At 38.0% G+C, this 144,179-nt stretch overlaps 3 protein-coding genes across 12 annotated transcripts; 2 read left to right on the top strand and 1 right to left on the bottom strand.

Moving 5' to 3' along the window:
- Positions 1-61,693: 61,693 nt before the first annotated feature.
- On the bottom strand, positions 61,694-75,962 carry NMBR (neuromedin B receptor; the record flags this gene model as incomplete). Its single annotated transcript, XM_080615501.1, has 3 exons — positions 61,694-62,095; positions 64,510-64,858; positions 75,547-75,962. 3 exons carry the CDS (start codon positions 75,960-75,962, stop codon positions 61,694-61,696), a joined length of 1,167 nt encoding a protein of 388 aa, XP_080471627.1.
- A 6,966-nt stretch (positions 75,963-82,928) lies between these two features.
- On the top strand, positions 82,929-84,722 carry GJE1 (gap junction protein epsilon 1; the record flags this gene model as incomplete). The annotated part of the gene is given in 7 exon segments (XM_080615888.1): positions 82,929-83,015; positions 83,738-83,865; positions 83,867-83,891; positions 83,895-83,915; positions 84,329-84,340; positions 84,344-84,490; positions 84,492-84,722. Coding segments are annotated over 7 exon segments (651 nt in total).
- Positions 84,723-90,098: 5,376 nt separating this feature from the next.
- On the top strand, positions 90,099-129,769 carry VTA1 (vesicle trafficking 1). Of its 10 annotated transcripts, none has more exons than XM_080616233.1 (11): positions 90,099-90,304; positions 103,820-103,914; positions 106,989-107,116; positions 107,669-107,744; positions 108,743-108,832; positions 110,133-110,244; positions 117,134-117,310; positions 119,533-119,613; positions 122,803-122,883; positions 126,347-126,426; positions 126,709-126,827. In XM_080616233.1, exons 1-10 carry the CDS (start codon positions 90,196-90,198, stop codon positions 126,379-126,381), a joined length of 984 nt encoding a protein of 327 aa, XP_080472359.1. In that variant the 5' UTR covers positions 90,099-90,195; the 3' UTR covers positions 126,382-126,426; positions 126,709-126,827. The 10 variants fall into 10 exon arrangements, with proteins under 10 accessions (XP_080472359.1, XP_080472355.1, XP_080472353.1 ...); XM_080616234.1 differs by lacking the exons at positions 90,099-90,304; positions 126,347-126,426 and adding exons at positions 92,993-96,201; positions 97,441-97,518 and having other exon boundaries at positions 126,709-129,769; XM_080616229.1 differs by lacking the exon at positions 126,347-126,426 and having other exon boundaries at positions 117,137-117,310; positions 126,709-129,769.
- The last annotated feature ends 14,410 nt before the right edge of the window (positions 129,770-144,179 follow it).

Raw genomic sequence — 144,179 nt, 5'->3', positions numbered from 1 at the left:
ATGCTCATTTAACAAACAGTTTTTCCTGAGTTTCCTAGTGCTAGTCTTTGCAAGTCATTATGGAAATGTAATGACTCACAGCATTTGTTTACTCCTTTTTTTTAGGGAGAAGAAAATACCTGCAGGACCTCTAATGGTTGAGAAATACCAGCAATTTCACTTCCCTTCACTTCTAAAGCAATATAATCAAACGTCTGCTTACTTCACAATTATGGTAGAAATAGCTGGGTGCAGTGTATTTTTTCTTTAATTCCATAGTAATTTAGTGAATGTTTTATTTAAGAACTGACTAATTACATGCCTTTTCAATAACTAACTACACTTTGTTTTTAATGTGTCACTTCATAACCCAAAAAACAGGAACAAGAAACTCAATTTTAATTGCTATACTTCTTTTAAACTTCTACAAAGGTGGAATTCTACAGAAGTATGGATCACTTTTCTTACTGCTTTAATCAGCCATTTCTAATATGATATGCCAACTTACAGATTCAAAAATGAAATTGTTGGGAAAAATGTTCAAACCAGCTCAGAATGTTTGGTGTTTGTTTGTTTGTCTTCTAACCAGCAGGTTTTATTGATTGCTGTTTTGCAAATTACTTAACTAACACTTAATAATAAGTCATTGAAACTGCACAAGCTGAATAATTAGTGTAAATCTTTCAGAACACACTGCAGGTAGGTATGTTTGTATGCAATATTGGGGAGGGAGTCAACAAAACTCTTCAGTCGGCAATTAATTTTGGATCTTTCTATGACACCCTCTGTGTGTCCTACAGAAGTATTGGGGACCATGTGCTGACAATGGGCATTCTTCTCTCTGATTTTTCCATGTCTACATTTACTTTCAGCGTTCTTGACCTTCTGAGTCACAAGGACTGGTGTCTTTTTCTTTTTAGTTGAACTCTGTTTTTCAGACATGAACAGTCTTTGGTGAAATCCGTTGGGTCTACATTTCTCATCAAGGTGTGAGAAGAAAAAGAATAGCAGGAAATGAACAGAGGTGAGACCTTTCATATAACTTCAACAATGAATGGAATAAGAGAAATGACACATGCCGGGTCTAGGCCTGGAGGATAGCTACATCAGTTCTAGAGAAGAAGAGTGCATGCCTGCAATTTCAGTCTATAATGTTCATGCATTTGACTATGACACTGTCTATTTTAGCCATGAAGCTACCATCACAAGAAACTTGAGTATGAGATCTGTTTCAGATTTGAAGCTGCAACATGCAACATGATGTTTACTTATGGTACCATAGCACTCATACATAACTTGTACTGCTGAGTTGGCCTCTTATGGTTTCTCACTGCTCTTCTTCTTTTGTCAGCCTTCTCATTTTGCATTATCTCAACAGTTATTACCACTGGAATAATATCCATCTTCTCAATCATCCTCGTGGCCTGAGCCCATCAGTGACAGTGGTAGCACCTCTGGGATAACAGGTTTAAGAAGGGGGGGGGAGGGACAGACTGCACAAATGCAGCTGAAGAGAGGAGTGAGAATATGTGAGAGCAACAGCTCTGCAGACACCAAGGTCAGTGCAGAAGGAGTGGAGAAGGCGCTCCAGGCACCACAGCCTAAAACCGTTAATAGCATAATATATTTACATAAGTTCTTTCTTCTTCAAATTGCAATATTTTAACTTGCTATAGGAATATTAATTCAAATTTGTCTAGTAAGTGGGGTAGGGTGTCAGAGCCCTGAATATGAGAGTGGAAATCATTCTGAATGTACTAAATAACTGGGTGCCACTCTCTCCCCTCCTTCCTCGGAAGGGAAGGAATACTACACTGAAATCCCTGACACATGGATTTTATCTAGAGTTAAGTCAAGAACAACTTTCAAAACTTCATTCAAATCACAAAGAATATCCAAAGCAGCAACTAACCAGAGACTTGGAGACTTTTCCCTAGGAGGGAGGATTGAGGATGGATGCATTATGCAAATAACTATGTTATGTTCAGATATATATAGTTAATACTATTTATTGGAGTGCAATCTCCAGTACAGAATTCTGGATGGGAAAAGGTTCAAGATCAGCAGACCCTGAAACCGAAACCTCTCTGGACAAATTCTTTACACTGCTATGCCAGTGAACACTTACCTGCAGAGCTGTTTGCAGAGTTTTCATATCCTATAGCTTACTTAAGTGCAGTAGTGCAAAGATTTACATATGATTGATTTTATCCAAAGCAGAAGTTCAGCCAGATTACAGAAGTCTTGTTGGATCTGGGCTCAGAAAAGGCAGAGGTGATTCTTAGCTACCAATGCAATATAAATGGAGAGGAATAGCAGATGAGTTCTTGAATATTTCATTTCTTACCCTTTTGATTCAGAAAACAGCATTTTAATACATATTCTCTCTTTCAATTAGATTAGTTTTACTGTCTACTTGTTCTCTGTTCTCTTTCTAAAGAGTCTAAGATGACTCATTTTATTCCCTACCCTCTCCGACCTCTAGTTATCCTTTCTTATCAGAAAGTTGCAAATATAAGGTAAAAATCTGTCATCCATATCAAAGACTAAAGGTCACACATTTTCCTAACAGCTTTGTTATCTCAAAACATATACTACAGAAAAACATTTGTGCTGCTTTAATCTATATTACCGTAATTCCACTCTTAAAAGAAATTGTGAGGACATCTGTCATCTTTCATGTTTTTCAGCTTTTGACATGCACTTAATTAGTGTAGAAGTATTTATGTTAAAAATATATATTTGCCTGTCATTTTAATGGATGTGAATGGGAACACAGTGTTTTAAAATAAACCTGTGCTTTCTTCTATGCAGTGATATGATACCTCATTAAAGTCAGCTTTTCACCGTTCCTCTGTGAATCCTACACAGTCTTATTATACTAAACTAGGATCCAGGAGGCCAAGGTGAGGAGGAACCCAATGTGTTAGGCTCATTCTGCTTGCATAGCACAGTACAATCCTTTCACCAAATATCTCAAAGGACTGAGAGAAAGTACTGATAAAAATGAAAGAAGAAAAAAAGCATTAGAAGGTAAAGCAATATTTGAACATTCAGAGTCTGCTATAGGACTGAGAGATTGAGGTTTGTGCCTGCTGTTCAGACTGGGCTGGTTCAGAGCACAGTGCTGAATTTCACTTGAGGAGAAGGTCTATACAGAAAAAAAATGTTTATCTGTTTGTTTATTTTAATTTCACTTACCATATGCATTAACTGAAAGGGAAGTTTATAAGAGAAACTGTGGCTATCCTTCACACAAAGTACTGGATGGCCTGCTCTAATTGGACCTGTGTTGAGCAGGATAGGCTAGATGGCCCCTGGTGGTTCCTTCCAAACCTTCACACCACCCTGTAAATATGTGAAAGTGCCATATTATCTGATCAAAAGCTGAAAGTTTTTCTTGTAAATGGAACCTTGCCTATATTCACCTGAGTTGTGTTATAATGTTCCTGATATGGAGCTGTCCTGAAGGCCACAAGCATTATGAATAAATTATCAATTAATTAAAATTAACCTGGGAATCCGGACTTTTGCACCACTAATATTGTGAACCCTGCTTCTCACATGAGGAATTTACCTTAGGAATGACTATCTAAAAGGGGACAACCAGACATACTTTGTGCTTTGCCTCTAGTCAGGTTAGATACAGATGTAGTCATGCACACTGACTGCTAGCAATACCAAGTTTAACTCTGCTTGAATAGAACAAGAATGCTTTGTAGCTGAACAATAGCCAACAACATCAGTAAAGGTTCAGGAATGACCAAATTCAACATGCCAAAATTTGCTGTAAAGCTCATTCTTCACATCACAGTTAGACATCATCTTAGAGCAAAGCCTCAGAGACTAGCTTATATGGAACACCGTCACTCTCTTTCATGCTGGTTTTTAATGTTTTAACTGTATTAAATCTGTCTTCTGAAGACAGAAGGCTCTGACCATAATTTATGCATAGTCATGATTGATAATGACACTGTAAATTGTACATATGTAATCTCTTTATTACAAAGAGATGCTGCTAATGCTGCTATTTTCAAGTGATTTCTTGTCTGAAAGTTAATAAAAGGCTATTGCCACTGACAGAAAGTTTAAGACAAAACAAGGACTAGAAATATCCACTGGGGCTATGATGTTGTACATAATATCCTCACAATGAACTGACGGATTTTAAGATATTGCCAGAATTGCAGTGGGTATTTTTTATATCCTCTGAAAACCGCTTTAAAATTTCACACAAGATTTTAGTCCCAGAAAGATGAAATTATACTGTGACCTGTAACACCCTTTCATGTTGTCTTTTTCTCCTGAGTTTTTCTCACTAAACCACTGAAAGAACAAGAGCTCATATGAGTGAGGTTCTCTGCTGGCAAAAAAAAAATACTGAACCAAAAATGCAACAGTATCCTTAATTAAGTGTTGTGTGCCAGCCCCTGTAGTCATCCTTTTGACCACTGGGGACTATGGACAATACCTGAGCAATGTCTAAACCTGGAACCTGCACAGAACGTAAGTAGTTTGCTGACTTCCCTTCCACATCCAAGCTGCATTGTGGTAGTATTGCCCAAATGTACTTTATTTCTCCTTGAACACTAATAGAGCTAAATGTAAACTCTCAAGGCTCCCCATGAACCTGTTAAATGTAACATGGATTGCATTTTAAAATTACTAAAACTGTGAGTAGAAAAAAAAAGTGCTTTAGGTGATTGGGTTTTAATTTCTAAATAGCCCTGGCCAGATAATTGTATAAAAAATAGCACTAAACTATCATTAACACTCATGAACAGTATCTCAGGCTTCCAACCTCCTTTAGCCAGTCATTCACTACTACGTAATACTCTCTGTACTAAGCCATCTAATCATATAAAAACTACATTAAAAAATGACAGTGAGCCACAATATGCAATCAGATCATTGACTTTCTAAATTAGGTTTATATATATAAAGGCAAAATTATATTTGTAATACATTAATATAAATCATGTATAAATTTATATATTTGTATATATTTATATAACATTTGTATTTTATGTTAAGATCTTATTCCTTAAACGATACATTCTAATTGCATCTTAGCAGTGGACATTTTGAAGAAAGAATCTATTTTAGGGCTTTTTAGTCATTCCTGATTTATGCTACAAGATCCAACAAGTTTACAGAGCTAAATGTGTCCCAGAACTAGGGAAGAGACTGCTTATTATTCTGTAATAGACAATTATAAGGAGTAATAGAGTAGACTTAGCACTCTGCAAGTGCAGAGCAGTTTCTGTGTAAAGCGGACTACAGTCTAAATAGACTGAATTGTTCGATATTATGTGTTTATTCCTGGCAAGCCACAATACTGGAGGAAACTAGCTTTTGATTATCTATTGTAACAGAGTAGCTGCTGTTGATTTACATCATTCCCAAACAGATGTTATTTCTTCTTTTCTTTCAATTAACATTTTCCTCTTTTTTTTTTTTTTTTTTTTTTTTAATCTGGTAAACAATATCTGTAAAGCATTTACTCTTTAAGCTACCATATTCAGGAACTCTATTTTTACCTCTTCTTTGAAATGCTTTTGGATTTAGTTACAAAGATGTCACTACTTCAATCTAGGAATGGTCTTAGCTTTAAAAAAGACAGCACAGAGATAAACTTAAAGCTGAGTGAAATCATACTGCCAGGGGTCTGGACTGTGACCAGATCTTTTAATCTAAATTTATTGACTACTTTACAGTCATAATTAATGGCGCAAGGGGTGAGGAAAGGGAACAGTACAAAAATAATGCCTATCTTTACAACAAAATGGATATGCTAAAGGAAATTTAACAATATGCTACATGGTATGTACAGAAACAATGAAGCATGCTCAGTTTAAATATGTATTTCGTAAGAAAAAGCTCTATGGAGCATTGAAGTTTTGGAGTTGTTACAGTTTATGGGGAACTGGTGATTAAAGAGCCCTGTCTTAGACGTCCTGAATGATGTTAGTGGTCTTACTCTATGACAGTAGACTTCAAAACAGTAAATTGTTTAAGTAAGTTCCACTCCCAGATGCTTCATTCATTCATAACTGGGCAGATTGAGTGCAGAGGGTGATAATAATCAATAGTTCCATCACTGGAAGGCATTATATGTTAAATAAGAGGCACAATTCCCCACAGAATACTTATGGGCAAATCACAGTGTATGGTTTTTCAAATATTTTCCATTAATACTAACATGGATCTGTTTGCTACACTTGTCTCATTTTCTTTGCAGCAAGAAGCTTTTGTAATAGAAGCATCATAAACATTTTCCTTCAGATCTGAACAATTGCTCAGGTTACTTTGTGCAAAACTCCATCTGACAAGGTAGTCTTCACCCTGTTCTCTCAAAATGAGAAGTTATGTACCAGAAGACAATTGCTAGATGTACCTACAAGAATGAAATATACTTTTAGTATTTTCCAAAAAAAATCTAGAGGTCAGGAGTAACTGAATGTGCCTGTTAGGCATCATGAGACTGTTAGCAATTATATATAGCACTGTAGGTATCAAACAGATGCAGCATTTAGTAAATAGCAGAGTGAGACAATGCATTTAAATAGAGTATATATCATCTTAAGATAAATATAGTCCACTTTCAATGAGAGCTGCACAGAATTTTAATTAGGCAGCTACAGCCAGAGTGGGATTCATGTGGTAAGGAGCCATTTGACAGTCTCTGGGAAGATGCAGGGGTATTATTAAGTAATTTTTTTTACCATGATCACTGTTTTTTACTGCATCTATTGGGAGCTGAGTGGAATTTTTGACTAATACAGAAAAAAAGTCAATGAATTTATGAGTCAAAAAGATTGTGAAATTATTACTGAGAATTGGGGGGTCTAGAAGGTACATTATATGAACTGCTTTAACTGGGGGTCTTCATACTGAGATTACTACAGTTCTTTGGGATTTTGCATCTCTTTTTCTCTCTTCTGTTTCAAGTAGCAGAAAGCAGTTCAATTTTTTCAAGTTCCTTCTTTCTTTTTCAGTAGAATCCTAACATCAGGTTGCTTCGTCTGAGGGTGGCTTGGACCTGAGAGGGGCCAGCTCTAAGCCTGTTCTCCCAAGCAGTCCCTGATCCCCATTTTCCCTCCATGTAACTGATTGATAGGATTTTTAATTCACTATCTCTCTGCTCTCTTTTCAGCTGGGAATAGGAGAAGTTGGTAAATTAATCTTCGCTTCACTATACAAAGTTTCTGTTTCAGGGTTATATTTTCTTTTTCTCTTAAGGTCTTCATACAACTTATACTGTTGTATACTGTTTGTATACATACAACCTACAATTGTGCCTATTGTTTTATTTCAAGCCTTAGAAAAATGATAACTTTCAAGTGTAGCTAACGTTACTGGATTATAAAAATCACTGGGTCTTTTGTTTTGGTCTCTACAAGAACTGTTTTAGAAGTATAAGAATCATAGAATTGTTTAGGTTGGAAAAGACCTTTAAGATCATCAAGTCCAACAGTAAACCCAGCACTGTAAAGTCCGTCAGTAAATCATGTCCCTATGTGACACAGCTACACATCTTTTAAATACCTCCAGGGATGGTGCCTCAACAATTTCCCTGGCTTGACAGCCCTTTCAGTTAAGAAATTTTTACTAACATCCAATCTAAACCTCCCCAGGAGAAACTTTAATTGAAAAACGTTTCTGCTATTAATGTTCTCTGAAATTACTTGTGTGAAGATTAAAAAAAATAAGCAGCATAAAAGCTTTAAAAGACAGTCACTTAATCAGTAATCACAGAATCACAGAATCCCAAGGGTTGGAAGGGACCTCAAAAGATCATCTAGTCCAACCCCCCTGCAAGAGCAGGGTAACCTAGAGTACATCACACAGGAACTTGTCCAGCCGGGCCTTGAATATCTACAACGTAGGAGACTCCACAACCCCCCTGGGCAACCTGTTCCAGTGCTCTGTCACTCTCACAGTCACAAAGTTTTTCCTGATGTTCACATGGAACCTCTTATGCTCCAGTTTACACCCATTACCCCTTGTCCTATCACTGGACATCACTGAGAAAAGCCTAGCTCCATCATCCTGACACTCACCCTTTACATATTTGTAAACATTGATGAGGTCACCCCTCAGTCTCCTCCAGGCTAAAGAGACCCAGCTCCCTCAGCCTCTCCTCATAAGGGAGATGTTCCACTCCCCTAATCATCTTTGTGGCTCTGCGCTGGACTCTTCCAAGCAATTCCCTGTCCTTCTTGAACTAAGGGGCCCAGAACTGGACACAATATTCCAGATGCAGCCTCACCAAGGCAGAGTAGAGGGGGAGGAGAACCTCTCTTGACCTACTGACCACACCCTTTCTAATGCACCCTAGGATGCCATTGGCCTTCTTGGCCACAAGGGCACATTGCTGGCTCATGGTCATCCTCCTATCCACCAGGACCCCCAGGTCCCTTTCCCCTTCACTACTTTCCAGCAGGTCAACCCCCAACCTGTACTGGTACATGGGGTTGTTCCTCCCCAGATGCAAGACTCTACACTTGCCCTTGTTGAATTTCATCAAGTTTCTCCCCGCCCAACTCTCCAGCCTGTCCAGGTCTCGCTGGATGGCAGCACAGCCTTCTGGCGTGTCAGCCACTCCTCCCAGTTTAGTGTCATCAGCGAACTTGCTGATAGTACACTCAATTCCCTCATCTAAATCGTTGATGAATATATTAAATAATACTGGTCCCAGCACCGACCCCTGAGGGACTCCACTAGTCACAGACCTCCAGCTAGATTCTGCCCCATTGACCACAACTCTCTGCCTTCTTCCTTTCAACCAGTTCTTGATCCACCTCACTACCTGTTCATCAAGCCCACACTTCCTTAGCTTATCTATGAGGATGCTGTGGGAGACAGTATCAAATGCCTTACTGAAATCAAGAAAAACCACATCTACCGCTCTACCATCATCCATCCACCTAGTTACTTCCTCATAGAAGGCTAAGAAGTTATCATCAATGCACTGGAGGAACCTCCTAGACTGTGAATGGTTGGCTGTGTGAGTCTTCCAGCAAATATCGGGGTAGTTAAAATCCCCCATGAGGACCAAAGCATGTAGTTGCGAGGCTGCTTTCAGTTGCCTGTAGAAAGCCTCATCAACTCCTTCATCCTGATCAGGAGGTCTATAATAGACCCCCACAACTGTATCACCCGTACCAGCCTGTCCCTTAATTCGTACCCACAGACTTTCCACTTGCCTCTCATCTGCCCCTGGACAGAACTCAATACATTCTAGTCGCTCTCTCACATAAAAGGCAACTCCACCACCTCGCTTTGCTGACCTATCTTTCCTAAAAAGAGCATAGCCATCCATGACCACATTCCAGTCATGTGAGCTGTCCCACCATGTCTCTGTAATTGCCACCAGATCATAACCTTTAGACCGCACACAGCCTTCTAACTCTTCCTGTTTTTTCCCCATGCTGCATGCATTGGTGTACAGGCATTTCAGGGAGCGAGCAGAGCACGCTAATGGCACCCTTGGGAGGCGGGAGGCCTTCTGGTCTTCATTAATACTAGAACAATGCCCCACTAGTTCAAACCCAGCTTCAACCCCCTCGCACTTTGAATCTAACCTAAAGCTCTGTGAGTGAACTCTGCTAACTCTTGCCCTAGTACCCTTTTTCCCCTGCGGGACAGGTTCTAAGCAACTATCCTTTCCCTCAAATGAAACAATAGATTGAGAGTCCTCCCCAGTCCGCCATCCTTCAAGCCCTAGCATGTTTCTCTTGGGCTTGTCCCTAACAGGCCCAGTTATCTCCATTTCCCCCTTCATATCTAGTTTAAAGCCCTGTCAATGAGCCCTGCTAACTCCTGCCCCAAAAACCTTTTCCCCCTCTGGGACTGGTGTATCCCACCTGCCACCAGCAAACCAGGTGTCTCATATAGCAGCCCATGATTGAAAAACCTAAACCCCTGCCTTTGGCACCAGTCACGTAGCCATACATTAATCTGCAGACTCTTCCTGTTTATCTCTTCACCCTTGCTTGTAACAGGAATGGAGGCAAACACCACTTGCGCTACAGACCCTCTAACCAGCCATCCGAGGGCCCTGAAGTCTCTCTTCATTGCCCTTGCCCTCCTTGTAATAATTTCATCATTGCCAACCTGAAAAACCAGCAGCAGATAGTAGTCAGAGGGCTGCACCAGATCAGAGAGTTTCCTTTTAACATCTCTAATCTGAGCCCTAGGTAGGCAGCAGACTTCCCTGTGGGATGGATCTGGTCGACAAATAGGCCCTTCTGTTCCCCTCAGAAGGGAGTCACCCACCACAATTACTCTTGTTTTCTTCTTGGTTGAGGAAGTTCTAAGGCATGGGGGTGAGTGACAAGCCCTAGGTGACTCACTAGATAGATCTACCCCTCCATCTCCATTTACCTGGCCCTGTAGTTCCAAGACCTCATACCTGTTATTCAAGGGCAGCTGGGAGGGAGGAAGGGATTGCGAGGGTTTTCGCTTACCTCTCCGAGGAGAGACCTCCCTCCATACCTCCTTGTCCCTTAAGTTCACTCCTTCTATCTGACGGTTGGAGGGAAGGGGATCCATCACTTGTTCAACCACTTCCCTTCTGCCCTTGCCTTAGTGTGGCTCCACCAATCTATTTCACTTTCACATTCTCTGATAGCTCTCAACCTTTCTACCTCCTCCCTCAGTTCAACCACCTGCCTGAGCAGATCATTTATTCGCTCACACCGCACACAAGCGGTGTCACTGGCTCCCTCCAACACCAGTGCCAGGCTCAGGCATTCGCTGCAGCCAGAGACCTGCACGGCCGCACGTCTGCGGGAAGGCTCAGTCTGGGTACCCACATTATTCCTCACTACAGCTTTTGAACGTGTTGTGACCATGATCTATCTGGTCAATCGGTCCGTCTGCGTCTCTCTGCACAAGCAAGCAGTCCTTCCTCCTCCTGCGCTCCAGGTGAGTCCTCTTGATCAGGCGGTTATCCTGCTCACCTGCCTGCGCAAACTGCCTCGACCCGCTCTGTTCGCCGCGCTCCTGCTCTCTCGCGCTCCCTGGGCAGATTTTTAACCACTCACAGCTGGTGCCGCTCCTCCTGGCTCCGCCCCCTGTGAGTCAGCTCCTCGTGAGAGCTGAGCTGCCGGCTCCTGGGCGAGTCCTGTCGAGGACTTGAGGCTCCCTCCTTGGTGGCTCTGGGCGCTCTGAGGTGAGTCTCCTGGACACTGATCTCCCGCTGCTCTGCTCCGGTGTTGCAGGTGTCCTCTCTCAAGCTACTCACCCCAGCAATTGACCGGATTGGAAATACATTTTCTTATTGTTACTATTAATAAAGACAGATTAATTAAATCTGTGGAACTGTTGTGAAGAAAGATTTTCACTTTAATTCGTGTGAAATGCTCTTTAGAACAATTGAGATGGGTAAGATTGTTCATGATTACTACACTAGTTTCAGGACCACAATATAAAATCAAATGTTTTATCTCCTGACTAAGAATAAATGTACTATAAAGTTCCTTTAAATGACCAGAAATATAAGTAATCAATAGTCAACAAGGAAAATGTAGTAGAGAGTTGCAAACACTTTATCTACTTCTGGTATTACTTGGCTCCAGCTATAGAAGCATGTGACTACGTCAAGATATTTAGTATTTTTATATCAAAGTATTCACTGATGTGGAGATGTCACTGTGCTAGGCATCCAGCATGTGTCTGAGCATGCTTATATGCACATCTGCCTTCAATAAGTAAAATCTGTTTGAAATCTGACCCCAAACTCTAGCTGAGTCTGAGAAGCTCAACTCCCATTGAATTTCAATAGGATCTGGGTGCCAAATTCTTCAACTTCTTTTTCTTGTTTCCACAGCTTTACAGTGATGATAGTTTTTAGTGTTTGCACTCTTGTTTCTGGTCTGGTATTAAGGAGTGTTTTTTTTCAGAGTACTTCAGTTAATCAGTATTCTTCTACTACATGCAGTATGGAAAAAAACAAGCTCTTTATTTTTAGGTAGTAACCCTTGCAGTGTTACAACTTGAATGCTAGCAGTTCACAGGTGAAAAATGCTGATGAATTAACATTAGCTGAGAGTAAGTTGGATCAACGGTATCTTCACGTAGGATAAAACATCAGATAAATATCATTGCTAATTGTATAGTATTATGAAATATACTTCAGGACAAACAAATTGCCATCATTACCAGTTAAGCTAAGCAAGGTGCAGTGCAACATACTTGAAATCACAGCAATTTTCTGTTTTGGAGCACCAACAATCCAATGTCCACTTATCATGTTCTATGAGTGAAACTGAGAAATACATTCACCCTCCCCCAAAAAAATAATTCAAGGGACAGGCTAACATATTTTTACTGATACTCTTAATCAAAATCTACATTCCCCTAATGCTTCAGAAAATTATTGAGAAGTAGAATACAATATGCGATGTCCATTCACAAACTTCCTCAAAATAAGCAACGGGAATACGTTGGCTCACTTTCAGGTATTCAGATTCCTACAAATAAGAAAACTGGATTTACTTTTACACTGAACTTCTTCAGAACTCCTGTACTGGTATGTTCTTTAACATCAAAAACTTTGACGATTGTTTCTCTCCAGCTTTTTAATCTCAGCATCTCTGTTCATTTTGAGATTATATAGAAGTGCTCCAAGTATAGAGTAACAGAAGTTCATTAGCCATGTAACATAAGCAATGCAATATAAACAGACATTCAAGTTATTTTTAGATAATGCATATTTCCATTCATTTACAGATACAAAAAATTCAAAACAAAATTTTAAGTATTTTAAAATTATTAGTGTTCTCATCCACATAGTTCTAAATATGACGAAGAACAGGCTTTCAAGGAGACTGAAATACCTCAGTTTAGTCAAAGCTCAACAAAGCCATTTGTGTTAAGTTCCTTTTCCCATTTTTTGTCATTCACTCATTGCATTTTATTTCAGATTAGATTTTAATGTTTTTGGCTTACAAAGCTCAGGAAATGGAAAGTGCTGGAAATAAAGCAGCTATGGCTGTGGAACAAGCTTCCTGAATAGATTAGAACATGGAATGATGTGCTAGAAGTGCTGGATGTGTGTTATTTCTACGGATAAACCTCACTGTTTCATTACTTTTTAAAACTTTTGGTCAACTTTTCCAAAAGTAATATATCTAAAATGAGGAAACAAAATGTAATATCCTTCTGCAATAACAGTGGCCTCAGTGCTGCAAAAACTTAAATTTTCTGTGGATTAACTCCTTTGACGAAGTAATTCAAGCCAAGGTGTCTTAGCACCATGGTCTCCTCCCTGCCAAGGACACTTTCCTCATTTGTTACAGACATTTGTATGTAAATAAATGTTAAAAGAGATAAAATCGTGCCCTTTACTCTGAGTCAAGAGTAACACATAATGCAGAAACAGCATCTTTCTACCTACTGAGATACAGCTGCACAAATACACACTGCTTTTGCACAGTCTCTTCTGGGTCCATTCTCGACCTAATGGCAGACATAGGATGACATGCAGAGTACTTACCACAGGAAGATTTGCTCAAAAGAGACATCGGTTTGGCACTAGTACTGCTTTCTGTGCAAATTTTCAGATCCAGCTTATAAATAAGATCCAAAAAGTATCCATGAATGCATCTTTTATCCTCCCACCCGAAAGAGAAATGTATAAAATTTCCAGGGATTGAAGTTTACCATGTCTGGATGCATGCTGTGAAGGAAGGACATAGAGCAGGAATAACACACCTGATTCTTCTTTTCTTGCAATATGTGAGCCAGATGAAAATCAGGCTTGTTGTGTTTTGAGGAAGGAACTTTATAAAAATTAATATTCCTAATGTTTATGGATAAAAGTTCACATCCATGTAGAATTAAAATTATATTTATTGTCAATTATATTTTTATGACAGATTTGGAAATAAAGTAGCAATTAAAACTAGACTGATAAAACAATAGACAAACCGTTCAAACCTGAAGATTCCTTTTCTGTTAAGCACCAAAAAAAAAAAAAAAAAAAAAGAAAAGAAAAAAAGCTGTTTCAGACTAGTACCATGAATATATAGGCAAGGACTTAATTTTTAGACACCAATAGTACACTGCAGATTTATTGCTTGAAAAGAGAAAAAAAGCCAGGATACCTGAATTGGGAAATAATAGCCAAAACATTATTGAATATAAATATGTGAAATGTTTAATAAATATTTCTGATTTATACTTGGAAAGAAGCAAGAAGCTATTATATTATATATGAATGTTGAAGTACTCTTCATTACATTAATAATTAAGGAAGTCTTTAATTGCCTATGTGGATAGTAGAAAAATAATGCAAGCCAAGGAAGTCCAGACAGTTTACACACAGCAGCAAAAGCATTGGCTGAGGAGACAGCTAGTTTGCTGATACATATTTTTAGTAAAGTCTGGAATATTGCGCAAGTTCCTGGCCAAAACTACCAGCTTATTCAGCAGTTTTGATCCAGGGCAACCCATGAATTGCTTCCGTCTGGGGCAGTGCTTTTTTTCAGGAAAAGAAAGAGATTCCAGGCTGCCAAGCACCCGTCAGGCTTCTGAGCATCTGACCAGCTCTCAAGCAGCCAGTACTCCCCGCACAACCACATGCCAGACTTTGACAGCAACACTATGTGCTGCTGCAGTCCAAAGGGGGCTTGGTCTGGGGCGGGGCGGGGGGGAGGTGACAACGGCTGCTATGGGATGCTCTACTGAGAAAACCCAGATCCAGATCTTGCATCAGCTGAAGCTGGAACAGTCAATTCTTTTTTAGCTCCATTTATGCATTGGTTAGTTAGTCTGTAGGCCTATTGGTCCAAACATTTAGCCTGTAAAAGTATAAAGAGTTTAAATTATCTCATAAAGAATTACAGAGAAAGCATATAACAAATATCAGTCACTCAAATCGTGGAACCAAAATCTTGTCAAACATGACATCCTTGGAGGAGATTTCACTCTACAGTGGATAAAGACCTAATAGAGGAACAATATAGGCTCAACCAAGACATTCATCTGAGTGCTGAGCAACAGTCTGATAAAAAATTAGTAGACACAGCATCCATGAAGCATAAATTTAATGGATTAAAATTTATACGATTAAGTGATGACAAAATGCCATTTTAAAGGTTGAATCACCATAAAATAGATGCGTTTCTAGCATTTACAGAGCCTGGTAATAGACTGAAAGCTCTAAGTACCTCTGTGATGATAAGCACATGAAGGCAATCCAATACTATTTGCAGATGACATAAAGCTGACAAAGTGGTAGATACTGATAAGGACAGAGCAGTCAGAGAGACTGCTTTGAATTGCTTGGCAAACAAAACTTGCTTAAGCACGTTTCAGTATAGCAAATGCAAAGTAATAGATCTATAACAGGATCAGTATTTTGTGTTTTAGAAATCAGCATAGTGTTAGCATGTAGCATTACTTCTGCAAAATCAGAACTTTAATGAGATGACAGTAGAGCAATACATCTACTTCTGGTTTCGGTAAGTTTCGAAGGGTGGTAGAAATAATAAAATGCTGAGAGCAGCATAGTAAAACTAATGAAGGACTGGAGAAAGTACTTAGATCTTTAAAACTTAAAAGGATGATGAAGGTATTTGTTTGCTAGGTATATATTACCTTACAGGGAGAAACTACCAGACACAGAACAGCTCTTTAATCTAGTGAAGAAAGGCATAATAAAATCAATGACTGAAAAAATAAATTCAAACTATAAAATTAAGCATCATTTCATTTGTCATTGATTAAACCATGAAAATCAGTTACCAAGGGTAATACTGCTGTTTCTGTCTCTTGTAGTCCTTAGACAAGACAGCGCATCCTTTTGAGAAGAAAAGTTCTATTGAATGTAGTGGGATGAACTCAGGAAGGGGGTAATTCTTTGAATGAGTCAGACGCATTCAAAAAAACAGCACTTAGGATGATCTGTTGTCCTTTCCACAAAAAATTATGAACATGTTAAGATCTTAATTAGGGTCATTTTGCACATTGTTTCTTTTTGCCCTTCAGTATGGAATTTTACTCTTCATTTGCAGTAAATCTCAGCTCAGCTCCTATCCAGTGCACAAGGCATATAGTGCAGCCTTCCCTTCAGTATTGTTTAGTTTAGTTTTTAGTACCTGGTCTTGTGCTTCCATCCATGACTCCATTTAGTTTACTATTGAAAGGAGAACTGGTCCTTGAAAATGCCTGCACTGAAACATTTGTCCCTCTCAGGACAACCTGTTTATGTTACTGTGTGTTGAAAGCTGTTGAGCACTTGATGCAACCTACAAATGTATTTGTCCTTTTCTTACCAGTGGTCTTTTTTAGCCTGACCATTATTAAGCTGTCAACTTATAGTTAAAAGCTCCAGCACTGGTTACTCATTTTTATCAGTTCTAGTGTTTTTAAGAGGTCTGTGAGTTCTCTCCTTCAAAAGTATGCAAGCCCGTCTTAGAATCATAGAATAGTTAGGGTTGGAAAGGACCTTAAGATCATCTAGTTCCAACCCCCCTGCCATGGGCAGGGACACCTCACACTAAACTATGACACCCAAGGCTCTGTCCAACCGGGCCTTGAACACCGCCAGGGATGAAGCATTCACAACTTCCCTGGGCAACCCATTCCAGTGCCTCACCACCCTCACAGTAAAGAATTTCTTCCTTATATCCAATCTAAACTTTCCATGTTTAAGTTTGAACCCGTTACCCCTTGTCCTGTCACTACAGTCCCTGAAGAATAGCCCATCCCCAGCATCCCTATAACCCCGCTTCAGATGCTGGAAGGCTGCTATGAGGTCTCCATGCAGCCTTCTCTTCTCCAGGCTGAACAGCCCCAACTTTCTCAGCCTATCTTCATATGGGAGGTGCTCCAGTCCCCTGATCATCCTCGTGGCCCTCCTCTGGACTTGTTCCAACAGTTCCATGTCCTTTTTATGCTGAGGACACCAGAACTGTACACAATACTCCAAGTGAGGTCTCACAAGTCTTCATGTGGAACTGTTCCCTCCTAAAGCCAGGGAATGAATGAAGTACTAGGGACCATCCACACACTTTGCCACAGCACTGCAGTGTTGTTGGGGTTTTTTTCCTTAAATGGACTTCTTTCCTTCTTGTACATAGGTGCAGTGAAATGATTTCTCACCGTGATCAAAAGATCTGCAAATAGCAAATAGCCTTTCAAGTCCATCAGGTAGCAACAAAAATGTGCTGTTTGTTTTATTTTATCTTTCTAAATGTTCCCAGATGAGATGTATGGGGATACAGACTCCCCTCCATCCCATCATAATATTTCCACATGGTTTCAACAGCTTTGAAATATGCACTCCACAATCACAGAAATCTGCACACTCTGGCACAACTGACTGTTGTGGTTTAAGCCCAGCCAACAACTCAGAACCACTCAGCCACTTGCTTTCTCCCCTCCTTCTTCTTCACCTTCTCCTGGAGTGCTGGGGAGGAAGATCGAAAGAATGTAACTCCCACGGGCTGAGATAAGAACAGTCCAGTAACTAAGATATAACACAAAACCACTATTGCTACCACCAATAATAATAATGATAAGGGAAATAACAAGGGAAGAGAATACAACCGCTCACCACCCGCCGACTGATACCCAACCTTACTTGAGCAGTGATCTAGCCCTGCAGGGTAACTGCCCCCCATTCAAATACTGGGCATGAGGTGCTGCGGTATGGGATACCTTTTAGGCTAGTTTGGGTCAGGTGTCCTGTTTCTGCTTCCTCCCGGCTTCCTCTCCTCCCTGGCAGAGCATGAGACTCAAAAAGTCCTTGGTCAGAGTAAACATTACTGAGCAACTACTAAAAACATCGGTGTTATCAATCAGTGTTGTTCCCAGGCTGAAAGTGAAAAACACAGCACTGCACCAGCTACTAAGAAGGAGAAAAATTACTGCTACTGCTGAACCCAGGGACACTGACCCAGAGCAATTAAGACAGCAGCACAGAAGACATGGAGGCAGAAGCACAAATCTAGAAAACTGTAGGGCTGTGTTGTTGTGAAGCTGTGCCTTAAAAACCTGCAATGCTGAAGAGGAGGAGCTCAGAGCTCAGTAGTTTCAGCACTGTGAAAAAATGCAGTTAAGATGTGCATTATTGTGCCTTTCAAAATTTTTAAGTCTCCTTCTTGACATCAGCAAATATTCTGGCTGTGCTTGTGTTAGTCAAAACCAAATCAGATGTCACTTTCTGTACTAGGACAAAGGATTATATTCTCAGGTATGAGGCAGACAGTTATCAAAGGTGGTTAACAATTTTTAAGCAGAACCGGAACTGAATCTTCTTATTTAGATAGTGGCCAAACAGAAAACTTGTTGAGAATGGGATGATGTACCATGTATTTATTTGCAGTTCTTATTTGAAGTAAATTGTTATATGAAAGTGAAATTGTCTTAGAATTTATTTAAAATGAACCCAGCCAGCTAGCTGCAGAACAATCCAATTAGTTTAAAACTACAAAATTTAACTGTTTCATTAAATTGTCTGGGTCACTTATGTGCATCACTTGCAATAAAATGAAAATAAATGCACTATCAGCAATTGTATCTGTGTTAATTAAAAGATTAGAGGAAGATTGTGTAATCATGATGACACATGTGCAATAAAATCATTCTAACTGCCTAAAATCTAGCCAAGTCCATTTTATGGAAGGCATTCAAAATGAAAATAAAGAGTTCTGTAATATTCATTTAGGATTATTATTTATTCATGTAGAATTATTAAATACAGTGATTCTTTCCGAGATTGAAATAACCAATTAAAGAAAACAGCAAAAACTTTGGCTCTGCTTAAATGAATACAGACATGGACAACCAATCTGATCCTTTCCACACGCCAAATAAATGGGGATGCTCGTGTGCAGATGTTTGCCTTGCAATAACTAAACAATCTGTGATCTGGAATCAGTTCATATATATTTGTGTAGTGCCTGCTATCCTGTTATCATGAATCTGCAACTACACGGCCTCTAGACTGAAACATCTAAGTCTGCATAGTGCTGAACCATGGTACACAAGAAAGGAAGAGAGACAAATGTACTGCCTTAGATGTTTTCTACCCAATACAAGTATATCTTCCTGGTACAAGTTACTCTTAGGGATTCCGGCTGGACACAAGAAGAAAATTTTTCACAATTAGAACCATCAGCCATTGGAATAATCTCCCTGAGGAAGTGGTGGATTCCCTAACACTGGACACTTATAAGATTCAGCTGGGCAGGGTGCTGAAACATCTAGTCTAGGTCATGCGTTACTGAGAAATATTGAGGTTCCTTCCAATCTGGTATTCTGAGATTATATGATTCTGTGATTCTATGACGTTCACCATGATGCATTTCATGCCACACCATGTTCATAATTACTGTTTATCTCACTTCCAGAAAGACCTTTTTGCTTTTCCAGACACTTGAGGTGTCTGTTTGCAGCTTTGAATGTTATACATCTCAGCACTTGCTCCATCATGAGGTGTGGGACGGCTTTATGACATAGGGGTGCACCATGTACTTCTGTCCTAAAAATATGTTGTACAGGAAGCAAGAGAGAGGCAGGAAGCATAAAGCTGTTTAAATTGAAGCAGTGAACCAGGAATCAAGAATCCTGATTCTTAAACAGATATATGGGCCCAAATTTTTTAATTCTATCATATGTATTTAGACACTGAACAGCTCAATTTCTAAAGATGTTGGTCAACTTTAGCTCTCTCTGAAATCACATTCCAAAGACAGTTTTCAAACCATCTTTTCCTAGAATTAGCACAGAAACTTAATCTTGCCTAACAGTATCTCACAAAACTTCAAGATTATCTATGCAATCTTAATTTATCCCTTGCGTGTATTAGGGCACAGTCTTTATTACCTCACTTAATTCTTTTGTTTCTTCAGGACTCTTAGCTACTAAAGACTTCAGCAGCATTATAAGGTCCGAAAAAGAATTATAACATCAGAAAATGCATTGAGTATGATCTTTGCCATCTACAGCAATTATTATGAAAATTGTATTCAGTCAGTCAGAACAGGGACCTATATTATACGTACGTTACTGTCATTCAGAATTAGGAATGTCAACATATAATTTGGTTTCTTTCTGGAGGCAAAGCCAGACAAAGCACACATACATGTAAGGTGGATCTTAGCAAAGTTCATGGATCTGCTGTCCATTGTACAAGGATTCATTTTTCTAAAAGGCAGTTTTACCTATGAAGTCACAATGTATATTGTTGCAAGTTATGGAACTAACTCAGGCATACTGATTTGCCAAAAAAACCTCCAAAAGATGATCAGAAAGGGATACTTCCAGTCATTAGAAAAGTGACAAGATACGGATAATTTTGCAGCCATAACTAGTCATCTTATAAAAGAGATCTCCTCATTTGATTCCACTGTGTAAAAAAGTACAGTGATAATTTAATCTATATACTGAAAGGCAAAGAATAATGAGTTTTACAGTAATCTTCCAGCTGCATTTAAATCCTGAGGTGAGAAGGATCAAGCAGTATATTCCTATATCTGGATAACCGGCACAACATGTACTGTTAAGAGGCCTCTGAAACTGAAAGGGTTCACCCAGAGAAAGAACTCAGGGGGAAAATTCAGCAATGTAATGATAAAGAAATTTGGGAAAAATAAGAAAAACAGAGGCCTTTTTTTACCTTTTTGTAAATACAGATTGTCTCCCATATCCTCCCCTCTCACTAGCAGTGGAAGTGTGCCTTTAACTTTGGAAAGGTGTGAAAAGAAGTCTGTGTCACCCTGGCATAGCACTGGAATAGTCTGGCTTCTCAGGCTATTTTCTGACAGTGCTACAGTATGCCCTTTCTTTCACAAAGAGAATAACTTGTCTTTCTCTGTGAAACGGCTGTATGTTATAACGGCGTGATTCATACGCAGTGGGAATGTCTCATGTAATGGATTTTTTAAAACCAGTTTGGGACAGTTAGAAAAAACACCCTGAAAACAGGAAGCCTTTAATCCTGAAAAAGAAGAAACAGCAGGTTTTACTTCTCACACTTAAAAAATACTGCTACATACTCCTTGTGCAACATAACATTATAACAAAGGAGCAGACTCAAAGGGATTGTGAGATCAGTCGCCAAGATAAAAAACGCTGCTGAGAAGTGAATTAATGTAAGGGCAGAAATCACAAAAGCCTTGCAAACAGACCACACTAAGTGCATAGTCAGTAAATGGCAGTAATGGCAGTAAAAAAACACCTTACTGTGCTGGTCTGAAACTATGCAGGGAGAGAAAGGCGAGCAGTGTCCCTGTAGTCTCCCACTGGAACATTCACACTGGAGATGGCTGGAGGTACACCCCTCCAGCAGTCAGCTCCTTGGTACGTCTGTGCAACGACTGGATCAGATCCTATCTCTGTGCCATTTACAACTGAACTACAAGGCATTCCCTCCACTCTCTCCATTGCTTCTATGTATTTCATGTCCAGTACCAAATCAGACCTGTTTAATGACATCTTAAAGCTACTGACATATCATCTTTCCTTTAGTTACTGTTACTGGTTAGTAGTCATTTCATAAAAAGTTGCCATGATTGTTTTGGTAGAGGATAAAACCTGTTGATTATAGAGAGAAATTGTCACTGACACTAATCTCTGTTTTTTGACAAAGTTGTTCTACTAAAAAGTTTTGCAAGTGTAACTCAGAACTCAGTCTTTAGTTTGTCATAACAGTTGTGGGAGAATTGAAAACAAGTTAGTGGAAGCTGTCAGGCAGAAGTGATGTGTGTGCCAGTAAAGCCTAGGAGAATTGGAATAGCTCCATAGTTTTCTCCAGGAGCTATTTGAACTAGCATGTGTTATTGTAATCCATTTTGCCAGTCTAAGTAGGTTTACAAATTAAGAAACAATGGGTGTTTAAACTGTTCTCAGGGGAGGTTGTTTTGGTTTGGGTTTGGTTGCTTGTTTTGTTGGGGGTTTTGGCCTGTTTTTCCTTTTTTTTTTTTTTTTTTTTTGTTTTTTTTTTTTTTTTTTGTTTTTTGTTTTTTGTAGAAAACCTAACTAGCTGGCCTTTTGGAAAAAAAGTGGAAGAAAGGAAACTTTTCTACAAATAGTACTGTACTGAAAGCTGCTAACGACTACAATCCATGAATCGCTTGGATCTATGAGGATTGGAGACTCAACCCAATAAAAACATCAGAATTGTGCTTTTGGCTCAGGGGATGGAGCCCTTAGAGCTCTAAAGAGTAAGCATGATGAATGGTCAGGTCAGCGCAGTAATCTGCATGGTATGTCAGAGATAAACCATGTGGGTTTATGGATTTGTTGAGCTGCAAAAGTGGAAGGATAGATGGATTGAGAGGGACAAGTGTACAAGATAGAGAGAGAGAGTCTGGAACAACGGCTGAAGATCAAATTAACACTAGAGGGAAAGAGGCTGTCTAGAGCTATCAGGGCAGGAGTGGACCTCCTTCCTCAAGTGTCCTGTTTTTCACACTGATGACATGTCTGTAGCTCACAATTAAAATGTTCACACTGAGCTCATGAAGGCATAAGTGCCAGATAGCTGGTTTGTGGCAAACTGAGCTCACTTATATCTGCAGAAAAAAATCTCACTTACATTCGCGCCAGACCATTGCTTATCTGTAAATGTGTGAATGACTAGGGAGTCTAGACTTGAGACCAAGATCAAAATATGTGCTAAGTGATAAACCTGGAGTTTTCTGGGCACATAACTGGAAAATCTGGTGGCTTCTCTATTCCAAAATGAAGGTTGACTGCATTGGCAATTAGAAACTTTCTTTTGTTGTTATACGATATAAACTCATTGGCTAATACATACAAATCATCTGTTGCCTTCAGTGATATGCACATTTGTTATTTTGCCAGTCCCACAAAATCCAGTTACCATATTTTGCAGCAATATTTTGGATCACTTTAATGTCTTGTTTTATAAAATAAAATTAGAAGCATTGTAGCTGTATTTTATTGATCATTATCCCTTTTTTAATCCCCATGGAACAAATCATGTAACTAATTCTATTATCTAGTTTTTTATTACTGTCATGAAGTTTAGCACTTTTTCCAGTTTGTTTCCCTGCTGTTTGTTACTCTTTCATGATTTAGTGCTTCTTGTATACTTGATTTTCCTCTTCTCAAGTATCAACGTAAGTTGTCACATCCTTGCTTTAGTAGAACTCCCCTATAATCATTTCAGTTCTAAAAGGCTCTTGTTCCAGCATTCATACAGTGCCTGGGGTAATTCCTACAATGAACATACTCCAGTTATAAACACTAAAACCTCCTTCATATTCCTTATACTTAAGCCATCTAATTAATCATTCTTTAGCACTTTCATTGTCTGTCTTTAGGAACAAGAGAATATCACTGAAGTTCACCAGAACCTCTCCCTAGAAACAGTCAGGTTATATCTAGTTAAATAAGAACCTTGAAACAACATTTCTTGTAAGAATGTCAGGAAAAAAATGTGTAGTAAGGTAAAAAAGAAAATGCTAGTTAGCCCTCTCCTTCCCCCCCCCCCCCCCCCCCCCATAAGACAGTGAATCAGGCAGACCAGAATTCAAGGATGGATTGCATGAAATGAAAGAAAAACATTTTTAAAATTACATGCAAGAGGAAGAATGGAACGAGCAGCTCTGAAGGTTAATACCAACGTCAGGAACAGGAAGATTTATGTGGAGAACCATAGAACCAGAGGGAGTCCAGGAAGGAAGTATTTCTGCCAGTGGCAAGAACACCTATTTTTGAAAAGAAATGAAGAATTCACTTTTCAGAATAAATTTCAAGACAAATGCTCTTCCAAGGCTCCTATTTAATTAGAACAAGGCTGACTGTGCCCAGACAGAGATTCAGATTATCTTAAGCAATATTAATTAACCCTTCAAGAAAGTCCTGAGAGAAGTAAAAATCAGTATTTTCATGCTTGACTGACAATGGTGACTGAAAGTCACTTGCCAAATGACTCTATGCAGAGGACATCCATACCATCATTCCCTAAGCAAATTATGAGCAACTAGGAGAGATTACAGCTGCAGATATCCAAACGATAGATTTTTCATGCTCCTTTGATATACCTTCTGTGTGATCTTTACACTTAATAATGCTGATGAAAAATAATCAGATTTCTACTGGTTTTGAATTTGCACTGTGAGGAATACAAGCTCGTTTTCTCTCATTTGCATCAGTCTTCCAAACATAACATAACATTCTCCCTCTTCCTCAAACAGCAGTATCCAGAAATCAGATTACATCCAGTTTTACTAATTATATTTTTAAGCTTAGCACCCTAATATGACCATTACACATGCTATTCTATCAGCTCTTAACTCTGCTGAAAGTAACAAGTATCAGTTCCTGTAATGTGCAACATGAACTGTTAATTAGGCTCAGATGTGCAGCTTTAGTTTTCCATTTTGAAGCTATTAGGAGCATGCTAATTGTAACACAGCAGGTGAACAATAATCTGAAACTCTATTTCATAGCAATTGCAAGGAAGCCAAGATAAATGTGTGTTGCAAACAGATTTAGAAAGCAAAGTGGTTTTAATAACTACTTATACATATTACAAACCTTGACTCTTCCTAATAAACATTTATTAATATTAGTACAAGTTGCACAATAGAAGAGTGAATATTGATAAGAAGACAGGAAGATCTGTAACCTTACTGCATCTTCCAGCTCCACATATACAGGACAAGGTAAGAAATTTTCATTCTTGGTACAAGAAGATGGAAGTACTCACTCCTGATACTCGCATTTCTCTGGTGCCAGTGTGACAAGAGCTTTCAGAGGACCCGCTAGAAAAAAGCAATCACACAAATAGGTTTGATCAATCTGAAGACAGTTCTGGAAATGTTTTAGGAAATACCAAGATGACTCAGCTTTGTTCTTGTTAAGACTTTAATTAGTTGTAAACTGTTCGGTTTTTTTTTTTTCCACTTTGTCATCTAACTTCCATCCAAGCCCCCCCTTTATTTTTTCCCCAAGATATTGTCTTAAGGGAAAGAGACGTAGCTGTGATGGTATGGGTAAGTGCAATAATTTAGACCTTTCATTACAAACCAGCCTTGACCTTTCTTTACAAAATAAGTTATTATTGCTACAGATGAGGACCTTTGTCCTACCTTTGTCATACCTGAGCAATATGTCCTGCTGGAAAAGAAAAAAAGCCAAATCTGTAGTATGCAGACATTCCGTCAGGCCCATTGCAAAAGAGAGAATGGTAAAATAAAGATAATATTAAAATCAATCAACCAAACATACAACTTCCTCCTTTCACCTCCCTACCCGTCACCCGTCCTTCCCCCACCCCCAGACTAAGAAATGTTTCAAAGAGGCATTACGTGAAGTAAATACCTGCTTTTCCTGGAGGATTATTTTTTTTGCTAGCTTGGACCCTGTGTGCTATCTTCTGATATTTTAGAATACATTACTGATTATTCCCTGTAGCTACTCATTCTTCATCATTCCAAGTAAACTTTATGATGTCTTTGGTGGATATAAATGTCACTGGCCAGACCATCCAGGCATGATAAGAAACAATCTTAGCACTGGACATCTTTAAATATATAGTTGGCTGGCTGCGTGCTGGAAGGACCAGAAGAGAAACATTCAGAAAGATGTGACAAGCCCTTTGTGGGGTGGATCTCGATATATACCTTTATTAGGATCCACATCTCTGACATTACCTCTGACATTACATGCCTCAGAGTCACATATCACTCAATGCAGTAAGAAAACTTGCAGGAACTGCTTTTCATTTCTGATTTCTGACCCTTGAAAGTAGAGTTGGAACAGCTTTTGAGTTTTTGTTTGTTTGTTTGGGGTTTTTTTCCCTGAAAATTTTAGAGTGTAACATTTGCAAACGTTACACATTTATTCTTTCTCTACTCCGCTACATGAGGTCAGTGTTGACACACTTTCTCTAATTATCTGTATTGAAATGTCCTTACAAATTTCTCTGACACTAAAACTGATTCTCAGTTTTCCTTGGGATGTGGATCTTCCAGAGGCTGCTCGTTTGAGTCAGTATCCCTTATATGCCTCCTACCTTGCAATACCCAGCAAATCAAACTTCCCATCTGTACTCAAAATTTTTTCTCTGCTAATAGACACAAAGTGAAACATTTGCCATATCAGTCAAATTCAGTGAAGGTAATTTCTTTCTTCTGCTGCTTAAGAAGTTTTCTTATAAATAAAGAATTGTAGTTCACATAACTAACTGGTATACAGAACAATACACACAATCACAGTTACATGGGACTGTCATTATTGTCAAATACTGTTGACATGTTTGAACTGAAACCATATACTCTGACCTCCACCTTGACGGCTTGGCACATTTTCCCATGTGTAGGCATTTAAAATGCAAACAGAGGCCTGGTATAAAACCTGCCCATGTCTGCCTGGTGTCACCCAGAGCTCTGCACATTGGTACCTTCCATCAGGATTCCTGATTTAATTTATTCCCCATCTCACACATTTTTGAATATCCACTCCAGAGCATCTTTGAAAGAGTAACTGGGAATGGTAAGTGGAAATACATTAAACTATCCCTTCCCCTTCCATTCTTTTGCAACAATACTGGTAGTGAGATAAAATTGTGGGTCAACATTACAGCTTTTCCCAGAGGATATTGCCCTCAGTCTAATCCTTTCATTAGAAAACACATTTGAAGATTACTTCCTGGGTTTTAAATCTGTTACTTCACTAGTAAAATTATTATGATGTTAAAAAAAAGAATCTGGTTTAAGAAAAAAATGAAAAGACCCTCTTAAAATTCATATCAATCAAATTCTGAGAAAAATAGCCTGAAACAAGTGATATGAGAGTTGTATGAATGCAATACAGCAGAGATAATGGAAAAAAGTATATAATAAAAAGAGTCAGGTTTTTTCCCCTCTCTCCTGTGAACAGTAGAGCAACTAAAAGGGAGCAACAGAGCCTGAAGATCACAGACCAAGCATATGAAAAATGGAAACAGACAGAGGAAATTAATAATTTCCTGTAGAACCAGAACAATGTTTTCAAGATACACAATAGGGTTACAAATGAAAATCACAAAGAGACAAAAAATTTCTAGAGAACATTCTCTCTTCTTGAAGTACCAAACAGTACAAATTCTCTCTATGGTCTGAAAGAAACAATTTTGAGAAAAAACATTGTGACTGAGGTAAATTTAGCAAATATACTTCCTTGTTCTTTTTTTATACAGTTAAGTGGCTCTGAAATGTATAGAAACATTTAGCTTAGAAGATACATCATAGTAACAGCTTTTCATGTAGATACTAAGAATAAACAACTAACATGCTTTTTGCATAAAATTATGCATGCTTCTTTGTGATAGTTTTGTTATTTGCATTAAGTAGCAAGTTAAGCATACACTATATTAAGTTATCTGGGACATTATTAACCATGAATAAAACATGCTTGTGGTAATGTAGAGTAAAGCAATACTTTTGGGAGATGAAAGTCAAAATTTCATGTAGAGAAAAATACACTCTGAGGAGCATGGGCCAGCATAGACTGCTACAGCTCTATTCACAGTGGTAACACTGATTTACATCAAGTGATAGTTTTGAATGCAGCACTCTCTTTTGCCATTAACAGTCAATCAGTAAAACAGATTTGATTTAGGGCAATTGTGTGATATGGTGCAAGACAGCTATATGTGGCCTTTTAATCTCCTGGAGCTTGCAAGCAGCTCCCACTCCAGGGCAAAGTCACACAATTAGTAATGAGATTTTCGTGTCTAGCTATTGCCAAGCAATACAAAATCTCAGCACTGGAAGCAGTTGAGCCAAGCACAGGCTAATGAGTCTGATACCAGTGACTGCTTTGATGCCCAAAGGGACCTCCAGGAATGCTCTGCAGAACACATGAAAAACACGTCCTACAATTTCCAGTTTTGATTCTACAGTCACAACAAATGGATGACACAGTATAACGGACAGAGACTAAGGTCAGTGGGACAGAGACTCAAGGCAGACAATTTGTTCAGGTTTCAGATTTTAATTGTCTAGCAGCACTGGAAAACTGACAAAAGATCTTCCAAGATTGATAATCAAGAACTAAGCACTCAGTATCAGCTGAAATCAGGAACTGTCTGGACTGTCAGAGAAAGGACTGCAGCTACTGCATAAGAGGATAGGACATGTAGAGTTGCTTTTTCTATTTAATTGTACTTCAGTACTTCTGAATGTTAAATTATTTTGAAGGACACTAAAAATTTTAAAAAGTTTTGCAAATTAATTTCCTGGCCAGCACAAAATGACAGATAATTCATATAGACTGTAGAACCTCCAACTCTTCCTGCTTGACAAGCAAGACATGATGAGTTTCTTCTGCTCCATTTCCCCTATTATTTTGACATGAAAACGAAGTAAGGATCTGATGTGATTGCAATGTGTATGCAAGAAAAGAAGTGGAGGGGTTGAAGTTTTTCTCCTTAATTGCAAACCATAGACAGACTTAATGCTGAATTTTTATGAAGATTTTCCTTTTTGAAAGAAATTGAAAACATTTCTTATTAAAAGGAACCAAGAACATAGAAATAAAGAACATATAGATGACAATTTTTTGCTTGGCTGGCATGAAAGCGATATCTTCTATCCCTTATACTGTAATTACGTTAAGCCCTCATCTTCAAAGTATGTGTTGCCCCTAAATTCACCCTGTCTGGAATACTTCATGCTAATGCGGATGTAATACTACAAGAAGTATATAATAGGAGCAAACAATCTTTCCTAAATAATATTCTGGACTTTAAGCTAGACCACCAATCAGTCCAGGCAGCTGCCTTGTTATCTTCATAAAGCATTAGTGCTTTCCTGTAGAATACTTGAGCCACTAAGGTTTTTACTTATGCAAACGCAAAAGGTTTCTAGGTTTTTGCATTTTTCTATTTAACTACCAACTCTGAGAACATTTGGACATCATAAATGGTGAAAGCCATTGGAAGTCAATGAGATACTTCAGGGGTTCATTAAGTTAATAATTCTATTTAGCATAATATTATCATGCAAAGATGAAACAAATCCTTTGCACAAACAGAGCAATGTGTAGGGATTACAACTGTTTGGTTTACTAATTAAATACTCCATTTGGCTTCTTTGCTACAAGTTTAATTTTATAAACTTATAATGCATGTCATTCCATGAGTCATAGAGCAGTTAAATTGATAGACCACATATAAATTTCATTTCCTAAAGGAGAACCTTACTGGGATTTTCCACTGTGTTTGGGGGTTTGGCTTTGTTTGCTGAAAAAGCTCTGAAACAGTGGTAGTTAATCAAATTCAAAGCCAGCAGAACTCTTGGGGTTTGATTCAAAGGTCACAAGTAGAAAATTTTCATGGCTGTCATGGTTTAAGACCAAGTGACAATATGAAGGTTTGGAACTAGATGATTTTTAAGATCCCTTCCAACACAAATCATTCTATGGTTCTGACAACTAACCACCAAATATATGCAATTGTTTTAATTCCCCAGCTTCCTTGTTCAGTGAGGGAGTCAGTGCCACCCATGAGAGAAGTCGAAGTGGAGTTAGTGTCATGGACCACACCTGCCATGAGGTGCTGAAAGAGACCAGAGCTAGGTTTTGATCTAAATGTGTTCAGGTTTAGGGACATAAAATGTGTTAATAGAAATATGAGTGTTACAAATCTTCTGATCTCTCTGGTGGGTTCAATAAAATATTTTTCTAGGATTGAGAACTCAAATCACAATGTTCAATCCCATTCCTGCCTTTTGTTTTAAATGCATAACTTTTAGGCTTTTCATTCTTAAATCTGAAAAAGTACATTTTGGAAATAAAGTAGTTTTCAGTCCTGTGCAGGTATGATCTCTATTACACAAATGATCTTTTTAGGAGCTTTTTTTTTTCTCCCTCTTTGATTGCAAAATATGTTTTCAAAGACTGCAAAAACCAGTATCTTGGTGAGTGTGTCTGAACTCAGTACTCCAACATTTTTATTAAGGTTCATGCCTTTTTTAGTAGACACAGACTCCCTAAAGATTACATTTTATCTACCCATGTTCCATTATGATCTTTTGACCATGCAAACTCACTTTGGCTATGTAGTTAAGCTGTGCTCATGATGCCTGGAATTGCTGAAGAGCTGTGGTCAATCCAAGAATTTCCTTTTAATAATTTGTGCCCCATGAAATTTCAGCTGAATATCAGACATGAAGTTTCAGTTGTGCACTTGAACATGCTATGCCCGATGACAGTTCATAAAAAATTATAACTGTAACTTATTAAATATTGTTCTGTATAAAGAAAACTGGACCTTTTTGTCATCTGAGCTTGCAGGTAAAATTTGAAGATATATATAACTGTCTTACAAAATTTCATAAATGTATATTCTGTCCGGGCTTACATCTACTTCTTTACATTGATTATACGGTTACTGTAAACAGAAAAGTGATACTATTTTTCAACAAAAGTTATTCATGTAAGAAAGGTAAGTATAATTCACAAGACTTCCAAGTTTGTGATGTAAAAGAGATTCTTATGACCAGTATGGAACAAATAAAAGTATTTTGTTCTATAAATTTGAAAAATTATTCTGATAAGACTGTTTTATGTGGTTTGTTTGTATAATATCTTATCTATGTAATACAATGGAATATAAAAATTAAATTAATAATCTATATCTTCACATTCATCTGGCAGAAAATTCCTGACTACTGTATTGTAACTTGTGATCATTAATTTATACACAGGTGCTTTACATTTAAAAAGCAAAATTGAACCAGTTACTACTTGGATCACATAGGTTGTCTGAAAGCACATAATTCAGACCTCTAAGACACAATTTGTTCAGTAGCATCAACACTCAATAAAAGTCCTGTATTACTTTCCTGAAAGAGAGTAGTCCTTTATCTACACAGTTGTTTAAATCATTAGTCTTCCTTACCTGCAATGCTACAGTCAAAAAATGAAAGTGAGAGATGTCAGAACAGAAGGGTTTGATAACCTGATGAAGTAATTTTAATTGGGAAAAAAGTTTAATAAAGTTGTACTTCATGTTCTGAATCTACTCCTAATATCTCTTGAGTAGCAAAAAAATGAAAACTGTTTCTCTTTTCTCATTGCATAACTTTAACAAGACAAAGACTCTTCAAGAAAAAGTAGAGTTCATATTGTTCCTCTTACAAAAAGTAAATATACATCACTCTGATAGAATTCTGATAAAAACAGAGGATGCCACAATAGGTGCTTATGTTTAAGGTCTATAATATACAGTTGCTATTGAAAACTTCCAAGGATGAATGACTCTTTGCATACATCAAATGAAAAATTTTTTAATTTTGATTTTATTTTTAGTCATTTTCTCTATATTTTTTGGTTATACACTACTGGTGCTATGAATCCACAAAATAAAAGTAATTCCCTGGAATTAAGAACTTGGAATTAAGAACACTACGAACAAAGATGTGAGTCATTACAAGCGAAAACATAAAAGTGCTTACAGGAAAATTAGCACTATGAAAGTTACCCTTTAATTTGCCAAACAAGGTGTGAAAGTCGAAACAGGAAATGACTAAGGCAAATAGAACACACCTTGTTTTTTGAAGCCCATGTTTTTTGAAATGCACAAGTACGTGTAGAGGGCACACAGTGACACTAATGAGATTTTCACTAAGTTTGGTAGAAAAAGTAGCTTCATAGGTTATTCTGAATAAAGTTAGGAAACAACAAAAGTAAGAAGGAAACCGTTGATAAACTTAGGAATCTTAAAAATATTCAAGGCCTTGTGCTTTGCTCATACTACTATACACAGGTACACTTATATATGTATATATTATACATATTATATTTTTATACATAAAGTGTACACATATGCACACACACGTTTATAGACACATATGCATATAATTTGATTATATTACATGATATAGAACAAGCCACAAATAAATAATATGCTATAATGTACTACAGGGTGGGGGGAGAGACTCAAGAAACATATATATACATATATATATATATATATATGTCCTGCATTTATAACATTTGCCATTTTGGCCTTCATTTTGATTTGAGCATCTATGAAATGTTGATCAAAGACTTTGTAAAAGACTTGACTCTGTACAGAATCCCTGTTTTGGGGAATTATATAATTCTGGGAGAGACCTTTATATTTTCATAACATGGATACACATTCTCTTTGCCAAATGAGGAACATTTTTGGCACAGTTTTACAGAATAATTTTAATTAACATTATCACTGGTGATAATCTTTACTTGGCACACAAGCAAAGACTAAACTGGTGTGCATTTTGAAACTGCCAAGACCAAAACAGGAGACACCAGGCAGGCTATCAGCATCAAAAGGTTTCAAATTAGAATCACTTACAGCAATTTTAATTTTTTCCAAGAGGCTAAAATTATGACAGGTGAATCCAGAATAATGAGCTTTCACTTTGGCTTCAGATGCCTTTGATTTATTAAAACTCACATAAAGTAAGGGGGAAAAAAAAAGATTTTTTAAGATACTGCAATAATTCAAAAGCTTTCCGTGCGTTCAAATAGATGAGTATATGCTTCAATCCCAAGTCTCTATGCCAAATTTCTACCAGTAGCATCTTGTTGCCATAGAGAACACAACACATGAAAAGATGGTGAACCAGGTGGCAGAGTGAACTATATACATCTGTTTATCTCTGGAGACTGGATTGCCTATATCAACTGGGAACAAATGAAGCTGAATATAGTTATCCATTGTTAGTGCCTGCCAAAACCCAGCACAATTTCGCTAATTCTTTCCCCCTGATACAATTATCTGTTTAGCTCAAAAGTTACCATATTCATTATAAATCTGAACATCTCCTCAATCTATATTAATTATATGGATAATATTATTTAAAACACAGAGCTCACGGAGTCACATCACCAGCCAGAGAAGCACATTAGCATCAGGCTAGTTGCTCAAGCAAATTGTTGTGCTTCTGTTATGCATCGTTTAGATTCTAATTCTGTTCACAACATAAATAATCACTAACTTGGCCTAAGCTATCCAAGTTCCTGTGCAGGCTTAAAAGAGGGAAGATTCTCCTGAGTGGATAAAGGTTTTATCTATCTTCGGTATCTACAATTGCATTGCAACACTCATTCCTGCAGCAGCGCCTGTGCCTTTGTCATGAGATGGGGGCATGACAAGAATGAAACAGGAAACCAGTATGCACACAGATTTAATGGGATCTTGCTTCATGAACCATTTGTAAATTTAAGCAGTAATGCATTCGGCTGCATGAAACAGGATAAATCGGATGTGACTAGCCAGTTGCAGTACAAAAAGTGCAAAGCCAATTATATCACTCATAATTTATAAAACAATAAGCAGAGAAAAATGTGGATACAATTAGCTGGTTTTGTTGACAATCAGACAAAGCCACTAAGTTCATGAATTTTAGCCTTGCAGGGAGGACTAATCTAGATGTGTTTTGCAGAGCAGACTGATAGAGTGTTTTCCTTTGTACAGGAAAAAAAAAACAACAACCCAGCTGGTATATCTGGACACTCTAGCAAAACATAAAACAAATAGACATAAGTAGACATATTTCTTGGTATGCTAATTTTTATTTACTTTTTTTTTTTTTTAAGTGAATTTGGCTTGGCAATGATTTCTTCCTTTCCAGATGTCGAAATCAGAACCTTTGCTTAGTAAAAATTTCACAATGTTTAAGACATCATGACTAAACCAGCTTGGCTTACCAGATGGGTCAGTGGTACAATTAAAGTATTATGTCTGTTTTAAAATCAGCCAGGCTGAATGGAGGGAAGTGTGTGACTCTGTAATAGTCAAATTGACATTAGCAGATTTGCTGAAATCAGATCAATGCAGATTTAATTCAGGATACATGTTCAGTGCAAAGAGATGTGTTACTAACACGATGTCTAGTCTTTTCAAGCAATGGGGTTTTAATTTTAGAAAGTATTCTTGCCTCATCACCAGGCACAAAAAAAAAAAAAAAAAAAGAAAAAGAAAATGTTTATGTCTTCTTAGACTACTCAATACCATCTCAAACATACCTCCTCAAACATGAAAAGTAATCTGCACAAATGAGCTGCTCTTCTTGAAAGATCTGTTTTCCTATGGGGCATAACAGAGCCTGATACTGTCTCTGCTTACACTTCACATCCCCTTTGTTAACCAATCCTTCAGAACAGAAAAAGACTCATTCTGAAATGTTCTTGGAAACCCATTCAGGTTCCTTTGAAGTCTGTAGCAGTCCTGCTGACTTCAAACAGCTTGGGATTGGCTCTGTCACGCATAAACGGGAAGGAAAAATCAGGCCAGCAAGGCAAATTAGCTTACAAAATAGTATTGGTATTGATCTAAAAAGGAAAAACATATATATTACACTTGCAGGTGAGAAAGACAAGTTGTTCTCGTGTAAAAGCTGCGTCATAAACAATACATTTTATGTGGGCATTTAAGAGGGGAACTTCAGTGTAATTCTCAAGATTGTAGGTGGTATATTACTGAAGCTAATGCTTCAGTACAGCACTCTGCTGAGGCAAAATTTTCCAGAAACTTTCATGTCAAGTGACCACTAAGACTGTTGCTACCATTACTCAATCCACCAAAGCTAATCCTGGAAGCCTTCACTGCCTCTAAGCTAATCAAAGACTGCCTCTAAGCTAACCTGCCCTGCCTAGAAACAGCAGCTCCTGACCATGGATGGATCTGTCCTGCTACCTTTGCAAGGCATTTCTGCAGCACCATGTGAACATGCATCCAATGTTAAATTAGGGGCTCTCTGCCTTGGTCTCCATTTGCACTGCAAGCATGCTCTCAGACATGCTGAGCATTAGCATTCCATGGTATCTGCTGCTTCTGAAGATGTTAAATTAATCAGTAGGCTTCATCACAACTACACAAACATGCCGGGTATCCCTGGCTGCTCCAGTCTGCTGAGACTTACTCATTACAAAATGACTGCCATTCTCCTTGTACAAAACCTTCAGTAACTAAGAGGTTGGGTAGTCTTCTACATGAAGTAACATTTGCCTAGGATTGTTTTCTAATCCTAGGCTGTTGGTTTGAAAATAATAATCTTACAGTGTTGCATTTTTGCTTGCAAAAAACCCTCAAATATTAGAAACAGAGTTACCAAGGCTAAAAGCGTTGTCTGAGGGTATAAAGGCTAACTCTGCGTTGCAAGTATTTTGATTAGCAAGCCACAGTCACAGAATTCCAGTGTTATAAGCAAGGTCCTGATGTCAGCTAGAGTGTTTTTCTGACTTTCCATTTAGTTTTTTGTTCTAAAAATTACATTTTACTACATTTTGAAGCAGAATTTAGGAAGAGTGGAGTTTATTACTGCTCTCCAGATAGTTTCAGATACTGCCGTAGTTTTTGAATGGATGTGTGAAACAACCTTACCCGATCTCCTCCAGTATGCTTTATGAATTTATCAGTTGAACAGGCAAGTGCTATTGGCAGTTCAGATATAAAAGCTTTTTGCTAAGTATTATCTCTCTAGAGCTTTCTTATCCTTCTAAGATAAATCCTTCTCTATGCAAGCTTGCTGTTGGAAAACCACACTGAGAGTTTTGGAGAACAAAAGGAAAGGACATAGAAAAATATTGTAGGAGGTGTTCAGAAATAGATTCCCCCTTTCCACTTCTTTATCGACTGAATCCAGTCTGATTTTTTTCTGTTATTATTCCAAATAATACTGGGACTCACCAAGGAAAATAATGTCTGGTCTTCAGGAGTAAAACATCATTTGATGCTGGTGTCATAACAGGCTGTCTACAGAAGAAGATCAAAAGATTGTTGGTCGGTGTGACATAAGCAATAACAGTCAGCACAGTAGATGATCTTTCTAACTAATTGAACCTCCAGGAACTGGCAACATTATCACCAAACATCCTACACACTGCACAAAGCATTGCATTTCACAAGGCACCATTCTAGTTACTAAAATTTGTTATATCAGTAGAAATGCAATCCAGAGATTTCAAATTTACTTATCCGTGACCTTTATCCCTAAACTTGTAGGAACTCTGAATCCAAACACAAAACCTGAAGAATCATCACATCTTTGCTTACAAACTCTGAACATTGGTGATTTTGCTGTTTAATTTTGCCCCAGCCCTCTCAGTCAATTACAGCTTACAAACGTATATGCTTACTATGCTTCCCTTTGTTATGCTGAGCAAAATCCCATGAAAATAATTTGCATTTTGCTGAGAGAAATCTGTTATTTGCCTCTGCTCACCAGGAGATTATTCTTTGTGGCATTTCAGACTCTTGCTGAGAAAATTGCCTTAAAATAGCAAAGAATTATGGCTTTATATGAAGTGATAATAACAGAAAATGCATGCAGTTATTCTTAAAACAAATACTATTCTTTATCAAAATGCTGTGTTGAAATGCAACAGTGGTTATTTCATCAAGTTAACAATAACAAGAAAAATAAACCAAAACTCATGACACTGTACTTACTAGTTTATAATGAAGGCTCATTAAAAATAACAACTGAAACTTACTTTTCTCTCTTTTTTTTTTCTTTACAGACCTGAAGTATTGGACTAGGTGCAATGTAATACAGAAATTTTATAACTAATCTTATTTTATAGTTCACTATTAGAAAAAGGTCAGACAGACATCAAAACCTTCAAATAGTTGAGGTTGTCATCCCAAAATTGAGCAAAAACCAAAAACAGACTATTGTTTCAATACTGATTTTGTAAGTCAATATTTTGTGTTACTGTCTGATGTACTTAATGCTGATGTAATCTGATGTAATTAAAGTGCTTAATTCATAGTTAGGGGATAACACTTGCAAAATGCCTAGAACTCCTGAGCTGATTGTGTTTACAGGAAAAAAAGAAAAAAAAATATAACTGATCCTGTAATTGCAAAAAGCAATTGAAAATACAGCACTATTGAAAATACAGGGATATGACTTTGTTACAGAGCAATGTGTCAGCCTATAATGAAAAGGTTGCACACCAAGTGTCTAAATGATGCTCACTTCCAGGATCCAGGTGAGGATGCAAAGTTATCTATATATGCTGAGGACATATCACTTTTTCCTCCTCTCAGCAGACACAGAGATGACCAAATTTGGAACTGAGGCCCACGGGACACTCTGGGTTTTCTGTTTATATGGTGTCATAGTTTAACCCCAGGTAGCAGCTAAGCCCAACACAAACGCGTGCTCACACCTCCCCAGTGGAATGAGGGAGAGAATTAGAAGAGTAAAAGTGAGAAAACTCATGGGCTGAGATAAAGACAGTTTAATAGGTAAAGCAAAAGCTGTGTGCAGAAGCAAAGCGGAACAAGGAATTCCCCACTTCCCTTCAGCAGGCAGGTGCTCAGCCATCCCCAGGACAGCAGGCCTCCATCATGTGTTAATGGCTACTTGGAAAAACAAATGCCACCACTCCAAATGTTTCCTTCTTCTTCCCCTAGCTGAGCATGATACCAGATGATATGGGATATCCATTTGGTCTGTTGGGGTCAGCTGTCCTGGTTGTGTCCCCTCCCAGTTTCTTGCACACTCCCAGAAAAGGCTTTGACTTTGTTTCAGCACTGATGGTCAGTAACAGAAACATCCCTGTGTTATCAACGCTGTTTCCAGCACAAATCCAAAACACAGCCCCATAAAAGCTACTGTGAATAAAATTAACTCTATCCCAGCCAAAACCAGTACATACAGCCACACAGATTGGAGTGCTGTTGATAGCATAACTTAAGGCAATATACAGACACAAAGCTATGGCAAATGTCAGTGTGACATGCTAATAATTCCAGTAATGGTAGAGATGCAAATGGGACTAAGCCTCTGTCTTTGAGCTGGACCACGGCTGAGCCTCACAGTGTTATGGCTTCGTTCCAGTTAATCAATGGATATACCATTATTTACTTGTAGTAATGATCCTGTGGTTCTTTTTTCACTTTATTATTTATTGTTTTACAGCATATGGGAACCTAGTGATAAATAAGAAATAACTGTGGCTATGTGTACATATTGAATAAAAGGACAGCTTCTCCTTTTTATGCCATCTAAGACAGGAGGCAGCTATAGATGTGCAGATATTCAAACAAGGAAGTATAAGAATTGACTGATACACTCTAAGGAGTTGCATTCACTTTTTAATGTTTAATCGTATTTTGACTGTGCAATTCAATACACCTGCACTCTAGCAAACACTAGGCTTAGCTTGTAATAAGATACTTTCAGAGGAAGAATTGTATTTGTCAAAAATACTGTAGGGAAAAAAATTGTTAGTATGTTTCATGCATACACAGCTCCACTACTGTGTTAGCCAAGAATACTGGCCCCATAAATGAGGTACATTTATACAGCTACAGATTTCAAGCCACACCTTTCCATTCTCACTTTAATCCCTCAAATGCACTAGCACATACTGTGGTTGCATCTAAAAGTGTGAGGCTTAACAGCAGGAGGAAGAAAACATGAAATAATCAATTTATTATGCTTTTCAAAGCAGAAAGGAAGAGATTAAATTCCCTGCCTTAATGAAATATGGACTTCGGGATGACAGGAGCACACTTCCAGGATAATCCTCTTCCCAGCTCCTTCCTGTCCTGGGACTTGTGAAGCAAGGACCAGGTAGTCACAAGGTAAAATTTTAGCACTGCTACTGGTGCTAACATGCCATAATGCTAGAACGCAGAGCTGCAATATTTGTCAGATGGGGAAAGAAAAGTTATTTCTTACAGGTCACCATGCAGAAGAGAGTAGGCAGAATGCCACACAGATCTCCAGAAAAGGAAAGCTGTATTATGAAATGGTACCTTTTAAAAACAGGGGAAAAAAAAACAACAAATCTAAACATAATTCAGGGCATAACAGTGCATTCTAAAATGTTCAGAATGTTTAAAACCATTCATTATACTATCTGCCTTGTAGTTTGTGAAGCTGCTTATTATTCCAGACGTAACCATCAGAAGATGGTGCTATATTCAAATTCAAAATGAGAAAAACCAATAACTAAATCAGCCATGTAAGGTATTTAAATTAATTCCTGATGCAAGACTTAGGCTCAGAAAACCTGCAAGGCCTACAATATTAGAAAGCATTGTTAAAGTGTTTGTGCCTAAGATCAATCCTCTGCTCAGACAGCAAATCAGAGAGCACATGTTCATGAGCTGAACTTTACAGAAGCATAAAGAGCAAATATTCACTTTAGTTTCATGTAAAAAGGCATTCCTCTTCAAAAGCTCAGCCAGGTGCCTGATCACAGCCAGCAATTATTCAAGCAGATAAGTCAAGATTTTGTCTTTAGTGGAGACAGTAATAGAACTGCATTGATTAATGTAATTAAGTGTAATCCAGCATTCAGATTTGCAGTCAGAGTTGGCATTCAGTATTATTCATGGTGTTATTTTGTAAGAAACTCCACTTGATCAGTTCCTCAAATCCCACAGAAACATGTTTTCTAAAAAATATTAGAATGTATTTTGCTGCTGGAGGTACTGACTCCTAATGAGATAAAAAACATAGTTGTTTTCATTATAGAGACAAATGCAAATAGTTAATCTATTTGAGTAAGGAAAGTTATGGATAGCTCTATTTTCTTTGGTGACCCTGCCATATTCTAGTATAAGTGTCTCAGGAAGTCATAGGATGTAAGAGCAGAGAAGAAAGAACCCAAATTATTTGTTCTGTCTTCGTATACCATGGTCATTTGAGCAAAGCTTGCTTTTTAAAAGATAACAAAACTTGAGAACAAGAGAAGATAATCCATTAATCTTAAAAAACCTGGCAAATCATTTTCGCTCTTTCCAATGGTAAACAGGCAGGAATATTTATATTTTGTTTTAAAATAATTTAAGTACAAATACAGAGACCTTCCTCTGCCACCTCATCTAAGGGGCATGAGACGTGTGCTATCATGGAAGAAACTGAAAACTGTGTAGCTCAGGTTATGAACATCATGGGATGCAGCGTTTCTCTGTGCAGTTAGTTTGGATCCTCACAGATGGTGTTTAGGTTTAGTGTGAGAAGACAAATGCATATTAAATCCATTATGTCTTCCCTTTTCCTGTCTAAGAGACATGAAATAATGATTAATTCAGATAACTTCCTGTGCCTCAATATTCTTTTCTCCTGAACATGTAGTTCCTTAGAATCATATTTCATGATCTTGTATTCATTGTGCAAATAGCCAGCAGCAGATCTGTACAAGGGGATATAAGGTTTTACAGGATGTATCTGCAGCCACAGTGAAAGAAGACACGGGGAATGGAAAGATGTGTAACAGGACATTCCTTTGTCAGAGCAGTAAGGTGTTTCCAGTTTAAAGCTTTTTTTTAGTTTGCAAAGGTATATGTCCTCTGGGAGACCTGCATGAAGCAGCAGCACAGGGTGACACTTCCCATGACATATGAAATGTTAAATGGCTTAGACTGTGTTTAGCAGTACTTCAGCTACTCATAAGAGTGACTTCTCAGAAATCAATATGAAAACCACTTTGGGATCTTCCAGTATGAAAATCAAACTATATCATGATAAGATTATTTTTTTTTTAATTTCCTCTGAACTGCCTTCTTTTTCTCAATTAAATTCAACAAGATAGAAGATGAGTCTAAGCCAAGACTTTAATGAATATAACTCAGAAGGCTAACAGTAATTTCCTAAGGGGTGACAAAGGTATCAGAGAGTGGGTTTTGTGACACTTTTCTGACTTAATGCTTTATTAGAGAAAAAAAGAAACAAGAGACAATTCTGACAAAGGTCATGTTAATCAGCACTTTAGAACAGGAATCAACTATTCTAGTTACTTCAAAGGAGAAAATAAGTTACTGCCCTCTTAATATACAGAAGAAATTGTCAGGATAAACATCAGAAGGAAAGCTCAGTAAGGCCAGTGTACTGAACATCAGGTAAACAGTATTCATTGACAAGGCAGATTACGGAATTACAATGACTGGAATTATCCTTTTATTTCAAGCTAGACTTCATCTCTCTTTATCAGAGACCAAATATCAATGGTTAAACTTTCTGTTACAGAGAACTGACTGAGCAGGCCTTTAAAGTTCTTTTCAATTCATGTTATTTCAGGCTTCTCCTGTACATCTCTCCTTTCACCTTGAGAGATCAACAGTATAAATTCAGCCTGAGAAAAACTCTGCATTTGAGATTTCCTGACAACACAAATAATTCTGGAAGATAGCAAAGTTCATTAAATGTATTTAAGCAAACCATTTTTCCTTGTGATTTAACCTTAAGCCTGAATTCCCATAAAATGATGCATGTCCATCACTTGTGAAAGAGTTATGATGAATAGATAAACCAGATTTTTTTTAGAACAGATTTTATTTTCCTTTAAGTATTATATTCTCTATCATTTTTCTGCTTTTCTTACCCCTTTTTCTTTTTTCCTGCTCACTCTTGGCTACAATAATTGTAGCAATAGAAATTCACACTCTTTCAAAAGACACATGGTGGCCATGTGAATAAGGTGATTCAGAAAGTGATTGCAGCACCCACTTTTGAGCATTCATAGAATAAAATAGTGTACCTTCTAGAACACTGTGCTGCTAGTAATGCATATAAATGCCTAGACACAGTATTGTAACAGTACGAGGAAGATAAAACAAAGAAAGGGATTAGACGAGTATTTACAGTGTGATTAGGATTGGCTTTCTTCCCAGTCAAAGAAATCAAATGCCTTTAATATCATTAAGAACTAATATTGCACTGAAAAGACAATACATTTTGTTAACTCATCAAAGTAGATCTACATATTCAAATCTAAATGAAATATATTTCACTTATAATCATCTCCTCTTTTCTCTAATTGCATATCCATTAATTTAGCTCTTTCTTACCACATTACTGAAAATGAGTTTTCCCATCTTTCTATTATCATTTGCAAGCAATTCACTGAGGAAAAACTGCCTAAATTCTCTTGTTTGAGTTCCTGCTTCCTTGGGCCCTGAAAAAGGTTTTTTTTACAGTGTAGCAGCTGAAATAGAGCAACTAATCCTAATGAAGGAAAAAGCAGTCTTACAGCTGTCAAATGAGTTAGCAGACTGCGGAAGAGAATGATAAGAAACAAAGCACATACCCTGAGCTGATATCCTGGTAAGAAATATTCACATTACACCTACGTTATCCAATGCTTTTCAGTGGCCATCATCAACAACTGGATGTTTTGCCTTAGGCCCCACATAAGTGTCCACCATAGTGGACAAATAAATAAATAAAATAGCTAGTGTGAAAAAAAGCAAGAAAATATATTTTAGTGGAAGATAAAGTCCGTCTCCCATGAAGGCAGAAAGAATTCCTTGCAAACTCATTAATAAACTTCTGGGATTAAAACTTCAAAACTGAAATCATAGAATCATAGAATAGTTAGGGTTGGAAAGGACCTTGAGATCATCTAGTTCCAAACCCCCTGCCATGGGCAGGGACACCCCACACTAAACCATATCACCCAAGGCCTCATCCAACCTGGCCTTGAACACCGCCAAGGATGGAGCATTCACAACTTCCCTGGGCAACCCATTCCAGTGCCTCACCACCCTCACAGTAAAGAATTTCTTCCTTATATCCAATCTAAACTTCCCCTGTTCAAGTTTGAACCCATTACCCCTTGTCCTGTCACTACAGTCCCTGATGAAGAGTCCATCCCCAGCATCCTTACAGGCCCCCTTCAGATACTGGAAGGCTGCTATGAGGTCTCCACGCAGCCTTCTCTTCTCCAGGCTGAACAGCCCCAACTTTCTCAGCCTGTCTTCATACGGGAGGTGCTCCAGTCCTCTGATCATCCTCGTGGCCCTCCTCTGGACTTGTTCCAACAGTTCCATGTCCTTTTTATGTTGAGGACACCAGAACTGCACTCAATACTCCAAGTGAGGTCTCACGAGAGCAGAGTAGAGGGGCAGGAGCACCTCCTTTGACCTGCTGGTCACACTCCTTTTGATGCAGCCCAGGATACGGTTGGCTTTCTGGGCTGCGAGCGCACACTGAAGACGGCTCATGTTCATTTTTTCATCGACCAACACCCCCAGTCCTTCTCTGCAGGGCTGCTCTGAATCTCTTCTTTGCCCAACCTGTAGCCGTGCCTCGGATTGCTCAGAACCAAGTGTAGGACCTTGCAGTTGGCATGGTTAAATTTCATCAGGTTGGCATCAGCCCACCTCACAAGAGTGTCGAGGTCCCTCTGGATGGCATCCCTTCCCTGCAGCATATCAACCGAACCACACAGCTTGGTGTCATTGGCAAACTTGCTGAGGGCGCACTCAATCCCACTGTCCATGTCACTGACAAAGATGTTGAACAAGACCAGTCCCAACACCGATCCCTGAGAGACACCACTCGTTACCAGTCTCCAGCTGGACATTGAGCCATTGAACACAACTCTTTGTGTGCGGCCAGTTCTTTATCCACCAAGTGGTCCATCCATCAAATTGATGTCTCTCCAATTTAGAGACAAGGATGTCTCTAAAGGCACATGAAAAACAAGGAGGTGGTTGGTGACAGCCAGCATGGCTTCACTAAGGGGAAATCCTGCCTGACCAATTTGGTGGCCTTCTATGATGGGGCTACGAAACTGATGGACAGGGGCAGAGCAGTTGACGTCATCTACCTGGACTTGTGCAAAGCCTTTGACACTGTCCCACATGACATCCTTGTCTCTAAATTGGAGAGACATCAATTTGATGGCTGGACCACTCGGTGGATAAAGAACTGGCTGGATGGCTGCAAGCAAAAGAGTTGTGGTCAATGGCTCGATGTCCAGCTGGAGACCGGTAACGAGTGGTGTCCCTCAGGGATCGGTGTTGGGGCCGGTCTTGTTCAACATCTTTGTCGGTGACATGGACAGTGGGATTGAGTGCGCCCTCAACAAGTTTGCCGATGACACCAAGTTGTGTGGTTCGGTTGATACACTGGAGGGAAGGAATGCCATCCAGAGGGACCTCGACACGCTTGTGAGGTGGACTGATGCCAACCTGATGAAGTTTAACCATGCCAAGTGCAAGGTCGTACACCTGGGTTGGAGCAATCCGAGACACGGCTACAGGTTGGGCAGAGAAGAGATTCAGAGCAGCCCTGCACAGAAGGACTTGGGGGTGTTGGTCAAAGAAAAAATGAACATGAGCCGTCTTCAGTGTGCGCTCGCAGCCCAGAAAGCCAACCGTATCCTGGGCTGCATCAAAAGGAGCGTGACCAGCAGGTCGAAGGAGGTGATCCTGCTCCTCTACTCTGCTCTTGTGAGACCTCACTTGGAGTATTGTGTGCAGTTCTGGTGTCCTCAACATGAAAAGGACATGGAAGTGTTGGAACAAGTCCAGAGGAGGGCCACGAGGATGATCAGGGGACTGGAGCACCTCCCGTATGGAGACAGGCTGAGAAAGTTGGGGCTGTTCAGCCTGGAGAAGAGAAGGCTGCATGGAGACCTCAGAGCAGCCTTCCAGTATCTGAAGGGGGCCTACAAGGATGCTGGGGATGGACTATTCATCAGGGACTGTAGTGACAGGACAAGGGGTAACGGGTTCAAACTTGAACAGGGGAAGTTTAGATTGGATATAAGGAAGAAATTCTTTGCTGAGAGGGTGGTGAGGCACTGGAATGGGTTGCCCAGGGAGGTTGTGAGTGCTCCATCCTTGGCGGTGTTCAAGGCCAGGTTGGATGAGGCCTTGGGTGATATGGTTTAGTGTGGGGTGTCCCTGCCCATGGCAGGGGGTTTGGAACTAGATGATCTCAAGGTCCTTTGCAACCCTAACTATTCTATGATTCTATGATTATATGTCATGTGGGACAGTGTCAAACGCTTTGCACAAGTCCAGGTAGATGACATCAACTGCTCTGCCCCTGTCCATCAGTTTTGTAGCCCCATCATAGAAGGACACCAAATTGGTCAGGCAGGATTTCCCCTTAGTGAAGCCATGCTGGCTGTCACCAACCACCTCCTTGTTTTTCATGTGCCTTAGCATGTCTTCCAGGAGAATCTGCTCCAAGAATTTGCCAGGCACAGAGGTGAGACTGACTGGTCTGTAATTCCCTGGGTCATCCATTTTCCCCTCCTTGAAAATGGGGGTTATATTTCCCTTTTTCCAGTCATTGGGAACTTCACCTGACTGCCGTGATTTTTCAAATATGATGGCCAGTGGCTTAGCAACTTCATTAGCAAAGTCGTTAAGAACCTCAGCCTTCTCCAAATTCCGGTTAGCCAGTTCTCCCGAAAGCTTCCGGATGGGGCCTGTGTTGTCCCTAGTCTATCTTTTATTCGCTCCGTACCTATAGAATCCCTTCCTGCTGTCCTTAACATCCCTAGCCAAGTTCAATTCTAACTGGGCCTTAGCCTTCCTCACCTGGTCCCTAGCTCCCCGGACAGCATCCCTGTATTCTTCCCAGGCCGCCTGCTCCTGCTTCCACCTTCTATAAGCCTCTTTTTTCCTTTGAATTTTCCTGAGCAGCTCCTTATCCATCCAAGGAGGTCTCCCAGCCCTCCTGCTGCACTTCCTTCTAGTTGGGATGCAACACTCCTGAGCTTGGAGCAGGTGATCCTTGAATAACAACCAAGAGTCTTGGGCCCCCCTGCCCTCTAGGGCTCTATCCCATGGAACCTTACTAAGCAGGCTCCTGAAGAGGCCAAAGTCTGCTCTCTTGAAGTCCAGGGCAGTGAGCTTGCTGCACGCTCTTCTCACTGTCCTGAGGATCTCGAATTTGACCATCTAGTGGTCGCTACAACCCTAGTGGTCGCTACAACCAAGGCTGCCGTGGAGTGTCACATTTCCAACCAGCCCTTCCCTCTTGGTGAGCACGAGGTCAAGCATGGCACCTCTCCTTGTTGGCTCCTCTATTACTTGCAGAAGGAAGTTGTCTTCCACACAACCGAGGAATCTCCTGGATTGCTTGTGCCAGGCCGTACCTTCACTCCAACAGATGTCAGGGTGGTTGAAGTCCCCCATGAGAACAAGGGCCTGTGAGCGTGAGGCTGTTCCTATCTGCCTATAGAGCACTTCATCCACAGATTCCTCTTGATCAGGCGGTCTGTATCAGATCCCCACAGTAATGTCTCCCATCGCTGTTCTCCCTTTAACCCTGACCCACAAACTCTGTTCACTGCTCACCCATCCCCAGACAGAGTTCCATACTCTCCAGCCTATCCCTAACATAAATAGCAACTCCCCCTCCCCGCCTGCCAGGCCTGTCTTTTCTAAAGAGTCTGTAACCTTCCAGAAGTCTGAGATATCAGCATTAAAGCATTGACAACTGAAGCAACTTATTAGATCATTTTTTTACCCACATATTTTTTTTTATGAGATTGAGAGAAGTCAATATCCCCCATGCTAGAATCAACATTCTTAATTACCTTAAGTTAATTAAGGTATCATCGGATTTTGGCACAATCTGCAGGTTTCCTTCCATCCCACTGTTTCCTTAAAGGACAAGATCTTTTCAGCAACTTCAGTTGTTTCCCTCTGGTCTCTTTAATTTATTTCTCTTTGACATTTATGTTTCTGCTTTCTACCGTAAAAGTTCCCCTCACTCTTTCCAGGAGTTACTTTCTAACTGCAGGGTGTTTGCCTGATCCATCCAGGCATACAGAAGATCCTATTTCATGGCATTACTTAGCTGCTTTCAGGAGAGGAAACCTCCAGAGAGTATTGTAGGAACCAGGCAATACCACCTAAAAATAAGCAGCCTTCCTCCTCACTTCACAGCTAGACCTTTTCATGAAAAACAATATAGAATAAATTGAAAACAAATCAAGCTGTTACAGCAGCTGCCAGAAGAAATCCCACAGGTGCTGCAGTTTTATCACTGGGCCATCATCTCTTAGTACAGCTGTCTGCCCTGAAGTTATGAGAACTTCTGCATGGCCAAAAGGAATGTGACAGCAGCCTACTGACACACATACTGAGAAGCTTCAGTTTCCCCTGACCGAGCTCCCTGCCTCCCAGTTCCCTGCTGCCTCTTCCCCCTGTCGTGCCTTATCTGCAAGCTAACTGATCCTGAGTCCCTGCTTGGTCTCATCTTCCTACCACAGCCTTCCCTCTGTGTCCTCTCACATCCCTGTTACTGAATGACAGCCTCTTGGCATCTTCCTACTCTCTGCAGCTAGTCTATCTTCTAACACCTGCTCTACTTTAGGTAATGCTGTCAACCAAATTAATCACTTTATCCCTCTCCTTCCCCTCCTGTTTGTTCTCATCATTTACTCCAATGAAACACCAGCATAACGAAAAAGCATAACAAAAAAGTTGACTTGAAGCAAATAGCTAGAGGATATATCATTTGAGAGAAATACATATTTGGTTATCTATTTGGTCAGTTCCATGTATATGAATCCTTTGGAAATTGTGCACTAAACCAGACTACATTTTCTTCAGAGCCAGAATACCTGCAAGAATTATTACAAACTAACATCTCCACTAAAAAGTATTATGTTGTAAACTTCTGAAGAAAAAAAGGTTTGAGGTTGCATATTAGGAAACAGTACTCTGGGGAAGTGAACTGGCAAGTGTTTGAGGGGCCAGCCATTAGGGGATTAAGTAACTTCAAATTCCATTCAGCTGTGTCAACAAAGAGTCTAATCCACTGTTGCTTACTACCAAAATGTGAAATTCACACCCTTGGAGAGAAAAGCCTTAATTAGAAAAGCTACCTCAGTATGTACTAATCAACTCTCGGCAGTCATTACAGATAAGCCAACAGCTGAATGAACATGAGGTCTGGGAACCAAACAACTGCTGAGAGTTTTTGGAAACGCGGGGTCCACCTGGGACAAATTATTTATTGTGTGTTCTAGGTATTGAATATTGTCATTAAGGAGAGGCATATTATTAGACTAAGGCTAATATATGCAAATTTGTGATCAGGCATCTGATTTTTCCCTTCTTTTTCACACAGTAACCACCTTTGTGCATGTTGTTCCTTACCCTTTTTAACAACTGAATTAAACCATTTCAGAGAGAGAGAGAGAGAATGAGGAATCAAGCAACACAATTTTGTAAGTTTTATCAAAAATAATTTCAAATGAGTACAAAGAGGCATAGTACAGACCAATGTTTTTTGTTCTAAGCGAGATTGTATTTATTATTCTGAGATAGGGAAAAGGAAAAAGAGGCAAATATTTATACAAGAAAATAAAAGTAATGTCTATATCAATTAATGATATATTTGTCTGCTCAATACAGGAGACAGTAAGTCTGAGTTTATTAAATGTTCTTCAAGAAATAAACCATAAGACCAGGAAAATTCAGGCTCTCAAACCTGACTGTGTAATTGTCCTGAATACTAAATAATTGATAGTCACAGGGTATACAAAAAGCAAACATTTTATGTAACAGCATTTACAGAGAAGACTGAACTGTAAAGTAGATGTTTTGAGTAGGATGTAATAAAAATATTTGTCTAACATTGCACCCAGACTTGGAAAATAGATAACAATGCACTTTTATTAATATTGGTTTCATTATGCTAATACTTCAAACACCAATAAAGAGAGGGCACCTTCAAAGGTACTGCATATACATGTATTTACAGGATAAATAGATATGGCAGTGAAAGAAGAGGAAATGAAACAGAGGACCACTTATCTTAAAACAGATCAGAGCCAGGAAAAGACTGCACCAGTCTGGCGGTGTTTAACATCTTTGTCAGCCACATGGACAGTGGGACTGAATGCACCCTTAGCAAGTTTGCCAATGACATCAAACTGCGTGGTGTGGTCTGCACACTGGAGGGAAGGGATGTTGTCCAGAGGGACCTTGCACGCTTGAGCGGTGGGCCAGTGCAAACCCTACGAAGCTCAATAAGGCCAAGCGCAAGGTCCTGTACTTAGGTCAGAGCAATGCAAACACAAATCCAGGCTGGGTGGAGAATGGATTGAGAACAGCCATGAGGAGCAGCACTGAGGGGTGTTAGTTGATGAGAAGCTTAACATGAGCCAGCAGTGCGCACTCACAGCCTAGAAAACCAAATGCGTCCTAAGCTGCATCAAAAGAAACCTGACCAGACGACTACATACAGAAGCCAGAGTATGCTAATTTGTGACTGTACAGCAAACACCTTCTTTTTAAGTTGCATTACTGTACAAACGTCCCCACATTTAGGCTATGCATTACTCTGGATGAGGGCATAGACATCAATAGTGCAACACATTCTGTAGAAGGTGGATTACACATCTGTGCTAGGAGGACTGAATTGCAATTAAAATGAGTGCCAATTCTGGAAGACGTGTCTAGCCTATATTTGGATGAATATTTACAGCCAGATGAAGAGCACTGTTAATATTTACACTAACTTTGTTAACATTAAATTAAGGTTTAAAAGCATTACTTATTTACCTAAATCTGGTTTTGTGAAGTCCATTTTCCTGATGAGTTATGCTGCTAGCTGTCCTCACTTCTGACAAATGTCACAGGGTAATATAGTCTCTGGAGGGTGCAGAAGCCCTCAGAAAACCTACAGGAGAATTTACTCAGCATTATCAGCTATGTGAATTCTGATTCTCTGCTACATATTTAAGGGGTTTATATCTTTGTAAAATTATTTGTCTTTTAGCAAAGAAAGTGCAAAACAGATTCACTGCAAAATCATCATTCTCCCACCATCCATAATATATTTTGCTCGTTTGTCACACTTTATTTGCCGTATGTTTGAAAGCATAGGAGAATTTAAGTCACAGACTTGATACTTTCTCTTATTCTTTATGAGCATTGTGCACAGACATTATTCCAACAGGATCAATGTAAGACCATTTACAAAAAAGGAAATCTTTTAAGCTATTAGATATGACTCAAGAGTGTATCCAAGGACTATCTGCTGTGTACATTTTTGCTTCAGTGAGAAGAAAAACTGCTTTTATAAAAAAGTTCTCTTGGTTCTGCTCTTGTGCAAGTTCTGGGAACACACTGAAGGTTTCTGATGTGCCATGGCTTCCCACGAGCAGTGTCTGATATAAGACTTTGTCAGAAAATATCTTTATTTTCACCTGACAGACTGATGGAATAACCACTTTTACTTTCTGTCTTTCAGTCAAATTACTATGTTGTGATTGTTCATATCATGAACCTTTCATATGAAATAAGATTCATATGTATTTTAGTCAACTATAAAGGGGACTGTCTAGTAAAAATTCTCTGTACACAGAACAGATTCTTTAATACCTAACCCTTTGCACTTATTAATTCATGTGGGGACTGTCAAACATTTCCCTAGGCTTAAAACTAATTCCAGAGAGTTTGAATTGGACAGTTTGGGATTTTTGCTTCTCAAAACCAAAGAAAAAAAAATCCTGGCGTTAAGTATAAAATCTGAATTTTTTGTCTGCTTTTTGTTTAAATTCAAACAGGACTGTCATTTCTCTTAATAGATTTAAATTACTTTTTTCACATAAAATGTGACATTTTCAAGAAAAAATCATTGATTTTTTTTTTTTTTTGTATCATTTCATTTCTCCAAAATAACTTCCATTTTCCAGACAATCCTAGTGAAAATTATCACTCAGGACACCTGAGTTTGGTTTTCAGTTGTTCTTTTTAGTTTTTTGTGCTTCACTGGAAATTATAAAGGCTAAATGAGATGAATAAGTGGATTTTTAACAGGCTTATTGCAATGAACATTTGTTAACATGTTCCTGGCTTGAAAAATAAAGCTCTTAAGATTTAAGATTAGCAACATTTCTCCAAAAGAAAAAATTAATTAGAACCCAATTATACTGAAATTGAAGTAACTGCTGAGGTAGTGCAATGAATATATTGAATCCCATACGGTGTGATATATAATGGTCCCATACAGTGTGATATATAATCCACAAGCACTTTGAAGAACTACCTTATTGTCATTTCTATATTCATATGCATTTCCTATTAATATCAATAAGAATTGCATATACTTGAGAAAAAATTAAATAAAGTCATATAAGAATCTCTATTTTACTATGTATGTACTGTGGCTTTACAATGCCAAGAGTAAACGTGCATAAATTCATATTAAATTTCATTACTTTAAAGTTTCTATTGGAAAGATAAAGAAGAAAGTAAGTGAATCTTTTAGACACATCAGCATCACCTTAATTCTTTAGTACAGAAAACACTTCCTAGAAAACACAAAGTTTCCTATTTTGTACCCTATTACAACAATGTGAGCCCAAAATAATGTTTCTGAACTCATTATTTCTAGTTATTCCAAAAGTCTAGCAAACATCTTCAAGCTATATGTTCATCCATAGCATGAAAGATTTTTTGTTTAAACAAACAAACACCCAGAGATACTCTGCCAGACTATTTTCTCACCGTTTATTGTTTTTTGATCTAAGGCAATTCCTGGCACATTTAGAGGGCTTGTGTCTGAGATTACTAGTTAATTACATGACCAGAACTTAGCAAGAAAGCATCTGCATGCTCTCTCTATATAAGGAAAAACATAAGGTACAAGACAATTGAGAATCGTCAGGATAAAAAACAGTGAAATACAGTTGGTCTGAAGAAATGGCCCTTCTTGACTCAAGCTCTAAATAATTTTTAGTCAAATTTCAAGTCAGAAATAGCTGCAATTGCTTATGTTTTAATGTCTGACAGGAAATGTTAATGATTAAATGGTAATTAGTTATTTACATGATTAACATTTCCTACAAGATAAATTTGATGTGGACTTAGGCAATCTTGTTAAGCTTAAGCTATCTTCTCCAGAGATCATTTTGTATTTTAAAAAATGGTTTCTGTTAAATCACAACCTACATTTTAAAAATCAATTTCCTGTATGATCAGCACAATGATCAGCTTTTGCCGGCTAGCCAAAGGACAGTAAGATATTAAGTTAGTGCATGAAACAAGTGTTTTGTTAAGAAGTAGAATACTTTTCTTTTTTGTAATGGAAAGCTTCTTCTACTTCTTTTCATTTTCTTACATACAAGAAGCTTAAAGATTCTTTTATTGTATCTATTTTCTTCAATTACACAGTCTAATTGCAGATCTGACAATGCCATGGGAATTGCCAGCAGTTCTGCTTGTTGGCAGCTAAAAGTCAGTGAATGCTGATACCCTACATCACCACGTAACTTCTCAGATCACACTTGCATCCATAACGCAAGCACTGCCACAGAAAGCTAATAGGTGTTCCTACAGAGGATGTGAGACTCTACAACCTCCTATACAAATGGTCATTAATCTGCAGCATTCGGTGCTTGGTTACACACTGTTGAAAGGTAGAAAACTCTATAGCAATGAGCCTTTTTTTTTTTTTTTTTTTAACACAATTCAAGCTGCTGCTGTCATTATACAATCATCCTAAAAACATTTATGTCTTTGAAAAGGAGTTGAAAAGTTAGCTAACTTCTGAGCAGGTACTTGTCCATTTGGGAATCTTGCAGGGTGTGATCATCAGCATGCTGGCCCTCCCATACATAGTGTATAAAAGGATCATTTCCTATCCTCTCCTCTCCTCTGCACTACGTCTCTGTTCTCTGTTGCATTTGTGGGCAAAAAAGATGAACCATGAATTTGCATCTGCTCAGGTTTTAATAATATGATTTGGAAATATGTCTTTATTGGAGAGGGACTTTTAACAAGGGCATGTAGTGATAGGACAAGGGGGGATGGATTTAAACTGAAAAAGAGTAGATTTAGATTAAACATAAAAAAGTTCTTACTGTGAAGGTGGTGAAGCACTGGCATTGGTTGCCGAGAGAAGTTGTGATGCCCTACCCCTGGAACTGTTCAAGGCCATGCTGGACAAGGCTTTCAGCAACTTGGTCTAGTGGAAGGTGGCCTTGCCCATGGCAAGGGGGTTGAAACTAGATGATCTTTAAGGTCCCTTTCAATTTAACCCATTCTACGATTAGTTGCTTTTCTGGTCAGGCACTGCTAAATCCTATCCAGGTATAACATGATTTGAAGCTTTGATATTTAATTGAAATTTGTTCTTGGGCCTGTTAGCATCAGCCAGTATGCTGGAAAATGCAGACTGACTTCTTGTGATACAAGCTGTCACAGTGACCCAGCCACTTTGTCTCAATAAAAGGTAAATCCACTAAAATACTCCTGCTTAAACATCTTAAACATCACACTTAAACATCACACAGAACATTCAAGAAAATCATAGTAAAAGGTCATTATTTACCTAACAAAGAAAAGATCTCCAAATTAGGAAATGCTGGATTTCCCGTGACCTTTGCTATCTTTAGCTCCTTCCCCATGCACATAAAAAGAAGTTCCTCAGGAGTGGAAGAGTTTGAGGTCCTAGAAGTAACAACCACCTCCATGATGTCTCACTCAAAAGACAAGTGACAGACACCAGTGATTTTAGATTTTCCTTTATCAGTGCTCAGGCCCAAAAGCTGAGCCAGGCTATTGGAACAACCACAGATAAAATGTTAAACTGATGAGCTCATATAGCTCCTATATACATACACAAAGGTGGTTTAGAACAGTGTCCTTCCGTCATTGAGTGGGGTACTGCTACAGTCCCCAGGTTTTCTTTGCTGAATCTGTAGGAAAGTGGTAATGATGAAACAAGACAAATACATCTGTCTTTGCCTAGAGAAGAAATGGAAGCAAACAATGTCTAGACATTGGAGAAGCATTTAACTGAGGCCAGTGCGCAGTAAAGGCTATGACATTTCCCACTACTGCATTCTCTCCTATGGATACTCCCCCTGCTGTTGACAGCTCCACTCTCCGCAGCTATAGTATAAGATCAGAGAAGCTGCTGTAGGCTCACAAGCCCACTCAAAGATATGCTGTGCTTTTCTGAAATGTGTTCACTGTTATCGAAAGTAGGTAACTCTGCTCTTGGATTGGGGGTAATGGGGCTTAGCAGCACTTAGTTTCAGACACTGGGATGCTTGAAGGTACGGGCACTTTTCCATTTTAGAACTGGCAGTGCTTTTAGATTATATTGATTTTATTTCATTGTCTTGAGATCATCTACCCTTAGCTCTAAGTATAACTACAGACTCTCACACCTCTTAAAACACAGGCTGGAATGCACTCCCCAGCTCAGCCTGGGCAAATGGCTGTGCACAGCTCTGTAGAGTGCTGCAGAGAAGCACATAGTATGTGCTGCTGGGAATAGGGGTGCTCCGAAAACCAGTCACAGCACTCAAGCAATAGCTATCCAGGTCAGGTGCTACAAAGAGTTTCAGCAACAAGAGACAAATCTTGGGGAGTGCTTATAGGTTTCATGTAAGCCTCGGGTTTGCAGTGAGAAGAGTGAGTCAGCATGCACAAAGAGAAAACACAAGGGGCTCTCAGGCCCCTTTATACCTAAAATATATGATATTTCTGTTAGTAGTTCAGATGGACCACAGTCAACCACATCAAGCACAACCAGCTTTCCACAGCTGTGGTGGAGCTGGTTTCCCATTATGCAGGTAGGGAGGGGATAAGCAGGCATAAGATACAGCTGAAACATCTCCCATTTTCCTGCCCTGCCTTTACTTTTCCTGTTGTTTACTGTGAGAAGCTGGCTGCTATATGCTTTGGGCATGAAATGAGAAGATGCTGAGATGAATGAAATGAGAAGAGTTTTATGAGGCAAGCAGGTAAGTGCTACATGGTGAAAATGCTGGAGGGGCAGTCTGGTATAGACATTATAGTGCAAGGTCTTGCAAAATCACAAATGTCAACAAAGATATGTCATAGCACGGGGCAGCAATAATATAGACTGGCTCATGGAGCAGCTCAGAACCACAAAGCGTTCAAAGCAGCTAAGCTACAGTGCCATGCCTCTTGGGAGAGATACAGCATTAATATCTTCTTGTGTCCACCCAATAGAAGTGTCTTTTCTGAATCAAATTTGCACTACAAGGTGAATCCATAGTGCATTGAGCTAGTAATAACACAGAGCTTCTGATACACAAATAATCCCTTATTTAAAGAATGAAGTAAAAAATCCTCCTCCTGACAAATCAAAAACAGCTCACCAGATTAGTTAAGTATAGCTACATATTATACCTTTTCTGTTCCAAATCAATGCTATAGAAATTTACCAAGTGTATCATATTGTAATACAAAATCCAAAATTCTTGAATTTACCTCATACAACAAACAACCTCTATATAGTCCCTAACAGAAAAAGAAAAGAAAAAAAATATTGGCTCCACTATATTGCCATCTTCCTACTGGCTTAAAAGTCATTAATGGATATTCATTGAAATCAAACAGAATTCTTTTGCATTCTTGCTAGTCACCAAGACAGTAGTAGAACAGGGAGACAGAAACAAGTCAGAAGCAATTAGAAATGAAGGCACCTTGTCAAAACTGAATTAGACGATTGCCTAAATCAAAACAGAAATCAAAAGCAGTTCTGGCTAAGCAATATACTTTTGGCACTGACCTGCCAGCTGCAAAATGTGCTGTTATATAAAGGATGGAGTCAAATTCTTCAGCCAGACTTCCCTTTTCACTCCACTGGATCAGGACCAATCCCAAAAGTGTCTGAATGTACTTGTGAGTTGTACTTAGTTCTACTTTTGTTGTATATTTCTTGAAATATAAAACTTTCTAAGTACTTGGGAATATACAGCTCTTGAACTATAGCATGTACATTTCCAGATGTGTTTCTCTCTCATCCACATCCCAAGACATCTCTAACTTATTAAAATTTTTATGCTTTCAGACTGTGTTTGCCAAAATGCAGTCATGCTGGCACTCTTTGAGGCAGCAAAGACCATTTGAAGACATATTTTTTTGGTCTATCCTTGTTTTTATTCTTCCTCCTCCTGTGCCCACTTCTGGCACAGTAGATGGGGCCTCTCTCTAGACAGCAGAATAAGAAGACTCATCATGGGACCAGAAAGATGGAAGAAGCTAGCAGCATCCATGTAAAGCCCTGTTCGTTACAAGTAGTATAGACATACAGATGGATTTTCAAAGGCATCCAGTGATTCTGTGACACTGAGTTGTGATGTCAGTGAAAGGCTGACTACTGTCAGAATATCATTTTAGAAATAAGTGAAGAAAGAAAACGTACTGGAAATGAACACTGCGAATCTTCAACTTAGTCCATTTAAATTATGAGAAAGCATTTTTCTTTCCTACTCCCAAACTGACTCTTCCTTTGCTTCTATTTCCATGAATCTGTTTTGACTAAGTTAAAAAAAATATCTATGGGACAGATGTGCTGTAAAAAGTAAAGACATTGTTATATATTGTAACCAAAGTGGCTTTGTGGAAGACAACTATAACTTCACAATGCTAAATGAGGTACCTCAGGTCTCCTGAGAATTCAATCATACTTTCAGGATTCAGCATTGCAATGCTTCTATTACAGGCAAGGTGAAGTGACAAGATGCTATCAGACTTATTTTGTACTAGCTCTAGTCTAGGAAAAAAAAGTCTTACATAGAGGAAACAGAGAAACACTGTTCTCTCATTTTCTAAAGACTCTGGTAGTTTTCTCAATCATTGTGAAAATGTTTTTGAAAGAAACCAACTCAAAACTCAGGAGAGAAAGACAGAAAAGATCTGGTGTTCTGAAATAATGTTTTCTTACCAAAAAAAGAATAAAATGGTATTTTAACGACCTTTTTTTGCTATAGACCTCAATGTAGTACCTGAAAAGCTGACATGATCTCATTTACAGATTTCCTTTGTTTCTCTGACCACTGCTAGAAGAAAATACTGCATTCTACAATATTTTTTTTTTTAATTGTTAGCAAGAAGTGCTGTCTGGAAATAGTGTCATATATACAGTTGCACTTGTATACAATGTGCACAAAAGCACAGTAAAATGTGCTTATTGGGTTAGCAATACATCTAGTAATGCTCCAGGTTAACTAGTTCCAGACAGATTAACTAACTCCATCACACCTTGCTACAAGAAGTTGAGAGAAAGTGTATACAATACTTACTCAAAACAGGCTTTGAGTACAAGGCCTGGGAAATAATGAACAAAAATTGCGCTGCTTTCCTAATAATGAGTTCTAGTCTATCTGGGAATACCTTTCCCACACAACAAAAACAACAGGCTGTATCCTGCAGTTCTGCCAGAAGGCAGACTCATGCTGTCCATATCGCATAGCAACTTAAGGCTCTGAGTGAAGAGTATGAATCAAACACAAGCATCAAATCTACTATACATTAGATTATTATTTTTCCAGTAGGGTACCTGTATCATCTGGTAATATCTACATCAGAAAAATGCCTTCAGGAAATAAAAAACACAATGGATTTAGAAGCCCTATGAAATGTTATGTTGTGTAGAGAAACTGGAAAACAAAATGAGAAGCAGTGAACCAGGAAAAAAAAAAGCAGAAATAAAAGGGAAATTTGATCACAGTCAATGATCACCATCAAGAGTTCAGAAAGGAAGATAAGCTTTTGTGTTTTGTGGGTGTAAAATATCCGTGAGTAAAAATGATTCAAGACTCATCAGAAGGAAGGAATCTAAAACTCTGGCTGGCATCCAGGAAGAATTAGTGGCATAAAATTAAAGAGGAGTTCTGAGAATATATGGGCTCATATGGAACTGAGGCATGGAGAAAGAGAAAAGGTGAAATGGAGAAAAAGGAGGATGAGGCAGTGTTAGGCAGTTATAGATAACAATTTCCTAAACTATTACAGATAGATTTACAAATTCATGCCAGTCTGCTGCTTTGCATAAAGTTTTCCAAGGAGCCACTGAAGCCGCAGGGCCACCGCAGTCATTTAGGGCACGCTGTTTAGAGGTCTACACTGGTCTTCACAAGTTTTCTCATTTGAATGCTGCACACAACTTCAACTACATTACATACTGTAGGTCTCACCAACCGGACCATGCTAGTTGACATGCAGACCTTCAATCTGTTACTTTCCCTGTTGAGTAACTAGCTAAAATAATTTTTCAGGTAACTAGATGAAATAATTTACAGATTACATCAATATACATTTTTGAAGCTTTAAAAATTGGGGTGGGGTATAAATAGCCTTGATGGTAGGGGAATTGCGAAAGAAATGTTGAACTTCAGCTGGTTCAAAGGTTACAAATAGAACTAAGTAACAGCAAGTGCATTAATAACGACAAAGGAAACTGTAAGCTGCTGCACTATTAGCATACCAGCTTTTGAAATTACAAGACTTTTTTTCGAAATCCAATCTATATTTATATTGTATTTTCATCTTGGAGAATTCACTGCAGAAGTACAGGCTACAGTGTTGTGACAGAAAGAGATCTGTGCTGGAGCTCTTCCACCTAATTTGAAAGAAAAAGCTATTTAAAATGACATGTGGCTCATGAACTGGCCATAAAAAAACCTACTTCTACAAGGTGTCATTGTCTGCCATTACCTCCCCTTCTTCTAAGAAAGATATTGTGAGCTTCTCCTCTCTGGAGCTCACACCCAAAACAGATCATTGCCCCACTTAACTCCTCACCTGGCTTGGGGAATAGTTATTAGTTTGACAGCATGCAGCTGTATATGGGGGATTTGTTCTGTCCCCATTAGCTCGTTCAGCAAAAACTCGTGCAGCCCTGAGGCAGATTAGAAACTTTTAAATGGGTAGCCTTACATGAGTTTTTGCAGCAACAAGCTTCAGTGATTTTGTCTATTTAACTCTTTGTGTTGACATATAAACTGATTCAAAGAAAAAAAAAAAAAAAAAGAAAGAAGAGATGTTTTAGACCTGAACTTCTCGCTTTCTTGTGGTCTGACGAGCAGCTCTGGAAACATTGCATAAGGTACCTCCAGCAGAGGAGTGTGAATGAAAAGACAGAACTGTAAGCCCTCACAGCAAATTTATTCTGGACATTGGCAACTACAGCCTCACCCACCATTCCTTGCTGTTTTAATCCCAGCTTTGCACTGACCATGCACCCTGAAAATGACTTCCTGAGAATACTGACAAAGACCTATGCATGGTCCATGACACAGGGGTGACCCACAAAAAACATTTGAAAATCTGTTTAGGCAGCCTAGCTAGGATTTTCAGAAGCGCATTGAGTATTTATGCACAAGGACCTTCAAGGAAAAGAAAAAGTGTCTTTTAAAACTGAGATTTTCAACAGTACTTAGGCTTTGTTTAGACTCGTAAACTGTGTGCAAGAAGAATAGACTTAGACAGCAAAAAGCTGGTCCTTAGCAAACAACGCCAGCACCCCATGTTTCATTGCTTGGGAGTTATTTCAGACTAGAATTTGTCTGATCGCATGCGCTGGATGATCATTAATGATCAGAGCATGTTAGGTTTGTTTCTGCAGGACATCCTTCAGTTTGGTTTTGTTTGGCACGTAATCAGCGTTCTGCACTCAAGCCTTGCCACAGACCCTCTCTGAAAAAGCCACTCTGAACCTTATCTCTTTGAATGTTGAGCCATCCCTTTACACTTACTTCTTCTTAGCTGTGTAATGATATCAGCAAGGTCAGTTAGTAGCAAATATAAAGCATGTAGACACTCTAAACCAATTATGTCACAGAGTTACACATCAGAGGAATGAATTTTCAGACACTGAGTTCCAGAAAACCTGCATATTGAACACAACATTTTTGTTTTGAGATGTTAATCATGAAAAGTAACCCAAAAGTAACCCAAGTCTTCATTCACCCAAGTCTTGGAAGGGGGACGCAGGGACTGTAAGAATAAAGACCCTAGGCCCACTGTAGGAGAGGATCTGGTTTGAGACCATCTTAAAAACCTAAATGTACACAAGTCCATGGGACCTGACGAAATCCATCCGCGGGTCCTGAAGGAGCTGGCGAATGAAGTTGCTAAGCCACTGGTCATCATATTTGAAAGATCACGGCAGTCAGGTGAAGTTCCCAATGACTGGAAAAAGGGAAATATAACCCCCATTTTCAAGAAGGGGAAAATGGATGACCCGGGGAATTACAGACCAGTCAGTCTCACCTCTGTGCCTGGCAAACTCTTGGAGCAGATTCTCCTGGAAGGCATGCTAAGGCACATGAAAAACAAGGAGGTGGTTGGTGACAGCCAGCATGGCTTCACTAAGGGGAAATCCTGCCTGACCAATTTGGTGGCCTTCTATGATGGGGCTACGAAACTGATGGGCAGGGGCAGAGCAGTTGACGTCATCTACCTGGACTTGTGCAAAGCCTTTGACACTGTCCCACATGACATCCTTGTCTCTAAATTGGAGAGACATCAATTTGATGGCTGGACCACTCGGTGGATAAAGAACTGGCTGGATGGCTGCAAGCAAAAGAGTTGTGGTCAATGGCTCGATGTCCAGCTGGAGACCGGTAACAAGTGGTGTCCCTCAGGGATCGGTGTTGGGGCCGGTCTTGTTCAACATCTTTGTCGGTGACATGGACAGTGGGATTGAGTGCGCCCTCAGCAAGTTTGCCGATGACACCAAGCTGTGTGGTTTGGTTGATACGCTGGAGGGAAGGAATGCCATCCAGAGGGACCTCGACACGCTTGTGAGGTGGGCTGATGCCAACCTGATGAAGTTTAACCATGCCAAGTGCAAGGTCGTACACCTGGGTCGGAGCAATCCCAGGCACGGCTACAGGTTGGGCAGAGAAGAGATTCAGAGCAGCCCTGCACAGAAGGACTTGGGGGTGTTGGTCAAAGAAAAAATGAACATGAGCCGTCTTCAGTGTGCACTCGCAGCCCAGAAAGCCAACTGTATCCTGGGCTGCATCAAGAGGAGCGTGACCAGCAGGTTGAAGGAGGTGATCCTGCCCCTCTACTCTGCTCTCGTGAGACCTCACTTGGAGTATTGTGTGCAGTTCTGGTGTCCTCAACATAAAAGGGACATGGAACTGTTCGAACACGTCCAGAGGAGGGCAACAAGGATGATCAGGGGACTGGAGCACCTCCCGTATGGAGACAGGCTGAGAAAGTTGGGGCTGTTCAGCCTGGAGAAGAGAAGGCTGCGTGGAGACCTCATAGCAGCCTTCCAGTATCTGAAGGGGGCCTGCAAGGATGCTGGGGATGGACTATTCATCAGCGACTGTAGTGACAGGACAAGGGGTAACGGGTTCAAACTTAAACAGGGGAGGTTTAGATTGGATATAAGGAGGAAGTTCTTTACTGTAGGGGTGGTGAGGCACTGGAATGGGTTGCCCAGGGAGGTTGTGAATGCTCCATCCCTGGCAGTGTTCAAGGCCAGGTTGGATGAAGCCTTGGGTGGCATGGTTTAGTGTGAGGTGTCCCTGCCCATGGCAGGGGGGTTGGAACTAGATGATCTTAAGGCCCTTTCCAAACCTAACTATTCTATGATTCTATGAAAAGTAGTTAATTTTAGTAGATAAGCTTCTGACCTCAGCAGCAAACAGAACCCCCAAAAAGTAAATTCTCATCACGTATGTCTGCCAAAGTGAAAAAAACAGGGAGATTCAAATAAGGTAAACATGTGGAACATGATACTTGCCTTCTTTTTTTTTTTCTGAAACTAGAATCTATGCATTGCAATGGCTCTTTAATTGGGTCCAAAATGCCTACCAGTCTTAATGAACAATGCTTGTACACACCACACAGCTAGAATCATGCAAAACCTAAGTATCTCGTAAGTCTGGATCAATATTCAGTGAAAAATACATATTTTTTTAGATCAAAAAAATCTACACTTTTTAAAGTAATGATCAGCTACACTAATACTCACAGCATTGATTTATTTTCTTATATGTTAAACATATATCAGCATCTCCTTCAAAGTACAATATGCAGCCAGTCAGTTTTGTTTTCTCAATAAAAGATACTCTTCACTTCTATCTAAAAGTAAGACTAGAAGTGAATAACCTCCAATTCACCAGATTTTAACAGATCCTTTGTTGTGACATCTCAGTCTAAGCATAAGAGCCAAAAATGAGATACAAACTGCAGAGAAAAAGTTCAAATCTTCCACAACCAAAAATCACATCTATTAAATCATAATGATATTTCTTGTTTCAAGTTGTGCCCATTCAGTTGTGTCATGCTAGTCACTGTGTTCCTGATATTGCTTTTCAGGGAAGTCATTTGAATAGCGGAAGAGTTGCGCAAGTAGCTGGCAGATCTCTCTTGCTGAGCTTTCCTCATGCAGCAAAGCTGGTTGTTGAAATGTCTTCTAAAACTCTCACTGAGAAAGTACAGTGCAAATGGGTTGACACAAGAGTTGCAGAAGCTTAGCACTCGGGCTACTAAGGTAACAACCATATGTCCTGTCGATGGATCAATCTCATTGTAATTAAAAGATCGGTACATGTATAGAACATGGTTAGGAAACCAGCAGATAGCAAAGAAGCCAACAAAAACTAGAACAATTTTTGCCAGACGTTTCCGAGTTTCCATCTGAAAAGATGAAAAGAACCTAAATGAACAACAACAAATAGAACTACTCCACATAACAGAATTAAAACGTAGCATTTTTCTTTATATTAGCTTTAACAAGAATTCCAAGTAAGGCCAGTAAAAACGCTTCCTTCAGAGGCTGAATTACTTTTTCTCTCATTTACTTTCTTTTCTCACTCTCAGTTTACTTTCAGTGAAAAATCCTGGCTGTTTGCAGTAACAGAAGGTTGCTCTTCCTATATGATATACACAGCACGAATGATTCATGACCCAAGTAAACACTGGCTTTTAGCCTGAGCACACAGCTAAGGATGTCATGAAACATAACCTCTTCTGATGAGATCTCAGTGCTTGGCTTGAAACTCAGCTTTACTTAGAAAGCTATTTAGAAACCACTGCCTTTGAAATCTACGGACATTGTGAGTGAAATGTGGAGTTATTGCTCAGATGTTAGCTATACAATGGTACTTACATCCCTTTATTTTGTCCAAAATTCCTCACCTTTCACATCTCTCTTAGGCAAATCACAAAAACTGCACTGCACAGTCTGAAGCATCTGAATTCCAGGGTAAGGTGAAAGGTTCAGTTAAACTTCAATAGTGACATGAAAAAAATGTACCTTAAACTGTATGTAAGCTATAATGGATAATAATGTAGATATTGAGAGTGGCTGAAAAGCTGACAGGAAATGACCCTACACAGTGGTTCCAAACTGAGAGAAGGTGAGAAACTGGACAGGTAGAAGGCATCAAAGGGAGGCAGAAACTTTCTATATATTCCTCCCAAAAGATTACTTACGTATGTCAGGTACCAAAGTTTTGCAAAGGCAGGGAAGGTTTATGGCGTTCCCAATTTCTGGGAAAAAAAAAAAACAAAACAAAACAAAACAACCAAAAAAAACCCCTAAAAAAACCCACAACCACAAAATCAAGTTAATTTATTCTAACAGGGTTTCAAAATCTGTGAAATAAATCTGTAAGTAGTTTTCTTGGCTCTACTTAAAACAAAACAAGTGGGGAATTCACAAAAGATGGGAAATCTCTAACATTCAAATTTGATAGGATTTGCACTCAGATTGCAAAGGCAGACTAAAAGATGCAGAGGCATAGTGTGAATATTATGCTTTTGTGCTATGGCCTAAAGAAACTTCAGTTGATAACAATAGTCTAAATTTATTTCTTCTTGCTGGGCAATATGTAAGTACACCAGAACTTTCTATCATCCTGAGCCTCATAGATTAATTAAAAGAAAAAACCTAAGTAGAATGATAAACTATGTTCTTGCTTTGAAAATGCATGTGGGTTCAGAAATGTGATATGAATTAAATATTGTTTTCATCCTGAGGGTTCAGCCAAAAGGCTCTCTGTATTTCACAGGAAAATAAAATAATACATGGAGTGCTAATATATATGCCTCTTTGACGAGAAACAGATTAGAGTAGAAATGAAATGTCAAGCAAAAAGTACATGAGGGAATGTGGTCTTTCTTTTTAAAAGAATATATACATGCTATATATGCAAGGAGATTTCAGTAAGTATAGAAGTATTTTCTAAAATATTGGCAGAGGAAACTTTTCCAAAATGTTTTAATGGGCATAAGTATTTTTTTCTATCAATACTAATGCTTTTGTAAAGGCGCTTTCACTGCAAAAGCTGTTGTTTGTATATATATAAATGCTCCTTCTAATGAACAGCCTGTTGCTATCTTATTGCCTCCTGTGCCTTATAGGGAAGCTGGCTTTGTCCAGCATTTTAAAATTCTTTGTCTCAAAGGTATACAGAACCTATACTGAAAGTTTTATAGCATCTATAACCGAAAGAGTACTAGAAAAGTGCAAGTTTAGGATTGCATCCAATAAAGATATACCGAGGAAGCAAAAAAAGAATCAGTTCATGCTCAGTGTTCATATTTTCAGCACTCCTTGGTCTGAGAATAACCTTTGATCTCCTAAGAAAAGTTTAACCTATGTCAGTTTTTTTCATTTTCAAGCAAGAAAGGATAATTCTTCAAAAGTACATGCAAGATTTCTTCCCAAAATGGCTGCCCATAGAGACAGGTTAAGCCACTAGCATTAACTACAAAAACATTGTTTCTCAGTAATAACATAAGTAATGGTTACAGTAACAACACATATAAGCACATATAGCAATCCTATTTCTTGTTAGGAATACACATTGCTGGCAGTGAATTTATACTTTCCCTGTTTTACATTCATTTACATACTGGGCTTAATACTGAGTAATTGCAAAGCAAGGAGATTTTTCAGGTAATCCTTGGCTTAGTTCATGCACGTGGAAACTGAACTGATCCTCTATGAAATCCAACAATTTGGATGTTATAGATCCTATACTTTCATTTGTAAGTGTATACAGCACACAAGTCTTTCACTGGGATGTAGAAAGCAAATTGCTTACCTGCCTTTTGCAATGCTCACTGTATTCTCCAGGGATGTTGTGAGCACTTTTTATTAAACTCTTTGCAATATGACAGTAGTAGATACTAATAACGACAAGAGGGATAAGGAAATACACAAGGAAAATCAACACAGAATGGATCTTCGGGTGCATGTCGTTCGTCATGGGGTATGGTATGCATGCTGTGAAAGTGACATTATCCGTGTCATTGATGTGGGCCAGTTCAGAGAACACTGCTTCAGGAATCGCTAGAAGCATGGAAATTACCCAGATGGCAATAGCTTTAAGACAGGTCCATAGCACTGCACTGGAGGTCTGGATGTCCATGGGGTTTACAATTGCTTTGTACCTGAAATTCATCAAAATGCAAATGCAAGTTAAAAGGTATCTTTTAAAATTCAACATGTGATGCATAAGGCTACTGCATACCTTTGATTAAAATAATGCCATATTTTGTTCTTATTTGAAATGTCAAGGGCTTTGTAATCTTTCTTAAATTTGCATTCTCTAAATCTCTAGCTTCAACTATATATGTACACATCAGAGGTGGCAAATAGAGCCCTGAATACCACCTGTAGCTGTCAGCATCCATTCTGTGCCAGCCTGGTGAAAGTACCGAAGCAGCCATGACTCAATTCTTTCTTTCTCCATTTCCCCCCCTACCTCCATACTTCGCACTCATACCAGCACATGAAAACTAGAGTTTGCTTCCGCCTTCGGGTGCTGCAACCAAGTACTCCCCCTGCCTACCAGCAGGGCTTTCCCACTTGGAAAGTGCACCAATCCCTCTGGGAGCACACGGCTACAATTAGCATTAACCACCCCCTGCCAGATCAGCAACAACTGCTGCTGTGGTGGCTCTTGCTTTACGACCCCAGCACCTTTCTACATACAGATATACTGTCCCGACTGCAATGTCTGGAATATATGCATCTTCATAAAGTCAGGCAGGAATGACTCCCAACAGCCTATAAAGAATTATTAAACTCTTAAATAAAGCAAACATTTCCCCATCAATAGCTGGAAGCTGCTGCTTTATACCACATTTTGGGAAACTATCTCGTATGATTACATATAAACCTTTGCAGAACTGATAATTTCATAACCATTAAATGAAAACAAGAAAAATTGTAGAGAATGGAAATAAATGAATAGAAATAGACTTTGGTCAGGAATTCTTCTATTAAAAAAAAAAAAAAATTGCGGCAGAAAGTGATACAAAGTGAAACTTCCCACAAGAAAAGGTCATTATTAAAAACCTGAATACATGTTGAGAAAAATATTTCAAGGATACCTTAATGTTTTGCTTCTATTTTTAATTTATTTGCAAAACTTTTTTTTTCAAAATGTAATTACATTATGTTTTAATCTTTTTATTAAAAATTTGACATTAAACAAAACATTTCCATGTCTAAGATGTGATGATTTGGAAGGTTACTTTTTTGGGCTCCTTCAATTTTTTATTTCTAGTTTTGATTTGATTTGGGATGGTTGGGGTTATTTTTTCCCTGAAATTGCAGAATTTTTGAATAATGGAAAAATAATTTTTCTTTAATATATGAAGAAAAGTTTAACAGGAAGAAGAGAGTCAGTAGAGTTTTATACTCTAGGTATGTATTCTTAAGGTCTTTCTAGTCAGTGGAGATGTACTTTCAAAGAGTGATTCACATTTTAGCTGTATTAAATCATGCTTTTAAGTGTTTATTTTTCTCATACAGTGAGCTTAGAGTGAGAAGAACTGTAACGTTGATGTCTTTACTTGGTGATAAGACTCCTTATCCATGCATGTAAATACATACAAATGCATACACAAATATTAATATGTGTATGAACAGGTGTCTAAATACCAAGGTTTAGGTTATGGCTAAATATAACACAAAGAATACTGAGAAATGGAGTTGTGGTCCCAAATACTCCTCATGGCTGATTTGCATGTCCTGGCAGTTACTTCATAGTCCCTCAACACCTTGAGCAGATGCCATGAAAATGTCTGGAGCAGAGCACTGTCTTGGTACCCCAGGACACTTTTTCTTCAGGGAACATTTGAGTCAAAGTGTGCCTTGGAGTCCTCTTTCTCAGGACTGTGATGAATTGTCTTACCACTAAATAATTAATAATAGTGGCTGTGTATGTCCATACCCTCTCTGAATTCAGAGAGAGGATTTTTACTGTGTCTTTACCCATATCATGGAGTGAAAAATAAAACTCAGTAAACTGTCTCTGTTAATTTACATTTGCCATTTCTTCTAAGACACAATGAGAAACTCCCTGGACACTAAGGTGTAAGGAAATCCTTTATGCTGCCATAGGAAGGATAGAAGCTTCTGCAAAACGCATGAATGCTCCCCAGCACAATCTGTGACCTTATTATTCAATAATTTGCTTCCTATTGCTGTCTGCTTTGATTTAATTACGTAAAGACAGACCTTCTATTTCATTTCATTCAACTGAGGTGACGTCAAGTCCTTACATCTGCTCATTTCTTCAAAATTTTACATTGTTGGGGAGAGCTGGTTTGGGGACTTCAGGGGTGGAGGACATTGGATAAAATAATGTTTTGTACTACAGACTTTTTTTTCCGTTTTCCCATTTCAGTGCTTCAAACCATTTTGACCACAGCCCTATAACCCAAGACAATGACCATATCACAATTAATAGTTTTAGCAGTACTTGGTCTCAAGTACCATCTAACTGAGAGACCTTTTCAGAAGCCTTTACACTAGCAGAAGATGTGGGATATATTTGTGCCTTGGCAAATATTGCTGTTCCAGCAAATAGCATTCTTTCCCCTGAGCTACAACTGACTCCAAGTTAAAAGGCATTGGAGCAGAGTGTCCTTTTTCATAAACAGCTGGGTTCAGGTCAAAAAACTTCTTTAATCCTATAAAAATTCTACTTTCTACTTCATATGACTACAAGGTGGCACTCTTCTTCCTAGGGCTCAGCCCTTCACAGCACTCAGTGTCAATGGAAAGGAAAAGGTGCTAAGTGCTTTACAAGTCTGTCATCTTGTTTACATCTCTGAAAAGATGCAGAGTAGAAAGAGCCAGGTTACAGATAAAATCAAATGTAAAATGAGTGAAATTAGGAGTGTTCCCAAAATGAACACCCAGCCTTTTCCTTTGTATAAAAGGAAGTATAAGGCTAAAACATACCACCAACCATCCAAATTACAAGCTGCTTATTTTCTATCAATAAAACAACCTGATAAATTAAGAGTAAGGGTGCAAATTATTTAGTCAAATTAGCAAGAAAAATCCATCTTTTTGTTCACTGATGAGAAAACTAAATTAAAGCTTGCCAAGAAGTTCAGGAATTAATTATAAATATACATTTGGTTTTAATTAAAAGCCTTCATGTAAATTCTGTCTTCCTACATCCTCTATCATTATCACTTCTGACAAAGGCACTCCAACTCAGGAAATTCTTTTATAAGTTTCTTTTCTCTGAAAATGTGGTTTCTGCCAACAGACACAAGCATAAACTTGTCCATTTTGCAGATTATTTTTGTTTGTATAGCATGTTTTAATTATAAAGCTATCTTCTCCCTTATCCACAACCCAAAAAATACCTGATGAAAAGAAAAGAATATCCTCCTTCTCTAGAGTTATGTTGCCACCTTCTAAACTCCAGTATAGTTCACCTACATAGAATTACGTCTCTGCTGCCTCCACAATGCTATTTCCCTCCCACACATTTGACTTCAAAAGACACTGCTCCAGACTGATCCTAAACTGTCCCTCCATTGCAGTGCTATCTCTTTTTCTAGAGTACTTTGTTGTGACGACCTTCAGAAACAAATTAAAAAGAGAAACCAAATCAACTAGACAAACAAGACTTAGGCAGACACCGGACTATGAATACAGCCTTCCATTCTAATCAGAATTGCCTCAATATCTCCTTGCCCTTTTGTTTCTGCATCTTTTGTTGTCTCTACTTTAAAATCCTTCATGTCAAAGACCTTCTTCTTGCTCTAGTTCATATAACACCTACCACAACAAGACCTTCGTCACCTAGGTTTTTTATGTGCCACCACAATGCAAACAAATAAATAAATAAATATAGTAATGAAGTGTCATAAACTAAGCAGAGACCTAATCCAAGCAGGGAAGATCCATACTACTTCAATTTAATTTGTATTTTAATCCTGCAACTGGTGGGTGGAGGGGGTGGGAGGGTGGTATCCTTTTGTCTTATTATAAAGCTTCTGTTGCAAATGACATTGCTGTGCCATAGTAATGCATTTCCTGCAAACCAGACTCATTTATCATAACCATTTATATGTTAGCATTTTATTGTGCCATTGCATGATGATTTTAAACACACAAAGACAGCATTTAGCTTAACTATATAAAAGGATATAAATAAATCTGAATAGGAAACATGACTGTATGGTCAGTATTTGTTAAAAATACTAATATCATGTCCAGTTACAGCCTATTTCTCTGGAGTAGAATGAAATTTTGGATGGGACCAATCCCGTTTCCTGGGATTCTCTGGGCAATTGTGTTGACTCAACTCCGGCTGAACCTTTAAGAGGAGAACAATAAATCTGAGAACAACATGGAATCATTTCATTGTGGGAACTTCTTTCACAACACACAATCTGAGATCCACATTTACTCTATTTTGTTCTTATAAATTCTTACACTTTAAAGTAGATTTCTTATTTATTTTACAGCTAGTCCAAACATTTTTGTTCTGTGCTTACCTCTTCAGTGCAGAAAATTACATTCACCAAAAACAAGCATCTCAGAGGTCTGATAGCTGAATATAATGAACAGATTTGAAATTAAGACTAACAGACCATGTCTAAACACAATTTAAATGAATGTCAATTGCATATGTTCTGTGTTTCTTAGAGGGAAAATCCTAAGATTTTTCTAAGTGGAAAAAGTTTTCCACTTTGTAGAAACACGCTCTGTTGAACCCAAAACTATCAATAATGCTTCAACAAAAAAGTCTGATATAGTCTTTTCATGATGATTTCCCCACCCCAAAAAGAATCAAAACATGTTTCCCAGGGTGAGTTGGGTTGCCTGTCCTGTCCACCCAGTGTTTCAGAAGAGAATTTTCTCTTTTCTGTTAATTTTTATTTCTCTTGCTACTTCTGTCTCTAGCCATTAGCTGACTACATTCCGCACAAGGTCACGCATTTCTTGCAATAGTAGCTCACTGCCTGCAGTCTGGCTTTTTAGTTCTACTTCTCTAAGCCCATTGCATATAATTACACTAGTCAAAAGTATCATCAGTAACTTGTTTAATTCTCCTCCTGAGAGAAGTAATAGTAAATTGTTTCACTGGCTCTTATTCAGAGAAGTTCATATAAGACAGTATTCCCAGTAGATTTATATTTAAGTTTGATAATTCAATATCTGCTTGTCTGCGTATCCACCACGTGCTTACTGCACGTCTCCCAGGAATGATATCCATACATACTTGACTGGAGAAGATCTCATAAAACCATCACTGCTGGAGCATAAGGTCAATAAAAAATCAGTTACAGAAACTGAAGAGTCTGCAAGCAGAAATTCTGACTGTAAAATATGTTCAGTGCATTTACCTTTACAAAATTGTTGCTGTTACAAAACAGCTCTTCCCATTTCCTTGATGAATTGAGTAATAGTCCATGCCATGGCAGATAACACAACTATTTAGGAGAACATTAAATGATATTTAGAAATGTTACAAGCAGGGAAGAATGAAATAAGCAAACTTCTATTAATGTATCTGGAAAAGGCTTAGATTTTACTATTTGAGAATCTAGACCCTTAATCTCTAATTCAAAAATTCAGAAGAGCTGCAACTTCATTTCTTTCCTCCAGTATCATAATCTAGAAGGCTCCACTCTGGCACTTTTAAACTTGTTTCCAGTTCAATTTCATTTGCAACTTCTGTTCTTAGTTTGCATTGAAATCACCAAAGATGGAAAGAGCAAGTTCACACCACAGTAAAAAAAAATAAATAAAAAAATTAAAAAATCACAGAGGAAAATTTAATATAGTAATCCTTAAAATACAAACAATCAAACAAATTTGGAGCCAAAGCCCAAACATGACACTATGTTAAAAAAAATACTGTGAAACATAGTCGGAAAAAAATGAAAAAATATTTGGGATAGTCATATGAAGGACAAAACAGAATCATAAAAGATAAAATGACAACAGATCAGAATAATCGATTTCTCTGATATTCATACACATACCACAATTGTATATGTATAAATGCTTTTACAAAGCTGGAAATACACAATTAAATCTATATGCAGCAGATGCAATTGCACTAAGATATTTATGGATTGTTTGTATCTTGGTTATTTTCTCTGACATCTGACAAGTTGTGTGAAGTTAATTCCAAACCACAGTTCTCTTCAATGAGCACACCAAAGAAGGTTTCTTCTGCTACCAGTTGTAGTCAGAAGTCAGCACATAGATATTAAACTTGCACAAAAAGTTTTTGAGACTTTTTTCACTTTCCAACAGATTGCAACCTTCCAAATTTAAATCAAATAAAACAAACAAAGAAAGTATCAGATAGTTTAGCTATGCACATCTATATAACACATTTTAAGCATCTTAGTCACTGTATTTAGTTATTTGAGTATTAATTTAAATTTTCCAGCTCCTTTGTTGTTCAGATATAGGAAAGGAGTCATGGCACTTATGAACAATACCTCTGTCACCTGTGTATTCAAATATTTGTCTCATCAAAGGTGACTTTCACACTTTTTAGAAAGACTAGAAAGATGTTATTTCAATTGCAGTAGGACAAGTTCAGCTTAACTGTCTGCATTAGTGTGCAGCAGGACTGTATTTGAGCTAAGACATTTAAACCCTTCATTAGAAAGAAAATTCAATGTAGAAAAAGTAGCAGAATTAAATTTAATGTTTCTTTTTACAGATCACAGAAAAAATTAGGGATAAATGACAGCTAAAGAGCAAGACTATGTAAGACGAAACTAAAGCTGTTTTAAAAGGCTGCCATTTACTCCTTCAAAATCTATTCACCCCAGGTCTTTCGGCATTTTGTGGGTACAATCACTTTTCATCATCATACACTAATGCAGTGATGCCCAGAGGTGCACACTGTAGCACTCACTCTTAATCCAGGGCCCCCTGAGCTTTTCCAGCCACCTCTCTACCCCAAGGTTTATGCATCATCCAGACCTCTAGCTCTGAAAAGCTGTTGGATTCACCTTTCTGTACTTGTGCTCCATTTCTTTACCCTAGGTTTCTCCCCAAGCACTGGATGCTCTCACCTTGAGGGTAAACAGCCACACGGGCCCAGTTTGCATTCTGAGCTAACTGCATAACATAAAGTGGAAAAGCACTCCCTGGAGCAGCAAACAAGGTCATGGGATGGCTCAAGTCAGGTTCACCCCTGATGTGTCATTTTTGCATCGAGACACTGGCACACCTTTTCTTCATGCGTGTCATGCTGCAGCCCCTCTGGCAACATTTCTCTCACCTATTTTTACCCTTCTCATTCAAGACCGCACCAAATCCTGAGACTTTCCCATCAACATCCACTAGACCTGGCAAAAACTGCAGTCCATGGTACCTGGAGATGCAAGGTTGACAGGTGACCCATTTTTAATTCCTTGTCCCACCACACTTCTCAGAAGCACACCCCTGGCCATCATACACCAGCTCTGCAGGCACTTTCAGGATGTGCTGAGTGCTACTGAAGATGTTCTGCACTAGTTCCTACTTCCCTACTCTTTTCTTGTTTTGTGCATTTTTGTCCCTCAGCCCCCTTCCTTCTTTCATTTGTCATCCACTGTAATTATTAGGTTTTGTCTTTCTGTACCTCACCCTCTGCTTTATTCTTCTTATTTTTTTAAAACCAGAGACATATTAAGGTTTCTAGAATGTTCTGGTTTCTCTGCAATAAATAAAAATCAATAGAAGCAGTGGCCATGAGGGGCAGGGGTGCTGCCCTTGCACATCTCCTGTGGGGCAATGAGATAGGACGTCTGATTCTCGAGTACTGCTCCTGTGCTGCCTTCTATACCTCAGGGGAGATGGGCACAGCACACTGTAGCACCAGTGCCACCACTACATCATCTCTGCTGCCACCATTCCCACCACTGCTGCTGCTATCCCAGTCCTCTCTGCCCCAAAATGTGTGGAGCTGCAGCAGGGCACCACTGCCAACACCTGGCAGCCAGATCCACAGGAGGTGAAGGGTGGGAAGGGCTGTTTAATGGCACCAGCTGCTATTCCTGGGATAAGTATGGGCAAGCTTGGGCAGATCTGCTGTGTGTTACCAATTTCAATCTGCAATTATGCTCTAGTGAAGTCTGGGAAGTACTGCTACAAATTACATATCAAGTTTGTGCACACAAAAAAAACCCCAACAAACCAAACCCCAAATAGGTCAGTACTATATAATGAAGCTTCCAGATAGAAGTGGCACATTTGTTACCCTAAAAGCACTATTGATGCCGAGAGGGACTTCTGTAACAAAAAGCCATATGAAATAAAGCAACTTAAGAAAAGATATGCATGCAATGAATACTATTTTTTCTTCCTTATAGCTTCAGTTTGTAGTTACCTATTGTTCAGTTTATTGCTTCTGTAGTCATTGCTGTTAAATGTATCACATACATGTAATTTGCCATGCAGAATTCCCACATAACGAATAAGAGGAAAACAAAACGACTTCCCTTATCCTAATTCACACAGGTAAAGAATTCTAAATTCTAATAAATCTTTTCCTTAATGTAATCAATGTCTGGAGTTCTATACAGTCCTGTGGTAATAGGGAGCAAAAAACAGGAAAAGCTTTAATAATTATATATTAATATGCACTTTGAGCATTATCATAGAAAGAAGGGGTCACTGGGAAGACATTGTATACCAGACCAAATATATACAATGGAGCCTTTTTAATGGTACCACTGCTTCCAAACTGCAAACATCCTGTGCTGGATTTACTTACCTGAAGAAAACACTGCCCTCAGACAGACCTCACTTCCGCAGCACTTCTTAGGTGCAGAATACCACTCCTGATCTGCCAGTTTTCACTTGGCAAAACTAGTCAAGATGACACATGTTTGGACCTGGCTACAAATCAGTGTGGCAAAAAAAACCTTCACACCGGTGCCCCCCCTTTAGTTCAACACAAGTGTTGTACAAAAAAGTAGACCTAATTCCAACCCAAACTTCATTGAGAGTTCAGCCAGCTTCACTCAGAGGTGATTTGCACCTCCAGAAGTCTAGACATTAGTCTCTGAAGTCAGTGGTTGCTCTGACTAAAAAGAAAATGTGTTTTATTCTCAGTAACTGAAAAAGTAACTGCAGAGATTAAAGAAACAGAGTTGTTAAATTCTTAGTATAACAATTTCTGATATTTTTATATACTGTGAACTCCAAAATCCTGAAGGAATGTGTTCATTATGAGCTTGTGTGGTCACAGTACACAATCTGTAGCTGTTTTCTAGGATGTGTAATTCTAAATGGATTCAGTTTAAACAGATTTAGCATCATTACTTCTTGGATCTTTATTGATATTAAAAGAGGTATATAAAATCATATGGAAAAAGCAAACAATGAATGCTCCAAAGCTATACAAAAAGTAAATGCAAGAATCTTTAAACATTAAACCACCAGCATTCTCCCACATTATATTTCAGTAGAGAGACGATGTCCTCTTCAAATAAGATGGCACAATCATATTTTTAAACAGTGGCAAGAGAGCAGAAAGAAAACAGCAAGGTTTGCTCTGCTGTCCAAGGACAGGTATTGACATACTTTTAAACTCAGGCAATCAAAGAGTTACGGGTGTTCACTTTAAGGTACATTTTGCAAACTCTTTTTCAAAAATATAACCCTCTTTCAGAAGTTACCAGGTCCTTATACACAAGTCTTTTAGGTCCTGACTCAAATACCACCAAAACTGACGGCTATTGAACACTACCCTCAGGTGGAATCAAACAATTTTACTGAATTAGCTAAAAAAAAATTAATAAAAAAAAAATTATTTATAAAAGGATTAGAAATTTTAAAGAAAACCTTTACATCATGCACCAATGTAATCATTGTTTGGCTTAAAATCCAACAAAAGAAAATGGGTTAATTGCTATGGAGAAGGAATTAAACATTTTCATTTATGGCTAAAAAAAAAAAAAAAAAAATGCTTAGATAAAGGAAGAAAGACAATTTCATTTAATTTAAGGCTGCCAATTACACTGCAAGATTTTGTCTTTTAGAGCCTGAAGCACAGTCCAACAGCCACCCAGTTGCTATAAATCCCTTAAGCACACATTTATAATAATTGGGAGGAAAAACTTGGGGTCTAACTCTGTTTCTTTCTATTCTGACAAGCAGTGGAAATGGAAGTGTTACTTTCTAGTTTGTTTTCAGTGGTTCTCTGCTTTTCCTTTTTTTTTTGTTTTTTTCCTTTTCTTTTCTAGAAGTTCAGAAGAAGCCAATATGAACAGCTTGATCAAAAGTTTAAGACTGACAATTACAACATAACAATTTGGTGTTTCTGAATTCCCAGAGGCTGAACTAGTTCTGGCAGTGATTTCTGGTAACCTGCTCTTCTACTAGGGCACAAACATGCGCGCACACACACACACACTCTTGTCAAAAAAAGAAAAAAAATAGATTAAAAATACCTCTGTGCTGAACTTGGTTTAAGCTGCTCACTGCCTGTTGACATAACACTGTGGCTTGGCCTGGGTCATATTTAGCATCTAAAACCTTCCCCTAATGAATAAGATTTCAATGCATGGTCTATTACAGGGCCGTCCCAGAGGTGCAGAAGACAGGACTAGCCCAGCCAGCTCTCGCCTCTTGCACCCTGAAAGATGGAGGCCCACCCGCATCATCCATTTCCAGAAACCCTTAAGTCAGTACCAAACCTGCCATCAGTCAGTGAGGGAAGGAGAAGCACAGGAACCTCACAAGTTGGAATGAGGGAATTGCAAACCAGGGATACTTTACCAGAGGGGTTCTTTACCTCTCATGCCAGCTCCAGCTAGCTTTAGCCCAAGTTGCAGAGAGCCAAGGGGCAGCCCAGCTTTCCTACCTGTCAGCACTGAGTGCGGTGAGGGTGAAGACAGAGACACCAACGGAGGTGAGCTGGATGGCAGGGATGAGCTTGCAGCCCACCTCCCCAAAGAGCCACTCCTCGGAGAAATACCGTGAGGCATCCACGGGCACACAGGTCACTAGCAGCAGCAGATCACCAGCAGCAAGGCTGGAGATGAAAATGTTGGGCACATTCCTCATAGTGCTGTTGGAGATGAATATCTTCATGAGGGTGATGTTGCCCAGCAAGCCCATGGTGATGATGAGCAGGTAAAGTGAAGGGATCACACAGCGGACGATAAACATGGCTGTGCCCCTGCCTGGGGACTGCATGGCTGTGTCTGGCACCATCTGCGTGCTCCCATTGCCCCCAAGGGGCATCGCTGGGAGCTCAGGCAGCAGCTCTGTCTCCATTCTCCAAGCTTCAGGCAGACTGAGAGGTCTCCAGTGTAAAGTGCAGTGGGAGCCACGGGAAACCTTCACCTCTCTGCAAGTCGACCAACTTTCTCCCCCTTCCCTCCTGCCTTTCTTCCTCCCCCTCTTCCTCTGCCGAGTTTTCTCCTCTCACAAATGCATAGGAAGGCAGCACTGTCCGCAGGCGCAGTGCGGGGGTTAAAAGTTCCCGCGCCGCTCCCCTTCAGCTCTTTGGAGGAGCCCTCTTCCGGGTGAGCACGAGGGCGCGATCCTGCGCCTCGGGGGCAGCCACCGCCACGCCGACAGGAGCGGACAGGAGCGGACAAGAGCGCTGCCGACCCAAGGGGAAAGGGGGCGGGGCCGGCGCTGTCCAGTGGCGCCGGTGCTGCTCGCCCGGCGGCTGCGAGCTGCGGAGCCGCAGCGGGAGGCGAGGCGCGAACCCAGCCCGCTCCTTACTCCGCAGCTCGGATTTATATCTGGCGCTGGGAGGAGCCGCCCCGCCTCTCCTCCGGCAACCGCTTGTGCCCTCGCTCCCAGCCCAGAGGCGCCGAGGCGGATAGTGCGTGGAGGCGAGACGCGGATCTCTGCTCCGCTGCCGGCACCCCGCAGGGTCCCAGCCCTGAGCGCGGTGGGGTCGGCAGCGAGCTCTCCCCTCGCCGCTGCCCTCCGCACGCAGTTCCCCGAGAGGCGCTGTCAGGCACACGGGAGAGCTGTCCGCCACGTCGGGCGAAGGTGGGATCGCCTCCGGGATACCTGTCTTCCAGCATCTTACCCAGGTGAAACAACCGCGGTTTGAAGTGCAGAGTGACAGGAAGTGAGATGAAGAGATTATATTCCTGTCATCCAGCTGTGGGTTCTGAATAGATCCTACTCAAAAACATTGGCTGCCTTTAAAGTCTGAAGGATTAATTTGCTAAGCTGCGTTTCACATGAGTCTTGACTACAGAAAGGGGGACAGTTGATGTGTTTTACCTACAACTTATTTTGCAAACAGTGTAACACAGTGGAAAATAAACACTGTTTGCCTCTATGAAATGCAGCATTTGTCCCTAGTGTTTCTTGCCTTTCACTGAGGTAGTATCTTTTACTTTCTAGTGTCTACACAAGTATAGGCTTTTCAAACAGCTCCCTCTGTTTCCAGCAGAAGCCATGAATGTAGGAAGCACTGCAATTATTCTGAAAGAGAAGCAGACCTACCAGACTGAAGTTCTTTCCCTCCCTCTTCTCCAAAGGGAAGATGTATGAGCTTGCAGTGAATTTGCTTGTTCTTATTATTAAAACACCTCTCTTGAGGCCCTACAGGCTTACAACAGATGTATGAAGAAAGCAAATGAATGCCAAGGACTTGCTGAAGTGGGAGAAAGAATCTGATCACTGAAATGCCAGGAACAAAGCATGTCACATGTGCGGTAAGAAGTAGCCTGTCCATGACATGCTGTTCAGTGTAGGAATTAAATTTAAGACATCAGCAATTTATCTTAAATAACCTTTTACTATCAAACAGAAAATGTTACAGCTTCTTAAAAGTTACACCTCTCTGTATCTGTTGACCAATCTTTGTGAATCTTCTCACTTCTCTGAATATATAAATGTGTTAAAGTTGTGTAAATTACTGATTCATATAATGCTGGTCAGTTTATTAGAACCCCCAGCCAGTGCTAGTCCACAGAAACAATCAGGCTAGAGATTTACCACAAGGTGGCTGATGCAAATTGCCACAGAGCTTCTCTGGAAGTGGTTCTTGTTACTGATCAAGTTTCCTCTCCACAGTGTTAAATCCAACTACACTCCCTTCGAGGCAGCCTTACTGCTGTCTTGGATATTTATCTAAATTGATGGGACTCTCTACTTTGCTGAGTACCTTTCCAAGACCATCAGTATTCATCTTTCTGCAAACAGTCCAAGCCAGTCTTTTTGGTTCCCATAGTTTGGATCCAATATGTCTTTAACACTGTGGCTCCAGAGTATGGCCCTTTCACGAATTTATTTGAAAATGGGTTTATATGTGAACAATCAATATAATTTCCATTGGGAGAATAGTTTAAGGTCAAAATGCCTTTAATATTGATTTATCTGGGACAAAAGGAAGCTGAGTCTTTTTGCATGAATATCAACAAAAGAACACTTTAAAAGCTTCCACTGGCATAAACTTCTTGCAGTTTGCATGGAGATAGGTGAGACACCTGGCTTTCTGTTGCATATCACCGCCGCTCCTACTGCTGCCTTCCAGGAGAATTTCTTCTATACTAGTCAGTTTTACTTGTCCTTTAGTCCACAAGAGGGAATTCCTAAGGTTAAGGAATTAGTAACATATTCAGTGGGAATTTATTTTTCTGATTTTTAACAGTACTTGATTTTATCTACTTTATATTTTCAAAACTCTGATCAGCAAGCAAATAAGCTTTGGAGACTGTGAGTGTCTCCAGCTCAAAGGAAACAGAAAGTTAGATTATACTTCTAACGCCATTCAACAGATGTCTGTGTAAAGACAAGGGAACATACTTAAACAGCATGAATATAATTTCCTGCAGAGGCAAAAAGGAGAGGGAAAAGATCCATAGATCCAGCTGGAATTCAGATTCCCATGTACAAACTGTTCATCATTCTCTTTTCAAACAAAAGAATCCACCCATTTCTTTGGATGGCATTTCAGATTACAGTCTCGACACAATCTCACCCTGCAGCCGTGACAGAGTACTTGGCACACAAGCAATGGAGACTGTCACGGGTAACTGTCGTCAGTAGGAAAGAAACTCTGCACAGGCTGAAATCAGCCCACACAGACAGAGTGTATCTGGGAGTGCAACACCACAGTCCAGGCACTGCAACAACCTGGAAACATGGGAAGCAAACCTGCTTCATCAGTAATTCCCAAACGCAGGGATGCAAAATCAGTGCGTGCAGAAATGAGGAACTCCATGCATCTCACAAACGCCCTCTACCGAGAACTGCTTCTGGAAAGGGAGAAAGGCTTCTTTCATGTGTGTGTTCAGCTCAAGGTGCTTGATAACTCCAGGGCTAGTTCTAGATTTGCACATCACAACAAACTTGGTGTAGTCCCATGAAAAGCCAAGCATATCTGGCACAAAAACTACCTGTAATAAGTAGCCTTTAATTAAATATGAGTGCTTGCATAAATGAGAACTGTATTCAAATGCAACCTTGGCAGTATCATGTTTAAAAGCCTGCTCATTAGTCATGAATTAAAAAGAAATAAAGCAACAGACAAGGAGCAAATAGTATTTGAGCATAAGGAACCAAACCTTGGAGAAATTTTTGTAGTATCATGCATTAAACCAGCAGATACAGCTGGAAAAAGTGGATATGCATGCAGCAGAAAGTGAGTTTTCCCAGGCAGTCAGATGTACAATAACCTAAAGTAAGTCATGTCTTCTTTCTTGTTACTTGAATCCAAACTTCCTTAATTTTGTAGAGAGTTGTTTGGGGTTTTTTTGGCAGAGACTTCCATTACCTTTCACCTTCTTGTGTCAGGGGCTCAACTAAAAGGATAAGGTACAGAAACATATCACTACCCCATCACCAGGTTTCAGAACAGGTAACAAGGTTTGCTGCTGCTACTATGTGGGTGGCTGAAAGTGAGTCCAAGAAGCAGCTGGGAAAAGCAGGCAGAGTTGGAGAAAGGAGGGGATGGGGACAAGGGCTCTCTACCTGAGCATAAAACACTCCATATTGTGGAGCCTACAAGGAGGAAAACGTTCAGCTTCTAAGGACATATCTCTAAGGCCAGACCTTGAGCTCCCAGGATAGATATCTCATCAAAACTCTGACTCTTTTCTAGTAAAATAACACTGAAAGTTAATTATGGCTGCACTTGGACAAGCTCTGAGAAGCAGCTAATAAAAAAAAGAAACATCAGATGTGTACCTTGCAGCCCTTTCCACCTCAAGACTCCAGGGAATAGAAAAGGTAGCTACACTCTGTGGTCAGATCTGAGCTGTGTCTGACAGCAGTACTCTGTCTTTGGAGCACTGGGCTACAAGCAGTAGTTTATGATTTCCCAGGCCTGGAAAATCTGCAACAAACACCTGTATGGAAATTCCTCTTTGTTAAGTCTGAGTGACTGGACATGGTGACTGTACAAAAGAATGCTAGAGTGATTCATCATGCCTATTTCATAATTTTTCAAAATATGCTTTTTAGATTAAACAGATTTTGCATTAATAAAGAAATAAGTCAGGACGAAGCTTTATGTATGACACACATCTCCCCAGACTGAGTGCCGTGGCTGAGCACATATCCTTGTGCAACAAGCCCAGGTTCTCAACTTCCAGGCTTTGCATCCTGCTCACTACTTTTCATGCTAAACCTAAGCCAGAAGGCAGGCAGAAGGATCTGAGGAAGTTATCTGCCTCCTAAGCCTCCCACCTTAGCTGAAGGTGAAACAAACCCCACTTCAGGTCCAAATTGCACTGGAGACTCCTGCGTGGTGGCCTCCAATGGGCCTAAGTTTCAACAAGGGGAATTCTGCAAACAAAAATGGAAACTCAGGCGCTTTCAGGCAAATCTGGAAAGCTGGCAGAAAAGGCTGCTCTCTGCAAGGTCTCTTTTGGCAGACAAAAAGTTATCTTGCTGATACCAGTTTATTTTTCCTGCCATTTCATTTTGTGCTATTTTCATGGTGCCATTTTTTCATGACTCAAGAATAATAGGTGCCATTATATTTAACCACACTAATAAAGCAATGAACTGGGTGCATAACATTAGACATGCAGTTCATCCCTCTAAGCACAAGTGCATCCTTATGCATGCATTTAATTTAAATTTGTTTAGCTCTGATTATACAGTAGGGCTTCAACTCACTAAAAGTTTGATGAGCACACTGCTGACTTGCAATCTTGAGCTGAAAGCCAGGTTTAGGACTCACTTTGAAATAAGTGTGATATCAACAGTTCCATCCCTTTTGTCCATGTCAGACAACCGTCAGACAGCTGCTTCTGCAGATTCAAAGCAAATAATGATTTTCTGTCAAGAAAGTCCCAAGGAACAGCCTGAGTTGCCTCAGCAGGCTGCATTCAAAAGGACTGCACAATGCCAGCTTACTCGGTTCCCATCTCAAGTTATCCTCTTAATGTGGTGTCATGAAGCACATTATCGAACACATATGACAAAAGAAAAACAGTGCTATTAGTTCCTCCTAGTGAGAAGATAATGGGCTTCCCATGCTTCAGCTCACATGACATGTATTGAGCCACTTCAAAGAAACCAACAGTTTGATTGTGGGCCCATTCATCACATTCAGTGGGGTTTGAGTGCAGACACTCATGGGGTTCATACTGAGTTTATTTGACAATGTCACCAGAATTCATTTCTTATTTCAATGCAGCTGTATTCCTCATGCATTCCCAGAACTAAAGCAGAGCATTGCCCGCTAACTCTTATTTTAGCGTTTTTATCACAGGACAGAAATGTAAGTTTCCATAATGTTACTGAAGCTGTACAGTGAATTATTTGTCTTAGATTAGACAGTCCTGTCAGCTAAGTAATTACATTATCCCCACCTAACAATAAAAAAATAAAAAGTAGCATTTGTATAGTGCAGCTTTTTACCTAAAATGTGTTCATAATTACTGTTTCTGTCCATAGTAAAATCAAAGGCTTCCTAACCAAACCTGCTGATTATTGTAGGTACATGTTCATCAATTAATTTGAAAATAATCTATACTATACCAAGCATAGTAAATAGCACTGAAATACCTATCACTGTTTAGAAACTAAGAGTTATTCAGTTTTCACAATATTGTATTTTTTAAACATTTCTGCTTAAAGAGATCACAGGAAATACAAATGCAAGTATTCTTTGAAATACATTCAATGGTAGGTTTTCAATAGCAATTCACATTTTAGAAGAATTAAATTATCAAAATATTACTGCTACTAAACATCTGTCAAGCATACTGAGCTAATTTAGTAATTTCATAGTATCGTAGGAGCATTAAAAATTGCTTTTGGATGATACCTAAACTCCATATGTATTATGACAAGAATGAAAACAATTCATTGTTAATCACAATTATTACATTTTTGTGAAGGTTAGTCACACATCCTGAGAATGACAGCATTTTATTGCAGAACACATATGACTGAGATATTATTGCTTTTAGTTCATTCAATACAAACAAACCTCAGCATTTTCTCTAAGCAGTGGAGAAATTGCATTAAAAATTTTAGAAACCCAGCCTCAGTGCTACTAACACAGCACCTTTTGCAGTACTCCAGGAAATAAATAGACATTAATTAACTATGTGAAAAGTGAGCTGTACTAAATAACAGACACTTACTGAAGCGCTTTTCACCTTCTTTGTAATCTAGCTGCTTCAGCAGATGCAGGATCCCCTTAGATGTAAAGTTCCCTCACAAAGGGTGTTCCAATGTCTAACAACAGTTATTCTAACCATGCCAGTAATACAATCACTGTGGTACCTTTTAGAGCCACAGCAGCTAAATCGACACATAAAATGAACCCAAATTCCCATCTCTTCCCTCCTCCTTCCCATGTTTCCATGCCTATAAGCATAAATCACAGAGGGGGCAATACTTCTTGTTACACCAGCTTGAAGTCACACTGCAGTTACAAGGAAGAGTCTCTTCTCTTGTGAGTTCCAACCACTAGGTTCCAACCAACATGTTGAGGCACAACCTCCCTGTGGGTGTTTACCAGCCGGAGCATCTGGCACATGCATGAGCTTGCATGTGTAGCTCTTCTTTCAACTGTGCATATGGAGTATTCTGGCAAGTTATTAATAGGAATCATTGCCATTAAGTTATTTGTAGTAATATCAGAGTGGTTAATATTATTTAATTCTATTGCTGCTATTTCTTTGAATTCAGAATCTTGGACTTACAAGTTCGGTTGCATACTTACTCTTAATGTGACTTAGTTAAAATAAGTTATTAAACTGTAGATGGTGTAAATTGAACCTGTCAGTAGCCCAGGAAGCTGACGCTATGCCCTGGTTAGTGGAGTCCCAGCTCTCCGGGACCAGGACCGGGAAAGAGACAGCAGGGAACCAGGCTGGGGTGATGGGCTGTACAGTGAGTACCCCAAAGTGGCGTAAGGCACTTTTGATCCACCAGGCTGGTGTAAGGCAGCAGATCAGGGGCAAGAGAGAACCTGGCAATGGCATGGCAGTGGAGGCCAGCACTGATGGAGGTGCTGGCCGGGGACTACCATCCAGAACCGGCAGGCCCTGCTTCTGCTGTGCCTGCTCCCTGCCTGAGGGCAGGGTTACATGACTCCAAGAACAGGCTGGAGGGGTTTGTGAGCAGGCTGATGCCTTCCTGCAATGTCTCTGAGTGGGATACAAGGCCCACTGAAAGAAAGAAAAAGCTCCCTTCCTGGGTGCTAGAAATGCCTCTTCAGGGCAGTCAAAATTTAATTTGCAAGAATAAGTATCATTAGCTTTGATAATGGCACTGCCATTGTCTGACAATAAATAAATCAATAAACGAATACAACAGCAAAACAAATGAACTTTTGGTCAAGGCATCCAGCTCTGTCTGGTGCATTCTGCAACAGCAGAATACAGAGGCAATGAAACAAACCAACTGTAAGTGCTAGCCAAATAAATATTTATCAAAAATTAGTAGCAATGACAGTGTTCTAAGCCATTACTGCACCCTTCAGAGGCAAACTCTCTCCTATTAGAACAAGTAGAATAAAATAAATGTTTTGGATAATGAAAAAGAGCAAGTAGGCCTTCAACAATAACGCTGTTCAGTTTTGTTTTCATGTTGAATAAACCTGTGATTTTCAGCTCAGGCCACCAATGGTAATTGGCCAATTCCACACACTTTTCTTTGGTTCAGTTTATATGTTATTCCTTGGCATCTGGGGCTTTGCTGCTCATGGAAATGAGGGCTTGCATTTCAGCTGCGACCCAGACAAGACAGGTTAATCTTTTTTGTTACTAGTTCAGGCCTATAACTCTTCAGGTAATCCTCTTCTTTTTTTCTTTTTATTTGTTTATTTTTATTTTTATTCTAGAAATCCAATGTTAAGAAAATAAACTGCAAAAATTAAACATAATTGTTCCATTAAAGAAGTAGTAACTGACTAGGTTAATTATCACTTAGCTTTCTAATTTATATTTTTTTTAATAACCTTTCATCTGTGACTAAAGAGGGAGCTGTGCTGTCTACCCTTCATAGCAACAATCCTCGTGTTTCAGAAAACAACTGAAATTTTCAAATCAAAACATAGCACTGATCTTTACATTTATTGTCATCCATTTATACTTATGATATATATTAAAAACAGAGTTGCAAAATGTTCTAATATGTGTACATTTTAGCTGTCCTGATGCAGTTGCAAATGATCTGACAACTACTTTTCTGCCATATTTTAGGTATTCAGGGCATAAGAACTGGTGATTGTACTGGTACCTGGAGCCCCTTTTTACCTTCATGCTGCATGTAAGAGCATCAAACAAGAAGATATCTACCAAAAGTCATTCTATGCTGGTTTTTGTATCTTTGCTTTCTCAAGGATTATCCTTGAAGCTGTCCTTGGCTTTTTGGCTTCAAATTCAGCTCTTTGGTTTCGAAGAGAATGCAATCTACCTGCATGACGTGGGAGCACCTGAAAAAAAGTTCAACATTACTTGGTATGTGGGACCAAAGCACTTTGCAAAGACCATTTTTCTTATTGCAATGTATGCATTTACTGTGATTACAGTGGTTTTTGTTGCCAAAATTTTTGAGATCTCATGTAAAAGGCTAGGTTTCTCAAGAACTCTCTGATGCCAATCACTCCCAGTCATTTACCAGCTCGTTCACCTGCAGTTTTATAACAAAAAACATCTCCTGTCTTCTAGGCAGTGTTGCAGAAGAGAACCACAGTCATTATTACTGCTTGAGTAGTTATCTGACACTTATCCTCATCTAAAAACTACCACATTACGTAAATAATCTTTGTTTCCATGTCAAACCAAAGTCAAAAAGATGAGAGTAACATGTTTTCATGACCTGCCACATTTAATAGCTTGACCCCAGAGGGGCATCTGTGTGTGAAGAGGAGGTTATTTATAAACATATTTCTAGTCACAGCTTTCCCAAACACATGCAATTGGAGTTAATCATGGTATTGACTCTCCAGGTAATACTATTCCCAATTTCTCACATGTTCATATGGCTTGAGAACTAAGCAGTAATAGTGGATAAACTCAGTACCAGAAAGCATCCAAACATTTTCCCAAGCAGGGCTACTGCTGCAACCTGCATCTCAGACTCCACGGCAGAGACTCCTGCTCAGGCTGTGGTGACAACATATTCATCGACACCAGCTTATTCTGTTGCAGTCCAGCTAGTGTCACCTCCTAGCTGTGAATCTCCCATTAAAAGTGAAAGAATAGCATGGTATTCTTTGCGCTGACTGGAATGCCTTACCCACCTTATGTTTTAGTTTGTGATGCAGAAGACTTCTCCCAGTTTTGTATGATCATATTTTGAAGGAGTAAAAGGGCTTTATGACTTAGTTTTGCATAAGAGGCTTGGAAGCATCAAAATAAAATCTCAGAGAAAAGCCTTTTTTGGGTCCAGTCAACCCTCAACTTCAGTAAGTTTTGCTTGTGTGTGACTGCAGAATTGGGCTCACAGAATTTTTTGCTCTGTGTGTCACATCTAACTTCCTATTGCTCTAACTAAAGCTGGTAGAATAGCAGTTAAAAATAAGTCTGCATACTAGAACTATTCCATGCAATAAGTGTATCTGGATAGGTTAGGTCTTGAACTTTATATAGGTATCAGATGGTTTTGTGTGCAACAGTTTCTTCTCAAAGACTAGCAGACATATTAAATTTAGAAGTGATTTCATTCCCTGTGCTGATGTGAGGTAACGGAAAAAGAAAAAAAAGTATTTCAGAAGTGGAAAGAAAGGAGGAGGTAGTTTCCTGTATGTACAAATAGCAATCATAGCAACTAGCTATTTTCCATCTCCAAATACCCTCAATTTCTAGGAAAAAATAAATTGGAGGTTTCTTCCTCTTGCTTTTTCATAAGTTTCTATGGTGCTGTGGCTTAAATGTTTCATATGGCTACTAAATTGAACAAATTCTGTTCTGAATCTCAGTTGAAACAGGAGACTCAGGCTCATCACTATTTAACAGTGACCCAGGAACCAGCAAAGTAAAAAGGAATTGTCCACATCTTTGGACAGTTTGACGCCTGTAACACTGAACGGAAGAACATCTTTGCTTCTTGAATTAAGCTTAACTTATGTGAAAAAAACATTCAGTATGAAAGCAGGAGAATTTGAGAGCCTGGTGACAGTGTTTGGGTCCTTTCAGGAATATTTGTGAAATTCTGGAAAAAAAATACTACAAAATCTGTCAGCACTGCTGGTAGTTAAACAGCCCCAAACAAGGCTGGGTTACAATAGCCATGTAATCCTCATAAACCCACAGAAGGAGTCCTTGTTACACAATTGCATGATTTAGGTGTCTTGGATTTGATTGACTGTGGGCCATCTAATTCAAAGTGCATCACAACTAGATGTGTGATTTTTTTAATATGCTGATCAAGAACAAAATGATACATTTCAATACATTCATTATACTAAAGCATTAATGTTATTTTTCCCCTATGGAAATAAATTAGATGTTGTTTTAAATGCATGTCAAGTCAACACTATCAGGTTTGTGCAATACTAAACTAGTTATGATATTTGCAAGCACTACAAATTGAATAAGAATCACTGTGGTAACTTCTTGCTTGTATAATATGCTGTGTTCTTTGGTCAATACATGTTTAATTCTTTGTTCTGTACATTGGTATCCATCTGGAATTATTCTTTGCAATGTAAACTTGTAAACTCAGCTAAAACACATTTTTATTTATAAATAAAATACAAAATATATAGAACTCCTAGAAAGAAGAATTTACTTCCATGTTCTAGGTACAGTCATGATCAACTGTACTCAAATCACACTTCATCAGATGTTTTTAAAGTAATAAAATAACTTCATTACAACCTTGCCAGTATTTTCCCTGCTGCTTAATATTTCCATTGCTTGTTGTACTTGTTCATAGAATCATAGAATAGTTAGGGTTGGAAAGGACCTTAAGGTCATCTAGTTCCAACTCCCCTGCCATGGGCAGGGACACCCCACACTAAACCATGTCACCCAAGGCCTCATCCAACCTGGCCTTGAACACTGCCAAGGATGGAGCATTCACAACCTCCCTGGGCAACCCATTCCAGTGCCTCACCACCCTCACAGTAAAGAATTTCTTCCTTAGATCCAATCTAAACTTCCCCTGTTTAAGTTTGAACCTGTTACCCTTTGTCCTGTCACTATGGTCCCTGATGAATAGCCCATCCCCAGCATCCTTGCAGGCCCCCTTCAGATACTGGAAGGCTGCTATGAGGTCTCCATGCAGCCTTCTCTTCTCCAGGCTGAACAGCCCCAACTTTCTCAGCCTGTCTCCATACGGGAGGTGCTCCACTCCACTGATCATCCTCGTGGCCCTCCTCTGGACTTGTTCCAACACTTCCATGTCCTTTTTATGTTGAAGACACCAGAACTGCACACAATACTCCAAGTGAGGTCTCACGAGAGCAGAGTAGAGGGGCAGGATCACCTCCTTCGACTGCTGGTCACGCTTCTCTTGATGCAGCCCAGGATACGGTCGGCTTTCTGGGCTGCGAGCATACACTGATGGCTCATGTTCATTTTCTTATCGACCAACACCCCCAAGTCCTTCTCTGAAGGGCTGCTCTGAATCTCTTCTCTGCCCAACCTGTAGCTGTGCCTCGGATTGCTCCGACCCAGGTGTACGACCTTGCACTTGGCATGGTTAAACTTCATCAGGTTGGTATCAGCCCACCTCAGAAGCGTTTCCGGGTCCCTCTGGATGGCATTCCTTCCTTCCAGCGTATCAACCGAACCACACAGCTTGGTGTCATCGGCAAACTTGGTGAGAGCGCACTCAATCCCACTGTCCATGTCACCGACAAACATGTTGAACAAGACTGGTCCCAACACCGTTCTTTAGATTCCAAAACACTTTGGAAACGTCAGAGGAGTCCAGAATCCTCAGCACCTCAGAGGACTTCCCTGTCAGAATCAAGAGCCTTGCAGAGCCACGACTGGCACGGGACTACCTGAGGAGGCTCTAGGAGCTGGATGACCCACCACCATACCTTCCCCGTTGGTGGTCAAAATCTGGAATATATTAAAACATGAGGTACATTTTTCTTCCAAGTGAGGTACAATGTAGATTTTTTCTTGAATATCCTGTGAAATTAAAACCGTCAAATTCCTCAGTTTCAGTTTTCCATTTAAAACCAGAATGTTCATTATTGCCTTTTGTGTGCAAATGCTTTTCTGTGACTGATTCTATCACTAGTTTCTGGAACACGTTAATGGAGATTTATGTCCACATAAACTTCCCTTTCCTGTATTTGCCATTGGTTTTCCTGGCACTCACTGTATTCTCAAGAGCCTCTAAACTTTTCTTTCCCCCAGTCTTCCAGACTTCCACCACTTTTCTCCTTATTTACTATCAGCTTCCTTCCACTCTTATTGCCTCTGAGATTTATAACATGACTGCATGTGTTCCTCAGTATTGCACTGATTTTAGCTCAAATGCTTAGCAAATCTTTGGGATGATCTGAAGGCTTCTTTTTACTATCATGAAAGGAATTATACAATACACCTGGGGAGTCTTCGATTTAATTCTATTTTTTTACAGAGTGAACACAAAGTCCTGTCTTCCACAACACAGTAGGAAGTCCTTTTGTTGCTTACATCAGGGTCACATTGTAAGTGCTTCTCCGACTTCTTCATTGTTTTCTACCATACTCCAGCCACCTCATTTTCACAGACAGCACTCAAAGGAATTCCCAGCTCATGCATTTGTAATCAGTTTTGTTTCTAGCCAGATAATATGCCCATTTCAGCTCCCACTTAAAGAAGAGGTAATTGTTCCCTCCACCATCTTCAATGAAACAAGCTAAATACACCCAGTCAGTGACGCAATTGCCTTTGCATCGAATGTATAGTTACTCTGGGACAGCCACCTTCTCCTGTACCACCACAACATCCCAGTGCTATAAGCACTCCTTGTTCTCTTCCTTTATTGGCTTCCTTTCTTCTGTTCAGCCATCATTTCCCTCCCCAATTCTCTTTTCAGCACTCTCCCATGATAACACTCAGACAATATAGGCATCTCTCCTACCCCGTGCCTCCCTCCAACATTCATATTTCTTTATGCCCTGGAGCATTAATGTTCCCTTGCAGACAGCCATTTTGAGAGCAGAAGTTTGGTAACAAGGCCATCTAAAACACATTAAAAAAACATTTAACTATGTTGTCAGATTGAGAAAATAGCAGGCAGTAAAATATTTTATATTGCAATTTTTGAGATCCGTTTGAAACCATTTTGCTTTAACAGTTCCCATTTCTTCTATTCTTACCAACTCTCAGCAAAAAAAACCCAGAAATCCTTGGAAGCTCCTCCGATAAAAAGTTATCTGGGAAGTGGTGAACCTATGAGATAATATACCTTCCATGGTTGGTGGCCTTTCTGACAGGTGCCAGGATGCAGCCCAGCCCAGCGAAGTGCTGTTAGCCAAGCCATGGTAGCATAAGGCTTCTCCAGCAAGCAGCTGCCAGATGGTGGCCAGAAGCCCAGGAGAAGAGCTTGCGGCTCAGCACCGAGACCTTCCTGGACCAATGGGGTAGCCCAAGGGGAAGGTTTTTCAACGTGAAATGGGATCTTACTTGCAGGTCTACCTCAGGTGGAAAAGGCCCACACAAACGTTTGGGCTGACATGGTAAAAGGAGGGAAGAAACAAGGGCTGGGGAGGGCATCACCCTGGGCCCTGGAGAGCTGGGCCGGGCTGTTATTCCCCCGGCTGGGAAGCCCAGGCCTCCCCGAAGTCTCCAGACCCTTAGGCGCGGCGGCAATGGGATATGTCCCAAACACTAAAGAGCCGCGCTTGAAGCACTACGTCCCTGCGGACTGACGCACAGACCTGCTTGCCTGGCACCACTTAGCTGCGGTGATCCGCCGCTCGCGCCCTTCCAAGCAACAGGGGGCGCTCTTGCCGGCCGCACAGTGACAGACGGCAGCTCTGCCGCCCCGCGCACGCGCCCCGTCGTTCCGTGCCGGAAGCGGAAGTGGTCGCGGTCGGCACCGGCCCCGGTAGCGAGAGCTGCTGGCTGCTATCTGTCTCGCCGTTGTTGCTGCTGCGCGTCCGCCCACCCGCGTGATGGCGGCCACGGCTCTTCCCCCGCTGCCGCCGCAGTTCAAGAGCATCCAGCACCATCTGCGAACCGCGCAGGAGCTAGACAAGCGCGAGCCGGTGGTGGCGTACTACTGTGAGTGAGGCGGCCGCAGCGCCGCCCCTCCACCCCCGAGCTGAACTCGGCCCGGCCCCCCGCATCCTGGCCTGTGCCGCGGCTGGGTGCAGTCCGCCGCCACCCTCATCCCCCTCCCCCCGGTCCTTTTCCATCTGTCCCTGTGTCTCGCTAAGACCCCGTGGGATGTACGCAGAGGAGGGTTGGGGGGGAGAAGCCCCACCTTTGGGGGCGGTGCGAGGCGTTCACCGTGTGCCGCTTCAGCCGCGAGCCCCAGCTCGCCTTTCGTGTATTCTGCTCTATTTTTACAGTTAAGCCTCTTGGCAGTCTTTGAGGGTATGCCAGCAGCCTGAGTACATAGTTGTACGCACAAGTCCTCTGTCTCTGTTAGGATAGTCTTAAGAACATTCTTTTCAGAGTTTTTCTCCTGAAAAGATCTTTCTGCCCTATGTCTCAGTAAACAATTTGGTTTTGAGAGTCTTTAATTCTTTTAATAGTGCTCACTTTATTTTCTGTGAGACTTCGTCACTTCTTCAGGGTTCTCTTCAGGGGGAGAGTAGGTAGTGCTTTTTTGTTGTTTGTTTCATGGAAGGGAACACAGCAGAATCTTACAGTAACTCTTCAAAATCAGTATGTAGATTTTTCAATCTAATGTGACTTCTAAGCTGATGGTGGTTTTGTAAGCCTTTGTAAAAGGCTTTCCCCAGCAAATTAAGAAATGTGGGTTCTTAGTAGTCTTAAATTTCTGTAACAGTTAATCACAACACTTGGAAAAAATCGTAAGACTAGGAGATCACCAGCAATGTTTGTTATTTTCTCTTTATTGAGATCTGAGGAGGTCATTTGGTGGGCTTACTTGGCAATAGATTGTCTTCAAAGAGAGTTGGATAAAAAATAGAGGTAGAAGTGCTAGTTCAATCTGTAAGGCAGTCTTAACTTTAGAAGGATGAATTCATGGACTTCAGGCTTCAGAAAACTCTGGAAAAAAAAAAAAAACAAACTGTCAGCTCAGTGTCAGAAGGGTAATTTTAATTTTGATGCGTTAGGCAGGAATACTGTCCTAATGTGGAGAAGTGCCACCAGAGAAGCAAGACAGACACACATTAGAACACTGGATGTTCTCAATAGTACTTGCTCTTTTTGTACAGGAGAAACACGGGACAAATCATACTTTGTGTGGCAGGAAGCACTAGCTAATCAAGTTGGCCTAGGGGTTTTTGGTTTTATTTCTTTGGGGTGTTTTTAATCAGATGTAACACCCTGTCTGGGTATACAAGAAAAACACTAGTATTTAATGTAGGCAACAAAATACAAGTCTATTTTAATTTTAAAACAGAAATGTTTTTGTGGCTGATCTCTATTTTTCTTAATGTCTTTTCCATTCTGAAACTTAATGTTAGCGTGCAGAAAAATAAACTGTTGAATAATTATTTTGTGTAAAGTTCTGTGCATAGTCTCTCCTAAGGGGCCTGAAAATTTGCATATCTTTTTAGTTTGAATAGTTCATATCTGATTCATTGCTGAATTTAGTGAAGACTATATTCTAGAGACCTTTCTCAATACATCATACATAAAGAAAAAAGCAGTGACACCTCTTTTTCAAGGCAGGTCTTGCTTGGATCCTTTGTTCTTTTAAATACACAAAGGACAAGAATACTTTTCAGACAATGTTTTGAAAGCAACACAGATTTTATGTGGAGTTAAAACAACATTTCTCATCAGATGCTTTGCTGAAAAAAGAGTGAATAACTCTTTGCTGAGTCTTTGAAACTTTTAGAGGAGCTCTATAAATTTGCTCTGATGTGTTGTGTGGAAAAAGTAGTGTGAAGAAAGCTTGGTATGTGCTGGAACACACTAAGTGTGGTGTTTGTTCTGTGCTGGGGCTCCTCCAGCAGCCTCCATGTCTTAGGACCAGCAGGGGTGGTGTGACACAGAAGCCAGCTGAGGGGACCCTGCCATGAAAGGTCATGTGATAGGACAGCGCATGTTCCATCACGAGGCTGTTTGCACAGAAAAGAGGAAGGTGTTTATAGCTATGGAATATTGCAATAAGTGGTCCATTCCTAAAAAAAAGCAGCTTTGTTTGTAATATTAATGTTTCCGTGGCACAGTAGTTTCGGTATGGGTATATGTTTGCTAAGTTTTGATTTATGTTCATTTTAGTTCAATTTCGTCTGATAATAAGAGCTGTGACACAAACTAATTTGAGTATCAGCAACAAGTGAACTGTGGTAAGATGTATTTGCAGTGTAAAACACTGCTTTCTATAGCTTAACAACACGATTCTTAGGAGGACCTACTTAATGTTCATATTAATATTTTTGTCTCTTCTCAGCATCCGTTTGTGCTAGAAGTATGCTCTCAAGGCTGGGCATTTGAATAGCAGTTACACATTTTATTTCCATACACCATTTTAAATCTTATGGGGTTTTTTTTTTGGGTGTACTTCATTTAAAGCATTAAATTAGTATAAACCAGCACTGCCACCCATAGAAGATAATATAGTCCTTCTCTGGCCTCTCATTTCCAACCCTCATGTGCTTCAGAAGGCAGCATTGATCTAGCTGTATGCTGAAAACCAGCAATAAGCTGTTTTTCAACCAGGTCAATTCATTACCGCTTACATAGCTGAGCTCCACACAGAAAAAGACAAGGAACAAGACACAGTGGCCTGGGGCAAACTCCTGCTTTTTTGGTATTGCTGGCATATGTTGATTTAAAGAAACTGTAATTTGGTGAACATTAATTTCTGTTTTATACAGTATGGATAGCTCCAGCATGGATAATTTATATTTTTCAAGTGCCACATAATTTTCCAGATGAAAGATAAAATGTTAAATAACAACAGTGGTGCTTTTGTGCACCATAACACATCACAGACACTTGTAGTTGTGGTGTTTGCTAGAAATACTGCAAAAATTTAAAAATGGTTTTATTTCAGGTAGCTCTGTGTATGCCTTACAAAGCCTTTATGCTGAACTCCATTTTTAGGTTTCAAATTCAAAACAGCATATGTTCAGTAGCTTTATATTTTGTTTGCCCTAACTGCTGTTAGTAGATGGACATAATTAATTGCAGCAATAAAATATATATTTGCTTCCTAACAGTAAGTACCATAAATTTACTTGGTCGTAAAATTTGTTCTACTTAGAACATAAACTGTAGAGAACTGAAGAAACCACGTTTATATTTTTAAGTTGTACAAGACATGATCTCACAAAATAATTCTTCTTTTAAAGAGATTAAATACTTTATTAAGTGTTCAGGAGTCTGGTAACCTACCACCTTCTTTGAAAATACCTCCCCATATGCTTCTTTTTCTCACGTTTCATGTTGTTTTGTTAGTCATTGGCAGTAAGTATGTAACCATTTCAGGTTCAGTAAAGGTCAGGTCATTCAATAGATGCAAGGGAATACCAATAAAGGCTGCTATATTGATGGCCTAGCAAAATGAAAATAAATGATTCATGGTCAATAAAATAACTTTATTATGTTTAAAAGCTTACATGAGTCTAACTGTTTGACTATTTTGAGATGCTATTCTGCAAACACAAGGAGGCAGGCTTTGATAAAAAAAAATGTCTGGTCTGTGTAATAACTAAAGAAATTATATCTCTAACTGTGTCATAGGGAGTTTGACTCAGAAGTTATTTTTTTTCAAAAAATTGCAGGGTTTGAGAGGTAGTTCTGTCTTCCATAAACTTCTGGTTAAGGGTTTAAAGCAAGATTTTCCTTAATAGCTGTTGCTTCAGCCTTTCAGTAGTGTTGTTAAGCTCTTTTCAAAGATGATTAGTAGTTTATTCTATGCATAGCAGCCACTGATGTTCTAATTCAAAAGTATTGCAAGAATGCCAGAGTTGCCAAAAAAGCATTCATGTTTGGTCATACCTAACATCCTAACGTACAGCAATGTCTGGATATTCAGTGAATGCAACATGAAAAACTGATTCTAGTAACTTCTGAAAAGCAGTGCTGTGATGGTTTTTGCTTTATAATCTGCTAAACATCAGAAAACATTCATATGAGAACAGTAGACTTGATCTGTTTAAAAATATACAGTGTGGAAAATGTACAGTTCTCAAATTCTTGATACAGAAAATCACCAGAGGAATCCTTCTGAAGAGTCTTACTGTGGTGTCGACACTTCTGGTTTTGTGGGATTAAGGAGAAAATAAAAGCAAAAGACTTTTTTTCATTTTTTTCCACCCACAAGTAGTTGACATCCTCATGAATCAGAAGTCATTCAGCTTTTGAAAAAACCCATCATGTTAAATGACTTTAGTCAGACATCTATGAAATAAGCTGCTCACTTGCATACCAATTATAAGACTTTTTTATTTTTTTAATTTATTAGGGAAAAAAGAGGTGAAAAATAAAGTTCATGGCCTGACTTGGAACTCTGGGGGGAAAACTATTACTGTGTAGTTTTACAACTGCAATACTGTTAATTTTGTATTGATCCTTCCTCAAAGGGGAGGACTAATAACAGACAAGTATTTTTATTGAGCTTTTAATTCATTGAACTTTTGATTGTATCTTGTTACATTTTTGAATGAGTAATTTAAAAGTTGTATGCAATTCAGAAGTGTTGATGAAAATAACAGTAACTGGTGTTTGCTGTATTTCACTTCAGAGATTCTGCACATACTGACTTCATTTAACTGGGACATTGTAGAATTGAAATGCATGAAATAATGTTCTTATCTAATAAGATCAGATTCCTGAGCTTTCCAGTTTAATTTTTTTTTTTTTACTAGTTTTGTATCGATTTCTAGAAATATGTTTTCCATCTTCTCATATTGCTGGTGTCAGAAAACTGTTCCATGTGCTACTAATACTACAAATGATTTAAAGCCTATTATTAGAGATTACATACTGAAGAATAGATTTAATCTGTTCTTTACTCAGGATAAGTTAATTGGTTAAATATTTAAGAAGTAGACATCCATTTCATAATGTACTGTAAGACCTGCTTAGATTGTGGTATGAGTATAAACTAAAAATATTTCTCAATTTCTTTTCTTCCCCCTGTGCCTTCTATTTTTTTTTTTTCCTGTCTTCAATCTTAGCTTGTTTTGTGTCGAAGATTTGTAAGTGGGAAAACTGTTTGCTTGCAGACAGAAAAGCAGTGAGAGGTGGTTGGAATAACAGTGATAAATATATAAACCACACAGTCCTCAAAGCAAACTGTGGGTAGAAGCAAAAATTAAAAATTATGTTAACTGTTGCGTAGTGCTTCTGGCACTTGCTTTGATTACATAGGTAATATGTAAAAAAAAATCTGACAGAGGGAGGAATGAGAACATAAAATTGAACAAGTGTACTCCAGAGACTGAAACTTAATTTCTGAGGTATGTATATTTGTATAAATATAATTTCTGAGGTATGTGTGAAACTCCTAAAGTTCAATTGTACACTGTTAATACAATAATATGCATTTTTCTACCATAGAATTCACTTTTTTTTTTTTTTGTGGATCTTTATTCAACTTGATCTTCTGAAGTAGAATTCAGAACTGTCCTTTTCCTGCCTCAGGTTTGCTGTTGTTTCTGAAGAAGGAATGCATCAATATCAGCATTCTAATTTGCAGAATCACAGAATTGTTGAGGTAGAAGGGAACTTGGTACATCACCTGATCCCATCCCCTACTCTAAGCATGATCACTAGCGCAGGTTGATTAGGACTGTGTCCAGGCAGTTTTTTAATATCCCCAAAGATAGAGACTCCACAGCTTCTGCACCCTTTTCCAGTGTGTGATTATCCTCACAGTAGATTTTTCTTATGTTTAAATGCAGTTTCCTGTATTTAATTTTGTGCCCATTTCCTCTTGTCCAGTCACCGGACGACACCAAGAAGGGTCTGGCTTTGGTTTTGCTCCCCCTTGGCACCCTCCCCACATCAGGTGTTTATTCACATTGGTAAGACACTGAGCCTTTTCAAGACTAAGCAGTTCCGGTTCTCTGCCTGTCATGGTATGACAGATGTTGCTAGCCCTTCATCAGCTTTGTGGCCCTTCCAGTGTCTCTCATACTCCATGACCGGAACTGGAGCTAATACTTCACGTGTCACACCAGTGCTGAGTAGAAGCGAAAGATCACTTCCTTCAGCGTTCTGGCAGTGATTCTCTTAATACAGCCGTGAATGCTGTTAGCAGTTAAGGTCAGGAGTGCACTTGGGAAACTGATCTCATGGTTATGCCCATCTAGAGTGCTTTGGCTCAACTCTCAGAGGACTTTAAGAGTATGAAATAGGTTTTTTCCAGTTTAAACTGGAAATAGGTTTTTTCCAGTTTAAACTGGAGGGTGTTCCACAGGCATACTTCAGATTTGTGCTCTAATCACTACAAGCTGGTTTATCCACAGGACTTGACCATAACTAATCTAGAGTAGCTTCCTTCTCCCCTTTTGCCTTCTTGAGATCTCAATTATTATAGAATCATACAGCTAAGGTGTTTTTTTTTTTTATGGTTCAGTTAGAAATATTTCATTTTCTTTATTAGACTATAGAGACAAGCCTTGAAAACTTTAGTTTGAATAAACTAAATAAATTAGTTTAAATATTGTGCAAAAGCATGGAAACCTGTGAATTCCACATACAGATCTCTTAATCAAATTTTACAAGGCCAAAACACACAGTGAAGAATAGCTGCATGGAATATGGCATTATTTCCTAGAATTCATATAGATACTATTAGATTACTTGTTTTGCCATCTAACCTTAATAATTACCAATATTCTTTGTAACTGCATATTCTGTCTCACCTGTTTGTTTACAAGTTGCTGTTCTTCAAATAATAGCAAATGCTAATGTAATGTACTATAACTTCCAGTCATTTTAAGTAAGAGACATTTTACTTGAGACAGTTTTGACTTAACAATTTTGTCTAGCATGTAAGGTAACCTTGAAATATATTACTATCAATCCATTTTCCTCTGTAGGATTTAGAATAATATAAAATAATTAGAGGTGAAGAGGGAGTCATGATACTACTTTTTTTTGTTGTTGTTGTTATGAGTTTCTTAATTAAATTTCTATGTAGTCTTCTTCCCTCTCCCCCAATTTTGCCTCAGACTTTTTTTTTCTTCAGTTTTTCTGTAAGATAATGTTACTTGAAAATAAATATTTAAAAGTAATTTGTTTTCTCTGGAATGTTTCAGATTTTGACTTGATGCTGCCAGCCTAATGCTTACCTTGCCTTTTGCCAGTTTCCTTCATCATCATATTATGAAGAGGAGGTATAAGGCCCTTCAGAGTTGGTTTGACAAAGCTGTTAACTTTTTTTTAAAGTCTTTGAATTCAGACAATTTGGGTTTAGCCATGTAGAAATAGCATATATTTATAATCTGCATGCAGAAATTACATGAAGTGTGATACATTAATGTTAACAAAACCAAGAATATTTCGTTTCTATATGAAAATGTTGGCAGTAGTTGAGTGCAATCCAGTTTAATGTTTTCTTGTCCCTTGCTTCCCACATTTGTATTGTCTTCCTGTGCCAAGCAGTTAACAAACATTTTTCTGTCAGTGGTTTGACAAAGGGAAGAGGAAGGTGTAGAATATGAATGAGTAATAAATTATTGCCTGAAAAAGCTTTCATCCCTTAATCAGAATCAAAATATGGCTGAGGCTTGTGGCAATGGTTTTTGTTACTGTTTAGTGTAATCTGTTATTATCAATGCCAAAAATCTTCCAGTTCCTAATTTTTTTCTCTATACTAGAGAATTAAATATGTGTGGGGAAAAAGAACTGTAATCTTTTGATCCTGTTAGACGAGGAAAAGTTAAAATGGATAGTAGGGCAGAATTTAGAAGATAGAATCAGGCTATTGTGCATGCTTACTGGCTGGAACTTTTGTTCTCCAGTATTTTTACTTGGCAGAGAGTTAGTTTAAAATGGGAGTGAGGGGAGTTTAAGTTGTTATCCAAACATAAATCTGGAATAACTTACTGTGTATTAGGAATGAATGCTTGGCACATACTAAAGACAAATTTCTTGCTCTGAAATTGTGCTGTGTATTAGCAAAGGAAAAATAACATGGTATTACGTGACAAATAAAAGCAGAGAAGTTTCTGTAAAGCTCACTGTATAATTCCATCCAGCACACCCACACTTAGTATGTGCTGAAGAGTGAGTAAGGGTAAAAAAATCAAGACGTAAATTTTGTAGTTATCTTGGCAAAACATTTTTCTGAGAATGATTACTTACCAAGTCTTTATGAATTTGAATATAAATGTCCTGCCTTCAAACTGAGAGCAAACCCTCTTGTAGTTAATAATTGGCAAAGCAGTTCTGTCTTTGTGCATAAAAGATTACAAGTGACTTTAGCTCTACTTAATAATTAATATTTTGACATTAACTCTTGCAGCCTCCTTTACCTCCTTAGTGCTTTACTTTATGCATATACTACTGTTGTCAGCCACAAAAATGTTTTGCTACTTGACTTGGATAGAGGGGGCAAAATACACAATTTGTGTCTGTTAGGAAGCCAAGTGCTAGAACAAGCTGAAAAAGAAACAGTAATTATATACATTTGTTTGTTTCCAGGTATTTCAGATCTTCATCACAAATAGTGAAAACAAATGAGAGTTACAGGTCACTTACTTCCAAGATTGTCTACACTCTTTTAGTACTTCATTTAGGCTTTAAAAACTTGTAAATGTTTGCAGCTGGAATGTATAGTTTTATTTGTCTCTTTATATCAGAATTTTCAGCAGCTTGGCTTTTCACAGAGGAAATGTTTTGTTAGAAGTTACCAGGCAAATAGGTCCTGTAAGTCTACTTGTTTGCAGTATATTACTGTGGTCATTATAGACATGCACTTTAAACATTTTTCAGTGTATAGAGAAAATTTCAGAAGAGAAAACTCTGAAATAATTTTGATGTAAAATGGCATCTCAAGCAGAATTATTTTTAAAAGGTGAAATAACGCAATTGTAATACAGAATGCTAAGAGGATTTCTTTCTGTGGTGTCCATACCATTCAGGAGATTAACTCCTAGTTATTGGAAATTGAACCACTCACATTAAAGCAGTTTTTGTGGCTTAACAAGTACAGTAATAATACATTCCACTGCTTTTGCAATATTACAGAAACCAGAACAGCTGTATTTGAAGGAATGAAAATAATTACTCTGTTTTCTTTCAGATATGGGGGAGGGGGAAAATTGAACTCATGTTATATTCAGCTTTCTCAGCAAAAATGTTGGTTGTAGGTGGCAAACTTTTAGCCTCTTGCTTATGCGTTCTTTGCTTCTGAGATTGCCTGTCAACATAAACATGGAGAACAATTCTTTGACCATTAGTTGCCAGTTTAAAATTTCACTGGTGATAATAATGCAGGAAAACTGTGTTTTGCTCAGTGGTACTGAAAATTCAGGAATGAAGTGAGTATTCCCATTTGCTGCAAGTTAGACAGGTAAAGGATATAATAGATTTTTTTCATTGGATCAACACGTATCTTACAGTAAGGATACATGATAGTGATATTTGTGGGATAAACTACACACAAAACTGAAAGATATGGAAGAGACTTCTGGCACCTTAATTAGCAAAGGTAGTTGTACAAAAATCAACACAGGTGGACATGGTTTTACAGATAGCTTTCATGTAGAACGCTTGGGACATTTCAGAATCAAAGAGAAGGATGACAAAATATGCAGTCATGGAAAGAAATGTGTTTGGAAATAAATTAAGATTCTTTGCCTTAGGAATGAGATGTAATAATAATACACAAAAATGCAAAGAGTAGAACTAGTTAGTAGACACTTTTTCCTTTTGTCTGTAATAAGGCAGGATTACTTACTGCTTTTAGACTTACATATTTCTCTTCATGCAGATAATTTCAAAAGCAAAATTTCAAAACGTTGAAAAGAATATTATTTTTATTTCAGTAGTGCCTGTAGAGGCAAATACCAAATTATTTCTGCCTCATCCAATTCTATTTTTGCCAGATAAATCCCAGTTACTTCAGATCAACTTTTTCACTTACTGTCTACTTGATAAGTTTAATGATTGTTGATAGAGGGCTTAAACCCCCAAGCCCCTTTTTTGTCTTATAGCAGCACTGAGTAAATAAGTTTACTTAAACATACATAACCTTGTTTATCACTGGTGAGTTTCAAACTGTGGGAAGTATACTTTACTTCTCTGTTGTCAGTTCAGCAATTGAAACTGGCATTGCAGGAGATTTTGACTGGTAGGATATGGTTTGCATTTTATGACCTGTGGATTTCTTTGTACTTCATTACAATCAGGTTGTTTTGTCAATGGTATTTGAGTCAGATCCTCTTTTAGTACTGAATGCTACTAGGTGTTGATGCTTTGTCAGTGGTAGTTTTCACAAATGTATTCTTTCTTAATCACCACCTATTTGAGAATGAAGGAAAGGCTTATGCCTTACCTCAGTGATTTCCTCATCAGAGTCAGGTTTTGTTATGTTGCACTCCTTTCACACACTACTGAATGTGAGGAAGTCAGTGTGCAAAAATTCTGAACTTTTGAAAGTTCTTAAAGATTGCAGTAGACTGTCTTTTTAGGGTAACTTAAGTGTGCTTTGACCTTTTACTAGTTAGGACGTTTCCTGCAAGATCTTACTATCCAATTTATATAGACGTTAGTACAAATCCGGGTTTAGTGGTAACTGTCTCATATAGTCAACTGTGTGGCACAGAGATGTAATAGTTCTGACTGGTGGAACACGTTTAATCTTAGCTCAGGTGGCATTAATATTCTTTCTTTAGGATGTCTCTCCTAGTATCTGTAAACTGCTGGTGCTAGAGCACCTGTTTTCTTGACAATCTGTTAATGCCTTGGAGAGTAGCCGTTTGATCTTGGATGACTTGAAGACTCTTGGGCACCTTGATCCCAGAGTCCTTTGTTAGCAGGAAAGTGCTAACATTCTTTGGAGTGTTTGAAGGGGTCATAGACTCACAGAAGCAACCAGGTTGGAAAAGACCTTTAAGATCATCAAGTCCAACCTTTACCCCAGGACTGCCAAGTCCACCACAAAGCCTGAGTTTATCAGTCTCTGAAATCCTCAGAGGGGAAAGGACTGGCATTGTAGGGCTGCTTACAAAGCATACAGTTGTAACAGTTCTGTAAATATACCCCTTTGCATATTATTGTGGAAAAAAATTATTTTTTTCACTATTTAAATGCGTATATTTGAAATAAATGTAAAAAAAAAAAGAAAAAAAAAACAACCCACCAAAAATAACCCAAAAACCAGAGTAACAGAAGAATAATTTATAAATAAGCAGATTTTTTAGCGATTAAACATTTGAAAGATTTCTGTTTATATGGAAACAGGGTTCTCTTTATTTAAATTAATTGTGGAAGAGATACGAAGATGCATACTTCAGCAAGTAAGATAAATCTGTATCCAGTAATGACCAAGGGTATTCTGAATTTGTCATTCTAACTCATAACAGTCTAAAATTTATTTACTTTCCTGTAAAAAATATCTGATATTTGCATCTGTCAAACGAAGTAACTGATCTAGATGGCCCATAGGCCTAGTATCCATTATGTTAATTTGTAAGTTTTACATTATTAAATCATACTATGAAATGTGTTCAGGGAAGTTACAGTCAAGTATGTACTTAAAAATCAGTTTAAGACCGTAAGCATTGGCACCTCATCATATGATGATGGTATTTTAATTGACAGTAGACTTAAATTAGAATTCCGTAGACACAAATCTTTATCTTTCTGTGTTTGGACTTCTTTGAAATGTATTTTAAATTTTGCATGTGCTGATTTCATAATTTTTAATATTAACATGTCAGCAGCCTGAAGATAAATAAGGTAGGCTTAAAAGTACATATCAGTAATTAGCTTAATATTAGTGCTGCCACTTCATGAAACCTACATAGCATAGAATCCACATAGCATTTTCTTGTTAAAATTTTTGTCTTTCATCTGTCACGGTCACTTGTTGTAGTTGGCCCTAGCTTTTATCATTCCTGAAGTTTCATTCAGAGTTGACTTTTACTTGGTTGTTCTTTACTGAAAACTTGAATATAAAGGTGCTAGGTTGTTTTGTAAATTGTAAATGTGGAAGTAGAGAAGCGTTGAAGGGCACAAGTACGTTTTTTATTATTTTAGGGAGTATTTAAATGATTGGGCAACCCAACAGTTTTAACATTCAAAAATTTGTCAGCTTTGCACTCTCGAATAAGGAATGTACACTTTGTCTGTTTTGAATAATCAGTGTATATGGGACATGAAATACTAATTTTAAAATCTGGAGAAATGAGTTATCATACTCACCAGCAGAACCTAGGTTAAGTTTTGTAGCAAGCCATCTAATTTTATTAGACAAACTGATAATAGATGGAAAGGGCAGCTTGTGAGCATATAATGCCTTCTTCTGCAGCAGACATCAGCATAAGAGCAGTTTGAAAGCAACTGTGTTATATATTCTTGTTTACTGAGATAATTTGAAGGGAAAAGACTGTCTCTGGTATATGAATTGAGGCTTGTAAGGAAAGAAATGCTAAAGCTGTATAGCAAGCAAGAATCACTTGCAGACCTCTGTATCCTGCAGGGAGAAGGACACTGTGGTATGCCGTGATAACCGCCTCATGATAATATTTGGTAGAGTTGCATGTTACAGTTCTTAAGCTCTGCATTTGAAAGTGTTTTGTAGGACTGCCTTGAGGGTCAGGAGTGAGAGTTAGTAAAATGGCTTTCTTGTGAAAAATGTCCTGTATTTGGTTACTGAAAGCTTTTGATCCATTTTCCTTTCCCTGTATGCTAATTGTAGTAAATAATTCTTTGATTTTACCCACTATTTTCTGAAGCATATAAAATTCTGCCATGTGCTTATCTAAAATTCATAGATTTTTGGTAGTAAAAAGGTAACTTTAATTAGAAAATAATAATAAAAAAAAATATTAGAAGTTACTAATCATTGTTAATCATTAATTTTCAAAATCATATAAAAAAAATGGCCACTTTATTTGCTAGGAAAGTTTAGTAAAATCTGTCTTGTCTGATTTAAAGATCTGGTTTGTGTCTTGTGTCTTTTGATGCTACGTATACATACAAATGAGATAATAGATGCTTAACTGCATTTGTTAAGTGGAGTTTACAACTGACTGGTTCCTGCTACATGGAGTTCCATTTTTGAGATGTATTCATACACTCTATACATGTATGTAAGTCATACGAAAATTATTCATGTATAATTAGGGATAAAAATTGCCTTGAAGTTCCCATTTGAGAGCTTTAAACAAGGGTGGTGATTATTTACAAAAGCACTTAATATTGCATAATAGTGTTACAAGTATCAATTTGAAATCAGCAGGAATACTCATTAAGAAAAATAAAGCATAAATCTTAGAAAAATATCTCTTAGTATCTCTGCAAGACTGAGTATATCTAGATTGCTCGCTAGTACTGCAGTAGTATGTAGTTAAAACACAAGATGATTTTGTCTTTCAGATTTGTTGAGGGAGGCATCGCTTTGTTTGCTTAATGGTTTTGCCTTAGATAATCAGTTCTGGATTTTTGTGTATTTTCTCTCCTTTAAAGGTCGTTTATATGCAATGCAAACAGGGATGAAGATTGATAGTAAAACCCCAGAATGCCGTAAATTTTTATCCAAACTTATGGACCAGTTAGAAGCTGTAAGTATAATTTATTGCTTTCCTCTCAATCGGTTCACGATGTTACTTTCATTTTTATCTAAGCTTCTGCAAATACTATCTTTTCTCTGTCATCAGTCATTTATGCAACTATTCTCTATGCAGACATTCTACATATAATAAATTGGCAGAAGGATTGAAAGGAGATAAAACTATATGCATGTTTCTATGTATGTATGCATGCACAAACTCAACTGAGATTTTATATAGCAGACATTTGCCATAAGATTTTGTATAGATAATATAAATTATGATACTTCCTTCATACATATTCTCATGGGAAATAATAATTCATTACAAAATAAATACCAGTATTCTAGAAGACTTTAGGCTAGCCTAGTCCTTGAGTGCTTTTGAAATATTTTGACCTGAACTGTTGTACACAGGGAGTGGGGTTTGGGTTTTTGGTTTTGAGTTTTTTGGTTTTGTTTTTTGGTTTTGTTTGGGTTTTGGGGTGTTTTTTTACATTTTCTAAAACATAAAGGTACTTTTAAAGATACATGTCCTCTGTTAGAGATTGGGGACCTTATACTATACATTTTTGTAAGCACAGTCTTATCTCTGTAGGTAAGAGATAGCGATGTCATGCTCTTTTGAGTGGACTTGATAGTATCAAAAAGCAAAACAACCTGAAACAGAACAGAGTTAAAGAAAGGTAAAGGCATTGTACAGATGGTCAGTGTAAGTTCCAGGAGGTGTTTATGTTCACATACTGTAGTTTTCAATAGCCTTGAAGGTTTAAGTGCTCATTTGGAAGCAGAAAGTAATGTTGTTCTTTTTGTACTCAGTATTAAGATTCCATCCAAAATCTAGCCAGAGCAATGCCTGAAGAGTTTGTGTGAAACTGGTGCAATAGCCTTCAGTTCTTCAGAAAAACACCCTAAAATGTGAACCATTTGTCTTTTCTTCATACCTTGTGCTTCTTGCTATGGTTTAACTATGATTTGAAAATCAGAGTAGTGGAAAATCCAGTGTACAGTGACTCCATGGTGTGTTATTTCATCAATTTTTGACTTCTTTAATGAATCTGATTTTCATATTCAAAAGGGAAGAGAGGTGAAATTAAAACTCCAGAAGATTTTGCTCTTCATTTCCTTGGGATTGTTAAAATCTATTTGATCCCTTGTGGTACTTCAGCAACTGGTCTCTCTGCAGTGTTCTCTTTGCTTCAAATTTTTGAAAGACTAGCAAAGCAGCAAAACCCTATGGTTTCACCTTTCAGTTGCTGGTAAAATTGGCTGTGTGACAACTGATGCTTACGTACTGAAGTTCCTTCTATGTAGCCAAGTGATTGAAGGATGGAGAGAGCACTTCTAAGCAGATCTAATACAGCATTTGGGGAGCTAGGAAGCTTGGGTATACTGACAGGATGGACCTCTGCAGGAAAAGCAACCATTTCAGTCTGCCCATAACCAGCAGGGACATAAAGGTGTGCTGTAGGTCTGCCCAAAATGTGTCTTGCAGCCTTCTGTGTGCTACCGCAATTGATTTAGATGTTAAGAGAGAAGTTTACAAACAATACTAAACGTCCTTGTAGGAAAGAATAAAACAGTGCTGATATATCTGGAAATTACCAGATGTGTTCTTTGCAAGAAACTTCATAATATTCCAAATATATGAGAGTGATTTTGTATCCCCAATGTATGTTTCTGTCAGAAGTACTTGTATGTATAATTGTGTTGTTTTGCTTTTCCAGTAGATAACTATTTCATTTAAATGTTTGTAGTAAAACTAAAGCAAATGTGCTTGATTTTTAGGTTCATATTATGAATCATCATTTAAAAACTCAGCACTGCTGTACTGATTCATAGATTGTGTGAAGGGTAATTTCAAAAGTAAACAACTTTGTTAACACCAGTATTTTTAGAAGTACATGTAACACTCATTTGAGCATTTGAAATCATGTCCATTGAACATCAGATCAAGAATAGTATTAAGTTACTTTCTAAGTATGAGGTGTATATATAGGCTGATGAAATGTGTATATATACACACACAAAAATAATCTTACTCAATTTAATTTAGTGCATCATTTCAGTTATATATCTTGCAACTTACAAATTATGGTACACTCGCAAGAAAAACAATTACACTTTGTAAAACAAATATATTTTAAAAAATATGTGGAGCATGAGTTTGACAAAACTCTTCAAATTTGAAGTTGTATTTGGAAAGTTCCTATTTCACTACTGAAATCAAGTAACTTTTCTGGCAACATTCTGTGTGTTAAAAAGTTGGCAGCAATCTAAAAAATATGGAAATGCAGCCTGCATGATTAAATATTCTTCACACGCACAGTGAAAAAGAACTGCCATTCAGAGATTGTGTTTAAATCTTTCAGCAAAATAAAGGCTGCAGGTTAATATCATGCAGTGTTCCTGTTTTTGTTCTGTAAGGATAACCTGAGATTTCCTTATACAGAAACAGTAGGCCTATTCAGAAGCTGTAAATCCACCTGTTGTGTTACAGGATTATTTGCTTTACTGATTTTTATTGGGAAACCTGAGGATTTTTGTAGTCTAACATCTTTGAAAAGAGCTCTTTGAATTATAGTGCACTGCTTACACTGAAAATTCTGGTAAATCTGTAGGTCACTAGTCTGCTCAAGGTAGGGCTCAGACACTTAGAAAAATGCAATGAACTGCAGTGAAATGCCTTACAAGAGGGAAGATAGATGATCGCTCTGACCTACAGTATGTTTATAAAGCATGCCTTACTGTATCAGTTGAACTGTGTTGAATCCTGATACAGGCTTCAGAGTGCTTGGGGTTTTTTTTGATAATAAAGGGAACCTTCACAATGTTGTAGTTGTTTTTATTTTAAAGGTTTGAGTTTTGCTCTGGAGTATTTTGTGTTGTTTCGGTTTTTTGGTGGGCTTTTTTTTTGGTGTTTGGAGTTTTTTTAAGTATTCAGAGCTAAAATAAATAATTGAAGTGTATGCTTTTTCTTTTTTAAACTGTACTTAGCTTTGTCTAAATCAGCTGCTTCTTGTGCTTGAATACTATTGCAGAATTGCTAGGATCTAATAACAATTTTTTTTTTTCAATGTTCATAAGATGAAAAAGCAATTTGGTGATAATGAAGCAATTACTCAGGACATTGTTGGTTCTGCTCACGTGGAGAATTATGCCTTGAAAATGTTTTTGTATGCAGACAATGAAGACAGAGCTGGGCAATTTCATAAGTAGGTGAAAATCTTTGGGTTTGTTATCTGAATTAAGATACCGCTCAGGAAATTTGAATATCCAAACTCTTTAATTTCACTCGAAACAAGAATTGGGCTTTAATGCATTAATTTATATCTTTCAGAAAACTAGATTTGTTACTACTGGTATGTCTCTAACTTCATACGTTAACTAGCATCCTCCTTCTTGTCTTCTATAAGTGGTTGCTCACCTACTGGCAAGCCTTTAAAAACCCTAGGCTAACAGAGAGCTTAACATCAAGCATGTTATAGAATCATAGAATGTTTTTTCTGTCCTCTGATATTAAAATAGTTTTGAGGATATATTATGTGGTTTGATTTAAAGCAGTTTCTACAGCAGCCAGAAGACTAGTCAATACATTGCTAAATTTAAACATTGTGAAGTAAGTTCTCTAACATCAGAATAAAAAAAGAGTAGAATTAGTGATGTCTGATTTGAAATAAGCCAGTATGGTCTAAAATACAACTTCTAAAAATGTGATCCTGAGAGACTGACATTACTAAGTTAGTGAAATGTTTTAATTTTTCCAGAAACATGATAAAGTCCTTTTATACTGCAAGTCTCCTGATAGATGTTCTAACAGTATTTGGGGAGCTCTCTGAAGAGGTAAGTGTTGAGGATATCAGTGTATTATCTGATTGCTTTTTCTAACAGGTACAAATTACTTGGTTAGTTCTGTAAAGTTGTTTTTATAATTTGTGAATATAAACTTCAAAGAATATAATTTCTAATTATATTGTCAAATATATGTTAGTCATTGTAATTGTGCCAAGTATTTTGAAGAAATTATATGTGAAATATTAGACACCATTATCTGTTGGAAGATGCTTCATGACTTAGCTGTCAGTTAGAAATTCAGATTGTGATTATTACGGTGGGATACATATATTACATTCAGCAAGTAGAAATTATTATAGGGGAAAATGATGAAAGGTTCCTGGCTTTTTCTGCCTTTTTTCTCCCTCAGGCAAGAACTTTAGTGCTAATAACTGAGGTGGAATCATGTACAGTTTTAGTTAGAATAGATACTTTTGCCATTGAAACAAACACTGCTTTTAAAAGGTGATATGTTAAGTTTGAAGAATGTGAATTTACTTCATAAAATAATGCCTTGCTATCTGGCCATTAAGACATGAATGTTTTAATTGAAAAAAAAAATCTACTAAAGTAACTAACTCAGTGCTCTTCATGGCAGGTAGTCTTTCAATCAAACAAGTATTCTAGAATTGGAATTCTTTTATTAAGCACACCAGAATAATCTCTTGGTCTGTTTTAAACCAAAATTTTCTGTTATGTGCGTGGTTAACTGCCCAACAGAAGAATTAATCTTCAATAGAGAGGAGCACATACTTTTAATAAAGTACTCCTTGTTCTGAAAATTGAAAGTGAAATTTCCTTGCTAAATTAACTGAGAAACTCAATTTGAAAATATCATAATATAGTCAGTAACTTACAGCAAAGAAAAAAAAATAGAGAAAGCTACTACTTCTTTTAAAAGACGGTTGAAATACCTGGAAAAATAAATGAGCTACGGCAATGACAGTAAACAATCTAAGACAAGATCAGCAAGTGCTGATCGTGTAAGTGCTGATTATGTCTTACAGTGCCTGAATCCACAAAGGTCATCTACAAATATTTTTCTTCTTGCGTGCTTGGGTGTGATGTGGAAATTTGTGTTCACCAGTACCTCGCAGGTGATGAAGTTGATGTGAAATATGCTACCAACCTGCACTGTTCACTTGGTCAGAGTACTCTACTCATCCTTACACGTCTCATCTCTGTTTATATTCAGCCTTGTTCCTTGAAATGTATTAGCTTGTAATTGTCAGAACTGGTTATGTCTGTTACAACTTTTGACAACGTATTTGATTTGCATAATCAGTTTAAGATTTCTTGTAACAATTGTGAACTCTTCCTGGATACTATTCTAACAGTCCCAGGAGATAAAAAGTGACCAATCTTCATTTCATGTTTTGACATATTAAAGTTGCACCCGAGGACAGTAAAGTATATTTTAAAAAAAGAAATGGAAAATCTCAAAATAGTTGAGACTCTTGGCATTTATTTCAATCACTCATGTTTTGTCAAAAGAAGAATTTATGAAAACCCAGGTGGTAAATGCTTTTCCTCCATAATCTTTGCCATAAGCTGAAAATAGTGAAAAATCATGTTGATTTTCTTTATGTACTGAAGTTACTACCACATTTTTTCCAATTTTAAAGTGTCAATATGAAGCAATTGGCAGTGCCATTTCAGAAGATCAGAGTTGGCAAAAATTATATCGACCATCAATATATAATCCATTTTTGTAGGTTTTTTTTCTAATAACTGAACTATTAAATGTGACATTAACAGTTTATTTAAAGCTGTTATTATCATACCCCTTGCTCTGTGTAGTAGTTTATGTATTGTTGAAATCCTTCATCTGATTTTTAGCCATGTTTTGAAGATGTTAAAATGTTGCATGTCCTAGAATATCACACGCACCACATTAATCTGCAGCTGCAGCAGCTTTTCTGTATTCATGCTTTTACATACATTTTTAAAATTTAAGATAATGTAATTAGACTGTATTACTGGTCAGCAGGAGTAGCACTTTAAGTTTCAGATATTTAAATCTAAAGGTAATAATCATGTAAGTTTATGGAGATAGGAAGTTTTCCTTATTATATCAGTAATTACAACACAGTCCTCCAACTTTCACACTAGATGGTCCTGGTGTAATTTATTTCCTTTTTCTGATGTACTGTACTCATTAAATATCTCCACTTTTTAGTTGCATGCTGAGAGAGCTGTTGTTTTTATATATTTTCTTTAATTCACCAATTAATTTCACACATGTTTATCTTTAAAGGGGTGTCAAATGATAGCAGAGTAAGCAGTTTAGTTTTATAATCCCTTCTCAGGGTGGAAAACCTACTTGTATTTCTTTTATGAATGCATTAATTTGCAGAAGTGAGTGATTAAAATGGCCGGTCTTTTTCCTTTCCCCAGAATGCCCAGCACAGGAAGTATGCTAGGTGGAAGGCAGCATACATTCATAACTGCTTGAAGAACGGAGAGACTCCTCAGCCTGGGCCTATTGGAATGGAAGGAGAGAGCTTTGGTATGTGTTTCCCTTTTCTTTTTAAAAGAGTGGATAGCTGGGCCAAGACCGAAGTGCTGGTATGCACAGTTCTTTAGGGAGTACTCTACAGGAAGCATTCTGCTTTTTCTTTACGCTTCTCTTGCTGTTATTTTTATTGGCATTACTATTTGATTTACTTTTTTTTTTTTTTTTACCTCTATAGTGGAGATTATTATTTTGAATACAGCTACTATAAGAAGGCATTGTCACCTTTGGGCCAGAACCATGCATTTCTTTAATGCTCCCCACAGTCCTCCTTTTAAATATTCTGCACAGTTACAATCCCTTTACCAGTTTATCCTTTCTCAGAAGTTAAATAGGAGTTAAAAATTGATCGATTGTAGATTAATTCAGTTCAAAGCAAACACCTCATAGTAAGACAACCCCTTCCTCACCATATAAAAATGTGGTTTTCAGAATAGGTTTATGGCCTACTCTGTTTAGATTGTCTTGCCACTTTCTCACTCATCCCCTTTTTCCTCATGTTTTTAGTTATTTCTTGTGCTCTTCTGGCTACCTGACTTTCCTATGCAGGATTCCTTGAAGTTACATCCTTAACTGTTAAGTAAAACATGGTAATTTCCAAGAGAGCCACTTACCAATAACAAGTTTTTTTAAGCCTTCCAAATTGTAACTTTTACTGTCTTCTATTTAATGTGTTCAGACCTGTCTAAATTCTGCTGCTAATGTAAAAGTCTTAGCTCTTCAGTAAGAAACTTTAGGGGCATCCAAACCTTTCACATTTAGTGCTTTCAAAAAAACAGACATCACCACTGTGAGCAGACGCAAACTACCCTCTCCATGAATTAACTGAACACATACTAAGTAGACTGTCTCACAAGAGCACATAGATCACATCCTAACCTATTTCGAGAAAGACAGCTCTGTTCTCTTCTTTCATTATGTGTCTTTTTACTAAAAATAATCAATCCAGATCTACCGTATTATTTCTAACCCTTATAAATTTTACTCTCCTAAAGTACAGAACCACAGACTTCAGATATGTGCAAATTTTTGTAAAGTCAAATGAAATCACATACAAAACTTTTTTTGTTAAACTGCTGACTAAAACAGGTAACAGTATGATTGTTTTTTGTATAAACTGATCATGCTTTTCAGTTATTGATAAAAACAAAATGTATGCAAAAAATACTAATTTCTGAAATATATCAAAATCAAAATGGTATGTAATTGTTTAATTAACTTTCAAAATATTTTCACCCATTTACTTTTCTGTTGTATGAAGTTTTTCTGTGCTTAATGCTTCATGTTTCATTCATTTTGCATTTCACTAGTTCCTTTTCATAGTAATCAGTTTCATAAATAAGGTCTCTTAATTTTCCTTCCCAGTCAGTGCAGAAGCTTAAAATAAAAATTTTACATGTGAATCTTTTATGGAAATAAGATGTCTTTGGAATGGATGCTTTCCTTACTCGAATTAAAACAGACCAATTCAGCACAAAGACAATAACCTTTACATGTAATTCTTCACATACCTAATGAAACAACCAGGAACGTTAAATGATTTGAAATTTTCCTCTGAGCTAGTATGGCTTGAATGGCTTGAATACATGTCACTTAAGTTGATGCTCGCTTATATCTTTACTCAAGCTTGAATTTAATAATACATTTTTTTCAAATAAAAAGGATCAATAAACAAATCTGCAGTGCAGAAGAGAGAAATCTAACTTGTAGAGTATGGCTTGTATCTAACTTACAGAGCCACCTTGTAGAGTTTTATGAAGTGAAGCATTGGCAAACTAATTTCTTCTTCAACATACAAACTCTTTCAAGGCAATTTTCTTAACTGCCGGTGCACCTGTAGCAAGAGAGATTTATGATGCAGCTCTACCTGCAAACATTGCCACATCTTTATAAATCCAGTTAACACCGTCTAGTGATTTAACGGAGAAGACAACATGAAGGAAAAAATCTCTTGTTATGGTGAATGTAATGAATAGCCCAATTAAATATTTCTAGCTTTAAATGCGTCCTCTTTAGTGGTTTCTCTCATAGTGCGGTTATTTACAAAGCTCAGTTGATCATGTGAAATAAATGATGAATTCTAAACAATTGCATACATAGAATTTCTAAGCAAATATTACGGAGCTTTTGCTAAAAGTCTGTGTGCGCAGCTTGTGTAGAAATAATAATTGTTCCTCAGCAGCAACTAGTAGGCTTTCTTCATTTTCTTTAGGTGGAGGTAAAGGTAACTGACTTGTTCAAGGCTGCAGAAGAAACTGTTACAGGAGGGAAAGTGGATTTCAGACTTCACTCAAATCCTTACTATTCATTGCAGGTCATTACAAGCAGTAGTGTGAATTGGTGAAGACTTTGCTTTCATTACCAAGTTACGCCTTCATGCAGTTTGAAAGGGACACAAATGCTGAGTGATCCAAAATTTTAACATCCTTGTTGACAGGGAGCCTGCAATATCTGTAATTCGGCAATATCTTTTTTTTTTTTTTTTTTAATTGTATTTCATGTAGTAAGAAACAACACTTCTATTTTCTGAGGAATTAAATGAGTGGTTTTCACACTTATTTTTGGAAATTCACTCTTTAGGGTAGGTTTCCATAATGCTTTACGCAGCCAAGACAAAAATTTTATGCAAATTATTTTTATTAGAAGAATCAGTAAAAAAAAAGTGTCAGTTCTATCTTTGTGCATCATGAGAAGAAAAGCAGCATTGTTCGAATGTATGACTGGACCTTCCCCATTCCTTTCTGCTTGCTCATTTTCTTCCTCCCCTTGCAAGTGGAAAAAGTCTGTTTAAACAGTGTGAAATTCGGTCACTGTAGCTTGACAAATTACCATTTTTTTCCAAAGTGTTATTTTCTTTGTGATTCTTGAAAACCATACTGTAACTCTTGGAGATGTTTTTACAGTAACATAGGCATGCTTTATGCAGCTCTGCTGTTGAATTTATGGAAGCTTTTGTCAGGATGGAAACCTTAAAATTGCATGCTTGATTTATTAATGCAGTTGGAATACAAGTTCTAGAGTACATATAAAGTTCACTTAGCAGTAGCCCTGGGTCATCCAACAAGACTTTATACTAATGGAAAAAAAAATAGGCAATTTCAAATACTAATAGGTTCCTAAATGATTATGGTATAGCCGTAGTAAAATATATTAAATGTCACCTTACGTTGCAATATATAATGCATATTTTAAATTTATATTACAGAATTCTAGGAAACCTTTATAGTCCCAACTAGTAGAAAGAACAGTGTATGAAAGATTGGTGGATTTTTTTTAGTCCATTTCTCCATGTTGTGGAAAAAGATATACATGTATGTATATACATTTTCGTTTAGAAAGGAGTGTTTCAATAAAACCTTAAGTTGTAAATCTTTTAGGAACATCTCAAGCTAAAGAGAAGCAGTTCAGAAGAATGAGAAAGAATATTTTTAAATTAAAATTAATCTATTACCTTTATAATTCTCTGGACTCCTTAAAAGTAGGTGTCCAGAGAATTGGAGGGCTCTGGTTTTAAATTTAGTGCTCTGCCCTGCTGAATTTAAGGCATAATCAGTGCTTCCTTACACTAGACAAGAAAATGCCATTAAGCCTTGCGGATCCTCCTATTTGTATGAAAGTCTATTTGGACAGTTGGTTATGGGGCCAGGGGTATCAGCCTTATTCCATGAAGTCTTGCCTTCAATAAATAAAAAAAAAATTAAACCCAAAGAAATAGATAGTCTGGGTATACTGCAGCTCTGAGGAAAATCTGAAGAGTGCATGGATTCATTATGCTGGAATCCAAGCACAGAGGCTGATGAGGTTCCAAGACAAGAAACTCAGTTGGAGGTGAAACTGAATGTGGAACAATTATGTCACTGTTTCATAGCCTAGTATTCAGCATCCTTAGGCAAATTGCTAGGAACTGTAAATTCTAGGTTATTGCTGCTTTATGAGAAATTAGTTCTCTTAATTTTTGTAGTGTTAGTTCCCATTCCCTGTAAAAGATCTGTTTTTCAAGAATGTAATAGGTGTTCTAACCGCAGAACTTAAAACCAGTCTGTTGACATACGTTCTTTTCCAGCAGCCTGAAATACTTCTATTTAGCACTACTGTTAAAAAACTCTTCAAAAATACTGCAAGCACATATCTCAAAATTATTGTGATACTTTAATCTTTGATAAAGAATATTTTAAATATTTACTTTGCAGAAAGAATACTTACAATGCTTTGATGACATTTGAGCACTTTAAACACCCAAGAAAAGTTAATTTAAACAAAGCTACTTTTATGTTTAATACAGCCTAACATTTACCAATTGCATAATGAGCAAATCAAACAGTTGAGCTTGGTCTTTTGATGCATATATCTGATTAAAAAGTATATCACTCTTCTGTGAATTTGCTTCTTACAAGCACTGTTATTAAGGGTGATCAGCACTTACAACACTTTTTGATTGGGTTTTTTTGTTTATAACATTGCCAGGCTTTAACCATTTGAGTTCATATCTTCCACGGCCAGTGTTGCGTACAGCATTGCACTTCTACAGGAGTGACTTGAGACCATGAACTCTATGCATTGAGGATGTTTGGAGCTGAAACTGGAAATGTCTTGAAAGACAAGATTGCGAGGTAGTGCAAGACAGACAGAAGTATGGGGGAAGAGTTTTCAGATACAGAATATGAAGTCCTGGTACAGAGAGAGAGAAATCAGAATGGGGCTGAAGAGCCAGATAAGGGCAAGAGGAAGCTGCAGGGGGCAGTATACATGAGTAAATGCATTAATGGTTTCAGTCTGGGCATGAATTTATGGGTAATTTCTCTTAGTTGAGATCATAACTACAATGAAAGCATGGTTTCTCTCACTCCTTCGTTCTCAAAAACAGTTTAATAATTTTTACAACAGCTTTTTCCACATAGTAGCTTCAGGGAGATGCGCCACATGGAAAATCCAACTTTTTTGGCTACAGTTTGACCAAGATATAAATAATTGATAACAGTGTTACTAGTAAGCTAGGGCAGCCTTCAGGCAGCACGAATGTTGTCTGGGTTTTTGTTAAACTAAATTTTATTTTCTGAAATGGTTTTAAATTATTTTTTTTTTTTTTTAGTTAGCACCAAAACCACTTAAAAATACAGCCGTCAACCAGTGGCTTATTATTATCATTACGCTGTTACTTAAAAGGAAGCGTATCCTGTATTTACTTTTGAATCTCACCCTTTTCTTCCCAGTTTTAACACATTCAGTTTTACTTCCATGCATGTTAGCCACATGATATTACAGTATGAGTCACTAGCAAAAAATATAGCAAAGGAAAAACCTGGCACCTTAAGCTATCCTTTGCGTTCCAGGAGTCTGCCATATGTTTGTTTGCATATGTCAGAGATGGCTTCATAAAACTACAGCCTGTATTATTGGTTGCAGCAAGTGAAAGTAGTATTCACAACAGTAATGTACAAAACCAACTATGTTTTGTGTTTTTATATTAAATTTTGCTAGCAGTGCTTGACATGCCTGCAGAATTTTGCTTCTAGGTTTCTTTGCTTTTTAATACTTTTAAATAAAGATTCTTGGTATTAGACTGTGGATTTGAGGGATTTGTGTGTTAGTACGTAGATGTTCTGAATGAAAATAAACTAATACAGCTTTGCCATATAGAACAAAAATATAATCTTTAACTGTGCATTTATTAAAGTCCAGTAAAAATGTCCTAATGACAATACTGTTGATTTTACTCTGCATTATAGCCTTTTATTGTAGTGAATAATATTATGAATTAAAAGGTGGGTTTTGCAAAGGTAGCACCTTAACTACTTTTGAGGGGGAATAGGACCTTACAAAGGAAAAAAATCAATAAATTTGTATTAGTAATACTATTTATAGTAAGCTGTTTTGTTACTAAGTAGTAGTGTTTGCATAGCACATCATCTTGTATAGTTGAAGATCAGTGTGGATTTCATAAACAGCATCTTTTTTCAGATCTAGACACAATACGAGTTTTGTGCTGATATATTCATTTTGCTCCCTTTCAAGAATGGATGTTAACAAAGCCATTCCCAAAACTGTTTGTTTCACCTGATATTATTGACATAGATGGATACTTACATAGAAAATTAACTTTTAAAAACTGAGAAAAATTCAAATTAAGGAGCAGAAATCAACCATATTCTACATTAACTTGGTTGTTAGCATACTAAAATTGGACAATTAGTCTTCAGAATTACATTGAATTATCTAGAGCAGAACCTTAAGAATGTATCTAGATCGAAAAATAACACCTATGTTCTTTGCACATTCTATGGGATATTTTGAACCTCCTTATTCTTATAGTGCATTATGTACTGTTCAGCTACAGTTATGACTTGGCTAAGCTGCATTTAGTTTTCTTGTTCAGTATTATTTTCCCAAAGTTCCCTTTTTTGTTATTTCTTTGTGGTTTGTTTAATTGATATGGACTGGAAGGATTGGCACTGTCTTTCTTTTTGCAAAGAGTTTGTAAGGCAAATACAGTTTTCCATATTTTGGTTCATGTATATGTTAAAATACAGGTTGCTGCATATTTGTAGTATCTTGTTCAACTGCTGTGGATGCAGTACATGGAGGTATAATGGATTGTACTAAAGAGAGATTACTAACTCAGACGAGTAATGAGATGATCCTTCAATTTAAACAGAAGAGAGCTTTGAAAGTGTGTGAGTTCCTAGATCTTCATCTTGTGCTATGTTGCTTTTTTTACTTTGTCAAATCAACTGTAGGTGGTTTGGGTTGATAAATGTTTTATGTAACGTTGTGGTGGCAATTTTTCTACTAAAAAAAAAATTGAAAGGAGGCTTTAGAAAGAAGCCTAAATTTACAAGTGTTTTTATAGAAGAGTTGTAGCAATTCCTGTTTCGTGTCATCTTAGCAGATGTTGAAAGGGAAGAAGCAGAGTCATCTTCTCTCCATAGTGGAACAACTCAACCAACATCGTCATCTACATATGAAGCTAACAACAAAGCAACTAGTAATTACACTGGCATACATATACCACCAGGTGCCCATGCACCAGCCAACACTCCAGCTGAAGTACCTCATAATACAGGTATGTCTAAATCACATTCCAAAAATCCATGCTGTTACTGAGAGGCAAATTCTAGCCCTCTTTCCATTACATATTAAGTAAAATAATACAGTTGTTCTATGGCAGAGGCAACTTTATAAATTAACATTGTAAAAATGCCATTGGGAATATTTTTATGCTTTTCTGGTTTTTAAAATATTTAATTCGTATTTTGGAGCACTTTGCCAGAGAGATATATGAACTGATCGAATGAGTGTTCTTGCAGACAGAATGGTTTTTTCTTTTCTAGAATAATGCATTGCAACATCTATCCTGTAAAGCAGTATTTGAGTCTTTCACGTGATAGATGAAATTATACTACTTCATTTCATATTTAGCTTTCCCTGTGCAGATAAACTGCTGTTCTTTGTGGGAACATATCCAACATTATGTTGAAACTGTTACAGCAACACTTTAGTGGTACACGCCCGATGCACCGTTCATACTTTTTTCTATTTGGTTAATGCTCTTTTTCCCATGCAAGTATTTCAGTGTGATTGACCTCAAAAAATATAATTAATGGAAATTTTGTCCCTGTTGTTAAACATACTGACTCCTATATCCTTCCTATTCTGTGTCATTTTTTGGACCAAAACAAAGTCCTTAAAAATCCAAGGTTCCTCCCAAGTTGCTGTATTAAAAAAAAAAAAAAAAAAATAACAACAAAAAAACACCAAACAGGAAAAAGTTGTATTAAATTGTTTATGAGTATATTTTTTTCACCTCATATTACCTTTTTATAATGATGTTTCATAAGACTAAAAACATTAAAAGCTCTTGATTTCAGTCTTGATGATAATTTAATTTTTCAGATACATTTTTATATTCTAGAAAATATGAGATGTTTTTGTAACACAGCCCCTTCTTTTACTTTCTCATTTTAAAAACGCTTCACCCTATGAAAAGTTCAGCATGCTCTTTCTTTTCAGCTTTATCAAAGGGAAATCCTTCAGATAGCTGGGGTTGTTTGGGTCTGGGAGGGGGAGAGTGTTGTTTTTTACAGTCATAGAATCATAGAATAGTCAGGGTTGGAAAGGACCTTAAGATCATCTAGTTCTAACCCCCCTGCCATGGGCAGGGACACCCCACACTAAACCATGCCACCCAAGGCCTCATCCAACCTGGCCTAGGTAAATGTTTAGCTCTTTGTTTTTACCACATCTGAAAATTATGGAATAGATGCCTTGTTGGAATACATGAATTCTTTACATTGCATAGTTTTAACTCTGTCTGTCATTCCATGAAATAACAGATAATGTGGTTAAACCATCTTCCTACAAAGCATATATTGTAGAAAGAACTTATATTACTCTTGTTTGTTCTGAACATACTGCAAAAATGTAGGTTTGGATCAGTGCAAATGAGAGTATCTGAAATGTGAATGCAAATACAGGAATGCTTCCCAACATAAAGTTCTGTTTCTTATTCTAGCATCACCATTTCTCTTTTACATATGGCTAGCTTTTTGACTCTTACCAATTGTTTTCAAAGTAATTAGGAAGGAGACAGTTTTAAGTGTGAGATGGCAGGCATGATACTTTAAAAATAATGGAGGATCTGATATTAAAAGGCAAAATTTAAAGTTCAACTATAAAAGTTACTCTTATCCAGCAGGTGTTCCTCACTACTCTAGGGTAACAAGTATCTTTTGGACTAGGCTTTTCCTGGTTTTTTAATTAAATTTCTGTGAAAAACTGTACTGATAGAATCCGTGATAGCCTATAAATACTTCTGTATTAATTTATAAAACATAGTCTGAACTGAGGTTTTGAAATTATGTTTTAGAAGAGTATGTAGTGACAGGAAAGGGGGAATGGTTTTAAGCTGAAAAGGGTAGATTTAGGGTAGAAAAGTCTTTCTTGGGAGAGTGGTGAGGCACTGGCACAGGTTGCCCAGAGAAGTTGTGGCTGCCCCATCCCTGGAAGTGTTCAAGGCCAAGTTGGATGGAGCTTTAAGCAACCTGGTTGAGTGGAAGGTATCCCTGCCCATGGCAGGGGGTTGGAACTAGGTGATCTTTAAGGTCCCTTCTAACCCAAACCATTCTGTGATTCTATGAATTTTCAGAATTGGGAAGCTATCAGTTGCTTAATTTAAAAATCATTGAGTAATTAGCTTTACCTTTTCTGTTTTCATATTATGCCTGCTTACTTTTAAAGTCTATAAATAAAAATAATCCAAGACCAATTTTTTGTATTGATTTGCAGGAGTGACAAGTAACACCATTCAGCCTTCTCCTCAGAATATTCCACTGGTCGATCCTTCCCTTTACAGTGCTCAGTCTGCAGGTAAGGTGTTTTGTATTGTCTGTACAAGCAGTGTGCTGTGTCCTGTGTGTTTCCCATATGCTGAAGGAAAAAGTTTGAGAAATAATGTCATCGTTACCCGAACACTACTAATTCAGAAATTTTAAAGAGAATCAACCTCATCTAAATACCGTGTTACTCAGAGTTTAATGCTTATGAAAGCTTTGCTACAGTGTATGATTAATGTTGCCTGTCTGACTTTTTCAAACCAATGAGCTAGCACTGTATTAGGCTTTATTTATATTGTTGCTTGTCAGGTGAGGTTCTCATATACTTAACAAAGCCTATATTCCTGATGGCATTGCTAAATTATATTTTTGGTAATTAATACACGTTCCCTTTACTCTAAAATTTCTTCTTCAGGGTCAGTAAGTTATTTTTTCAGTTCATTAAATAACCACAACATTCCAGTGGGGTTTTTTATCGCAGCATAATTGTTACGTGCACATGTTGATTATAAGTAATACCTGTATTAAATGAAATAATTAAGAAGGTACTACTAATGATGCTATTTTGACATACCATTTAATCAAGGCTTTGATCTTCTAAAACGACAACTGTCTTTGATGTTAAAATCACTAATGAGCTATATTACATGTATGTTATGTCTGCTTATATATATCATGCTTTGAAGTACGCACATAAATGCTAACCTTAGAGAAACCATGGGCTGTGAAAGAGTGGTGACTGAAAATAAAGTTGAAATCATCCTAGATCCTAATCTGTTCACATTCTGCCCTATAGTTTTTCGTCACCACAGAAATCTGATAATATATGTAGAGGTTTTAAGTTCCAGAACTAAATACGGTCAAATATTGACTGTTATGACTACTGAGTTTAGATAGTTACATTCTTGTATGTCATAGTTGACAAATATTTAGTTGGATATTTGAGTTTATTATGTTGATGAAGAGTCTGTGAAAAATACAAGCTTTTTGATACAGTGGAATGCTATAATAGGAATTCAGTATTTGGCTTGTTTTCAGAGTGCCATCATAAGAATGCTTAAGGATGTGTCCGGTTTAATATATTAGGAAGCCGTTTGTGTAGAACATGTCTTAAAAATTAAAGTCATAAAATTACCTTTAATAGAGACACATTAATCATTGCTATTCTCTTGAAGAACTAAAGGCACATCCTACTGTTTGTCTGGCATATTACTGTAATGTCTCATGTGACAGTTAACTAGTTGTATTGAAAACAGTACCTCAGTACCTGTAGCTGAACCATTTAAACTTGGTGATAGTTTTTTGAGTCTTGAGGGAAGTTGTGAGGGTTTTGGTAGCTCCTCAACAAAAACAGCTGAAGGCTTTACTTAAGCTTTACCATAGTAACTGCTAGTTGGAAAGCAAGTTTTGTGTTGTTTGTCAACAAAGCTTTCATATTTAACCATCTTGTCATGATCTGCTAGATAGTAATTTTAATAGGTTTTTGGGTAACTACTCTGAAAATTGTACTTGTCAGTGTTCCTTGTTTTCAGTGTTTAATTCTAGTTGTCAAAAATATCATAATTTTGATTTAAACTTTAATTCTTCTCAAGTATTAGAAGTTCATCATTCAGTAGCTGGATAGTATCACTGCATTGCTCCTTCTGGCCACTTACCTGCTTTAATAGGTACATAAATATAAATAAAAAGAAATTGAGTGAATTAAGATACCCTGTGTTTGTGAATTTGTAGTAACTACTGTCATGAAAATAAGAGGTTAAGACCATTGCTAAGCATAGTGATGAACCTCTAATTTGATCTGAGAATTTGCATGACTGCCTTCTTCTGCACATCTGTTGTATCACTACAAGTTTGGATCTTGTAACAGCTTAAAGTGCCCCATCCGTGGTAGTGTTCAAAGCCAGGCTGTATGGGGCTTTGAGCAGCCTGGTCTAGTGGAAGTTGTCCCTGCCTATGGCAGGAGGTTTGGAGCTAAATGATCTTTAAGGTCCTTTCTGACCCAAACCATTCCACGATTCTGTGATTCTTACGAGTCTATGATTCTAACAAGGAAGTTTTGCAAAAGTGCACCCAAAGAGGTGATACAGCTCATACAGATCCTCAGTTTTGAAAGCTTAGAAAATATACTGTCAGTTATGGAGGAGTTTGAGAAGACATAAGGGATATCTCAGCAGAGATACAGTAACAGTTTTCTTCGGATGCATAGAATTAAGAAGCTTGAGATAAATGGAAAGTGTTTGACCTTGCCTGTTACTATCCTGTCATCACCCAAAGCATCCACCCTTCAGCTGTACATGTAAGAGTAACAGCAGGTGTCATACTTCTTGTGCTACTGAGGAGTCCTTTAAACGCCAACAGTACTCTGTTGATAGTAGCTTTGTTCCCTGACCTGTAAGTAGATTTAGAAATGCCTGTATCTCACAACAGATGTATTAAACTGTGGGATGAGGAGCCCTTCCCAGTTCCTGAGTTGCAATAGATATGTTCAGGCTAGATCCTGGCTGCTGCATATTGAGGGTAGACTTCAGTATGCACCATTCCCCTGGAACTGAAGTTTCCTTTGGGTGGGAAGAAGGGATAAGTTTTTCTCTCCGATAGCTACATAAAGCTAGCACAGTGCGTAGTAGAACTGCTCCGCGGTTTGGACACTAATGTCTGTGTCTATACTAATAAATTACACATGCCTGTAAAAACACTTGAGAACAGCTGGCACAAAACCACTCACATCCATACTGTTAAACTTTTAAACCTTCTAAACAAGGTAGTTTGTGAAGGCTGCCAATATTGAATGGTTTCTAGCCTGCTCTGACCGCAAGTCATGCCCAGGAATTGTTTGGGAAAGTGCTAGTTTGCACGGGCCAAAACCATACTGGTAGCTGTTCCAGCAGTTTGAAGGTGTAGGCAGTCAACTTTGAGTGCTGAGACACGTTCCCTGGCACTGTTGAATGTACAAGCATAGGCATAGCCAAAAAGGATATTCCACATATTCCTGCAAGGCTCTTTCTGGTAGTACTATCAAATGTATATTTTTAAAATAAATTACATATTTTATTTCCATCCCATAATGTAGGAAAAGCAATTTGATTAATGATATTATGAGAGAGAAGCTTTTGGTGGAGAAGACTGGAGTATTTTATCAAAAGAAAATTAAGCTAAAGTAACAGTATTCCTTTGATTTTAGTCAGCATGAGTCCTTCAATAATTGTCCTGTTCTATCGAACAGGTTTTGAACTTTTAACATTGACTTTTGAGAGCGTCAAAGCTTATGCACTGAAGCATCGGTTAACGTCTCTGACAACAGAAGGTAGAGCTACACAGTGACTTTGTACAATGTGTGTGTGCACTTCTCTGGTGTAGTTTGCTTTAAAAATTTATTACCTCTAGATTTTACTAACGCTAAATGCATTCATGGTTGTGCTACACATAGTTTTTATAAAATCATCTTACATTACTGTATGCTCCCTTCCACAGATGGCATAGCGTAGAGAAACCATTTGTCCATTCTAGGTGCATGTATAATAATGTTTGATTTTTCTACACACGAAGTAGAAATAATAATTTGACATTTTATGTGTTTTCATGATCTTAAGGAAAAAAGTCTTTGAGGATTTCTATTTCAAATATCTTAAGTGCTTTAATGGGAAAAAAGAGCATCTTGTTTCAAAAATAATTTGTGTTACCTTTGCCATCACTGTCTTTATGCACCTGGTTGCATTATTAAAATTTTGCTAAATCCACTCCTTTGTATTTGGGCAACTTCATAAAAAGGAAAAACATCTTGTAGATAGAAAAGGATGCCAGGGTGAAGCAGATATCTCATGTAAAATACACACTATTTGCATTACAAACCTACTTTTTCCCCCCCCCCGCATGATTTTCACCATCTCTAGTGAAATTGCCTTTTGATTTTCACTCTCTTTTCTTCTTAAAGAATGATGCTTGTTGTTTATAGATTCCATATGTCTGTCACGTTTCAGTAATAAATATAACTACAGTGCTGGTAATTTCTGATTAACACAAAAGCACATTTGTTTCAGGATAAATACAGTCTACTTTTTCCACCTCAGTGTTTTTGAGCTCTTTTAGAGTTCAGAATCACAGTATGGTTGAGTTTGGAAGAGAGCTCTGGAGGTCACCTGGTCCAACCCTTCTGCTCAACGAAGGGTCCTGTAAAATGAGTTGCTCAGGGCCATGTCCTTTGTGTCTCCCCCTGCCCCTGCTCTCTGCCCATGGTTTAATTTGCAGCACAGAAGGAAGTATGTTACTGTTAATATAAGAGCTGTCTTTTGAATCTCTCCAAGGATGGAGACTCCACAACCCCTCTATGCCAGTGCTTGGTTACCCTCACAGTAAAAAAAGTTGATTCCTGGTGTTCAGACAGGACCCTGCTGTGTTTCAGTTTGTTCCTACCACTTCTGGTCCTGTCACTGGGCACCACTAAAGAGAGCATGGCTCCGTCCTTTATGCACCCTCCCTTCAGGTATTTCTTTACATTGATGAGATCCCCCTAAGCCTTTTCTTCAGGCTGAACAATCCCAGTTCTCTCAGCCTCTCCTTGTATGAGAGGTGCTCCAGCCCCTTAATCATCTTTGTGGCCTTCATGGGACTCTCTCCAGGATGTCAGTCTCTCTTGTACTGGGGAACCCAGAATTGGACACAGTTTTCCAGGTTTGGTGTCACCAGCGCTGATCACCTCCCTGCACCTCCTGGCAACACTCTTCTTAATGCCCTTTAGCCCTCTTTGCTGCAAGGGCAGATGATTGGCTTGTGGACAAATTAGTGTCTACCAGGACCCCCCGGTCCTTTTCTGCAAAGCCACTTTGATTTTTTTCCAAAGCTGCTTAACCCTTAGAATATAGAATATGTAAATTGAAGCCAGTTACTAATTTAATGTGGTTATAACTTCGATGCAAGTACAGACAATATAGTTAAGTTTCACATTATTTTGAAAACTTAAGAAAACACAGAGCTATTTCTATTCTGCTTGTCCATTGTGAGGTGCTGACTTCAGTAGGAGCTGAGGCCGCTGCTGAGCACATCAAAAGATCAACACCCTTATTGTGTAAATTTTGGTTTATAAATTTAAAATTGTTAACTTGTTAACTTTTTTCCCCTCAAGTTATGTCATAATAGCATCTGAAGTAGATTTCATAATAAATAAGGCTTTATGCCAGGAAAACATTAATAGAGCTCATACTGCAAAAATAAGATTAGACTGGTGAATTTAGGCTTCCTTCCAATAAATTAGTTGAATACTGAGCTGATGCCTTGGCCAATTTTTAAAGAATGATTTTGTAGTTTCTTTTGGCATCATAGCATAAAGCCACTCTGAGGGGAACTTGGTCGTTTTAATTTCTTAAAGATGTTCAGTAATGTGGTTGCAGATTGACCCCAGCTGCTTTTAGTCTGTGACTTTATTTGGGTCAAAAAATAACCTAAGTGTGTGCTTGTGTTTATGCACTCCTTCACATATATTTGCTCGTATGTGTATGTATTTTAAGAGATTTAATGTGGCTTCACTTGTTCAGCAGTAAATTAATATACATTGCAATGATAATGAGACCACGAAGTTGTCATGTGCCTCAATACTCAACAGTAATTTTGTGCTCATATTTATTTATTGAAGGAGATTAAGTAGAATTCTAGAGTATCTTTTAAAAATTGATACTATTAATCTTAAGAGCACTCACCCTTCTGCTATTTACCAAGGTAGGGTTGTTTTGAAAACCAGCAAACTAGTCTAGGTTTTCCGTTTTGTTTGCTCAAAAGCTTTTCTTAAATAATAAGATTGGAAAAAGGAAAAGCAAATATAATAGACATTTTTCTGATAAGAACTGAGATTTTTTAGTGAACATTCTCACAGTATTGCTAACAGCTTTATTTTGGAAGAAAGGGATCCAGCTAACTGAAATTGTGACATAAAAAACATGGATTTAAGTATATTCATGTCCTTGCTTAAAATTAGGAAGCTGTAATTAGAGAGCTAAATCTTTGTTCAACCAATTTTCATATAAAATCTGTGGTGCTTTTTAAATGCATTTTTTCTTAATCTCTGAAATCTTTTCATTGCTTATAAAATGCTATGTGGGAAAAGTATTAAATAAGTACATATTTCTCTAGTATTGCATTAATTATTTATCTGTGTCCATAAAACCCAGTCTTTTATAAGTTAAATTGTTCTGAAAGAACATAAGTAAAGGTTTTTTAATCTATCTGTAGGTTATTGGAGTGCCATGGGATTAGCCTTGAAACTCCCAGTGAATTTGTGGGTGGTAAGAGGGACAGGAACATAACTGTGCTTTACTTTATGCACACATCAGTGATGCTGTTTGCATATTAAATCTTCTGCCAGTTACGGCATAAGTCCCCACTATGTTTTCTAGAAGACTGAGTGGATGTGTCTGAGCAGTACAGAATTCTCAGTGTTTTAACATAAGTCAAGAAAATATTCTGAGTAATAAGTAACAGTTAATTGTTTTATACTGTGAGGGGTTTTTTTGCTAGTGTTCTCTGGTAGTACAAAAATGGCCACATTTAATGAGATCAATTTTGGTTTCATTCATCTTACATAATGAAATTGAAAACATAAATATTACTTGATAAACAGAAATATAAAATGTACAAAACCAGAAACAGTGAGAAATGTTTCTGCATTTTGAATAGTTACTCCATTTCAGAAGGAACAGTTTCTAGCTGTGTTATTCCTGAAGAAGAGAGCAAAGTAATTATACTGTAAGCACAAAGCCCACTGTCCTTGTTTCTTGCAGGTACAAGATTGATTACAACTAACTTGTTGTTATAAAGCTCTCCTTTGCTGTCTTAGATGAAGAGCAGATCTTTCTCAAAGGTATTGACTTACTTTTGAAAGACACTGGGTCATACGAATACCAATGTGTAGAAAGATCCTCTTACATTTTTCAAAATGCCAGCAGCAAAGAAGTTAAACATTACATGAATGGAAAGAAAAGTGAACAGAAGAAACATCATAGCTTGGTCTTTGTAATATTACCACAAATATTACTGGTTTTCATAATATTACCGCACATGTAAGTAAAACACAGAAATTATGGAAAGGAAGCCTCAGTCAGATTTCCATTATAGTAACTTTGTAATGCTTATGTTTTTGCAGGGGAAGTCCGTTTGACTCCAGAGGACTTTGCCAGAGCTCAAAAATACTGCAAATATGCTGGCAGCGCTCTGCAATATGAAGATGTAAGCACTGCTGTACAGAATCTACAGAAGGCCCTGAAGTTACTGATTACTGGCAGAGAATGAAGCCTTTATCCAACAGATTCCTGTCTTTTGCCTAAAGAACTAACAGCTTATTACTGTACCTGTTAGGGGAGTGGAGTTATACAGAAGTTCTCAGTCCCATCACCCATAACAGTGAAATTACTGTTTCAGTGTCAGGTTAGCAATTAATGGTACAGTAGGTAACTCTGTTTTCATTTTACAAACTGTGGAGCTAGAAATATACGAATGCAGTGGCTTGACATAAGGAAAATACTAAAGAAAGTACTGTGAACACTGCTCAAGAGTTAGAATTCATCTTGCAATATTTAGATTTTTGGAATGGGAAAAAGCTGAAAATGTAAAAAACCTTGAGTATGAGAATGTTCTATTAAAATTCTTACTCTGATTTTATTATTTCAAACAGTTATTTAATAAGAATAGTAGCTTTAAAATGGTAGGTAAGATTAGTGCTTTCCTCCAGAAATGAGAGCATGTGGAAAGGCTGACAGATCCACAGTGGGAAGGACTTTTTTCTATACATACGTTATTTCGGTATCATCTAAGACATACGTCAAAGCTGAGGGAGATTTGAGGACATTTGTATTTCATTTTAAAACATGATGGTAAAAACATCTTTTGATACTTCAGAGAGAGTTATTATGATGGTGTTCCAAACCGAATCCCCACAACTGTTGGGATTGCTACATGTATTCTTGATACTGGTTCTTGCTCCTTTTGTGTGAACACTTAAAATTTTGTATATGTATGGGTAATTAAGAAAAAGTACTAATATTTATCAGAGATGATCCTGAAACCGCAGGCAAGGATTCTAAAACACCTGAACTTTTAGGGGAGATTTACTTTGTAGCTGTTCCATCTTTTAAGAAGCTAAAATAAAGGCATGTTCTTCAGCCATTAAAGCAGTATAAGTTCATCTCTGGTATTAGTGTCATAGAGCTTCTTATTTCCAGCTAATATTCTTCCTGTCTGCTTTGTTCTGGAGATTTTTTGGACTTGGAATTTAATTAAAATATCTTGGAAACCAAATTTGGAGTCTTTCTGAGGTCTGCACTTGCAATTACAGAGCTCTTGATTGTTAAAAATCCTTCTATGCTGTTTAAAAGAAAGAATAAGTAGTCTTTTAAATTGTGTGACATAATAATTGGGTACACCATAGTGCATGTCTAATTTATGTAATAATTTAATGACATGTTATCTGATCTTTCTTTCAAAGCTGCTGGATCAAATCCGTGTATTTGTAACTGCACTGTTTTGCAGTGCCTAAAGTAAGTCTGATAGTGAAAGTAAAAAGATGAGGAAAAAATCAAACATAAGCATACATTTAAATTTATCTGGTTGCATCCTCTTAAGACTGTAGAGTTTTTGACAGCAGGTTTGAAAAGAGTAGTATTAAATTTGTAAATATATGCTTAAGCTTTTTCGTTGACTGAGCTTTAATAGACAAAATGTCTGATATTGTTTGTGTATTGTTTGTGTTGGTTTCTGACATGGGATAGCATGCTAATCTGGACAGTGATTTGGGTTGGATTTTAGTTGTTTGGGGAAATTTAGAGCAAATCAGTCTGAACTTTTTTGACAGTAATATTGTACAGACATGAGCAATAAGCCTGTGTTTCGTATGGTGCTTCATGCAAGATAGATCACTCAGTTCAGTATCAAACTGAATTACTGTAAATTATTCCATGTATTGTCATGTTGCACTGTGATTGGAAGAGCTGCTTTTCAGTTGAAATAAGCATACAGAACACTGATCCATATAGAAATATATATATGTCATTGCTATAAGAAAAAGTCAGAGGTTGCTTTCATTTGGGGATCATACCAGTATTTGCTAATAGCAGCTTCAGTCCCCCACTACTTGAAGGAGGAAAGTCAGTTTTTCTGTTTCTATTTATAAAAGAATTCTATTAATTAAAAGAACCTTGAAGCTTTTGTATTACGTGGAAAAATAAGCAAGCTATGGTATAATACTGTATTATTTGAGGCTTTTCAATTAAAATTAATATTTTACTAGTGATCAAATGATATGAAATGGAAGTACGTAACTAAGAAGGTTGCAAACAAATATTTACATATTTCTTAAAGTGTCTAAAAGATTGTCTGTTGCCATCACTGCGTTGAACCTCTAGATTCCTCTAGGAAACGAGGGTATCATCAGTGAAAAAGCAGTAGGAATGAAAAAGCAAAAAGCAATTTTTTGAGTCATCATTTACAAATGCATAACCTCATCTTGCCTGGAAAAAAAATAAGTGTGATAATAAGTAAAAATGCTAACACAAAAGTTTTAGAATTTGTCAGAAAAGCTATCAGGACATTTTTTCTACACATAAATCAGGGTTTTGAAGATCTAGCATACAAAATTCTCATGAATTCTGGAATATTTAACATATAAAACATATCCTAATACTGACCTTCAGACCACAGTACCTGAATTAGCATATTGAGTTTAATTTTGCATAAAATTATTTTGCTCTGAGCATTTACTTTTTAATTAAGAATTTTTGTAACAGCCTGTCAAACTATGCTTGAAGCCATATTTCTAAGCTGCTAACATTTGATGCAACAGACTGAGTATTTCTCATCCTGATAAAACTGATGTCTTAAGTAAGTTATAGCAAAATGTTTCCATTCCAGTAAGTATAGCCTCTGGAACAGCTTTCAGTGTGGCAAGTAGCCCAAAAGTACAAACCAGTGTTGTGGAACAGTTGAAAAAGTGTAGATATTTGAGAATGTCAGGAAAATGTATGCAGATAGCCTGTAATTATTCCAAATTAGAATTTGTGGTAGGCACTGGAATTTATGTCCCCATTGTTAAATATTGTGTGAGCTTTTAAGTGTTGACTGATTCATTTTACAGCTGCTCTGAGTAATGAATTATCAACCCATAGCTCCTCTTAAACCAATTCCCAACACGTACAAGTACAGTATTAAATAAGTGAGAGTACAGTTTTTGTTGCGTGCTACAGTCAACAACTCTCTTCTTCACTATGATTGCCACCTACATCCTTGTTGGTTTTGCTCCTTTGGATTGTGAGTTCTCAATCTTCTCAGTCTTGCTTAAGAAAGGAGAAGGAAGTGTTTTCTGTCAGATACTCTACATTCTGGTTTGCTACTTATGTAAGCTAAAATTTTAGTTAAGCAAAAAATCTGTTCAATGTTTGTTCACAGAATCACAGAATCCCAAGGGTTGGAAGGGACCTCAAAAGATCATCTAGTCCAACCCCCCTGCAAGAGCAGGGTAACCTAGAGTACATCACACAGGAACTTGTCCAGCCGGGCCTTGAATATCTACAACGTAGGAGACTCCACAACCCCCCTGGGCAACATGTTCCAGTGCTCTGTCACTCTCACAGTCACAAAGTTTTTCCTGATGTTCACATGGAACCTCTTATGCTCCACTTTACACCCATTACCCCTTGTCCTATCACTGGACATCACTGAGAAAAGCCTAGCTCCATCATCCTGACACTCACCCTTTACATATTTGTAAACACTGATGAGGTCACCCCTCAGTCTCCTCCAAGCTAAAGAGACCCAGCTCCCTCAGCCTCTTCTCATAAGGGAGATGTTCCACTCATCTAATCATCTTTGATGGCTCTAATCATCTTTGTGGCTCTGCGCTGGACTCTTCCAAGCAATTCCCTGTCCTTCTTGAACTAAGGGACCCAGAACTGGACACAATATTCCAGATGCAGCCTCACCAAGGCAGAGTAGAGGGGGAGGAGAACCTCTCTTGACCTACTAACCACACCCTTTCTAATGCACCCTAGGATGCCATTGGCCTTCTTGGCCACAAGGGCACATTGCTGGCTCATGGTCATCCTCCTATCCACCAGGACCCCCAGGTCCCTTTCCCCTTCACTACTTTCCAGCAGGTCAACCCCCAACCTGTACTGGTACATGGGGTTGTTCCTCCCCAGATGCAAGACTCTACACTTGCCCTTGTTGAATTTCATCAAGTTTCTCCCCGCCCAACTCTCCAGCCTGTCCAGGTCTCGCTGGATGGCATGTCAGCCACTCCTCCCAGTTTAGTGTCATTAGCGAACTTGCTGATAGTACACTCAATTCCCTCATCCAGGTCGTTGATGAAAATATTAAACAGCACTGGTCCCAGCACCGACCCCTGAGGGACTCCACTAGTCACAGACCTCCAGCTAGATTCTGCCCCATTGACCACAACTCTCTGCCTTCTTCCTTTCAACCAGTTCTTGATCCACCTCACCACCTGATCATCAAGCCCACAGTTCCTTAGCTTATCTATGAGGATGCTGTGGGAGACAGTATCAAATGCCTTACTGAAATCAAGAAAAACCACGTCCACTGCTCTACCATCATCCATCCACCTAGTTACTTCCTCATAGAAGGCTATAAGGTTGGTCAAACATGACTTCCCCTTGGTAAAACCATGTTGGCTACTCTTAATGACCCCCTCATCCTTGATATGTCTAGAGATGGTGTCAAGAATAAGTTGTTCCATCACCTTTCCAGGGATGGAGGTAAGGCTGACCGGTCTATAATTACCCGGGTCCTCCTTCTTGCCCTTCTTATAGACTGGCGTGACATTTGCCATCCTCCAATCCTCAGGCACCTCTCCTGTTTCCCATGACTTACCAAAGATGATGGAGAGTGGCCTAGCAATGACCTCCGCCAGCTCCCTCAGCACTTAAAAGTTACTTAAAAGGCTTTTGGTATTATTTAATATTTGGCAGTTCTTTATATTTTCACCTCTCTGCAAGGAAAGTTCCATTTTATACTTAAGAATTCCTGCAAAAGTCTTTGAAAACTGTGTTGCAGAAGCTGGTCATAGTTTATGAAATGGTGGAGATATTTTTAAAATGTGCGCTAATTGGATATACTAATACTAGAACACTAAGAGGTGTAACACTAATACTAAAAGAACACCAGAGGTGTTCTTTTTAAATTGTTGCAGTCATTTTATGGAATTTTTAATGATGTCCTTTGTAAATGAATTTTCAGAAGTATAGACTTAAATATCATATTACAGAATGTAATTGTAGTAGTTGAAGCTATATAATATGAGAAATTAACAACAGAGAAACTTACTATCTGAAGTAGAATTAGGGGGTGGTGTGTGGGCAGACACATGTCTGTGCATTTTTAATATAATGCATGTAAATTCAATGCTGGGCTGTAAGAATGCCTTCCAAAAAGCGTAACTAGTGCCTTGTAAACAAGTATTGGTAAAATGTCAGATACAAATAAATAGATACTGTTGACAAATGTTGTTCCTAATGCTAAATTTTAAAAGTACTAGTATAGTGCCAAAAGTTAGCTTTTATTTGTGCAGTATTCCAAATGAATGATCTTTGATTTTCTCCTTTTTCATGTCAACAGTAAAATAGGAGCTAGTTACAAAAAGAATGAGAACACAGACTGAGAGGAAGTTAGTTGTACGAAAGATCAAAGATAATTTCTGTTATTGTAAAGTCTTCATGATAATGTCCTGATTGAGATTGGAAAGTGCCCTTGCTTATAAAGTATAATTACTGCTTTCTTTTAAAATGTCCTTTGTTGTGTGTGGCTTATAGAATTAGAGCCTGAGCCTGGATATCTGGATTAGGAGAACCGAAAGTTTGATTCCAAGATTCTAAACCACTTGTGCATCCTGATACTGACAGGAACTTCCTCACAGTCATCTCAGAGTACCTGTTTTTAGGTGTTGGAATTTTAACCAAGTTTGTTGGGAAAAGAAGCAGTGTTTTTTTCTTACTGCTTCACCAACTTTTAGTGCACAGCTGTAGCAACAAGAGAACTAGAGAAAACATGAATTTACCTTAGATATTTCACTGTCAGCAAGAAAAGACTATTATGTTGCCAGCAGAGTTCTTTTTGGCTTACAGGAATATTGGAACAGTCAGATCTTAGAGATTCTTCTGTATGTAATGTATGCCTACAGAATGTAATGCCCTCAATGATCTCAGAATAGGAACATGGTAAATAAGAACATTGAAAACAAACGAAGAGTGAAGACATATGCTGGGAGAGAAATCACATTCTCCACAGAATGGTAAGGAGGTACGAAATGATTGCAGAAGAAAGTAGAATACTCACAATCCCACATGGGATGGGAGCAGGGCAGTGACTGGTTAGGTTAGAGTTGTTGGCCGATTTCTGCAGAACTTTGACAGAGATGAGAAAGAAGCTTAACCTTAAGGCATAAGATTGCAGGAAGACAACAAAAACCCTCAAACACTTCTTTACTGCAAACCAGGGGAAATGTGAGTTACAGCACAGAAGAAAGTTGAAGAGTCTAGCTTTAAAGGAAAGAAAAAAATACAAGTAGATAGATTCTGAAAATGGAGTGGATCAGATCCTGTCATCCTTTGAACCTTTGTATTCATTAAAAATGTTATAGTTTTGGAAAACTTAGGAGACTGCATAGGTAATTGCATGATACCTGCAGAGAACTAGAGAGATTCATGCTTGTCCTTAAAATGCTTTCTCCTGATTTTGTGCTTTCCTACCTGTTCTGATTTACCTCCCCTTTTTCATTGTCTGTATTTAATCTCTGGTGTTCCTACAGCTGGAGAGAAGGTTGTTGTTGTGGAATACAATGCTAAGTATGACTGATAGCCCACATACTTAGACATTCTTGGGTAATTTGGGAAGATTAACAGGTCTTTTACCTGGTGTATGTGCTATGGAGAAAAATGTAGCTATTATACTTCCCTCCTAGGTTCAGAGACTCTTTGGCAGCAGTATGACTACAATATTTAAAGAAGAATATGTGGAAATAAACTCAGAGCCATATTCCCAGTTGGAAACCAACAAACAGATATCTAGAAGTTTGGAGACCTCCAGCTAAGCAGTTGGTGAAACTCAGTTTTTCCTTGCCTCGATTAACCCATCTCTAAAATGAGCTTAGGTTTAACACAGCTTAAATAGTCAGGATTTTTGTAATCAAGACAAGGGTTGATTTTTGTTCCCAAAATAAATAGTTTTTAGAAAGGCAGAGAAGGCATTAATATGTGCTGAGAAGATGTATAATAACAAGAATTTAAAAAAAATATATAGGAAAATTTAGCAGATAATGGTCAAGGATGAGAAGATCTGCAATACAGAGACACTGTAGATTTAAATCATGAAAAGCAGTTTGTACACAGTAATGTCTAATGCAAATCTTAAACTGTTGAGTGTATAAGTTCAGAGTTAGTGTTTTACAGCAGAACAACAAATAAAGCAATTGTATTGGGAGGGGGGAGGAGAGGAAGAAAGCTATCATCAACTTCAAACCTGTTAGTTTAACAACAAAATTAAGCAAAAGCTTATTTCAGATTGTGAACAAAAGACTTGAAGTTCAGAGATAGACATAATACCCTATAGTATGTTTTCTCTAAGCCCTTTTGTTATGCCCCTCACCCTGGGTGGTTTGTGACACTTCAGTTTTAGAAAGTGGATGCAATGAATTTAATTTACCTAGAAAAAAGTAATGCTTGACATAAGGCTCTAAAATACTTTGGTGGAAATAGATTAACATGAGAATTTAATGATGGATTAAAGCTAGAGGATAAAGAGATTGCAGTAAATTCTAAATTATTTTCAGGATGGAAATGGAGTGAGATCAGCCTTCAGAGAAATCGTGTTTCATGTATCAGAGATTTAGGTGACAGTCACCATCTAAGTCACATGTGATTTGTGGATCAGATGAAGGTATTGCAAATACTGCAGAGAACTGGGAAAAACTCTCTGACTTTGACTGAAGGACTGGAGTGAAATTAAAAGCACAAAGTCATTCACTTGGGTTCTATCAGGAGAATGTTTTTTAATGAAAATAAGGATTCTGGAAGCTGAAATAATTCTCATCAGCCTCACCTAGTTTAGTGGGCTAATGTGAATTTAGGATGGCATTGGATGTGATTGTTTCAGTACAGAGGGTAAGTACACTGCCAGTACTGGGTTTAATTCTCGTTGTTGATCAAAGATACCTACTTGTAAGAGATGGAAAGAAGGACTACTGAGGTGATGAAAATCTTACCTATTGAAAAAAAGGTCTAGTTACAGATGGCTTTCTTGAAGCATTAGGGAAAAAACATTTTAAGACCTCTTGATAAATTTTATGGATTGGATTGCAAGATTGAAGTGGTTCTAGAGTTAAATTTTCAGTTTGTCAGTGAGCTTTTGGGAAGATTTTTCTGGCTTCTGCCAACTTTTGAGTAATGGTCCATTTCCCAAAGCACCTGGAAATGTGACTTCTAAATAAAGGTATGGCAGGACCTGAGACATTGTGATGACTAGATTTTTCCTAGTGACACAGCATTTTGTCTTTATTAGGGCTAGTGTTTGTTATGATGCATAGTAAGTATTTTGTGAATAATAGTGAGTGTGGGGCAGAACTAAGAGATTTTTATGCACTGTATGAAATCAATACCTATGTGTGTTTACTTGTGACTGTGGAGGAATATCTAAATATAGTTTGCATGTTTCTGAATACAGACACATTTTGAGCTTGCAATATTAAAAGCTTATCAAAGATCTGGATGTATAGCATATTACCAAGGCACTGCTCAAAGTAGAGGCTGTTATCTCATGGTGTGATTGCAGCTTTGCAGGAACTAGCCATACTGAAATCCTTGTAAGATGTTGTAAAAAACAGCAAATATTTCTTTTGTGCTGAAGGTAGTAAAGTGTATCAGCGAAGTCTTGGGAAAAATACTTTATTCAGTGTAGATATTAAATCTGTATTTGTAAAACGGGCATGCACGTACTCTGCATGCACTTAGACTCAGCAGCCTTCTGATAATAGAAACTTTACACACATCTGGCCTTTATCCTACACTTAATTGCCTGAGTAACTTCATATGAATGGTCCTATTGAGGGAATAAGAGTGCTCATGTACGTAAGTACTTGCTGTGTTTGGGTAGAAAGCTTTCCTTGTTGTTCAGTAAAATATAGCTAGAACAATGGCAGTGGTTTAATGGATCCAAGTGTGGTATGCTGCTAGTTCTCCACTGTGGAGGTTCTAATCTCATAATACTTATACTGACAGATTTTTAGATGGAAGTCTTTTTTCCATTTATGTTTTCTGTTGGGAAATGCTGAAGTTTTTATTTGCACTTTGTACAAAATAATAATGATAAATCTTATGTAATTGCACTAGACATGCAGAAAAGGACAGTACACCTTTGAAGGCTCTGTCAGTGTATTTTATGGTGCAGATATATCTAAAGACAGCTAAGAATTTTTTATTCTCAGCAACACATGCAGGAACATGATCAGGCCCCATAGTACAGGCTCTGCCATGTATACTGAAGGTGGTCCTGAAAAAGGGCAACTTCATTAGTTCACTCTCAGCCACCTACCTAAATTAGAACATTCAGCTATCCTTCAAAGAGAGCATTATGAGCACTGTTGAGCTTTCTTCCCTTAACCACACAGCTTTAGATGACATATTTCTCCCACAGACTCCTTGGAGTACTTAGCAGTCGACCTTGTCGAAGCTCAAATGAGATACAAACAGCATTAAATGTGAATACAGCCACTTTTCATAGTAACTGTGTAATGTTTGTTGGTACTGTTCACTCAGTTTTCTGTGAAGTAATCTGTTTGTGGATGTTTGTGCCTAAGTATGTCTGGTTTACAGACCCATGTGTATTTGCTCAAATCACTAAGATCTCTGAACCTAAGCATGTTGAAGTATGCTGAACTCCCTGCTACTGCATTCTAGCACCTGCAATTTCTTCAGTTTCTGAAGGTGAAAATGTCTGTCAAGATTAATGAAATCTAAGTCCTAATTCTACAGTTCTTCTATCAGTTCTTCTAATTCTTCTGTCACAGTTCATCATCACTTCTTTTTTAACTTGGTTCACACAGCTCCAGTGTTAGATTAAAAATAAGATTACTGGCTACAAACATTTTCTGTCAATGCCTAGTGCTCTGTTAATCTATCTAGAAATTTCTTGATCTTCAGTCAACTTCCTTGGCTTTTTTAGTCCTCAGCTATGCAAAATGTAAGGACTTGAGAGCTCCCAGGAGAAAACATCTGTTTAGGCCTCCCAACTTCAAAGCTCTTCACATTCAAGCCTTTAGAAAAAGGAAATGGAAAACACAGGGTGGGAACCTTTTTTCCAGACAATGTTTTTAGAGACTGAAGAGGCTTTCTCTTTCTAGGGCACTCTAGAGAGGACATGAGATTACCACCCATTTTTCTGAAATTCTTTGTCCATTAACACTTTGATTTAAGGTAATTTCTTGAGGTTTTGGCAAGCAAGTGGCAGACATTGAATCGGTCTACATCTTATTAGGTTCATCCATCATCACTCCAAAACAACGGTCTTGCTGACTGACACTTAATGGATGACTAAGTTCAAAATGCTTGACGTTACACTGAAATGCATCTTAGAGGGAATTAGTTTTATTTAACTAATCTTTTTCATGCAGATTGTTAAGATACCTTTTCATCACTAAAATGACCATAGCAGATGTTGTTGATGAAGATGCAATGTAACTTACAAAGTTAATGCACATGGAAAATATAAAATAATAGAAAATTTAGGATAGAAATTCATATTTATCCTTCTTTCCAGATATGCTCTGGGCAGTGCCCAGTAAAAGGACTTTATTTGGAAGGCACATCTCACACAAAAATTTCCACATGGAAGTGGATGGAAGATAAGAAAAAGCAACCTAGACTCTGAAATAAAACAAATGTTGAACTGTCTACATCTTTACTGCATTGGGAGGTTTGGGGAACATGTATGCCAATTTCTTCATCCAATACTGTAAATATCTATTTTTATTCTGTGGGGACACCATAATAAGATTAATACATTCTTGTGAGTGTAAAAGAAATTAAAGTTTTTAATGGCAATTAGTGTTAGTCTCTGGAAAAATATAATTGAAGCCAGAGGTTTTATGTATTTGAAGTCTCAAAATAGTAAAGAGTCCAGATGTGGAAGAGGAAACTTTCCCAGCAAAATTCACTCATCCGTCAGGTATTTTTTGTTAGTGAATTACTCTAGATTCATTTGATTGTCTAGAGTGTGAGAGATTTGTACAGACATCTTCTATCCAGAGATTTTAGTAAGTAAAATTCTCAACTAACTACTATTGTACTTAAAATTATTAATGAAGTAAATGTTTGGGAAGCGTTCATGCTAATTTGTATTTTGCCTCATAGACATTTAAACATACTCCAGACTTGGGAAGGGTACCTTTAAAAGATTGCATAGCACATCTTTTTTTAGCTGATATTTCATTAAATGCTACCCTTGACACCAAATGGAGCTTCATAACTTGTTTTACTGCATTCACAAACAAGCCATAATGCTCTATGATCACACTAAATCCTGGCATCTGTTGTAAGCATTCAGCTTTGTTGAATGCAAATAGATTTCTTCAGTAGTTCCCTTCCCTGGCAACACAATTTTTGATCAGGAAGGTGGGAAGATAATAGGCAGGGAGAGAAGAAAATCACCTGGTCAGATTCTACATGAAAATAGAGCTAATAAAATTCAGCTAATAAAATTACTAAGATAGAACACTGGTTTCTATCTTAGTAATGTCTGATTCTGTAATATGTAATTTAGTGTCTGGATAGCAAGATTTCTAGGAGGAGAAATCTCAAGTCATAGAGATCTTTCACTAAAATGATGAAATTAGCACTTTCCTGGGGACAGAATCAGAACCTTCAATACGTATGTCGAATTCTCTGCAGAGAAGATTAAGCAATATGAATGTGTGCAAGAAAAAGTACTCTTTTTATGCTGTTTACCTCTTTCTGACTGCTTTCAATTACTATTTCATGCATTTAGCCAGCTTGCTGGTTCCTAGAGTTGCCATGAGTCATGAACAAATCACATAAACAGTTTCAAAGAAACACGAGTTGCACCTCTGCAGTGAGGCAACAATAATGGCAGGTACCTCAGACTTGTCAGTAGCCTTTTTTTCCTCAAAGTTATGTTGTAAAAATTATGTGACTTGCTCACAAGGTGAATGTTGCTGAAGTTTAGTGTGAGGTGTCCCTACCCATGGCAGGGGGGTTGGAACTAGATGATCTTAAGGTCCTTTCCAACCCTAACTATTCTATGAAGTGGATGGCTTGCTTTGTTTATGAGGATGAGATGGAGCATGCTTATGCATATGCGTGCTATTTTATGTATTGGTGCAAGCATGATTTTCATGGATCCATATAGTTGCTACAGGAATGGTAGGTTCTTGGAGAAGGGACAGATACTCTTTGGTGACATGTGATTATAGAGTGTGTAAAGAAGTGAGGGAAACTTCCAGAGAAGGAAGGAAAGTAATAAATTGAGGATGCAAGAAAACTTACATCTAAGTTGCCCTAAGTGGAAACAAAGATAATTAAAGCAGAAAAATACTCCAAATAATCAGTTCAGATCTTTAGGACTTAATTTGTTCTGAAGATTTTAGCTACTAAACTGTGCTTCTGAAGTTTTTTAACACCGGTTCAAAGTTTATCCAGCCTAAATGTCACCAATGGCTATTGGGATTTTGTCCATTTGCTTTGTGTTATTAGGGTCTGATGTCTGTGGTATAAAAAGATGTATACATTATGGAGATTTTTCTCTGTCACATTTATTCAGATATGTTGCTTTCTACCTGCACAGTATTTCCACTTCTGATATTTGCTTGGGAATGGAATTTGTAATTACTATCTGGCTGCCTACCATCTGGGCACACCTGGAGAGTGCAGTTTTCTGCCCGTGCCATAACCTTATTGGCATGCTATAGAATTATCTTAGGCTTTTTTTCCCCAGCATACAGGTTTCCACAACTTTTTGTTCTAGATCTGCTTTCATGTACAAAGCAGCTTAGATCTGGATGGCGGGGACTCACTTATTTCTGTGTCTTTCCAGCTCCTAGAGGTCAGCACACTAACCAAAGGGGATTTTTTTTGTTTTTCTCTCCTTATAGTATTATACTTGTGCATCTTATAGACAGCCATTTGTAAAATGGAAGAAAATTACATCACTTCATATGATTTTTTTGAATATAGTCTTATTCTAAATACTGCTTTTTCAGTTGTTCTTTCCATTATAATAGTGTATTATATCTTAACAGATCTCTTTGTTTGTTTTCTCTAATTACAGTACTGGATGTGAAACTTGACTTTTTCCAAGTAACAATCTGCAAAAATAACAATCCAGTGAACCAAGACTAGTTTAGGGGAAAAGGCACGAGTCAGTATTTTGCAGTGCACACTCCATTTTGATCAAGTTTTGCTCTGTCCTCTGGAAGATTCCTGCATTACAAAATCTTAAGGTACAAACTCAGATGAACCCAGGAAGGGAGAGTTCAAAGCAGGCCACCATGTCGAACAGAATCCCTGAGTTTCTCATGACTCTATATGTCATTACCCTGCATAACTGCTGCCAGTTTTCTAGATGGGGTTTCATTTATTCAACAGGTGTGCTGCTTTATTTTCCCTTTAGTTCTGAGTAATTTCGTTCAAATAGGAGTGCCATTTTGAAAAACAAAATAAGATTTGAGTATGTATTAATTTTGTGTTGGATGCTGCCCTGATGGGTATTCAAGAGCAGTACTTCTGACCACAGTACCATGCATTACGAAATAAACAGGATGTAAGCATGCCAGTGTTTTACAAAGCACCATTCTTCTTTTAAAAATGGAAGTGTATTTATGTGTTGAAGTATATCCAGTGTTAATTAGACGACAAAGCAATAACCATCTCTTTACAGACTAGTCAGACTTCCTGCTGTTGCCTATTTGGAGTCAATAATTATTGTCTACTGCATCCTTGGCAAAACTAGGAACCATGCAAAGATGATCAGACAGATCTTTGACTTCCCTACTGTCATAATATGGATATGAACTTCTAAAGGAAGAACTATGCATTTTTATATTTATCCTTGATTACTTTATGAACATCCTAACATGAGACTAGCACCAAAGGGGAAAAAAGAAACAACAAAGGAAAACATACCAAAACCAAACCTAGACTTTACTTTCAGTGATGGATTTCTATTTCTAAACTCCATTTAGATATTTAATTTTTATTTAGTTTTACTAGTAAATTCTTATGAGTCCCATTCAACTAGTGGCCCTTCATCTATTAAGCATGTTGTCTATTTTCTATAGCAGAAGCAATAGAAGCAATAAATGTCTAGGAAAAGTTACTATTGAGGGAACCAAAATCATAAAAGGTTCAACAGTCAAATGCTTCTTATTTTACCTGATACAATTTATTAATCATAAAATGTATTAATGATATTTCTAATATATCTTAGAAATATATCTAATATGTACTAGAATATATATATCTAGCGATATATATTTTACTGTCTTCCCAAAGGAACTTGCCACTAGTATACAAAAGGTTAAATGATTCCATCTCCAGAGAAGAAAGATCACCACTGTGGCTGTTCCCTGGTCATCCATAAGGAATGTAGGTGTTGGAGAGGTTCTGACATCCCAAACTGCTTGTCTCTGCTTTTCTGCAAAGACAGCTGGCAGTGTAAAAGCTATCTGTAAGTTTTTAAAAAACAATCCTGAAACGCACAATGAGAATGTGCTGTTGCAGGCAGTGTTTTCAGCACAAATTCTGGTTTTTGGAGCTACGTTTCCTCAGAATTCCTTAGAATTCCATGCTTGCTGGAGGAGCGCTGGTGCAGGTATGAGAGGGGCTGTGGTTGGAGCAGAGACTGTCACATACTACTCAGACCGTTCTCTCTTGTGTTTAACCAGACTTAAGGCTTTAATGGAGCAGTGACTGTGCCCATTTTAGTTATCTGGTTGGAGCTGATGGCATCCAGCACTATGATAGATTACTCCAGTAAATGATCTAATCTGCCTTCTCTGTTTCAGTTCCATCCTCCAGTGTTTTTCTGCTTTTTTTCCTGTAGTTCTGCTAAACTTGAAGAAACATTTATGTTCTAATATATATTTTGTGTAAATGCAGGACCTCTGATCCTGAGTGTGTTAATGCAGTAATTTAGTATGGGGTAGAATGGAATTTATGGCACACTGTCACCAATCAAGAATTAAAGTTTCGTGTTTGTCATCTCTTCGTATACTCAAGTGGGCAGAGTTAATAATTTTGTGTATGACAATATGATATAGAATAAAACTTTAGAATCATCATATCCTATTCTAAAATCCCATAACCTTTACATTTCATTGATATGTACTATTGAAAGCTTCTCTGTTTTCAGAATACCAGACAGGTTCCAGTTCAGTTTAAATTACCTATCAGCCCTGGTGGAGAGTTGCTCCAAGTAGCAATTTCCCTGCTGTTCTCAGAACAAGGTAAGGAAGCTTCAGGTATGTGTGGTCTACAAGAAGTACAGTTGTAACTGTAGGAAGTTTGGGGAAAGTAATATATTTTTAGACTCTAGTGTCTTCATAGTTACTAATCCAACATGATCCATTCCAAAGGCAGCCTCTTAGTTTGATATTAATAATTTTCCTCATCTCAGTGATAATTTTGAAGACACGGATAGACTTCTGTAGATAAATTATTTGCATAGTTGAAAACCAAGTAGTATTCTCTGGCATTTATCTTCAGTTATTTCACCAGAACTGCTGATGATGATGTCTTACATCATAAACTTGCACGAGTGCATGGAGAAAAAAAATCATCAACTAAGTACATGAGAATCTGATCCTTAAACTATTTCTCTGTAGATGACTTGAAGTAGATGAATGGTTCTGTTTCTACACACAAACACATTTTCCCTGTTTAATAGCTAATATAATAGCACTATCATTTATGAAAAATGATTAGCTGAGTACCTGTCATGTGAATTTAAATCCTGTTTCCTTGCTGCTTATCAGAAACTTGAGGCCATACGCCATTTCTGGTGTTTTGTTCCCAGAGGGGACAAAGGTGCTATAGCTGCAGCAAATGTAAACCTGGCAGACACTGAAGACAAGGAGGGGGAAGGAAGTACATTAAGTGCTTAAAATTGGGTAGTGTAAATATCATTTTCCCACTCCCCACACTGTTGAAATCCCAAATATTTAGACCAACTGATAAAGACAAGAGGGAGCTCTTTATTTCCATGTGCAAAGCAAGGACACATTTTTAAAGACTTTTTAACTTCAAGTGTGGAGCATTATTGCAGCAAAAGTAGCCGTGTCTAAGTTGTCTTAAATACTGCAAACAGTAAAATTGTGGCAGCTTGAATTTCAGTGTTGCTGGTTAACCCTCCTGGACCGATAGGAGTGCTAGTATAGCAACTGAAGCCTGGGTTGGGCTGCTTTGCTGCCATCAGTGCTGTGGATGGTTGCAACAAGTGGTTTATGGTGCTTTCTGACCTGGGTTTATTTAAATATTGGTTTCAGTATTTTACTGTTGAAGTGGTCAGATTATGCTTACGTCATTAAATTAGACTGTTAGACAGGTTCCCCTGAATGGTGAAGTAACAGTGTCTTCAATTACTCCTATTAAGCGTTTTGGTGATGTCCTTTACTGGGGACAAGCTTACTTTAGGACTAGTATTTCTAATGCATTAAATCTGCGTTTTATACTAGTGCAGAAACTTTAGTCTCTGATCATGCTCTATTTTTTCCCCTCAGCTCAAAATGCCTTTGAAGACCTTTTTACTGCTATGCAATAACTGTTCAATTTTGAAGCTTGTGTGCACTGAAACATCTTTGAAGCCATACTAAATCCAGTTTTATTTGCCCATATATTTTTGGTCTTTCAAAGGGAATGTGAAAACCGCTACTAACAAATCAGACATAGGGAAAGATTTGGCATGAGCTATACTTAAGTAGAATATCCCTGTAACAGAAATGGAAAAAGTGTTTCCTTTTTATATTTAGGTACTTCTAAAGTACAGTTTTCACATTAATTGCCTACACTTCAGATAATGTACTTTTAAAAGAACTATGTCTTGAGGAAAGAAGAGACTTTTATACTTCAATACCAGTGCAAAACTTATGCTAAAACAGTAATTATAATAAAAGTAATTTCCTTATTTTATAGATACACTACAGCTAAATGCAGTTTTTAAACACAATGCAGCCAAAATTCCACACAAATTCACTGAAGCCAAGTGAGCCATTGTAGCAAAATTGATGCAACATATTCCCATGACAAACTGCATTGTGTTTTCCTCACTGACTTCTGCTTTGCATCTCTGTATGCAGGTAGAAAAGGTTATCCACCAAAGCTAACTTTATCCTAGGGGGATGAACTTTCCTAAAGTACATTTCTAATTTTCAGTTCCAGGTAATAGTATGTTTGCTGTCAAGCAGTTAAGATTCTGGCAGCTTTGCTGAAGCTGTTTCCAGTCTTCAGCACGTACCCAAATACCTGTTAGGTGTAGAATGTAGTTGATTCTAGTGCAAAAGATTTTAAAGGTTTTTTTAAGGGAGAAAAGATGAATTGCAATTTTAAT

This window comes from Psittacula echo (assembly GCF_963264785.1).
Source record: "Psittacula echo genome assembly, chromosome: 4".
NCBI lineage: Eukaryota > Metazoa > Chordata > Aves > Psittaciformes > Psittacidae > Psittacula > Psittacula echo.
This window is presented reverse-complemented; position numbering and strand designations above follow the sequence as displayed.

What these genes read in the sequence shown, in the direction of transcription:
- VTA1 (XM_080616227.1), top strand. Translation starts at nt 90,196, where the DNA reads ATGGCGGCCACGGCTCTTCCCCCGCTGCCGCCGCAGTTCAAGAGCATC. An exon ending in TTGGGGAGCTCTCTGAAGAG is followed by an intron (nt 107,745 to 108,742) that starts GTAAGTGTTGAG and finishes TATGTCTTACAG; the next exon opens with TGCCTGAATCCACAAAGGTC. An exon ending in AACGTCTCTGACAACAGAAG is followed by an intron (nt 122,884 to 126,708) that starts GTAGAGCTACAC and finishes ATGTTTTTGCAG; the next exon opens with GGGAAGTCCGTTTGACTCCA.